This window comes from Letharia columbiana (assembly GCF_014066305.1).
Source record: "Letharia columbiana isolate WasteWater2 chromosome Unknown Sc0000047_s0, whole genome shotgun sequence".
In the NCBI taxonomy this organism is placed as follows: domain Eukaryota; kingdom Fungi; phylum Ascomycota; class Lecanoromycetes; order Lecanorales; family Parmeliaceae; genus Letharia; species Letharia columbiana.
In genome coordinates, this window is record NW_023501091.1 from 4,525 (window position 1) to 142,766 (window position 138,242).

The 138,242-nt window shown below is 43.1% G+C and overlaps 41 protein-coding genes across 41 annotated transcripts; 20 read left to right on the forward strand and 21 right to left on the reverse strand.

Moving 5' to 3' along the window:
* Window positions 1-31,462: 31,462 nt before the first annotated feature.
* On the reverse strand, window positions 31,463-32,983 carry HO173_010211 (uncharacterized protein; the record flags this gene model as incomplete). The annotated part of the gene is made up of 1 exon (XM_037312097.1): window positions 31,463-32,983. One exon carries the CDS (start codon window positions 32,981-32,983, stop codon window positions 31,463-31,465), a length of 1,521 nt encoding a protein of 506 aa, XP_037160891.1.
* Window positions 32,984-33,153: 170 nt separating this feature from the next.
* Window positions 33,154-33,750, forward strand: HO173_010212 (uncharacterized protein; the record flags this gene model as incomplete). The annotated part of the gene is made up of 2 exons (XM_037312098.1): window positions 33,154-33,225; window positions 33,286-33,750. The coding sequence occupies 2 exons, from the start codon at window positions 33,154-33,156 to the stop codon at window positions 33,748-33,750; spliced, it is 537 nt and encodes a 178-aa protein (XP_037160892.1).
* Window positions 33,751-33,975: 225 nt separating this feature from the next.
* HO173_010213 (uncharacterized protein) lies at window positions 33,976-35,879 on the reverse strand (the record flags this gene model as incomplete). The annotated part of the gene is made up of 7 exons (XM_037312099.1): window positions 33,976-34,245; window positions 34,296-34,906; window positions 34,955-35,029; window positions 35,081-35,121; window positions 35,173-35,495; window positions 35,554-35,754; window positions 35,805-35,879. The coding sequence occupies 7 exons, from the start codon at window positions 35,877-35,879 to the stop codon at window positions 33,976-33,978; spliced, it is 1,596 nt and encodes a 531-aa protein (XP_037160893.1).
* A 486-nt stretch (window positions 35,880-36,365) lies between these two features.
* Window positions 36,366-36,789, reverse strand: HO173_010214 (uncharacterized protein; the record flags this gene model as incomplete). Its single annotated transcript, XM_037312100.1, has 2 exons — window positions 36,366-36,620; window positions 36,673-36,789. The coding sequence occupies 2 exons, from the start codon at window positions 36,787-36,789 to the stop codon at window positions 36,366-36,368; spliced, it is 372 nt and encodes a 123-aa protein (XP_037160894.1).
* A 5,056-nt stretch (window positions 36,790-41,845) lies between these two features.
* Window positions 41,846-43,390, forward strand: HO173_010215 (uncharacterized protein; the record flags this gene model as incomplete). Its single annotated transcript, XM_037312101.1, has 3 exons — window positions 41,846-42,037; window positions 42,108-42,313; window positions 42,367-43,390. The coding sequence occupies 3 exons, from the start codon at window positions 41,846-41,848 to the stop codon at window positions 43,388-43,390; spliced, it is 1,422 nt and encodes a 473-aa protein (XP_037160895.1).
* A 25-nt stretch (window positions 43,391-43,415) lies between these two features.
* On the forward strand, window positions 43,416-43,760 carry HO173_010216 (uncharacterized protein; the record flags this gene model as incomplete). The annotated part of the gene is made up of 1 exon (XM_037312102.1): window positions 43,416-43,760. One exon carries the CDS (start codon window positions 43,416-43,418, stop codon window positions 43,758-43,760), a length of 345 nt encoding a protein of 114 aa, XP_037160896.1.
* A 54-nt stretch (window positions 43,761-43,814) lies between these two features.
* On the forward strand, window positions 43,815-44,372 carry HO173_010217 (uncharacterized protein; the record flags this gene model as incomplete). The annotated part of the gene is made up of 2 exons (XM_037312103.1): window positions 43,815-43,877; window positions 43,950-44,372. The coding sequence occupies 2 exons, from the start codon at window positions 43,815-43,817 to the stop codon at window positions 44,370-44,372; spliced, it is 486 nt and encodes a 161-aa protein (XP_037160897.1).
* Window positions 44,373-44,828: 456 nt separating this feature from the next.
* HO173_010218 (uncharacterized protein) lies at window positions 44,829-45,874 on the reverse strand (the record flags this gene model as incomplete). Its single annotated transcript, XM_037312104.1, has 3 exons — window positions 44,829-45,417; window positions 45,471-45,727; window positions 45,782-45,874. 3 exons carry the CDS (start codon window positions 45,872-45,874, stop codon window positions 44,829-44,831), a joined length of 939 nt encoding a protein of 312 aa, XP_037160898.1.
* Window positions 45,875-46,847: 973 nt separating this feature from the next.
* On the forward strand, window positions 46,848-49,879 carry HO173_010219 (uncharacterized protein; the record flags this gene model as incomplete). Its single annotated transcript, XM_037312105.1, has 2 exons — window positions 46,848-46,863; window positions 47,013-49,879. The coding sequence occupies 2 exons, from the start codon at window positions 46,848-46,850 to the stop codon at window positions 49,877-49,879; spliced, it is 2,883 nt and encodes a 960-aa protein (XP_037160899.1).
* A 340-nt stretch (window positions 49,880-50,219) lies between these two features.
* HO173_010220 (uncharacterized protein) lies at window positions 50,220-51,117 on the reverse strand (the record flags this gene model as incomplete). The annotated part of the gene is made up of 2 exons (XM_037312106.1): window positions 50,220-50,929; window positions 50,982-51,117. The coding sequence occupies 2 exons, from the start codon at window positions 51,115-51,117 to the stop codon at window positions 50,220-50,222; spliced, it is 846 nt and encodes a 281-aa protein (XP_037160900.1).
* A 542-nt stretch (window positions 51,118-51,659) lies between these two features.
* Window positions 51,660-52,589, reverse strand: HO173_010221 (uncharacterized protein; the record flags this gene model as incomplete). Its single annotated transcript, XM_037312107.1, has 2 exons — window positions 51,660-51,749; window positions 51,798-52,589. The coding sequence occupies 2 exons, from the start codon at window positions 52,587-52,589 to the stop codon at window positions 51,660-51,662; spliced, it is 882 nt and encodes a 293-aa protein (XP_037160901.1).
* Window positions 52,590-53,252: 663 nt separating this feature from the next.
* HO173_010222 (uncharacterized protein) lies at window positions 53,253-54,386 on the forward strand (the record flags this gene model as incomplete). Its single annotated transcript, XM_037312108.1, has 1 exon — window positions 53,253-54,386. One exon carries the CDS (start codon window positions 53,253-53,255, stop codon window positions 54,384-54,386), a length of 1,134 nt encoding a protein of 377 aa, XP_037160902.1.
* A 129-nt stretch (window positions 54,387-54,515) lies between these two features.
* Window positions 54,516-55,715, reverse strand: HO173_010223 (uncharacterized protein; the record flags this gene model as incomplete). Its single annotated transcript, XM_037312109.1, has 1 exon — window positions 54,516-55,715. One exon carries the CDS (start codon window positions 55,713-55,715, stop codon window positions 54,516-54,518), a length of 1,200 nt encoding a protein of 399 aa, XP_037160903.1.
* A 3,335-nt stretch (window positions 55,716-59,050) lies between these two features.
* On the reverse strand, window positions 59,051-60,966 carry HO173_010224 (uncharacterized protein; the record flags this gene model as incomplete). Its single annotated transcript, XM_037312110.1, has 3 exons — window positions 59,051-59,777; window positions 59,832-60,552; window positions 60,612-60,966. The coding sequence occupies 3 exons, from the start codon at window positions 60,964-60,966 to the stop codon at window positions 59,051-59,053; spliced, it is 1,803 nt and encodes a 600-aa protein (XP_037160904.1).
* A 913-nt stretch (window positions 60,967-61,879) lies between these two features.
* On the forward strand, window positions 61,880-62,440 carry HO173_010225 (uncharacterized protein; the record flags this gene model as incomplete). Its single annotated transcript, XM_037312111.1, has 3 exons — window positions 61,880-62,029; window positions 62,180-62,282; window positions 62,367-62,440. The coding sequence occupies 3 exons, from the start codon at window positions 61,880-61,882 to the stop codon at window positions 62,438-62,440; spliced, it is 327 nt and encodes a 108-aa protein (XP_037160905.1).
* Window positions 62,441-62,885: 445 nt separating this feature from the next.
* HO173_010226 (uncharacterized protein) lies at window positions 62,886-66,553 on the reverse strand (the record flags this gene model as incomplete). Its single annotated transcript, XM_037312112.1, has 3 exons — window positions 62,886-64,096; window positions 64,148-66,376; window positions 66,436-66,553. The coding sequence occupies 3 exons, from the start codon at window positions 66,551-66,553 to the stop codon at window positions 62,886-62,888; spliced, it is 3,558 nt and encodes a 1,185-aa protein (XP_037160906.1).
* A 471-nt stretch (window positions 66,554-67,024) lies between these two features.
* HO173_010227 (uncharacterized protein) lies at window positions 67,025-67,611 on the forward strand (the record flags this gene model as incomplete). Its single annotated transcript, XM_037312113.1, has 4 exons — window positions 67,025-67,044; window positions 67,109-67,141; window positions 67,247-67,504; window positions 67,569-67,611. The coding sequence occupies 4 exons, from the start codon at window positions 67,025-67,027 to the stop codon at window positions 67,609-67,611; spliced, it is 354 nt and encodes a 117-aa protein (XP_037160907.1).
* A 62-nt stretch (window positions 67,612-67,673) lies between these two features.
* Window positions 67,674-69,568, reverse strand: HO173_010228 (uncharacterized protein; the record flags this gene model as incomplete). The annotated part of the gene is made up of 3 exons (XM_037312114.1): window positions 67,674-68,287; window positions 68,337-69,494; window positions 69,562-69,568. 3 exons carry the CDS (start codon window positions 69,566-69,568, stop codon window positions 67,674-67,676), a joined length of 1,779 nt encoding a protein of 592 aa, XP_037160908.1.
* A 63-nt stretch (window positions 69,569-69,631) lies between these two features.
* On the forward strand, window positions 69,632-71,237 carry HO173_010229 (uncharacterized protein; the record flags this gene model as incomplete). Its single annotated transcript, XM_037312115.1, has 11 exons — window positions 69,632-69,862; window positions 69,917-69,959; window positions 70,025-70,112; window positions 70,166-70,237; window positions 70,292-70,325; window positions 70,377-70,587; window positions 70,646-70,737; window positions 70,788-70,922; window positions 70,974-71,000; window positions 71,055-71,134; window positions 71,210-71,237. The coding sequence occupies 11 exons, from the start codon at window positions 69,632-69,634 to the stop codon at window positions 71,235-71,237; spliced, it is 1,041 nt and encodes a 346-aa protein (XP_037160909.1).
* Window positions 71,238-71,566: 329 nt separating this feature from the next.
* On the forward strand, window positions 71,567-72,567 carry HO173_010230 (uncharacterized protein; the record flags this gene model as incomplete). Its single annotated transcript, XM_037312116.1, has 5 exons — window positions 71,567-71,659; window positions 71,719-71,830; window positions 71,903-72,343; window positions 72,399-72,491; window positions 72,548-72,567. The coding sequence occupies 5 exons, from the start codon at window positions 71,567-71,569 to the stop codon at window positions 72,565-72,567; spliced, it is 759 nt and encodes a 252-aa protein (XP_037160910.1).
* Window positions 72,568-81,561: 8,994 nt separating this feature from the next.
* Window positions 81,562-86,093, reverse strand: HO173_010231 (uncharacterized protein; the record flags this gene model as incomplete). Its single annotated transcript, XM_037312117.1, has 3 exons — window positions 81,562-84,995; window positions 85,052-85,381; window positions 85,436-86,093. 3 exons carry the CDS (start codon window positions 86,091-86,093, stop codon window positions 81,562-81,564), a joined length of 4,422 nt encoding a protein of 1,473 aa, XP_037160911.1.
* Window positions 86,094-86,501: 408 nt separating this feature from the next.
* On the reverse strand, window positions 86,502-87,887 carry HO173_010232 (uncharacterized protein; the record flags this gene model as incomplete). The annotated part of the gene is made up of 6 exons (XM_037312118.1): window positions 86,502-86,693; window positions 86,744-86,853; window positions 86,900-87,256; window positions 87,308-87,457; window positions 87,515-87,638; window positions 87,744-87,887. The coding sequence occupies 6 exons, from the start codon at window positions 87,885-87,887 to the stop codon at window positions 86,502-86,504; spliced, it is 1,077 nt and encodes a 358-aa protein (XP_037160912.1).
* A 582-nt stretch (window positions 87,888-88,469) lies between these two features.
* HO173_010233 (uncharacterized protein) lies at window positions 88,470-90,299 on the reverse strand (the record flags this gene model as incomplete). The annotated part of the gene is made up of 7 exons (XM_037312119.1): window positions 88,470-88,656; window positions 88,711-88,987; window positions 89,038-89,371; window positions 89,420-89,564; window positions 89,616-90,058; window positions 90,113-90,163; window positions 90,219-90,299. 7 exons carry the CDS (start codon window positions 90,297-90,299, stop codon window positions 88,470-88,472), a joined length of 1,518 nt encoding a protein of 505 aa, XP_037160913.1.
* Window positions 90,300-94,057: 3,758 nt separating this feature from the next.
* HO173_010234 (uncharacterized protein) lies at window positions 94,058-95,317 on the forward strand (the record flags this gene model as incomplete). The annotated part of the gene is made up of 1 exon (XM_037312120.1): window positions 94,058-95,317. One exon carries the CDS (start codon window positions 94,058-94,060, stop codon window positions 95,315-95,317), a length of 1,260 nt encoding a protein of 419 aa, XP_037160914.1.
* Window positions 95,318-96,562: 1,245 nt separating this feature from the next.
* HO173_010235 (uncharacterized protein) lies at window positions 96,563-97,337 on the forward strand (the record flags this gene model as incomplete). Its single annotated transcript, XM_037312121.1, has 3 exons — window positions 96,563-96,706; window positions 96,760-96,905; window positions 96,968-97,337. 3 exons carry the CDS (start codon window positions 96,563-96,565, stop codon window positions 97,335-97,337), a joined length of 660 nt encoding a protein of 219 aa, XP_037160915.1.
* A 317-nt stretch (window positions 97,338-97,654) lies between these two features.
* HO173_010236 (uncharacterized protein) lies at window positions 97,655-98,393 on the reverse strand (the record flags this gene model as incomplete). Its single annotated transcript, XM_037312122.1, has 3 exons — window positions 97,655-97,843; window positions 97,988-98,241; window positions 98,357-98,393. The coding sequence occupies 3 exons, from the start codon at window positions 98,391-98,393 to the stop codon at window positions 97,655-97,657; spliced, it is 480 nt and encodes a 159-aa protein (XP_037160916.1).
* Window positions 98,394-99,278: 885 nt separating this feature from the next.
* HO173_010237 (uncharacterized protein) lies at window positions 99,279-100,109 on the reverse strand (the record flags this gene model as incomplete). Its single annotated transcript, XM_037312123.1, has 2 exons — window positions 99,279-99,983; window positions 100,041-100,109. The coding sequence occupies 2 exons, from the start codon at window positions 100,107-100,109 to the stop codon at window positions 99,279-99,281; spliced, it is 774 nt and encodes a 257-aa protein (XP_037160917.1).
* A 2,566-nt stretch (window positions 100,110-102,675) lies between these two features.
* Window positions 102,676-104,781, reverse strand: HO173_010238 (uncharacterized protein; the record flags this gene model as incomplete). Its single annotated transcript, XM_037312124.1, has 5 exons — window positions 102,676-103,101; window positions 103,243-103,644; window positions 103,715-104,169; window positions 104,238-104,413; window positions 104,729-104,781. The coding sequence occupies 5 exons, from the start codon at window positions 104,779-104,781 to the stop codon at window positions 102,676-102,678; spliced, it is 1,512 nt and encodes a 503-aa protein (XP_037160918.1).
* Window positions 104,782-105,589: 808 nt separating this feature from the next.
* HO173_010239 (uncharacterized protein) lies at window positions 105,590-106,504 on the forward strand (the record flags this gene model as incomplete). The annotated part of the gene is made up of 1 exon (XM_037312125.1): window positions 105,590-106,504. The coding sequence occupies one exon, from the start codon at window positions 105,590-105,592 to the stop codon at window positions 106,502-106,504; it is 915 nt and encodes a 304-aa protein (XP_037160919.1).
* A 2,794-nt stretch (window positions 106,505-109,298) lies between these two features.
* HO173_010240 (uncharacterized protein) lies at window positions 109,299-110,784 on the forward strand (the record flags this gene model as incomplete). Its single annotated transcript, XM_037312126.1, has 2 exons — window positions 109,299-110,257; window positions 110,325-110,784. The coding sequence occupies 2 exons, from the start codon at window positions 109,299-109,301 to the stop codon at window positions 110,782-110,784; spliced, it is 1,419 nt and encodes a 472-aa protein (XP_037160920.1).
* Window positions 110,785-110,955: 171 nt separating this feature from the next.
* On the reverse strand, window positions 110,956-111,750 carry HO173_010241 (uncharacterized protein; the record flags this gene model as incomplete). The annotated part of the gene is made up of 2 exons (XM_037312127.1): window positions 110,956-111,391; window positions 111,491-111,750. 2 exons carry the CDS (start codon window positions 111,748-111,750, stop codon window positions 110,956-110,958), a joined length of 696 nt encoding a protein of 231 aa, XP_037160921.1.
* A 312-nt stretch (window positions 111,751-112,062) lies between these two features.
* On the forward strand, window positions 112,063-114,462 carry HO173_010242 (uncharacterized protein; the record flags this gene model as incomplete). Its single annotated transcript, XM_037312128.1, has 1 exon — window positions 112,063-114,462. The coding sequence occupies one exon, from the start codon at window positions 112,063-112,065 to the stop codon at window positions 114,460-114,462; it is 2,400 nt and encodes a 799-aa protein (XP_037160922.1).
* A 2,054-nt stretch (window positions 114,463-116,516) lies between these two features.
* HO173_010243 (uncharacterized protein) lies at window positions 116,517-117,783 on the forward strand (the record flags this gene model as incomplete). The annotated part of the gene is made up of 3 exons (XM_037312129.1): window positions 116,517-117,058; window positions 117,212-117,642; window positions 117,704-117,783. The coding sequence occupies 3 exons, from the start codon at window positions 116,517-116,519 to the stop codon at window positions 117,781-117,783; spliced, it is 1,053 nt and encodes a 350-aa protein (XP_037160923.1).
* Window positions 117,784-118,376: 593 nt separating this feature from the next.
* Window positions 118,377-120,510, reverse strand: HO173_010244 (uncharacterized protein; the record flags this gene model as incomplete). Its single annotated transcript, XM_037312130.1, has 5 exons — window positions 118,377-118,491; window positions 118,548-118,601; window positions 118,665-118,720; window positions 118,767-120,203; window positions 120,349-120,510. The coding sequence occupies 5 exons, from the start codon at window positions 120,508-120,510 to the stop codon at window positions 118,377-118,379; spliced, it is 1,824 nt and encodes a 607-aa protein (XP_037160924.1).
* A 1,400-nt stretch (window positions 120,511-121,910) lies between these two features.
* HO173_010245 (uncharacterized protein) lies at window positions 121,911-124,001 on the forward strand (the record flags this gene model as incomplete). Its single annotated transcript, XM_037312131.1, has 5 exons — window positions 121,911-122,057; window positions 122,123-122,648; window positions 122,705-122,846; window positions 122,914-122,997; window positions 123,053-124,001. 5 exons carry the CDS (start codon window positions 121,911-121,913, stop codon window positions 123,999-124,001), a joined length of 1,848 nt encoding a protein of 615 aa, XP_037160925.1.
* A 363-nt stretch (window positions 124,002-124,364) lies between these two features.
* Window positions 124,365-126,168, forward strand: HO173_010246 (uncharacterized protein; the record flags this gene model as incomplete). The annotated part of the gene is made up of 3 exons (XM_037312132.1): window positions 124,365-124,494; window positions 124,548-124,967; window positions 125,015-126,168. The coding sequence occupies 3 exons, from the start codon at window positions 124,365-124,367 to the stop codon at window positions 126,166-126,168; spliced, it is 1,704 nt and encodes a 567-aa protein (XP_037160926.1).
* Window positions 126,169-127,383: 1,215 nt separating this feature from the next.
* On the reverse strand, window positions 127,384-127,971 carry HO173_010247 (uncharacterized protein; the record flags this gene model as incomplete). The annotated part of the gene is made up of 1 exon (XM_037312133.1): window positions 127,384-127,971. The coding sequence occupies one exon, from the start codon at window positions 127,969-127,971 to the stop codon at window positions 127,384-127,386; it is 588 nt and encodes a 195-aa protein (XP_037160927.1).
* A 1,700-nt stretch (window positions 127,972-129,671) lies between these two features.
* Window positions 129,672-130,775, reverse strand: HO173_010248 (uncharacterized protein; the record flags this gene model as incomplete). The annotated part of the gene is made up of 2 exons (XM_037312134.1): window positions 129,672-130,649; window positions 130,695-130,775. The coding sequence occupies 2 exons, from the start codon at window positions 130,773-130,775 to the stop codon at window positions 129,672-129,674; spliced, it is 1,059 nt and encodes a 352-aa protein (XP_037160928.1).
* A 308-nt stretch (window positions 130,776-131,083) lies between these two features.
* Window positions 131,084-132,202, forward strand: HO173_010249 (uncharacterized protein; the record flags this gene model as incomplete). The annotated part of the gene is made up of 1 exon (XM_037312135.1): window positions 131,084-132,202. The coding sequence occupies one exon, from the start codon at window positions 131,084-131,086 to the stop codon at window positions 132,200-132,202; it is 1,119 nt and encodes a 372-aa protein (XP_037160929.1).
* Window positions 132,203-133,787: 1,585 nt separating this feature from the next.
* HO173_010250 (uncharacterized protein) lies at window positions 133,788-136,422 on the reverse strand (the record flags this gene model as incomplete). Its single annotated transcript, XM_037312136.1, has 3 exons — window positions 133,788-135,160; window positions 135,632-135,646; window positions 135,777-136,422. 3 exons carry the CDS (start codon window positions 136,420-136,422, stop codon window positions 133,788-133,790), a joined length of 2,034 nt encoding a protein of 677 aa, XP_037160930.1.
* A 210-nt stretch (window positions 136,423-136,632) lies between these two features.
* HO173_010251 (uncharacterized protein) lies at window positions 136,633-137,564 on the forward strand (the record flags this gene model as incomplete). The annotated part of the gene is made up of 2 exons (XM_037312137.1): window positions 136,633-136,852; window positions 136,918-137,564. The coding sequence occupies 2 exons, from the start codon at window positions 136,633-136,635 to the stop codon at window positions 137,562-137,564; spliced, it is 867 nt and encodes a 288-aa protein (XP_037160931.1).
* Between the last annotated feature and the right edge of the window lie 678 nt (window positions 137,565-138,242).

Below are 138,242 nucleotides of genomic sequence, written 5' to 3' on the forward strand. Positions count from 1 at the left end.
AATAATATATATTTAAATAAATACTTATTTTTATATAATATATAGAAAGCGAATTATATTATAGAAAAAGAATATAAATCTTATAATTATCTTAATTAAGTTATTTAAAATAAAGAAAAAAATATATTTATTTTTAATTATTAAATTAATTAATTATTATATATATAACTATAAGATATAATTATATAATATTAATTACTCTAATAATTATAAAAAGTATAAAGAAATATTATATAATTAAATACTTATAAATCTTTTTCTTCTAAGTATTTATTTTAATTTAAAATTTAATCGCTATTTAATTAAAAAAGAATAAGATATAAAAAGTATATAAAAGTATATTTAATAATTCTAGAATAGATTAACGATATCTATAATAATAACTAAAATTAAAAATTAAAAATACTTAAATAAGAGATAGCTTTATATTATTTATATAATAATAAAAATAGTAATTAAGATTAAAATATTAATCTAAATAGTATAGCTTTTGTAATAGATTTTTTATTACTATATATTAAATTAATTATATATTAATAAAGATTTATAATTTTATCTTCTAAGTATAATTATATTTAATATTTTAAGATTTTTATAATAGCTCGATATTTATTAATTAATATATTAATATTATTATATTTAAACTATAATAAAGCTTATTATTAAATTTTATATTATACTTTTAAATAATTTAAAAGATAAAATTTATTTAATTATTAATATATATAATAGAATTATTTTTAATACTTATATCTTATTTAGCTTCGATATTATCTATACTCTTATAATTTAAATTTTTATCTTTATCTATATATATAATAATTTATATAAAAAGCGAAATTTTAAACTTTCTCTAAATTACGCTCGCGTATTTTTTATATATTATATTATTAAAATATAACTCTATTAGAATAATAATTAGACTTAGAAGCTACTTATTATTTATCTATTATATTTTATCTAATTTACTTAAAAGTTTACTTCTATTTTTCTATTAAGTCTATTAATTAAATTAAAATTTATATCTTATTTTTATATAAATATTTTATTATATATTAAATAATATCTTATTATTTAAGACTTTTAAATATAATCTAATTAAGAAAAGAATCTATTATATAAAGAATTATAAATTATAATATATATTTTTATAGCGATAGAGAATTCTAATTATTTTTCTAATTATCGTTATTTAAAGATAATTATAATAGCGAAAAATATTTATATTTATATTTTTAATCTAGAATTAGAATTATATAACTAATTTATTAAGATTTTAAATTTAAATAATTTATATCTTTATAAAAATATTTAAATCGCTTAAATATATTAATAATATTTTTATATATTAATTTAATATTAATAAGCTTAAAAGTCTTTTATATTTCTTCGCTCGCCTTATTAAGTATAAATCTATATCTTACTATATTATAATTCTTAGACTATTATCTAGTCGATTCTAATAATAATATTTATTCTTTTTTATTCTTAAGCGCTTATATTATATAGTTTCTAAGAATTATATATTTTATTTTAATAAAAAATATATATAAAGAGAAAAGATAGTAAATTTTCTTAAACTTTATAATTTAAGATTTTTTATAAATAAGTTTAATATAAGTAAGATTAATATATAAATAATAAGTTTATTTAAATATAAATTAGAATATTAAAATTAAAATTAATATAGAGAAAAATTTATATTAATAAATATTATTTTAGCGATTTTTTTTTAAGAAAATTTTTATAAGTTATATAAGACTTCTATATAATAAAAATAGATATTCTTTTAAAAGTTTATTATATCTTTAAAAAATTTTAGATATTTAATTTTCTTTCTAATAGATTTAATTATAGTTTATTATATTTATTATTATAATAAGAAGATATTAATAAATATTTAATCTCTTTATACTTATATCTTATCTATTAATATTATTTAAAAATTTATATTCTCTAAAAAAAGTTAAAGATTTTTAAATCGCTTAATTTTTTAATTAATAATATTTAATTATATATCGATAATTATATCTTTATCTTCTTTCTTTATATTAAACTACTTATCGCGCTTTATATTAATATTCTTAATAAAATCTAAAATTAAAACTATATCTAATAAATCTAATTATTTATAAAATTTATTATCTTCGATATAATATATAAAATATTATATATAAATATTAATTATAATATTAAAAAGATATTAGAATAATTATAATAATAATTAGAATTTATAATAAGTATATTAATTATATATAATATATTCGATAATTCTTTTTTTTTTTTTTTTTTTTTAGAAGTAATTTTTTAATATTTCGAGAAAGTTAGAAGTTTTTTTTTAGCTATTTATTTCGCTATTATATTTATATTATTTTATTTTCTTAAAATTACTCTTAATAATTTATATATATTTAAACTTACTAAATATTAACGCGATTTTATTATATTCTTATTTTTAAAATATTTATCTACTATTTTTTATATCTTATTATTATTTAAATTTTTAAAATATTCTTATTTTTTTAAAAATAAAATAATAAAGCGAATTAGAGTTATTATCTTTATTAATAATATTAACTTTTATAATATTAAGAAATAATAAAAAGTATATAAATTTACTTATTTAATTAAATTTTTATTTAAAATAATTATAATAATAATTTTCGTATAAAAAGCTTATTATAAAATATTAAAGAATATATTATAAAGAGTATATTAGTATTATAATAGAAATAATAAAAAAATTTAAATAGAATTATATTATTATAAAAGATAATATAATTAGAAAGAATATTAAGAAAAATTAGAATATAAGAAAATATAAGAATACGCTAATTAAAAAATAGGATAATTTATTAACGCGTTTTCGCGTTTTTTTAAAATCTTATTTATAAAAATATTTAATATTAATTTTTAATATTATAAAGTTAAATTTTAATTAAATTTTTTTAAATTTAATAATTTAACTAAAGTTTTTAAGAATTATTATTAATAATAAACTTTTCTTAGCTTTTATATAATAATAGATATCTATTTTAAACTTCTAAGAATTTAAATCTAAGAATTCTATAAAATAAGTTTATCTTTTTTTAGATTTTATTTTACGCTTTCAATTTATTATATATATTTTCTCTTTTAAAAGAATTATTAAAAAGATAATTAGAATATTAATTAGATCGCTTACTTTTAGAATATTATTTATTTTATATTTATATTTAAAAAGATATAATAATAAATATAAATACTTTTAATAAATTTTTTTTATTAATAAACTTTTAACTAGTTATCTAATTTCTTAATAATAAAAAAATATTAAATTAATTAAAAGATTTTTAAAGCGATTAATTAGAAAATTCTCGAAGTAGTTAATTAGAAAGTTCTAGAGATAATTAGTTAAAAAGTTTTTAAAATAATTAATTAGAAAGTTCTAGAGATATTTAATTAGAAAGTTCTTAAAATAGTTAATTAAAAAGTTCTAGAGATAATTAATTAAAAAGTTCTAGAAGTAATTAATTATAAAGTTCTAGAAATAATTAAATAATAGATTTAAAGAGTAATTTATTAATAAATCTAATTATATTAAAAAAAGAAGAGATAGACTTTATTATAAAAGAAGTTTAAAATTAAAAACTTCTAATATATAATAAAAATAATAATATTATAATCTAATAATAAGTTTTATAATAAATTTATATAAATTTATTAATTTTAATATATAAATAATTAGTACGACTAGAAGAAGAAGAAATAATTCTTATAATTTTAATTATTATAATAAGAAAGAGTTTAGATATAATCTTCTCTTTTCTAATTATTATTATAATTATCTAATTTTCTAAATTAGATAAATTTATAAATATATTAATAAGAATAAAGAGTTAATATATATATTTAATAATAATATATTCGACGATAATAACGTAACTTTATTTTAAAATTAAACTATCTTTTAAAATCGAGATATTATTTATAAGAGTAGAAATTTTAATAATATTTAAAGTAAAAATATAAAAATTATAATAGTTAAAGAACATCTATCTACGAGTAAATTATTAAAAAAAAAAAATATAATAAAAAATTTAAAAAGAGAAGATTTAATATATTTTCTATAACGATTATAATAGATAAAAGAGTATTTTAAATATTATTAATAATAAAAATAATTAGAAAGTCGAGTAATAAGATTTCTAGAAAATCTATTATAAGTAAGAAAAGAAAGAATATAAGAAAAATCGTAATTAAATATATATTTAAAGTAAAAAAAATATAAAGATATTATCTAAATAGTAAGTTTAATCTTATATATATTTCTAATTATCTTTCTAATTATAATTTACTAGCTATCGTTCTTCGCGAAATTAAATACTTTTAAAAATTAACTAAACTATTAATTTTAAAAGCTTTATTTTTAAAATTTATTTAAGAAATTTTATTAAATATAATAAATAAACTTAGAAATAATATTAAGTATTATTAATAAAATTTTATTATCGAGATAATATAAAAAGTAATAAAATCTTTTCTATCTAATAATTTTTTAAGTAAAACTTTTTATTATTTTTATATAAAATTCGCTAATAATAGAATATAGATATTTAACTATTAGCAATTTATAGTAAACGCGTAATATTATAAATTAAGAATATATTACTTTTATATAGACTTTTAAAATTATATAATATTAAGTATTTATATATAAATATAAAGATAAATTAAAAGCTTATAATTTAATTTAAATAAACTTTTAAACTATTATAAATAATAAAATAAAAAACTTTATAATTAAATTATTAACTTTCTTAATTTATAATATAACTCTTAATTATAATATTATTTATAAGATTATATTTTATTTTAAATTCTAATTATCTTTAAAATTAATATTATATAATATATTTAATTTATAATTTAAAAGATTTATATTATATTAAAAAATTAATATTTTTTATTATTATAAAATTATTTATATTATAATTATAGTTTTAATATAAATATATATTATATTTTCTTATCTAATTATTAATAATTATATATTTTTATAAATTCTTATTATTATCTTAAAAAATAAAAGATTTTATTAAAGTTTATATATATTTAATTATTATATTAATTCTCAATTTAGAATTCTAATTATCTTTATAATTAATATTATATAAAATTATTAATTTAAAATTCTAAAAAATTATATTATATTAAAAAATTAAAATAAGTTATTATTATAAAATTATTTATATTATAATAATAGTTTTAATAGAGAAGTATATTTATTATACTTATTTATTTAATTAATAAATACTATATTTATATAATAAATTCTTATTATTATCTTAGAAAATAAAAGATTTTAATTAAAATCTATAAGATATTTAATTATTATATTAATTTTAAAATTATATTCGACTTAGAATTCTAATTATTTTTATAATTAATACTATATAAAGTATTTAATTTATACTTTTAAAAAATTATATTATATTAAAAATTATATTCTATTAAATTATAAAAAAAATCTATTATTATAAAATTATAAGTATTATAAATATAATTTAAATATCTTATTTTCTTATTTAATTAATTAGTATTATATTTAATAATAGATTTCTATTATTATCTAAAAAAAATAAAAGATTCTATTAAAATCTATAAAATATTATATTTTTTATAAGTAAAGATTTATAAATTAAATTTATAATTATTTTTTTAATTAGAGCTATCGAGTAAATAGATAAATGATCTTTAATAAGCGAACTTTAATAAATAAGCTATTCGATTATCGAGCGAACTTTAATAAGTAATATTTAAATTTCTTACACTTTAATAATTATAAGACTAAATTTAGAAATTCTTTATTTATTTAAAAGCTCTTATTTTATTCTATAATTTAAAAAAAAATCTTAAAATTTTAATAGAAAATAAAAAAGTTATTTTAAAATTAAATAATATATATCTATTTTTTAATTAGAATTATTTAACTATATTTTTTTTATAATTATAAATATTAATTTATTTATTTATAATAATTTAATTAATCTAATTAAAGAGCGTAGTAATTCTAAATTTATAATTAGTTATATATATTAATTTAAGATTTTTAAGCTTAATTCTATCTTATTTTATTATATATATTAATAAAATTAATTATTAATTGCTAACTAACTTATTAATATATAATTAAATTTATAAACTTTTCTTTAAATTTAAACTTAAATTCTTCTTTATAGTTTTTTATTATATCTATTTTATTCTTCTTTATTTAAAAATCTTATAATTTTATAATATTAATTATTATCTTAAGTTTTACGCGAGCGCTATAAATTAAAATAAAAACGATAAACTTTTTATATATTACTTCTTTCTTTTTTTTTTTTTTTTTTTATTTATTATAATATTATAATAATTAAAAAAATAATTAGAAAGATATTTAGAATTTATATTTTATTTTCTTTTTATAAAATATCTTTTAAATATTATCGTTTATAGATCTAGTAAATATATATATTATAAAATTAATATAATAGTAATTTTATATAATAAGAAAATAAATAATAATAGAATTATAAATAATCTATTATTAAAAATAAAAGATAAGATTCTTTATTATTATAAAGTAAAATTAAATTTATAATTTTAATTATATATATAGAAGTAAATAATATAAATAATTTTTAGCGAATATTTCGCGATAATAGTCTTTTAGTAAAATTCTTCTTATTTCTATCGCTATTAAGATTTTATAATTATTTAATTAATATTAAAAATTATAAATATAAAGCGATAGAAGAGCTTTTATAGAATTCTTATATTATTAAATTCTATCGATATATAATAGCTTTTAAAGTATATAATCTACTTAAAGCTCGCTTATAAAAAATATATATTATTAATCTTAATACGATATTAATTATAAGAGATAAAATTAAAAATATAAATAAATTTAAAAGCGTAAATTTAGAGAAGTAGAAAAAGATATTATAAGAGATTAAAGATATATATTTCTATAAATAATAAGATTAATTATATTATAATATTATTAGATATTAATATATATAATTTTTTTATTTAATATTTTAAAGAGAAAATATATATTTATATTAGCTATATAATTAAGTCTAAATAATTAAAAATAAAAAAGTATTATTAATAATAATAAGAGTATAACTTCGTAATAAAAAAATTTAATAGAGAAGAAAATATTAAATAATTTTATTTATTTTATAACTTTAAAATAAATAGAAAAAGAGAAAGAATAAGAGATAAGTATATTATTAGATAATAATTTAAAGTTATTAATTAGATTATTTAATATAATTAAGTAATCTTATAAATAAAAATTACTTTTTATCTTTATAATAATTTAAAAGTTTTAATAAAAAACTTATTAGTCTTTATAAGTAAAAATAATATATATTAACTTTTATAACTATAAATTTTATTATATAATTAAGAAATATAAGTATAGAGATTTTATAATATAAGATTATTCTTCTAAGATTAATTATAAGATATACTATTATTATTTCTCGCGTATATAAAATTATTAATTTATAATTTTTAGATTAGAAAAATATATAATTATATATAAACGAATTCTATAGTAAATACTCTTTTTATTTATTACTCTCTCTTTAATAAAAGTATATTAAAAATTATCTAGATTAATTAATTAAAATTCGATTTATTATCTTTATATATTTATTTTAATAAAATTAAGCGCGTAATATAGAGGAATTTAATAGTATAATAATTTAATATAAATAATAATAATTTTCTAGATTTATTAGGCTCGACTAAATAGTAGTTAAAGAATTATAATTATATATTAAATAAATAAAAGTTAGATAAAAACGACGATAAAATAGAAGAGGCTTTTTAAATAATAATTAATAACTATAATAATAAAATTTTAAATCGCTTTTTATTTTTATTATTAAGATATAAATACTTAGATATAAGAGCTTAAAAGAAGAGATTATAATAGATTTCGCTATCTATTAATTAGAAAAATACTTAGAATTCTATATTATAAATTCTTTCCTCTTATATTAAACGCTAACTCTTATATTATATATTATACTTTTTATTTAAAATCTAAATTATTTTAATATCGCGATAAATTTAAAGTTTAAATAAAGAGATAAATTATTATTACGACCGTACTCTACATCTTTCTTAATATATCATTTAGCCCTATAGTCTATTAGGGCTTAGCGTATCTTAGTAGAGTTATCTACTACTATCTAATATCTTCTATCTATATAGCTATCTAATATCTAGTTATCTTATTTAATATATCTATATTAATATTACATCTATATTAGTTCTAATACTATAACTAGATTACCCCACTTACTATATTTAAATCAGTAGACGAATTTAAGAAATCTATTAATAGGGGCTTTGGCAAGATATTAAGTTAAGTTATCGTATTTCTAAATAAACCTATTATATAGATAATACGTTATAAAAAGCATCTATCGAGATAGCGTAACGGCCTCGTAACTAGTTAGAGGGATAAAGTAATTACTAGATTAGTTTATTTATACGACTAGTAAATTTAAAGAAATCGTTATTTAATTTAATAATTATATAACTAATTCTCTAAGCGAAGTGAAAGCATTTAAAAGAACGATATTTAGATTATCTATGGTTTTTACGGCAGCCTAAACGATCTACAAATCAAGAAAAAAAGTCCCCGCAAAACACTAAAAAATTTTTATACAACACCATTTTTCGAATTTGCAGTGAAGCCTCACAAAAGGTGTTATAAGAAATTTTTCTATTCTCTCCTTCACTTGATATCTATAACATTAAAGATTCGGGAGAAATAACGCAACTCTCTTCTTTTCATTTCAAAATCATCATAAATTTCTAATATGTAATTAAGTAAGATAAATCGAGTTAGCAACCTCCTTACTTAGATATTTAACCGACAATAGTTCTTGCTATCTAACGATATAGCGGAGGATATCGCGGCTGCTATAAACCTATAGCAGGTTATCAGCGTTAACCAACTACGCAATTGGGCCGATAAGAAGCCTAATTAGTTTCTTACTATACTCCGCGACCTCCGCTATTAACGAGACTAGTTTCGAGATATAGTTAAATAGTATATCGACTTCAAGACTAAGAAGAATAAGATAGTAGATTAATAGAATAAGGCTTAACAACGCTTAAAGTAAGTTAGCACTAAGGCCGAGGAGCTATAAGAATAAAATAGGGAGCTTCGATAATAGCTAATAGTAATACGGTTAGGTATACTTAAAGACCTATAAATCACTCTTAAGATATAAGCGTTAACCTTAATAAAGCCCGTCTAAGTTCTATACCCCACTTATAGAAAAGAGAAGTCCACTAAGCTATCGGGTTCTTTCTTCTTTATTAATAATAAGAACTCCGTATAGAAGGATTAATTAGTTAAAATAAAGGAAAAGTTATTAGATAATAAGGATTACTACCCTATTAAGACGTCTTAAATTATCTATCTCCTATTACGTATAGATAGAAAAGCGATCTCTTATATTCTAAATAGAAGACGTAGAAATATTATAAATCTCTATATATTAGTTAGCGAGGTTATAGATCAGCTAACTAAGATCTATAAAGAGACGAATTAATATAAGAAGATAAGATATAATTACGATTCTCTTTAATAGATAATTTAGCCCTTTAATAGATTCTATATAAAACTCGTTAAACTTAATTCTATACTTAATTATAACGAAATTCATCTAAGAAATAATTTAAACACTAAGCTACGAATATATATTCGACTTTATTTTATTTTTATAGTCCTTTCTAATTATAAGTTTATATTCTTAAGAGATATTAAGAAATATCTTATAGATAATAATAACTTATAGCGTATAGGCTATAAACGACGTCTAGCTTTAACTATTAATAAAACGATTTTTAAAACTATCATAACTCGAATAAGAAAGACGATTATCGCTATAATCGAGAATCGTATATCTTCTACTATTATATCGAGTATTTATATCTTAAGTATCTTTTAGAATATATCGAAGGCGATAATCGATATAGATTTAAGGAATTTAATATATTTTAATTATAGAAAGATAAGTTATATAAGACGCGATTATTTAATATAGAAATAGACTAACGCTAATAAGAAGACCTTATAAGAGATAAAAATCTACGAACTTACTATCGATAACGAATATAAGATAAATCTACTATTTGACGCTTACGAAGTCTCTAAGAATTCGGAAAATAAATAGTCTCTATCAAAGTCATAGTAAGGGGAAACCTATAATATATGTTTATTAAATACTTCTAATAATTCTTTAGCACGCCGTCCTTTTAGAATATAAGTAACGCTATCGTTATAGAGACGGAAATACTTACTCTAGAATACCCTTATCGATAGTAAGTGTACTAAGATATATATAGTTATTAATGAGTTTCTGGTTTATAGGGTTTATAAAGAATTGCTATTAAAACCGGTTTTACTATCGAAATCTAAATCTCTAAAGAATTACGATGGCCGGATCGTAAAGAAACCTATTACTTATTATTTACTTTCGATAATAATAGTAAATAGCTATTAAGAGAAAACGTATTCTATACTTATCGCCTCTCTTATATATAATATAATTTTAGGAAAACTATAAATAAATAAGTATAGGGTGCTTCTCGATATAATGAAAGATAAGATTCTTTTTATATTAAACCGCTATAATTATAATGATAACGAGACCTCGATAGCGAAGAATCTCGCTATCTTATTAAATTCGAAATCGAAACCCCTTACCCTATAGATTATCTTAAAGAAAGAACCTTCTCCTCAACTCACATATAATGATAACTCGAACTCTACTATCGACTTAAATGTCCCTAGCGAATTAACTAATAGAAAGAGATTTACATCTACTCTTAGAATATAAGATAAAAATGAGATATAAACCTATAATTCATTAATATCGTCGAAATTAGTATCATATCATACTACTAATTAGCGCGTAATAAGGAAAACCAACTATTTACTCTTATTATAAACGAGATCTATAACTCGCTATTAAAGAAGTTATCTCCTTCGAAGAAATTATATAATCCTCGCGTACCGGTTAATAAGCTATACTCTTATAACTTAGAAAAGAAGTATAAGAGATATTATAAATCGAATTATTCTATTTAAATTAACGCTATCGAAATCGTTAACTCTAAAAATATTAAAAGAAAACTCTCTATCGAGTATTATGACTATTTAGATATTTTCGATAGAACGAAGATAGATGAACTACTATTACACCGCCCTTATAATTATAAATTAAAATTTATAAAGGCCGATATCGCCGGATTACTAAAGAGTTAAGTCTATTTTATATTCGAATATAAGTTAAAATAGATTAAGAAGTATTTAGATAAGTATCTAAAAAAGGGCTTTATAATATCTAGTTATACTCCGTTTATATCCTCTATTCTATTTACCGAGAAACTAAATAAGGGTCTACGCTTTTATATAAACTATCGAAGGCTAAATACTATTACTAAGAGAAATCGATATTTAATTCCATTAATAGACGAGGTTCTCGCGAGAATTTAGGGCTATAAATACCTTACTCGATTAGATATTATAGCCGTATTTAATAAATTACGTATATACCCCGATAGTAAGAATTTTACTATATTCGTTATCTCCCTCGGCGTATATAAGTATTAAGTACTCTTCTTCGGTCTAATTAATAGCCTAGCCACCTATTAGTAATATATAAATAATATTCTATTCGAGTATTTAAACGACTTCTGTTAAGTCTATCTTAACGATATTCTTATTTATAGTTAATCGAGAAAGAAACACGTTATATATATTCGAAAGATTCTTTAGAAGCTACGGAAGGTCGGATTATAGATAGATATTCTTAAATACGAATTTCATATTTAGAAAACGAAATTTTTAGATTTTTTTATTTCGATTAATAATTTATAAATAAACTTTATTAAAATTTAAGCTATTATTAAATAGTCTATTTCTATTAATTTAAAGAAGATATAGACCTTTATTAGCTTTTATAACTTCTATCGTCGATTTATAAGAGACTTTTCGAAAATTATGAAATTAATAATAAAACTTATAGTTAAGAAAGCGATATTCGATTAGTTATCGGCCTATTAAAAAGCCTTTTATTTATTAAAGATAATCGTTATAAAAGCTTTAATTCTACGCTATTTCGATAGATCGAAGAACGTTATACTCGAAACGAACTCCTCTAATTATATTAATAATAATATTCTATTCTAATACGATAATGACGGAGTCTTACACTCGATAGCTTTTTATAGTAAAAATCTTATTCTAATTAAGTATAATTATTAGATCTATAATAAAAAATTATTAGCTATTATTCGCTATCTAAAATACTAGCGTTCTAAACTAAAATATATTAATATCTTTATTAAGATCTTTACGAACTATAAAGATCTAATATACTTTATTAAAGAAAGAGATCTAAGCTATCGCTAGGCCCGCTATTTAAATATACTATTCGAATTTAATATTAAAATCATCTATCGTCTAGGGTCTTAGAACGTAAAGGCTAATATACTTATATATATAGTCGATTCTAAGTCGAATAGTTCTAAGGATAAACGCTTAAAGTAGTAGTATTAGATAATACTTATATCTAACTATTTAAAACTTAATAATAGCGATATCGAGATATATACTATCGACGACTCTATCTTTCATAAAATAATCTAAAAAAATAAGACTAATAAGTTATATAACGAGATTTATAAGACAATTACGAAAGATAAGAATAAACTTCGCGAAGTTATACTTAATAAGTGTATTATAAAGAACGAGGTACTCTACTATAAGAATCGCTTATAAATATTAGAAGATTTATATATCGACGTTATTCGCGAAGTATATAATTAGCTCTCATATAGATATTTCGATATAACTTATATTTATAAGCTACTTAAGTAAGAATATTATTAGCGAGATATAAAAGCTATCGTTATTATCTATATTCGAAATTACTACGCCTACTATAGATCTAAGACCCCTCGCGATTAAGAATATAGTCTATTATAATCTCTATCAATTTCTTAAAAGCGATAATAGAATATCTCGATAGACTTTATAACGAGTTTATTTATATTTAATAGATATAACACTATTTAAATAGCGATAGACCGATTTACTAAGAAATATTATTACGTTATATACTCTAATATAGATAAAGAAACTATAATCGAAAAGACGGTTAATATATTACTTAAGAAGGTCTTTCGCTTATACGGTTTATCGGCGTCGATAATTTCGAATAGAGGCTCTTAATTTATATCGATAATATAAAAGACTTTCTATAAATAACTCGGGATTAAGGCTAAGCTATTAATAGCCTTTTATTTCAAAATCGATAAATAGACTAAACGGGCTAATTAGAATATAAAACGTTATCTTCGAATATACTATAACTATATATAGAATAATTAATCTAGATAATTATTTATTATCGAGTTCGTCGATAATAATACTACTTCCGCAGCGACGGGTATCTCATTATTCTTTATAAATAAGGGCTTTTACTCTTAAATGAGTTTTAGCTTAGATATTATTAATTATAATATCACTTATAAGCGTCTTAACGCTATTCGAGCGAAAGATATTATCGAGTATATATAATAAATTCTTAATTATATTAAAAATAATATAAATTATATTTAAAAGGCTATAATAATCTAAATTAATAAGCGACGCTAGAAGATTACTTTTAAAGTAAACGATATAATCTTCCTTAATAATAAGAATATTACCTTAAATCGATCGTTATAGAAGTTAAATAATAAGAGATATAATCTATTTAAGATAATAGATCTCGTAAAAACCTTTTATCGCTTAAAGCTTTTAGTGAGTATAAAGATTTATAATATATTTTACTCTAATCTCTTAAGCCTTATATCGATAGACCCCTTATTTAAATAGATTAATTCTTTATTAAAGTATATTACTATCGAAAGTCGAATCGAATAGATAATAGAGGAGATTATCGCCTCTAAATTTATCAACGACTATCTTAAGTACCGAGTGAAATAGAAGAGTCTCGATAAGGATCTTAAATAATATAACTCGGATAGTGGCGAATTTGAAAATTATTAAGATATAATTAATAATTTCTATAAGCGATATTCGTAAGCAGTTTACTAAGCCCGACAATATCTCGGACATCGCGTTTTTAAACGAATTAAAACCGTCCGATATTTTATAACAGCTTTATTTTCTTCGCGTTCGTAATCCGATTTCTCAGATCTATATTACTTTATAATAGCCGTATTTTAAATTTACTAGATTATCTCCCCTTATTAATATAACTCTTAATATATTTCGAAGTTATATTAGATTATACGCGAATCTTACTATTATCGTCGCTAGATATAATCGATATCGATTAAATAACTTATTACGAAGAAGCTTACGTTAAACTAATTTAATACTAAATTAAAGTTTAGCGTCTATAGCTCGATTTAATTCGAGATCTCTCGACTAATTAACTCGCATTATTTTATTAATATCCTTTACGCTAGAATATCAACTTGGAAATCACCATCACTTATTAAAATACTTATATTTACTACTCGTCTATTACTACACCGATTCCTTTTAGACTAAAATTCTTACGCTCGCTATATCTCTAGCTAGCGACGACGTTAACGCGAAGATTAAGACGTAAGCTCTCGCTATTTATATTACCGCCGAGGAAGACCGTAATACTAAAAGTCCCGAATATTAAAAGTTCTTTATTATTTTATCAATTTTTAAGCGAGCGTATATATATACTATTTTTTACTACTCTTTTACTTATTATTTATAAGAGTATAATTCTATAGAGAGGGGGTAGTATTATAATCGTACTCTATATCTTCCTTAATATATTATTTAGCTCTATAGTCTATTAGAGTCTAGCGTATCTTAATAGAGCCATCTACTATTATTTAATATCTTCTATCTATATAGTTATTCGATATCTAATTATCTTATTTAATATATCTATATTAATATCTCATCTATATCAATTCTAACAATTATAACGCTTAAAAATATAAGAATTTATAATAAATATAAGAGAAGATAAAAAATTAAGTAATTATATTAGTTAGAAAAGATATCTATTATTAAATAAAATAGATATTTATAAACTATAATATAGATATTAAAAAGCTATATAATAAAAATCGCGAATAAATATTTTTATCGTTAATATTAATTTTATATCTATTAAATAATATAATAACTTAAATTTATATACTTTAGCGATACTTTTTATTAAGAGATAGCGAGTTAATTAATATTATTAAAGAGATATTAATTAATACTTCTTATAGACGAAATTAATAAAGAATAAAAAAAAAATCTAACTAATAATAAGAGGGCTATTATCTATTTTTAATTAAATTAATTATTATTAAAGTCTTACGAAGGGTGATATCAAAAGTCCTGCATATGCGCTAAATCTCTTAGTATACTTAACAAATATTCTAATCCTCCATATCACTACTTTTTACTTAATAGCGACGTCAATGCTATACATAGGAGGTGCTACATACGGGTGCATACATACGGAGTGTACTACATTGCTGAAATCACGAGCTAATATAGAAGAGGTTGAAGTAAATAGAGCGAATACCGAGACATATTGCGGAGGTTATTCGTCTTAAGGCGGTAACGAATATAGGAAAGGTCGTGAGGGAGGTGATATACGGCTCTATAACTCTCGGAGCGAGTAAATAAGTATATACGTAGCTATATAAAGCATCATCACTAGAAAAATAAAGCTATTCGAGAAAGGTCGATTTATCAAAATGTCAAGCATGCCAAGAGATTTAGCGCATGTCAGGACTTTTAATATCGACCTCCGTATTAAGATCTATAGCGTCTCTCTTTAAAGTTTTAAAGTTAATAAATCTTTTTTAAGATAATTAAGAGATAGTAGACTTATTAATATATTACTTAATAGCTCTTTATCGTCGATCTCTTAATTCTTTATAAAAGCTACTTCTTATACTTAGTAATAGCGAAGCGATAACTTTATACCCTTAAGTTTTTAGTTATTTACGCTATCTATCTTATAAGCCTCTTTAATATTTCTATTAAGAATTATAATTAATTTTAAAATATAATTCTTTTCGATTATAATATCTTTTTTACGCGATAAGTACTTTTTATTTATAAATATATCTAGAAATAAGTAGTACTTCTCGATTAAGATTTATATCTTAGATATTTATATTCGTTAGATATATATCTTATTCTCTTTAAATCTTTCTTCTTATTAGCTTTAATATTTCTATTAAATTTATTCTTATCTTTCTTTCTCGACTTTTTAATTTTTTCTTCTTCGATCTTATAAATAATATTTTAAACTCTCGCTATTATATTAAATTCTTACTTCTAATCTAATTTATATTAAGATTATTTATAACTATTATTTAGCTTACGATACTTTAAAGTCTAAAAATCTAAGATTTTATTTTTCGTATTAAAATTATTAATTACGCGTTTCTTCGAATAAGAAGTTCTTATTAATAAAAAGAATATAAAGAGATTATCGTTAGAATAATAAATTTATATATTTTTTAATAATTAGAAAGATAATTAGAATTCTATTCTATATTAAATATCTTAACCCTCTTCTATCTAAATAAAGTACTTTTAATTATCTTATTCTTATTTTTTATATACTTTCTCTTATTATATATTAACGTATTATTCGTATAAGCTTTATATTCTTAATTATTAATATAACTCTTTTATTATAAATAGCGTAGAGATTATTAATTATATAATTTATTAATAGAATAATAACTTAATAAAAAGCTAATATATAATAAAATTTCGATATTAGAGCTACTTCGATAGCTTCTTATAATATATTTAATATAAAAGTCTAAATTTATATAGTATAATAAGATAATAATATTATATTAATAATCTTCTATATTATATAAATAAAAGGTCTTTTTAAAAGAAGTAAATTAATTAATTTCTAATATTTTTTAATCTCTTATAAAGTAATAGCTAAAATATTATTAATTATATATATATATTACTTAATAAAATATTATATTACTATACTTACTTTCTTATTTTTAATATTAATTTTTAATCTTTATAAGTAAAGACCTTAGAATATTTTTTCTAGCGATCTTTATATCGAGAGCGCGAATAACTAAAGACTTATTCTATTCGATTTTTTTCGCGATTATCTTTTTATAATTAAAAGATTTTAAAATTTTCTTTTAACTTAAAGTCTTAATATAAAGATTAAATAGATAATTATTTAACTAATTATTTATATCGTTAAAAAGATTATTAAGATTTATATTATCTTTTAAATAAATCGACGAAGTATATAAATCGATATCGCTATTTCTATATAACGATAGTATAATAAAATTACTATTAAGATTAATAATTATTAATAATATATTATTATTAAATTAGATTAAGACGAATAAGATAAAATAATTATAATATAAAATATTAATAAGAGAAAATATTTAATTTATAATAAAATACTAAGGAAGAAAGAAAGAGAGAATTTCTACTTATAGCTTTAATATTTTAAACTCTATCTAGTATTATATTAGCGAAGTCTATTAAATTTAATTTATTAAATTATATTATATAATATAATAATTATACTTCTAATTATTATTATAATTATATTAGTTTATTAGAATTAATATAGAGATATATTATATAAATAAGATAGAATAGAATAATAAGACTATCGAACTATATATATAAAAAGAAGATATAATATAATAGAGAATATCTCCGCTAAGGCTCGCTAGCTATAGGGCTAAGAGCTAAGTAAAGTACGCTCGTAATAGTACTTCTCTCTCTTAAAGAGCCATAGCCTCTTATAGCTAATAGATCGAAGATATAGACCTATTACTCGCCTTATATCTTTAAATATTTATAATCCTTCGAAAGAATTATCGCTCGCTGAAATCTATAAAAATAAAGACTTTTAATATATACTATACTAGATTAAATTAATACTTTTCTTCGACGACGACTACGATAGCAATATCGCGTCTCGGAGATTCCGCTTATATATCGCTAATAGCACTTTATTATAGCGTTAAGAGGCGACTAACTTAATAAGAATCTATAAAGAATTAAATAGATAATAATCGAAAAAGAATTTATTATATAATAGTTATCTAATATAATAAAGAAGAAATCGATAAAATAATATAATCTAATTAATCGAGGTTTTTTAAATCGAATCGAGTCGTAAGCGCTAAAACTCTAAATTAATATTAAATAATTTCGATATAAGTTTCTCTATAGAACGCTATATAGCTAATATCGATTAAGATTATTAACGACGATAATAAGATATATAAATAACGTATTATAGCTTTAAAAGTCGTTTAGATATATAATAATATAGAGAGTTTAATTAATAGATTTAATATAAGATAATTATTTAATAATATAAGTCTAAGAAATTAATTTACGAATATAAAGAAAAATAAGATCTTTTTAAAGATATCGAATAGTTTTAATTTATTTAAAAATATAATATTCGAGGATTTATCGATCTCTATACTAATTTCGACTATATTTATAGAATTACTACGTTCTTAACTATATCTATTATATTCTTATAACTATATTATTTATAAATTTAATAAATTTATATAACTTATCGTTTATAAATCTAGTAAATTCAATCTATTATCTATATTTCTCTAGATTAAAGCGAGAAATAATAGTATATTTATTACGCGGTTTACTTATATCTTCGAGTCTCGTCTTAATATACTATTTAATAAATACCTTTACTTTCTTATCTATTAGTCGTTCGATATATATTTAATTATAATATTTTAATATAATAAGATATTTCTTTAAATCTAGTAATATTTACTTTCTTTTATATATAATATATTCGTCTAGAAGATAAAGATTTATTCTATCTTTTAAGTTAATTATAAGATCTAGCTAAATAATATTAATCTAATATTCTTTATCGCTATACTTCTATATATATATAATATATTTTATAAACTCTATATAATACTCGAAAAATAATTAATTATTACGTCTTTTAAAGATTAAATAGTTATAAATATTTCTTTATCGAATAATATCTACTTAAGTCTTATAAAGATTAATTAATTAATCTAGAAGATTATTATTAGAGAATAAATCGTATATCGAATAATAATATTAGTAATATTATATAAATAAAATATTAACTATAAAGGTTATTAAGTAATATATATATCGAAGTTATTAGAGTGTTAAGCCGCTAAGGAGCTAGCTCGAATAAAGCCTAGCGTAAGTCTAAAGAAGAAATACCGATTAAAATTATAATAGTTATCGACTAAGAGATAGAAGGATTTTTTATAGTCGTTCGACGTCTAGATATTATATACTCGATAGTCTTTTCTCTAAGACGCGATATAACGTAATTTATTTAAAAAGCGTCGATAGAATAATAGTCTTTATTAAGGCTAAGTTTATCTATAATTCTTATTTTCTAATTCTTAAATTTAGATCTATTATTATTAAAAATAGATAAATTCGATAATCTCGAATTAAGTAACTATCTAACTAGCTATAATAATATTAATCGATATTAATATCGATATATTCTTAATACTTCGAAATCTTATAGTAAAGATAGAGGTAGAAACGAGGATAGAGGAGTAGAGATATTAGTCGAGTTTTAGATTTATATCTTCTCTTAATAACTTAATATCTTATAATATCGCTAATAAAGATTCTTAGTAGATAGAGAGCGCTATATATATAGTATATAAAGTTATAACGAATTTAAAGGCGAATATCTCGTATATAGATCTTTATATATAAGATAGTATATAGAATAAGACTAACTACGATATATAGGAGATCGTAGTTTAAAGAAAGATAAAGTATTCTTATAACGACGATATGAAAGACGATATCTTAATATCGATATAGGTGAATTTAAAGAATTTATAATATATTAAATATAGATAAGAACGAAGCGAAGAAGATAGGCGTAAAAATAGCGATTTTGGCTAGGCTTTTCTATCGAGGGATTATAAATATTAAATAGTATTTTTATCGAGTAAAATAGAGAGATCTCTAGAACTTCGATACTATGAAGATATATACGAGTTAAGAAAGATAGTAAATCTCTATATTAAAAGTCGAAATTTAACTATAACGCTCGAAATAGTATTAATTCTTTTATTTCTTAATCGATTAAGTCGTTATAAAGATTATAAATACTTTAAATAATATTCTTTTAAATAATAGAAAGTTCGTCGAGGGTCTATTATTCGATAATAGACTTTTTACGAGAAACGAAGCGAAGAAGGATTTCTTATATTCGATATAGGAGAGTCGTTTTTTAATAAATTAGACTATCGTTAATAATATAGACTATCTAATATAGATTCTTTCGAATAATATAGATATCTAATAAAGCTTCTATATAATAGAAATACTTAGCGTTTTCTTTATTAGACTCGATCGCTTACTTCGAGTAGAAAGTAAAAAAACTCGTCTATTCTCTTCGCCGAGGGGGGTATAAAGAAGTCTTATTATAATATTAGAACTAGTATAGAGATATATTATATAAGTAAGATAGAATAGAATAATAAGACTATCGAATTATATATATGAAAAGAAGATATAATATAATAGAGGATATCTTCGTTAAGACTCGCTAGCTATAGAACTAAGAGCTAAGTAGAATACGCTCGTAATATATTTAACTTTAAAGAGACTAATCTTTTAATTAGAAAATTTATATCTAGATATTTAATAACTATATATTAGAATATACTTACTTTAAATTCTAGATATAAATATTTTTACTCTTAGATAAGATAAAGAAGCTATAGATTTAGAATCGAATATTACTAAAAGTTATCTACTATTTTCTATTATATTTCAACTATTTATAATTATTAATATACTTATTAATAAGAAAAGCGTATTATTACTATACGAATTTAATCGCGATATTAATAATAACTATAGAAATTAAAGCTATCGAATATAAAGATACTCGCTAATAAGAAAAGTATACTATTATTATATGAATTTAATCGCGATATTAGTAGTAATTATAGAAACTAAAATTATCGAATATAAGAATATCTATTAATAAGAAAGACGTATTATTACTATATAAATTTAGTCGCGATATTAATAATAACTATAGAAATTAAAGCTATCGAACGTAGAAATATAATCTTTAATTTAATATAGATTCTAGAATAAGAAGCCTCTTTTCTAACCCTTATAGGCGTATATCTATATTTAAATTAATTTAAGAGATTTTATTTTATAAATATAAAATATATAAAGTTATTAGATTAAATATAATAGTTAAATATTATTAATTAAGCGTAATAAGTAGAATAATAATTAGAATATCTTATTCTTAACTTAGAATAGTTTTTCTTTTATTTATTATATATTTTCTTTTTATAAAAACTACGTTTAGACTTTAATAATACTATATTATTATTTATAAACTTATATCTTATTATAATTATCTAAGAAACTATATATCTTTTAATTATAAAGTAATTTTTTTTATATAAAATATATATAATTAAGCCGCTAGATATTAGTTAGTAATTTTTTTTATTTATAATTATTAAAAAGTAAGTTATATTATTAAAATTACTTATTAATTTTATCTTTATAACTTCTTAAAATACGCTTAATATAGAGAATTAAATTCGAAGCGAATTAATTAAATTTAAAGTTATATAAATTAAAATCTTCTTTACTACTCGAGTAAATATAATTTAAAAAATAATTAAATTTATTAACTTTTATAATTCGCGGATTTTCTTTAATATATAGATTTTAAAGTCTAATTAATAATAATATAATTAATACGTATAATTAATTTATTATTTAATTTAAATATATATAATCGATATAATTATATACTTTTCTTATTTATAATTATACTTCTTAAACTTTATATATAATCTTCTAATTTTTATCTTCGCGAAGTCTTATTTTTTCTTTACTTTAATAATTTAAATAAGTCTAGATTAATAATTAATAAATTATTAAGAATTTCTTAAGTTTTTATAATTATCGAGTTAATAGCTTTAATAGATAATAATATTATATATTAATAAACTATATTTAATATTATAATTAATTATTATATTAAGAGATATAGCGCTATTAAGCGTATATTTACTTTATAAAAATAATATTATTAATTTAATTTAACTATAGAATATAGAGAAAATAATTTTATTTTTTTTAGATATAGATAATATTATAATAAATAAGTATATTATAATATAAATATTATAATAATAAAAAGAATTTTTAAGAAAGAAGAGAATAGATTAGAAAAGAATAATATTAAATATTTATTATTAAATTAATTAATATTATATAATTAAAATCTTATTAAAATAAAATATTATTAAAAGTTAAATTAAATTTAAATATTAATTAAAAAGCTAATTAGAAAAAGAGGTTAATTTTTTTTTATTAATATATATCGTAGAGCTATATATAAGCGCTTCTTTCTATATTTTAAATATACTTTAAATATTTATAGCTATATATATACGCTCTCTCTTATATTTTATATATTTCGATATTCTTTATATACGCGATATATTTATTAAAGATAATCTTATTAATCTAATTAATTTCTATTTAATCTTATATTTACTAGTTATAAGAAAAACTCTTTATTTTAATATTATAACTTTATTAATTCGTTATTCTTAGATATTAAGTCGTTTATAGCTTATAATTAATCTACTTACTTTCTTCTCTTCTTCTATTTTAAAAATAAAAGAAGATATTATTTCTTTTTCGTCTTCGCCTATAATAAATTAATTATTATTTTTATAAGATTAAAGATATCGATTTAAAGATAAAGTCGCTTAATTAAAAGCGAAGAATATAATATTTTAATATTTTAACGCTTAAATAAAAGATATTATAATATTACTCAAATAGAAGAGAGTTATATTAATAAAAAAGATTTTAAAATTTAAAAATAATTTTAGCGCGATAAAAGATTTAATTTCTCTATATATAGAAGATTTAGATAATAATTAATTTAGCTAATTAAATTATTAAAGTATTTAAATTAAATTTTAATTCTATATTAATATCTAATAAAATTTATTTAATAATTTTAAGATATTAATATACGCTCTTATTAATATAATTAATAATTAAAATATTAATTAAAAAGATATAATTTTTAATTTTAATATTTAAAATAATATAGCGATAAATAAGTAGTATTAAAGCGAATTAAATATATATTATATTAAGTAGAAAAGCGTTAATAGCTAGACTAATTAGAGTTTTAAATTAATTAAATTAAATATTAATTCTATATTAATATTATTATATACTTTTAAATATATAATTACTAATTATAATATTAATTAGAAAGAATTAATCTCTAATTTAAAATATTAAAAATAATATAATAATATATTATTAAAGTAATATAAGTTTCTATTATAATAAGAAGATAGAATTTATATATTAAATATTAATCTTATTTTATTTTTAATATTTTATTTATTTATATATCTCTTTTAATTTCTCTTTAAATATCTTAATTTTAAGATATTAATTAAATCTTTATTTAGTATAAACTTAACTTTCTTAATTAATAATATTTAATATAAGATATTAATAAATATATTTCGATATAAAGATAATAATAAATCTTATTTTCTTTTTAATATTAATAATAAAAAATAATAAATATAATAATAGATAAAGATAATATAGATTATATAGAATTAATTTAAATCTAATAATAATTATTAATCTATTTATTAGAGTTTAGAAATTAGAAAATTCTAGAAATAAATATAATTTAATAAATATATTACTCGTTAATTCTAGAGAGTTATATATTATTTATTATTATTATAATAAGATTCTAATTTATCTATTTATAGATTATAAAATAAGCGATATAATAGTATATATTAAGTTTAAAAGATATATTAAGAAATCTAATTTAAGTAGTTTATAATAAATAAATTTAATCGATAGTTATAAAAATTAGATATATTTCTAAATTAGATAATATAAATTATTAATAAATAAAATAATAAATAGAATATCTAGTTTACTATTTACTCTAGAAAAAATAATATTAAAATTCTCTTATAATATTAGAAAGTTAAAAGCTTATACGCGAAGATTTCTTAGAATAATTTTATCGCTAAATTATAAATATTAATATTTTATTTATAATTATTAATAATTTTAAAATATTATAATTCTTACGCTATCTCGACTCTAATATATAATTAAAGTCGATATTTATTATAAAGAATTAATTAATAAAAAAAACTATAGAGCTAGAGATAAGATTATTAAAGAATTTATTAATTAATAATATTAAAGTCTCTCTAATTCTAAATTATTAGTTATTTTATAATTACTAATTATTTATAATAATTCTAATCTTTTTTATTAATATTAATTAGTAATAATATAAGATTTTTATAAACTTTAAATATATCGAAGATAAATATACTAGTTAAAAACTTATAAGTATTATTAATTTAATTTTTATAGAATATAAGATTTAAATTTATATATTTAGATTTATAATTAATAACGCTAATAATAATAATATACTCTTCGAAGATTTAATTACTTATTTTTTTATTTTCGTAGTAAAAAACTCGCTTAATATTAAAGAATTTAAGTCTTTAAATTATTTATAATATATTCTTTATATAATATATATTATTTAATTAATTTTAAAAAAACTTCTAAATAATATTAGAATTATTTTAATAAATAAGAAATTTTAAAGAAGTTAAGATAATAAAGAAGATAAGAATTAAGTTTAAATAAGTATAATTAATCTATTAATAACTCTAATAAAAATATAATATTTCTTATTATTATTCTAATTATTATATTATTAATTATATTAAAATTTAAAAAATCGCTATATATATTAATATTAGCGATTAATATAAAGAGATTTTTTTATATTATAAGCTAAACGACTTTAAGATAAAAACGTTTTAATATTAGATAAATATTAATCTTCCTAAAAAAGAAGTAATATTATTAGAGATACTCTTTTAAGCTCTTTTAGAATATTAAGACTTATTAAAATTTAATTTATTAGATATTAATTCGCGCTCTACTTCTTTATATCGATATTATATATTTTTTTAAAAAATAGATTAATTACTTACTTAAGATTAAATAATAAAAAATAATTATAAATAGAAATTATAGTCTAAGCGTCTAAATAATTTTTAATTAATTTCTAATAAATTTAATATTTAATTTAGCTTATTAAATCTTTTTATAAATTTATAAAATTAATAAATAGAGGAAAGAAGGCTATAATTTATTATATTTTTAATATTTATAATTATCTATTTAATTATATAGATAAAAAGCTTAAAAATTAAGAAGAAAAGGAGATTTTTTAGAAAAAAGAACTTTTTAAAGTTTTTAAAATGGCTTTTAAGAGAAATTAGATTATTTTATTATAATTAAATTTAATTAAATTTAAACTATCTATATAATTAAGTTACGCTTTTATATTTAAATTTATAATAATATAAAGTTAAAAAAAATTAAATTAAAAGATTAATATTAAAAAAAAGCTATAAATAAAGATCTACTAAAAAGCGCTTAAAAAGATATTTTAAAATTATTAAAATATTAATATAAATAGTTAATTATAAAGAGCTAAGCGAATAAATTAATTAAATAAAAATACGCTTAATTAAGATAATAGAATTTAAGATTAAAAATTTAAATAATAAAAATAAATATAATTAGCTTTAATAGTATAGAAGAAATAATAAATCTTCTAATTATTATTCTAATTATAATCTTACTTCTAATCTTTATAAAGCTTCTTTTAATAATTTAGCGAATCTCTTAATTCTAAAGTAATAAAAGAAATTAAAAATTTAGTATATATAATAGAATAAGGTAGGGCTGAACTAGAAAACCTTGAATTTGTATGTGCAGCCAATCATAAATTCGTCAGGTCTACGCTTTTTGGTTAGATACCGCGGGTAAATAAATTAGCGTCCGCAACTATCAAAAATCTATAAAAATCTATGTGTAGAAGTCTTCCACTCTGAAATAACCAGCTCTCTAAGGATACTATTACTTCTTAATTTCGTAAATTGTAGAGCTCAATATGCGCTTTCTAACGCTGTAAAAATAATGAAGTTTGGCCTACTATTAGTGGATTAAATGGATATTTAAATATGGTAGTTATAGTAGTCACACCAGACGCGTCCGGGATCGGATAATAATCCTTCCACCTGTTTGTTATTCTTCCACTATTCTATCAATTCTATCAATTCTACCAATTCTATCAATTCTATCAATTCCACCAATATGAACATAATCGTCTTCGGTACCCCTCGCCCAATTAGAGCCCCCTTTACTGACGCCCACCCCCCTCGGCGAATCCGCTACTGCTGGCAATCGAGAGCCGCAAGCGAGCCCAACAGCTACCTACTACTGCTCATAAACGCGTTGAAAGGCCCTCAAAAAGAGCCCAAACGGATACGTTCTCCCCTACATACTCCTCCCAAGCCAGCGGTAGGTGAGTTAAACTAACATTCAAATATTGTTAGACCAAACGCGTGCCGGACGTCATATGCTCTCCACGATTCCACATCAAATCATCACTCAGCAAGCGGAGAACACGACTGTAACTTGGCCTGTCATCCCCACTGCATTGAGGAGTAAGAGGAGGAACTACAACAGGCAAATGCGGAGAACACTGCGGAGAAACCAAGCGGCAACAAGGCCACCATCGTCAAGAACACGGCTCAGCTCCCCAAGATCCCACGTCATATCAGTTATCCACTCAGTCAGCCACTCAGCTAGCTCAGCTTTCAGCTAGCCACTCAGCTAGCCACTCAGTCTGATACTCTACAAGAGGAGGAAGAAAGAGGAGGAACTACAACAGGCAAATGAGGAGAACACTGCGGGGAAACCAGAGCGGCAACAAGGCCCCCAGCACCAAGAACACGGCTCAGCTCTCCAAGATCCCACGTCATATGCTCTCCACGGTTCCATATCAAATCATCACTCAACAAGCGGAATAACCCCGAATTTATGATTGGCTGCACATACAAATTCAAGGTTTGTTCAGCCTACCTTATTCTTTCAAACTACCTTTTTTTACATATTCTATATATGCTTTTTAAAAAATATATTAACTATCTATTTAAGATTAAATAATAAAAAATAATTATAAATAAAAATTATAATTTAATAGTCTAAATAATTTTTAATTAATTTCTAATAAATTTAATATTTAATTTAGTTTATTAAATCTTTTTATAAGTTTATAAAATTAATAAGTAGAGAAAAGAAAATTATAATTTATTATATTTTTAATATTTATAATTATTTATTTAATTATATAAATAAAAAGCTTAAAAAATTAAAAAGAAAGAGAGTTTCTTAAAAAAAGAACTTTTTAAAGTTTTTAAAATAACTCATGAGAAATTAGTTATTTATTATAATCGAATTTAATTAAATTTAAACTATCTATATAAATAAGTTACGCTTTTATATTTAAATTATAATAATATAAAATTAAAAAAAATTAAATTAAAAGATAAATATTAAAAAAAAATTATAAATAAAGATCTACTAAAAAGCGCTTAAAAAGATATTTTAAAATTATTAAAATATTAATATAAGTAGTTAATTATAAAGAGCTAAGCGAATAAATTAATTAAATAAAAATACGCTTAATTAAATAATAAAATTTAAGATTAAAAATTTAAATAATAAAAATAAATATAATTAGTTTTAATAATATAGATAAAATAATAAATCTTCTAATTATTATTCTAGTTATAATCTTACCTCTAATCTTTATAAAGCTTTTTTTAATAATTTAATAAATCTTTTAATCTTAAAGTAATAAAAGAAATTAAAATTTAAATATATTATAATTACTCGATTAATTTATAATATTCTTTATTTTCTTATAAAGACTATTATATATAAGCGATATTTTTTAATAATTAAAAGATATTATAATATTTAAAAGTATTATTTATTAATAATATTTCGTATTTTAATAATAATTCTTTATATAAAGTATTATAAAAATAAGTTTAAATAGATTAGATTTAATTTTAAAAGAGATCTTAATATATCAAATTAGATTAAAAGAGCTAATAGTACTTTATATAAAAACTTAATTAATATCTATAATAATTATATTAATAAAGATAATAAGCTTATAAAAAGTACTTCGATAAATCTAATATTTATAAATTTATTAAGATATATCGCTAATACTTTATAATATATAGAGAGATAATTAATAGATTTATAATTAGAGAAAATTAATAATAATAGATCTAGTTTTAATAAAGAGATTTAAGATAATTTAAAAAGCGAATTTATTTATAAATAGTTAATAAGTTTAATTAGATAAAGATAAATTTAAGATATTTAGAAGAATTATAATAGAATAGAATAGAAGAGTAGATTAGAGTTTAAGAGAAGAATAAATATAAAATTTATTAAGCTTATTTAACGCGTTAAGATAAATATATAAATAAAGATAATTATAGAATTTTATTCTTATAATATTTAAAGATTTAAAATTTAAAATATTCTTTTATATTATAATTTTAAGAAGAAGAATAGAGACGCTTATAGTTCTAATTATTATTTTAATTATTATTATTAATAAGAAGATAAATAGCTATATTAAATTACTCTTTATATTCTCTCTCTCTTAATAAAGAAGAATAAATATATTCTATATATCTTAATCGAATTATTCTATAAATATAGAAATCTTAATCGAGATATTTTATATATATATTATTTTATAATATAATATTATAGATATATTATATCGTAAGATATTTCGCTAAGATTTTAAATTTATATTAGAAAAATAATATAATATTCGACTCTATTTATATTATACTCGAATACGATATAATATTACTTAATATAAAATATCTTATAGAATATATTATATCTTTTCGACTAGTAGACTTATAATACTTATTTAATAGCTTTCTCTTTATATTCTTTAAGATTCTTTAATTATATAATATAATCTTTAGCTTTATATCTTTAATAAAGTCTTTTAAATTAATATATATTAGATTGTTAATTCTTTACTTTAAAGTAATAAGAGTTATTATTACTCTATAATTATAAACTTAATTAATTAAGCGTTAAAAGACGTAATAGCTATATATAAAGAGTTCGGCTTTAAGATATAAAGATCGAATATCTATAAGATTATTAATAAAATTCGATAAAGGCGTAAGCGTAGAAAATTAAATAATTATTATCGAAGAAGTAATAGTAGAAGCTAGCGCACGATTTTCCTCCTATCTTTTATTTCTCTTTTTATAAGTATTATTCTTTAGATTATTCTTTAATTTACGCTATATAGCGATTACTATATTTATAAACGATTAATTAATAATAAGTCTATCGATTTAATTCTCTAGAATAATTATAAACTAGCTAACTAGATTTTAAGACGTAATAAAATAATATCTATAAGAATCTTTAGAGTAATTAATATAGTAGACTAATTTAGAATAATTCTAATTATTATAATTCTTCTTAAAATACTTTTAGCGAGTATAAATATTACATCTAATAGTAAAAATAGAATTAATTTTATTCTTTATAGTCTATATACTAAGTAGTTATCTAATAAAATATAAGCTTATTAGAATATCGATAAGGCTTATAAATCTATTATCTTAAGTCTTATTACTATAAATAATTATTAGAGAAATTATTTTAGTAGTAATAGACTTCTTCTTAATAATATTAAACTTATTATAAATATAATAATATATTAAACTAAGCTAAAGCTTTTTTTTATACTTTTAATTATATAATTCCTCGAAAACTATATCTAAAATCTATTTATACTCGCTAGAATAAGTTTTCTAAATATTAAAATACTTTTATTTAATAATAATAAGAGAGCTATATAATAAAGTTATAATAAGAGAGACTCGATAATATAATATATACTTAAGCGATATAGTATACTTATAATTTTTACTATTTTAATTAGCTAATAATAGATATAATAATAAAAATTCGTTATATAGCTAATATCTCTTAATCTTAATATTAAATATAATCTTTTCGCTTTTTTAAAACGACTTTACGTTAAGTTTATATAATATAACGTCCTTCTTCTCTTACTTACTAAGCGAGTTATTTTTTTAAATAAAAGAATTAGAAAGCTTTAATTTCCCTCTTGATTTAGCTAATTTCTTATCCGCTAATTTCTTATTCTTTAATTTCTTACTCTTCTTCTATTATTAACTTTCTAAAACCTCCTAATAATTTCTTTTCTCTCTATTCTTCTTATTATTAATTATTACTTATAAGTCTAATTAGATAATAAGCGAAGTCGCTTATATATTAAGAGGAGAAAAAGAAGAAGAAAGATTATAATATAATAAGTAAGAATTATATAAACTATCTAATTATCTTAGAAGAGCTAGACTCTCGCTAATAAGTATTTAATTAAAGATTAATTTTAAATTAATAGAATATTATTTACTAATTAGAAGATCTAGCGAAGATATATTATTTAAAGACTTAGAAAGCTAACTTAATAGCGGCGAATTAAATCTTATAAGATCTAGAAGAGACTTAATTATTAATTTAAAACGCTATTACTTAAAAGACTTCGATTTATTAAGTCTTAATAACGATATTATCGACTTATAAGATATTATTACGAGTCTTAGACTAGATGCTTTAAAGGTAAATAGACGTAATAGAAATATCTATTACTACTTCTCTCTTCATAACTATATTCTAGAAGAGCGAAGGCCGTTTATTATTAACGACTAGCAGGATATTTATACGCCTCTTCCTTACAATAGGCTTTTTAAGGTTACTAAGCTTCTTCTTAGATAATTATTTAAATAATATAGCGGCGATAATATAATCTATAAATATAGTAAGAGGAGGATCCTTCTATATATCTATACTATATCGCTAGTTAGATAACTTTAATTCTAGCCTAATTAGGAAGGTAGAATAGCTACTGCGATGCCTATATAACGAAATACCTCTTGCGCACATTTGGCGGTGGTCACGGCGAAAATTTGGTGGGGTGGCTGTCAAACGGGCGCTCCCGCAAATGGTTTTGCAAAAAGGAGTATGCGACCCGCAGAGAAAATCGTAGATTTCCCCACGAACCTCGCATAGATTTCGAAGCCCAAACTTCATCCGCCCTAGGATTCATCATGCGAAACCCTTTTTCCAAGTTCGCAAGAGTAGAATATATAAAGTGTACGGTTTCGTTCTAGATTTGAAGTATTTGGAAAGTTGTGTGAACCGGAAATATTCAAGGGGTACCGGATAAACACTGGTGGTGGTAGTAGTGGTAGTAGTACTTCAGAATTGAACCGTCTGCCTCTCGGTTCATTTCCGCCTCTCCTTCTCCTTCCCGAGTAAACTCCTAGCAGGCTCGCGCAGCCAGATCTCCGGACCCGTAGCACCGTTGCCAGCTCTCTCCACTATGACTTCAACCTGCTTGGCAACTGTCCGGTTCGAGCTCACCGTAGTCATACTTTGCATCCACCCGTACATGAAAACACTGCGATTGATATCCGTCAACTGCTCGGCCACTTGCAACGCGACAGGCGGTAGTGTGCCTCTTTGTATCGCGTTCTCAAGATCATACTCGGAGACCTCAGCTTGAACAATGCGAATGGGTAGGCCCAAGGAAGATGGAATAGCGTAGTCGCTGTACTTAGCGAACGCTTCTCTCAAACCATTCCCCGACCGTGCTGGCCCATCCCCTATCAGCAATACTGTCCTCGCTTTCTCGTTTGGCATTCCAATGGTGTCCACAATCTCCTTCATTCGCTTGGCTGCTTCGTGCGTGCATACTAGATCTTTATTCGCCATGGCTGGCCAGAGGCTTGAGGGCAGAAGGTGTTCCCGGGTTTCCATTTCAATTTGCCGTGTTATCGCTGAATTGTAGTTGGGCAGAATTGGATGATTGGCTGTGTGAGATAAGTCGGAGACGAGGGCGAGTAGTATCGTGCAGTCGATGTTTAAAGTGTCCGTCAAGGGCGGGTGGGGAGAGGGCAAGAGACGGGGAAAGGCACTTTCCTTGAACAGTCCATTTGAAGCGCTCTGATCTCCAAGGTCAATGACTGCACCGGTTGACCGAATACGTTCAAGTACCGGCATCAGCTCTGGTGGAGGACTAGACGAAATTTTTGGGAGGACAAAACGAATCCTAGGGTGCTTGTAGTGGATTCGGTGGGCCTGAGATGCGCGAAGCAGGTCATATGCTACCTTCATCAGTTCTATTCGATCAACATCATCTTCGTCGGAGGTGCTGTTGCCATTCTCTTGTTCTTCATCTTCGCTGGACGAGTCTGCCGCTTCCCACTTTGCTTTGGCGATCTCCATTGAGAGACGGTTTCCTGTAATAGTAGACACTTTAATCCACTCTTCACCGTCGTGGGCCACTATATCCACCAATGCACACCTCTTCTCCGCTGCTTTCTTGCTGTCTCTTGTAGGTCGATTGTCCCAATAGAATCGTTTGCCGAATGTCACTAGAGCTTTGCTTGCTTTCGCAGCGTCCCAAATGGCAGCATAGAATGGCAGGTTTGAGGAGCGAAGTGTATGTATAGTTTTCTCGGCTGTGAGATCTGCGTATGCGAGCTTCTGTAGAGACTTATGCTCCGTCGCTACCGATGTCTGAAACTTGTGTATGTCGACTGCAGGTTCTTGCTCTAATCTTTGCTCGGCCACGAATTTTTTGAAGTCCTCAAGCTCGTTGACGAGGCTTTGGCATCTCGCGAGCAGGTCCTCGACAAGAGAACTTCCCTCTGTACTCGCTGCTTCTGTAGTTGCGGAGCCATTCGTGATGCTTGATACCACGCCACCAACCCTCTCCGCATCGGAATCGTAGTCCTCGGCCATACTGACACCAGTGTTCAGTCGTCTTCGAAGAAATGGTCGTCTCAGGCCCCACGAGACTGCCAAATTCACGGCCCTAAACGCCGACGTAGACTACTCTATCTCCGGCCTTCCACATTTGACCTGTGATGAGGAAGGCATCTTTACAGTCACAGACTACTTCAAGACGCACCATGCCCTACCTCGCCACCGCTCAATCATACCTGGAGCAATCCGCCCTCCTGATATCCGCGCGCCCCACCACCGTACGTCCTTCTTCTTTCTATGCCCATCAATCTACCTATTGACCAACCCTGTCCTCGCAGACCCGAATAACAACTAAATACACAATCTCCGGCCCTAAGCCTTCTCCCTCACCCTCGAAATCAACGTCTTCTCCCCCACCAAAATCCGAGCCTTCGGAACACCAAGTCCCGTCACACCAAAGTCAGGCGCCAAAAGCGACGCTTACGCTTAAATCATACGATCCAGTATCAGGCACATGTCTAAAATATAAGACTGATAAGGCGGCGGAAGTGGGGCGGCTGGTGGCGAGTTTAGGAAATTGTGGGAGGGTTATGGCTGCGCTACCAGCGAGGGAGCAGACGGAGGTCAAGGAGGAACCAGGAGAGGAGATGGAGGGTGTGGCTGCTGTGAAGCTGGAGGATACGAAAGTCCCTACGAGTAAGGGTGGAGCCAAAGGTGGGCAAGCGCAAGGGAAAGGTGGAGGTGGAGAGAAAGGAGGAGGTGGTGGGGGCGGCGGTGGGAAGAAGAAGAAAGGGAAGAAGTGATGGGGATTTGGACAACTGTATTATTGGCGATCTTTGCCATTCGATTGGAGCATGTATATTGTAAATACGATCTGTTCTAATCGAGGGCTGGTTACCAAAAGCATCGTAGATACCCAGCCATACCAAACGCCTTTGCTCGATGCTTGGAATCCATCAAGTAACGCTTTGAACATACTCGAAAAGAAATGATTTCCTGACACATCTCTCGCTACCGAAATCTCTCCGTTAGTCATTCTTTCCCGTCAACCTCTTGTGTTCCGCCGAGTTTCGTGGGGATTCATCGTCGTCGGACCACTTATCCCCGTCCTCTCCCACTGCGAATATGGTCTCGCCATCTAATGACTGCCGTTGGTGATGGCTGCCATTCATTGGTTTAGGAGGCATGGGTGATAGTGCTCCATCACCATTCTCCATTGCATCTGGCGATCGAGCGTCTTCCTCGTCTAATGAGCCACCAAAGGAAGCAATTTCGAAGCCCTCATCATCTTGGGCAAGCTGCAGACCGGTCAGCATGAACGGATGGAATATCATCGCCGACTAATTACCTCGTCGCTCATAGCAAATCTTCGGTTGTTCGCCGTCGGCCTCCACAGGTACGCGACATAGGCTATATCCACCAAGTACACCAGATTCAGCCATCCATCGAGGATGAACCACCTTGTCTTCCAGTGGTCCGGCACGAAATTTGGATCGCTTCTTCCAGCGAAGGTGAATGAGTTGAGGAAAAAGAAGGCGAAAATGACCACGATACTACCCAATATGCACCACCAGAGCTTCTTGTACATCATTGCCTTGACACTCTGTTTCCTCTCGAGCAGATCCTTCATCGTCAGGTTCAAAGAGTTTAGCGTCCAAACGTAGAAGGCCGTTAGAGTCGCTGCCAAAGGTAAGATGACCAGAAGGACAAGAGGCCCCGCGTTATCTGGCGTAATCGTCAAGCTCGCAACGGCGTAGATGACTCCAAAGACGAAGTGTGTCAGAGCCAGAACGCGGACATACCACATCGTCCTGCCGAGACTAGGTTTAACAACACCGTAACCCATGCAGACTATGAGAAGCAGGAAGAAGGAGAAAGAATTCCTGCCAGCATTGAGTATGGCGACGATTATCATCAGACATTTCGCCAGCGCGTTATTCCCATGGTTATTGGAGTAGTCTAGGAGCATCAGTCCGCAACGAAGACAACACAATGGAGTAAGCATACCATAGAAACCCCATGTCATCAGTTGCTCGACTATAAGGAATACGATGATTGCCGTGATATAGTTCTGGACGGGTACTACCCACTGTCAGCTGCTGCAACTCGAGTGATACGCATGCTTAAACTTACATATATCGTGACGGTTCTGAACATAGAGGAAGCCCCAAAATCTGTTTTCCGTGAGTAAAGCTGCAGCACAAACGTGTTGCTAGACCACATACATCGACATAACGGCATAGACAATTGTGAGACCCCCGTAGAAAGGTAGCTTCGCAATCTGGGCAGCTTGCAACTCTCCGTATGCATTCCTGAACTCGACAACCGCTTTGTAATCTTCCGCAGAGAATCCGTAGGTTCCAACACAATAGTACCCTGTCCTCTTGACTGGGTAATTCACTGGCTGGGGATCCTTCAAGTGGACCGACTGGGTAATGACCGGGTTTTTCGATGCTTCCGACGCGTTGGAACTTAATATGAATTCCCCAATCTGTGAAGCCTCGCAGAAAGAGGACTCCACACTTGCATCGTCACAGATGAATGCTTTCTGAACCGCAGTACGGATCAGCTCGAGGCTCCCAAAAATGCAGGGGATCCGTTCCCACCTTTGGAGCATCCTCTGAAGGCCACACGCCCACTAAATCCTCGTCCTTCCACTCAAATATGACAAGGCTAACTATCGGGTCTTCATCACCTTCTGGTGTAGCCTGGATGAACTTGGTGAGTATGAACGGGTCCACACTGCCGCCCCATGCGCTCTTGCTGTACATTCCATTGCATTGCTGCCTTTTTTGCTCTTTTTGTGTCTATTGCAGTATTAGCTTCGTACGGCTCGCGGGGTTTCCTTCATGCTTACAATCTCAACCTCACTGGAAAGGACACTCGATATAAATAGCGCAAGCGCGAGCAAAGCTCCACGCAACGCCTTCATCTTGGCTTTTGGACTGCTCGAGCTGACTGAGAAATATTTTCTGATAGCGAGAATCTAAGTCTCGTCTTCATCTGGCTTGACAATTGACAGGCCAGGTCAAGGCAATCATAGAAGCCTGCTGCAAGGCGAGAAGCTCCGCCGAGGGCTTGGCGCTGATTCCGCTAAGGCTGCAGCCCTACAATATACGCCTTGGCAGGAAAAGAACCATACCCTTAAGACTGAAATGTGCACTTAGAAGAGCCGTCACAGCGAGAAGGTCAACTTTCGTACATCTTGTTTATATATGAGTAATATTCACCATTTTGTTTTTGGGGGGAAGGGAAGGGAGGAGGGGGCCCTTGGGTAATTTTGAAGGCCAAAGAGTCGAACATATTGTACATATGCTGATGTATGATGAATCGGCTCACTAAGAAGGCAGTTCATAAATTCCACCCTACATTCATTTCTCTCTCTTCAGACCCAGATGCTACACTCTGTCAAGCGTATCTACCACTTCTTGTGCTCGATCTCCGTAACGCGCGATCCCTTATGATTCAGCTCGACCGTTAGGGTACCAGGCTCCGGTTCTTCAACAGCTAGAACTATATCGAAGCGGCGGTATTTCGTACGGCGAAGAACCTCGACCACGCCAGCGTTCTCGACAGACAGTTGTATTGGGCTTGTGGTCGTGAACCACCCAACAGTCAGGGAAGGGTTGGACCGCCCATCCCAAGGCTCACAGATGCTCGTTAGAGAATGCTGCTACAGTGCGGTCATTTGAAATTTAGGAAAAAGAGTGCATGATAGCGGACACAAGTATATCATCAAAGTCAGTGCGAAGTGGTTCGTCACAAGGTCGCTTGAGTTTTGAGCTCAACTCCGAATCAATTGCGAGCTTTTCCTGTGTTGCATCCCCAGCTCTATCAGTCATGGCTTATATAACCAAAAGCTGTAATCAGCTTCACCGACTTCGAAAGAAGGCCCCTGGCTTAGTTCGATTTGATTGCGACTGTGCTTTGCTTGCAGGTCACACCAGAGCTGGAAAGCACCGTCTTCCCGTCGTCTGTTCCCCGAAAACGAGAAGAATTCTTCCGGGTCTTCAAGAATGATTCGCCATGAGACGAGGTCAGCAACTATATGATTTGCTGTAAGGAAACAGAGCTGTGAGCCTTTGATGTTGAACAGGGCTCCTGCAAGCATTGACCTCTCTTGAAAACTAAGCCAAAATTCTATTGTTCAGGAATGGACGAACAGTATGCGCTATGTTTCTTTTGACAGTCATGCTTCCCTTCCAAGAGCTTAGAGCTTCGGCGTCAGGGTTCATTTTCGCTTAGCCTCCGATGACTTCACGCAAGCAAAGTTTGACTTTAGGAGGAACCGAGGCATTCCATGTCCGTATCTCTATCACGTCTTCTTGACTGATTATCTCAATACCGGCAACCTTCTCGATACATTGAACACGACGCTGGCCAAATGAAATGGGCCAATTGATTCAAGATGCGCTGCATTTGCTTTGGGTCAATGGCTCGGGCGTCATAGTTGGCCTTGACCTCCAAACCATCAGGTACAACGACACATTCCACATTCAATGCAGAAATGAAGAATATTGGTGATTCGGCCTCGACATGACAGCTGTACATCGCGGTGTTCTGATCCCAATCGACTAAGTTTGTATGACTATGATGTTCTAAAAGCTGCAGGTCGTACAAAATCCATCACATAATCTTCTAATATTTTGCAAGCCCGTATATTCCAAGAGCATCATGTCAACGTACTGGTTTTGCACTTCTTGAAGGCTCTCTACCAGTGTTCCTCCAAGGCGGAAGGTATTGATTGATGTACGCTACTTTACAGGACATTGGGAATTTCTGGCGTGTACGACAGCTTCTGTCACACGTGACCAGGTAGAGATGGACTTCCCATGAGTCCTTCATCCCACTCAGGAGACTGCCATGCGATATGTTCTATGCGATTGCTATGAGACCCGCTAACGCGCAGTCCCACGGGGAGGAATCCTCATATCACCCTTCTCCTCGCGGAAATTCTTCGCTGAAGCCTCTTTTCGTGGACCTTCCTCAAACATAAAGCTGACAGCTCGACCTGCGACAAAGTCTCAGCTATGTCATATGCGTCGTAAGCAGCATGTTTGAAGAAGTATGTAGTTGGTAGCTATCTAAGTGTGATGAGCTATGAGAATTCTACCCATGTGGGGTGGCGCAAATCTGATTAGGCTAGCTAGCGTACAGCGGAGGGAGGTTTTTATGTTCAAACAATCAGTCTCCGTAGTCTTGCATATGCAACAAGGCATTGGTGCTACCACTAGCACCAGATACATCCCAGAATCAATGCGATCAGTCATTCCTCGCCGAATGAGGGAGAACACCGTGCGTATGTTGGGGGTGTTGATACTCGGTTGGCACATGCACTCGATGTCATCAGAGTGCTGAATGGTTGTTGATGGATAGGTGGAGAGCAGCACGCGCAGCGCATGAACTTGGGGATATCCAATCATTTTTTCAACCATGCAAGTATCAGCCCAAGGCTGCATATTCACTTTCATGTCCGAATATAGCGGATGAAGATAGGCAGGAGATCCGCTGTGCTGAGCCCCGTTATCACTGCACTGATCCCTTCGTCTTCCCCTCGATGCTTGAGTCCCCTCCGATTTGAATCTAGGGCTGATTCGACAGTCACCAGTACCATCTATAGCCACGAGAAGACTCTTGAAGCAACACCAGCCTTGTATCTATCGCTTGCTCCCTTTCATCTTTTTTTTCCTTTCTTTCGGACATTATCCAAATCAAAGCCTTGGATCCAAGATTCGACGATGGACAGGGCGGTACTTAGAGTCCGGACTAGAGGTCAAGTCACCTGAAAGTCCAGATGTCGCTCCTCAATCAGATCGAAACAAGTACTATACAGGAGGTCCTGTCTCTGGTCTGCCGGATCAGTCTACTCAGTTTCAAGCAAAGAGTCAAGGCCGATCGAGAAGCATTTTGGTGTTAGCAGTAATGGCTATCGTATGTCTGGCCGTCGCAATTGGTGCAGGACTCGGTGCAGGTCTGGCAGCCCAACATAAGTCGACTTCATCACGGCAGGCCAATTTTCATAACCTGCTTCTTATCCGTTCATGTCTTCAAACATTCAATTCTTCTAACTAGTTCCGCACCCGTTGACAGCACCGAGGCGAGTAACGCATCTGCTACCATCATACAGTCCGACATCGTCACCACGATTACCTCAACGTCACCTACTCTCCCATCCTCAACCTGTCCTATCGCCAACGACTCCACTTACATTGCAACCAACAAGCCCCTCCCAACAATAGCTTCGAAGTTCCGATTGCAACCCACTGAAACAAGCTTCTCGTTCGAAATGCTCTGCAACACCAACCTGGCCGTAGAAAGCTCTGTCATAGACATAGAGCTCATCACTAATGTCTCTATCCTCAACGAGTGCTCGGATGTATGCACGTTATACAGCCTCCAAACGAGGTAGGAACACTTCCTCGCGTACGCGTGCACAGGAGTTGCGTTAGGGACTGGGGCCAATCTGCAGCAAGCAGGTGATACATCACCTATTTGTTGTCTGAAGAGTAACGTCACGCTGGAATCACCGAACGAGACTGCGACATGGCCTGGTCATGATGGGGGTGTTTTGTTGCTCCAACCTGCGCCGACTGGTATACCTGGGGTTGAAAAGCTAAGGTTCCAACGGCTTGTGCTCTTTGAGGGACCCCTATCTCTTCATGCGTTCACCCTTGGGCTTTTTTGTAGGGTGCAAATGCTCCGGTATGATTGGTGACTCGATCTGCCATTACTTGTTTTCTACTCATGGGAATGCACACGTCACGGGTATATGGGCATAGCTGAATTTGTGATTGGCCCATCTCAACGCCGTGGTAAGCAGACCTAAAGAAACATATTCTCGCACCTCAGCGTCAAAAACCTTTCATATATGTACGGCGTAGATCGAAATTAGTAATAGTAGCTATACATTGACGTGAGCGAATAAGATAAAAGGACGCATAAGTCAACTAGACAAAGTGACCTTGTTGTAGGTACCCAGTTCAACAAGAAGTAGCCAGGAGGCTTTACCAAGGCTTGAGTCATCGCAAGGCAAAATGGGGCACACCAGGGCGCAGGAAGATGGTTGATGCATATCCACTAGAGCTGCATTGGACTTCAGCTAGATAGCGTCCAATGATTGTTGAATCCGACTCACCATTGTACGAAGCCCAGCCACTCTCTAAAACCGCAGCTGGCGAAACAGATCTATTTTCAACAATAAGTTTGGGAAAGAACTCTCCCACTCCTTACATTTATATAGATAGTCACACAGGTGACAGAGACGCCCCATTGCAATCTTGTTCTACATTAGCGATTATCTTGACCAATGTCTGCAGACCTCTCACATCCAAAGGCCCCATTCAGCGCAAAGGCGGCCGTTTTCCCTTGTCTGATTCTAACCACCCTCGTTAGTTGCCTTCTGCTGGGATTGACCTGGTCCAATTGGTACAATGACGGCTTCCTCTACAACGTCCAGAATATACGTCGAGCTACCATCCAGATCATCGTTCAAGTTCTTTCCACTGTCTTGGCTGGTCTCCAATCACTTTCCCTCTCTACCCTGATCATACATGACACTAAACTGAGAATTGGACGCAAACCGATGACACTTGATACGTTAATGTTCAGAATGCTTTACAATTTAAGAGCCTTGACTTCGACCTACCATTCAGACATACTGTGTCTCTTCTGGTCTTGCTCGTTGCCATTCAATTTCCCTCCGCTTTGTGGGCCGGTGCTCTTACGCCCGTCTCAACCAATGTAGAGGTCATTCGACAGTACCAAGTCCCTCGTTATAGTCGCCCCTCGGCGTCATTTTGGGACCACCTATGCGCGCCCGCCGGTAGTAGTGACTGTACCAGTATTGGGACTGAGTACCCGAACATAACGAGACAAGGCACTTTCACGTATCGCCCATGGAGAGGTAAGTACGTGCTATCATCTCCCACGATCACTACTAACCCTATCGCATCTCAGATTCTAGTGGCGTGCTCCTCAATTCTGTAGCTTCGGCGTCAAGTCGCAATTCATCGACATCCAAACACTCCACACTGAACGGATTTTCGTTCACTTACCACGGTCGGTCTTACGGTGCAGCATCATCTGTTGGCCCGATCGATAGATTAGCAGACTCTCTCTCTCTCTCTCTCCGAGCAAGAATGTCAACATATCCCAAACCAATGGCTACAAATTTGAGGAAACAGGTTATCTTTCCAACGTCGACTGCTATTACAACGAGTATAGCAATGTCACAATCAAAACTGCGACCAACAACGAGGAAGTCTACGTATTGGTTCACGGCGACACTCCGAACATATTCTGGCCAACGGGAACCCTATCCACAGGCCAAATCCCTCGGCTCCCATAGATATCAAGAGCGCCATTCTTGGAGCTTCGGCTGGAGGCACCGCCTTGTCAGATGCGGCCGATGCTCGGACAGATGAAGCGGCAGATCGGGGCGCGGGAGCCTTAAGGGCTGTCGTGGGACCGAGGGAAGGGTTGACGACGATTACGTTGGGGCAGGGTGTTGTCAAGTAATGGCTCATTTCCTATTGTTAAAATGATGTAGTACAATTTTAAATCGGGCTGCTCTGGATCACAGCATATCCTTAGTATATGCTCAGTATATTCGGACAGGTCGAGTCGCGTATGCTCAGGGTGTGCCGACCGCTGCCGAGCTCCTTTCCAACCAGATCCTAATAACTGTCGTGGTTTTACAGATTGCCTGTGCACACCATCTGCACAGGGGGTCTTGTGGCACATGCGGAACCGTACTTTTAAACCATGTCAGCGAGGTGGGTGAGGTTTCTGGGTACTATAGCTTAGATTCTGTCACTTAGCATTGCTGGATTCGTGCAGGGCAAGACAGACGAGCATTGGGCGATGCGTACAGATTTTCTTGTCGGTAGATTGCCGAAGATGGAGAAAGAGTTATTCATGAACTTCAAGCCTCAATGGGTGCCGAAGCTGTTACGTGATGTCCTCAGTCTTAGCCACGTCCCAGGCTTCGACGTTGCAGCTGCGGCTCAGAATCGACTTATAGAAAAAGGCAACGGAGCAAAGAGATTCGATCTGTCGCTGACGGGCGATAGAGACTACTTGAAAATACTCGTATCTACCAATCTAGCTTGAAAAAGGTCGTAGTCATCAACAACAGTTCTGACGCTATCTTCTGGAGCAGATAAAGTCTCAGCCCTACGCCTTGGCGCCGTCTCGAAAATTGTACCATTATTTGAAATCTGCCACTTCAATCATTTACAACAACGAGAAGTTGCTCAAGATGCCCAAACCGGTCGCTCAGAATGGCCAGAAGAAAGACACAGTGTCATGTGCAAGATGTCACACTGCGGAGACAGCTTTGGTGGTGCGGACAGAGCATCTTTGCAGGTGCGTTCGTAAGCGAAATCCTGCTCAGCTTCATGTTGAGCTCATTTTCCAAGGGAGTGCTTTATGAGATATGTTGCAACCAAAGTCCTGAAAAGGCTGGAGACCAACAAGCTGCGTGGGGGCTTCAAGGATCCGCAAAGGACTCTGCTAGTTCCCATTTCATTTGGAGTATCATCCATCGCTCTGTTGCACGTGCTTGATCAGCAGCTCAGTAATAGGGCGGAGACAGGCCGTCATGCTGGATACAACCTTCACGTCCTGTTTGTGGAACAGTCCGTAGTGCTTGGGCAGCCGTCTTCCCTTGAATCATTGGACGTGCTCAAGCAGAGGTACCCTTCTCACACTTACACAGTAATCTCGCTGGAAGACTGCTTTGATTACAGCATTGGCTTCGACACGTCAGCATCCGCTGATGCGTTGACGAATGGTTCTATCGCTCTGGACAAGCGGACTTGCTTGAAGCACATCTTGTCATCTGTTCCTTCGGCAACATCAAGAGTCGATATGATTGAAATACTACGGCGTCGACTGATCCTGGCATTTGCAAAAGCACACGCCTGTGATAGCATACTTTTCGGCGATTCGACTACTCGATTGGCAGAAAAGACACTCTCGGAGACGGCCAAAGGCAGAGCTATCGCTCTTCCATGGCTGACAGCTGATGGATCGTCCTCTGACGGCACTAGTTGCACATACCCGCTGAGAGATCTGCTAAGAAAGGAACTCGGATCTTATGTGAGCATGACCTCACCTCCACTGACTCCACTGATCTGTGAGGCTCCATTTCAACGGCCCACATCGTCCAAGGATACTACTATAGATGGCCTCATGACTCAGTACTTCGAGTCTGTCGAACAGAACTACCCAAGCATTGTCGCGAACGTGGTACGAACTGCAGGCAGACTAGTGGCACCTTCAACGTCTGAGGGTACGAATACATGCGCTCTTTGTGGATATCCAATTGTGAACGAGGCATGGGGTGGAGACCAGTTGGACTCTGGAGTACCACAAGTGGCTGATAGCAACGGGTCCGAATACGGCAATTCTTTTTGCTATGGCTGTGCGCGAACAGTCTGAGAAGTTCGACCAGAGAATAGGGAATATGTTGGATTATCACTTCGATGACCTCAGCAGAGCTTCAATAGAAGCCCATCTGTCACTAAAAGACCATCACCTTGCTCGTCAGGATGGAGAGCTCTCGAACGCTGATCTCATAAGCACGGCTGACACAGAAGAGATCAACATAACCACCGGATGCAGCCACGCCAGCAAAGTCAAAGGACTTCAGTTCCCGCACCATGTCCCAAGCCTTCCTCGTCGCCTGCGGGAGTCTAGCAGTAGACTCGTCATCTTAGTGGGACAAACCACGCATGACATCCTCCTGAGAAGGCATCTTCCAAAAGGCGAAAATCGGCCGTCTCCCGAAATTATCCAAACACGATCTTAGAGACCGAAGCGAAGCCGATGTGTTTGCCAAATCGATCGTAGGTACCCAACCGATATGGTCCCTAATCCGCAGCTTCGCACGGGTTCCGACAACGCTTCCACTCACTCTCCTGGAGGCGTATGACAAGGCACATATTGCGTGCGAATTGACGATGTATGCGAATCGGTGGACGGAACCGCATGGAGTCAGACTACCAACACTAGTCGAGATCCCCGTGTTACCAACTTTGCCACCTTGCTAGCAGTGAGCAACGCAGCTGGAGACGACGGGCAGAATCCTCCTTTCCATGTGGATGTCGCCGCCCTCTTGTTCGGTGATCTTCACGGCGGTAGTCATTTGGGCGCACGGGCTTTTCATTTCCCTACCTATGTTCAGATGTCGATCTGGCGAGCTTGCGGCATCACCTTGTGTACAACCCCTATTGTAATGGGCATACCGTGGCTACTGAATCATCCGTGGATAGAATCGACGCTTGAGACGGACGCCGGTGGGACTTTTCTGCTGATTGAATCAGTCTGGTTCGACCTCCTATCCCTATGCGAGGCTTTTTCTTTTGGCGGAACCGTCAGTGGGTCTGAGGAGTCCGGTGAATGGGAGTCACAAGCCTGTTGATTGAACGCAATTTTTACCGCATATTCTACAGCCCCCCTGGGTTTCGGTACATGGGTATCGCCACTAGATAGGGATGAGATGGGTGAACTGAACTAAAATACTGCGTTTATTGGAGTAGGGAATGAAACCATAGCAGGTCTTCCTCGTTCCAACTATCCTTCTTCAAGATCTAGAATTGTGTCACCAGAAGTCATGCTGTCAACGCCAGTCCGAAAATCTTGCATTGCAAAGACAACGGCTGTTTGCGTTGGTGTGCTACAACGAGTGCCAGCCGTGTCAGGCCATGCGATAGCATTTTGGCAGAAGAGTTTGTAAACGGAACACTTTGATTTATGGCATGATTATTATTCACTACCAGTACATCTGACCGTTAGGATCAGCAAACAATATCGCTAGGAAATCATGATGCAATGCACGCTTCGAATGCTCAGGGGTATCATATCGCATGTAGCTCTATCAGAAATGACCACCGCGCTCTTGCACTGAATGCTTTGGCCGAGACGGGCGGGCCGGTGCGACCTCTTCCATTGACATCGCCACGTCCTGACCGCCCTGCGGTGCCCCTCGACGTCGAAAGAAATTGCCACCACTTTTCTTCGGCTGAGCCTGGACCACTGGCGCTCGCGCGTTTGCTTCTGGCCTAGGGTCCTGACGTAGATCATTCGCTGTGATATATCTCGGAGGCTGATGAGTTGGAGGTTCGGAGTGGGGATGTCCGTTGGTCGCTGCAATGTGACGTCCATTGGTGCCCGTATGCTGATATCCAGTCGTTCTCCCGACTTTCTCTGCATCCCGTCCCGTTTTAGCGGCGTGGTCTACGCGCTTCAAAAGCATTGCCTCTAGTGCATTTGCGTTCTTGACATTGAATTTCATCATACTGTCAACGATGTCTCCACCGATGGGCAGCAGGCCGATGACAAAGCCTCCCAACAGGTTGGACACCATAACAGCCCTCAATTTCTTCCTGTCGGGACCTTTGGAAACGCTGGAGCTGGGTAGGACGACGAGCACAAAGCTTAAAGCGCTACCAACGAAGTCACCAGCCCTGAGAAGTGGTCAGTATAACTCATATAGCTATGATCATGAGGTCGAGCTCACCCAGGAATCAATTCGATGAACGTGTTGACACCAATCTTGTAGCCGACCACAGGGAGGCGGATGCCGTTATCTAAAAACCTCGCGCTTGCGACGACGCTTGAGAGGATCTTGGCATCTTTCTCTGGTACTCCCATGTACTCATAGTACGCACTGTCCTTGCGGTGGTTGTTGGCAATTTCGTGGTCATTTAGGAAGAAGACCAGTTGCCCGTCCTCCTTCTTCTTTTCGATCTTTGCGCCCCGGTAGTGAGCATTGTCCTTTGCAGTGGTCAGTGAAGGTAGGTAGAAGTAATAGTTGATGTGGCGCCTTACCACGCTCCTTATTGTAGGATCTTGGTGAGCACTCTTGCCGCCAAACTTTTGAAAAGCGCCCTTGCCGGCCTTCCAAGCCATGTTGCCTGACATGTTGGACTTTGAATTAAGATGTGCGAGCGTCTGAATGATTTTGGAGAGGTATGTGAAGTATGAAAAGAGAAGAAAGAAGAGAGCAGAAGGCCGGATTTTGTAGTTCTTGACGACAAAAGAAGCGCGCTTCAATTGAGAACAAAGACTTCCCCACTCACAGATGGCCCGTGATACATTGATGAGTGCGCGCGCGTTAGAAATCTATTGTAGGATTGAAGCGGTCGAGGGGAAGATTAGCTTTGGTAGAAGAGAGGATAGGAGTCATAGGACCCTTTTGTTTTATATTCGTACATTTTGTTTGTCGCAGATCTTGTTTGGGGAAAACATGTCATTCGCGTTCATTCTTGGTGGCAAGACGCTAATGTAACGTATAGCAGCGGCTGCTCCCGTGCAGCGCTTGCGGACTATTTTGAATTATGAACAGCAATTCCCTGTTACTCCTTGTTACATATTAGAAACGCTGATGATGCAACTGCCTGTATTATCGACATATTGCGCCTCTCTCTTTTTCTCTCTGCTCCCTGGGCAAGCTTGTAGACTTCAACTTTAAGTGGCAATCGTCATACGTATCCCCTCGGACACCGAGGATTCCCCGGCCTCTGGTGCCACACATGCACAGCCACCGCTAAAAACGCCCGCCCGGCTATTCACTTTGGAGATCTCCCCCAACCTCGCGCCAGCGCATTCGCCGAATCATCAAACATACTCGTTGAAAACACTCATTCATTATCCACTTCACTGCCTACCCATAGCCTATTGTTCATTCTAGATTCATAAATCATATTTGCTGGCCCTTCCCTTCCGCGTCAGTATTGTGGCTGTACATGTTGGTTTTCCTTGTCAGCTTCGTCACAAAACAGCTTGCTGTCATCAGCTAGCTAGCTCTCATTGCACACCTTCGGCCGCTTTGCCGATCCACTCACGATAGGCAGAGATATGCTTGGGTGGGGAGACCAAGATGACAGAGAAGAAGATGCAGCTAGTCGATTGTAAGTCTGCCTGGCCTCCATTCAACACGGCGTTTGCGAGCATCCTCCGCATGGTAATTATTGCGCGATATGTCTCAAGCACCGTTCTGGAGTCACTATCTCCTCAAGCCAATGATAACATCCTGTATGCTGACTATGAACCTGCTCAGGGCTGGATGACTTATGCGTACGCTTCATAATCAACCTCCCTAAAGAAGAGCTCGAATCCGTTGAGCGAATATGCTTTCAAGTAGAAGAAGCACAATGGTTTTACGAGGACTTCATCCGTCCTCTGGACCCGGACCTGCCTTCTCTCAATCTCAGAAATTTCTGCCTCCTCATATTCCAGCACTGCCCAATGTTCTCGTCATACTCGACATATCACCATGCTCAGGCATTTTCGGAGTTTCTGGCGTATAAGACACGTGTACCGGTGCGGGGAGCTATAATGCTCAATGAACAAATGGATTCGGTAGTATTGGTCAAAGGGTGGAAGAAAGGCGCCAACTGGAGTTTTCCTAGGGGAAAGATCAACAAAGATGAGCCGGATTTGGATTGTGCGGTCAGAGAAGTTTACGAGGAAACGGGATACGACATCAAAGCGGCGGGTCTGGTTGGTAGCGAGGAGGAGACGAAACACATCGAAGTCACGATGAGGGAACAGCATATGCGGCTCTACGTCTTCCGAGGAGTCCCCACGGACACATACTTTGAGCCGCGCACGAGGAAAGAGATCAGCAAGATTGGGTGGTACAAATTGTCGGATTTACCGACCATCAGGAAGAAGAAACAGCAGCAGGAGGGCAAAGGCGAGGATCTTGCGGTCAACGCGAATAAGTTCTACATGGTGGCGCCGTTCCTGGTGCCCTTGAAAAAATGGATTTCAGCACAGAGAAAGCTGGAGAAAGCCAAACAATCAAACGGCACAGTTGCCAACGCTATTGCTATAGACGAAGAGCCAGTTCACATTGCGAACCACGAGGTTGAAGAGAGCACTGTACTGCACCCATCCAGTGAAAAGTTAGGGAGGCTACTCGACAGTCTTCGGCAATCGGCTTTACCAACCAAGACGAGTGATCTTCCTGAAGCGTCTGGACTTCCTGTTGGCCCAAAGGACATGGCCGCTCAATTGAAGTCAGTCCTCGGTGTCCCATCAACGCAGCCTGCGGACTCCGTGGCGGAAGCGGCAGCAGCAGAACCGCTTTCGACAAGCAGGACGGAAAATCAAAAGTCGAATGCTTTGCTTGCTTTATTGCGGGGCGGTCCTGCCGCACAATTGAATCAAATTCCGCAGACCCCATTCGAACAAGTAATCGAAAGTCCACCTCCGCCTGCGTCTCCCCCTCGCCCACATCAACAACCGCCACGCATCTCTTCGCTATCTCCTCCACCTACACTCCATTTTCCAACAACTCACGATCGACCTACTATGGCGTCCTCTCTGGCCATCGGACAGCCTGCGATGATGCCTCAGGCCCCAGTCGGCCAATCGCTGCAACCTCCACTGGTCAGACCTATCCCACCACCACAGCAGCCGGCTCAGCTTGTTCCTCGAGCTTCTACTCTTCGTCAAAAGAAGCCAGTCCCCATAGTAAATTCCAAACAGCAGACTCTTGCTCCTTATCAACGCACTGGCGATCCTCAATTCGCCCAGTACTCTCAAGTACCCGGTAACAACGCTCCATCAATACCTCCAGCCAGCAAACTACCACCACCGAAGCTCACAGCACAATCTTCTGCACTTCTCAATCTCTTCAAGGATAGGCCGCCAGCTAAGACCCCAATCGCGGATGGCGACATTAAGATGTCAGGGAAAGTCGAGTCACAGACAGCACCTGCAAATCCATCTGCAAATGTTGCCCAAATGCTAGACATTCTCGAAGGCCATGGAAAATTTGCAAGCCCGGCGAGTCAGAAAAGGCCAGACATGGTCCAAGCACCAATTTGGATTGACAAACCCAAATCAGAGCATCATGACAAGCTGCTGAGCTTATTTCGTAGTCCATCAATTCCAGCTGCAGAGCCAGTGAAGCCGGCAGCAAATTCCTTGCAGCCGCCATCTGGGCCGGTGGAGCTCTCTGCACAACCGATGACCCCTGGACACTCTAGAGAACCCTCTCGAGCTGACATACTACCTCAAGAGCAAGCGGCGAAGATAGTTCGAAATGGATCGGCCAAAGCCCACAAACAACCGCGACAAGACACTTCCAAGGCAGACAATCCACCTGTGTCTGCCACGGTCAAGGGTCCTCTAAATGTTCCCCAATTCGATATGCTTGCCAAAGCGGCGAAAGAAGCGAAACATACTGCTCACGGCAATAGCCATAAGGATTCACCCGGAAAGTCACCAGTCATCATTCTAGCTCGACCATCGAGTTCGAATGCCCATCCTCAAGCACCTCTCAGCTTGACTGATGCCAATACTCCCACACCACCACCAAAACAGCAGAAAGCCGCTGTTGCTCCCAAACTGCAGACTCTCATATCTCCTATCAAGACTATGCCTCCTACGCCCGATCTCAAAGGCCATGCCGTACCACCCAAACCATTCCACCCTCAGATCCTCCGCCGCCCACCACACGCTGAAGACGCCAATGAACCTTCTCCCATCCAACCACTTCCTTCACCAAAACACAGTCTCCTCGCCAACCGCACTACTCAACCAACCGATCACAAGAAATCCCTCCTATCCCTATTCACGAAACCCTCGCCAATCGTCTCTCCCGCACTGACCGCTCCATCTAGCGCCATCGACCCGGCAAGCTTCATAAGTCCGCTATCAGAGAAACCAACACCGCGCGAGCAAGCTGATGCAGCTTTTGCGAAACTGACGCGCGATGTTGGAGGCTTCTCGCAGAAACCCACCGCGCCACCTGTTTCATCGTCAAGAGCCAGTAGCGTCAATGCCATTGTTGCGGGTATGGGAGGCAAAGAGAGAGTGACAGGTGGTACGAAGACACCGACGCCTAGGACTACGCCCGTAGATCGGAGCTTTTTGCTTGGGTATTTGGAGGATGTTGCGAAGGGTGGGAGATGAAGAAGGGGGATGTGGTTTTGGTAGAGTACGAGGGGGGTGGGGTTAAAGTTTGTTGGTATTGGGATTGCCGTAGAGGTCTGCTAGAGGTAGTCCTCCTGCTTAATCGGAAAGAGGGATTTGACTCTGGGCGATGCGGTGACACCTCTGAATTTGCTCCGATTGAACAACGGCCCCTTTTATTGGGTGAGACACAACAGATACAGAAACTCCCAGATAAAATCTGCGAACTTCTGAATCTACAACAGAAATATTACACATCCTATCCAATTTCAAACCCCAACTCGACAACCCAATTAATTACCTCCTCCTCCTCCTCCTCCATCCACCGCCAACCCCTCACTCAACCCTCCCTCTCCGCCCTCCTCTCCTCCCTCCTCCGCCTCTCCAACCGATCCAAATCGCCAAACCCAAACTCCACCCTCCCCCTCCTCCCCGCCCTCTCCTTCTGCCCTCTCGTACTCCTCGCCGGTCCCGTCACAACCTCTTCTCGATCCGCGACGCGCACATACGGCCGACGAGATTTGGGTTTGGGATTCTTGTGCGGTCGCAATTTCCGGGCATTGGGACGGCGCTTCGCGCTTTGGCCTTTACCGGAGGGGTGGGGGTCGGATGATGGTCCCGTAGCGGCCGAGGCTTCGGCACCGGGGGTTCGGTGGGTGGAGTTCGCGCTGTTGGAGTCTTCTTGCTTGATCGTACGCTTCGCGGACGGACGGCGAGGTGCGGCGGGTCCAGCGGTCCTTTGGGGAGCATCGCCCGCTTGAGCGGTGTTGGATACTGTTACGGTAGCCGAGCCCCTGGTGGAAGGGCGGCTAGGCGGAGGAGTCCCTTGCGCGGTTCTGGGCCTCGAACCTCGTCGGCCTGTTCCTGGTTGGGGCGGTACGGGAAGGCGGATGAAAGGGTTCACACCTGGGGGACCTGGTGGAGGTGAACGGAAAGGGTCTGGTGTAAGACGAGCTGGGTCAACGTAGAGACGTCCAATTGATCCTGCGGATGGGTCGATCTCGGTGGAAGATTGGCTCGGCTCATTGTTGGAACTCCTAGGAATAGGTCCTGTGGTTAGTTAGCATTTTCAATACTGGCATGTGAATTGAAGTAAGATTACTTGATGGCCCGCCTTCCGAGTCGTCTGAGTTGGGAGACCTAGATCTGTCACGGTATGTCTGCTCAGGAAATTTGGGCGCGACTGGAGTGTAGATTGGACTATTGGCTGGCGAATCATCTGATGTATTGTCTGCCATACTAAGAAACTTCGGCCTTCCAAAGTGGTGCGGAAAAAAACAAGAGTAGAAGAGAGTGCCCAACCTATTTGAGCGATCATCCGCAGCAGCAACAGGAATGTATTCCAACTGTTTGCGGGATGGAAGCACATTATATGTTGAGAACAATGGCATAAATTAGAGACGAAACTGAATTGTTTGCTTGCGGAAGAGACCTTTGGAGAGACAATGTCTTCACCAACAAGGGCCGAGCAGTCAGTCCTGAAACCGGAAGGTAAACACAAAGAGAATGCATTGGACTTTTCCTTCGCCAAATTTGTCTTAGACGCATATCGCATGAAGCAAAGTGCGTCTTTCATGAATCTCAACTCCTTGTCTTGCGTCTGATAGTTGCCATTAGCATCATAACGGGCTTTGAGTCTCAAATGCTGAAATAGGAGCGCCAAGGGGCCAGGGTCCAGGAGAATAAAAAGGCCTTGGTAAGAATTGAGCAAGCAGACAATGAGTGTTGCACTGAGTCTATTGAAGCCAAGGAGGCAAATTCCAAGTCTCGACAGACAGGGCTACCACGGATTCCTTCCTGACACTAACCTATCCGCAACCGAGTAGGCGATCTTGTACCGCTGAGAATCTTCTCTACGCGGGGGCGCTGGCTAATTGAGCTGTCAGCTTTGTCGCTGGACTAGGCTGGAGTATCCTACATCTGTAGCCGAACGGTCAACTCCGCCCAGCGGTGTAGGCTCGTTATGCGTCAAGTCCTCCTCGGTCTTTGGCTGATTCATTGGAGGAACCTGAGGAGCCACTGCAGAAGCCACTCGAGGGGCTGGCTGGCGTATGTCGGGACCAAGGATGGAGGACGGCTCGCTCACTAGGGTTTTGCCGGTCAACGGCCCATTTGCGGTCGATGCTGCAGTAGGATTATGGTAGGTGCCCGGATCGTTATTCTCATCATTTTGGCGAGCCTGCTCGTACATTCCTTTGATGATTTTCATCTCGTGATCCAGATCCAGCTGGCAGTCCAGCTGAGCAAAGTCTCGCTCCCTCTGCTCGATGTATTCTCGCACCTTGCGGAGAGTACATTGATATTGACGTAAGCGGTTGGGTAAGCCTGAGCCCTTCGTGAATGTGAGAATGGCTGCAATGACGGTGTTCGCTGCACCGAGGACCGTGATCTGGATATGCGACCCACCGCCAGCGCCAAGAGCGGTCAAAGCTGACGCAAAGATCACCTGGGTAAGGAGACACGCGTTGATGACAAGAGCGCTGGAATAGTACTGCAGCTTAGCTTTGTGTTCCTCTGTTGAGACTCGATTGTAAATGCCGAGATTTGGAGCTGGCCGTCTCGAAGCTCGAGGGCTCAGTTCAAGAACATCGCTGATGCCGACCTGCTCGCGGAAGACACTGAGTCTATCGGTGCTACCAGCCTTTTCCAGGTCCCGGTCGAACGTTGGCGTTGGCTTGTGATATGTCAATTCAGGCTCGGTCTCGCCCATCTTGGAAACACATCCAAGAAAGGTGGTAGAAGGGGCTAAAGGCTAGATACTGGTGAAGGGGATCTCCGAAGGGATATCTTAGAGGTAGAAATATGCATCCGTTGAAAGAATGTTAGGTTGAGAGCGCGGTGTGAAACAAAATACAGGTACTGTACTTGTAGAGAGATTGGACTAGCGAGACGTTGTGGTTTAGCATTTTAACTGGTAGTACTTGCTCTCTAAGCAATCAAAGGTTGAGAAAGAACGCCTGCGCCGGACATAATGGAAACATTCGGGTGCACGAGACTACTAGACAGTAACGGGCTCTTCTCCACCGCCTTGAGATCATCCTGCCAGCGTCATCTGATGAGCAACGTTTTGTGAACAAAGAAATGCATGTTTGAGAATTTGTTACTTTCCTTTCGTTAGACAAGCCACACGAGAGACGAAGCGGCAGGGCGAAAGCAGAGACATTGCGCGCAGCCGATCTAGCAGCTGTAAGATATGACACAGGTCATTGTTGAGCGGTACTGGGTTCCAACAATTGCATGAGGGACGTGTGAAGACGGTTAGTACAGATGTCAGAATTTACTAGTCGTGATAATACAGCACGCTAGTAATATATATAACTAAAATTACATCCCGAGTCCACGATCTCTCCGCTCTCCCACCAACCAGCGCGCCATGCCTCCACGTACATCTTCGCTCTTCTCCGAATCTCTTTACCATTATCGCAGAGCTCTCCCACGTCTATCCCGTAGCCATACTACCATCTCCTCGCCGAACCCGCCCGTCCCCCTACATACCGCATGCGCTCAGCTCCCCACTCGCCGCCTCGTCTCGCTCCGCGGCCATGATGCATCCCGCTTCTTGCAAGGTCTTACAACACAAAACATCCCTAGTCAATATATGAGGTCCTGCTTCTACAGCGCCTTTCTGAATGCCTCAGGGAGAGTTCTGCACGATGTATTCATATATCCGGACGCGGATGCGGAGAGGGAAGAACCGGGTTTCTTAATCGAGGTCGACGCAAACGAGGTGGAAGCGTTGGCGAGACATCTGAAGCGGTATAAACTACGAGCGAAAGTGGGGATCAGAGTAATTGACGAAGGAGAGCTGAGCATCTGGGCAACCTGGGGAAAGCAGTCACCGTCCGGAGCCGACTCGAGAACGGGCGGCTTAGACCAGCGAGCGCCAGATATGGGGGAGAGGGTCATAGTGTCTGGGGACCGTAAGCTTGAGGGCTCAGGAACGCAAGTTGAGGGCGGCAGCTACGATATAAGGCGGATGATGATGGGGGTAGCAGAGGGCCAAGGAGAGATACTTAAAGAGTCAGCGTTACCGCAAGAGAGTAATATTGATTTTATGGGTGGGATTGATTTTCGGAAAGGCTGTTATGTGGGCCAGGAGTTGACAATTCGGACGCATCATACGGGCGTTGTCAGGAAGAGGATACTACCCGTACAGATATACCCTACTGAAGGGGACTCGAAACCGCCGGACGGTTTGAGGTATGATGCAAATATGAAGATACGATTGCCGCCTAGGGGAGCGAATATCAGTAGGGTGGATAAGAAAGGGAGGAGCGCAGGCAAATGGCTAAGTGGTATGGGTAATATTGGATTGGCATTATGTCGGCTAGAGATTATGACGGATACGGTGCTGACGGGGGAGGGCAGTCAGTGGAGTCCAGAGCATGAGTTCAAGGTGGCGTGGGAACCAGAAGAGGGAAGGGAGGGGGGAGAGGTAAGGGTGAAGGCTTTTGTGCCCAGTTGGCATCAGAGTAGAGCTGAGGGTCAGAAGCTGCATCGAAGTTGATGCACATGAAGATATAAGCAGAAGAAATGACTGTCCAAATTTCAGATTCGGTGCTGCGAAAAGCTGGGTATCTCTGTAACGCCTGTGCGCCAACGCTAATTTTCAGATGCAATGCTCTTGCTGTCGTGTTCATGCCTGCTTTGCCTCAGCGGCATCGTCTTCCCTGTCCTGCCGCTCTATCTCGGCGGCCAATCGTTTCTTCTCTGCGTTCTTCAGCCGTATCATTGTCATCTCTTCAAGGCTAGGACTATTAACCCCCAGCCCTTTGCCAAAAGGTGAGCCTTTCGGCGTATTGAACGCTGCGGATGAGAAGGACGCGAAAGATGGCATCTTCTTAAGCCCACCATCACCTGCTTTAGGCGAAGCTGCGGGTGTGGATGCTTGGCTGTCAAAGCCGGAGAACGCATATGTGCTTTTGGTCCGACCATCCGGCGTGGGCGTTGCCGGTGCGGAGGCCCTGTTGTCTTGGTGTGCAGTTATGAAGTCAGGCTCCCTGTTAGCGGCCCAGAACACGGAGTCGAATGTTCGCCATTCAGGACCATTTTGTTTTGGAAAGTCTTCCACTGCAGCATGCGCGCCGACAACTGATTTGTACTGTATCATGCAGACTACGGCGAGCTGCTTCTTTTGCTTCTTTCCGAGCCGGAGCATCTTTGAATTGAGCAAGTCCGCGCTTTCGATGGAGCCAAATTGCGAGAATAAGTTTCTGACGCCTTCCGCTGTTATGGAGCCCCCTTCGCCTTCGACCGGCCACCGTACTTTTACGGTCCGATCGATCTCAGACACAGTCGACTGGGAAGTGCTTGCTCTATTCATGTGGCTACTGCTCGAGCCGGGCGTCGGTGCTGCAGCGTCAGCGTTCTCGGCTTCATTCCGCATATCCCTTCTCAGCGCATCCTCCCTCTCCTTTCTCCTTCTCTTCCCATCCTCAGCCAACCTCCGTATCTCTCTCTCCAGCTTCTCTTCGTCACCTTCATCTTCCTCCCTAGGTCTCTTGACACCACGTTCCCTCGCCTCCAAGTCATCTTTCATCTGCCTCCTTCTGCCCTCAAATAAATCATTTTGCCTCTTTCTCTGTAATCTAGCACTGCGGGCATTATCGTAGATAGCCTTGCTTGCCGGATCAGATAGCAGATCATATCCAATTTGCGCAAGGTGAAACTTCTCCTTGGCGACTGGATCGTTGCCGACTTTGTCAGGATGATATTTGAGTGCTGTTCTTCGCCATGCTCGGTCGATATCTTTCTGGGAAGTCTCGAAGGTGACGCCTAGGAGGTCGTAGAAGTCAGTATCGGATGTGGCATAGATCTTGAGGTCGTCCGAAGGCATGGTAACCCTGGATAACTAGTGCTACGGTCCCACAAGGAGCAAGGTTGTCGTCCGCAGAAAGCAATCTGAGGCAGGAGTTCGACCCAGAGTTTACGAGAGAAAAGAAAGCCGCTCAGCCCTGTGGCACGGTAATAAACGTTTAGCGCCAAAAACGAGACGCGTATCATAACCAACGTTACGGAATACGGATAGACGAGCCAGAACCATCAGGATCCGTACCCGTCGAAAGCCTACCAGGTAGGTATGAAACGCCGTAGGTATACCAGCTGTGCACTCAGCGTGCTAACAAAACCTTACCGTCCTTCCCTATGGCAAGGGACGCGGTCGCGTTCATCGCAGCTTCATGACTCGGGCAAGAAAATGGCAATATCAGCCACCGTCAATAGCCGTTGACGAAAGCTTCTACAGGCATTACTATCCGCATTGATACTTTCGCATTGTAGTCAGCCTCTCAGCCTCGCATGTACACAGCCAGACACCACCGCGCTGGTCTGTGACCATGGCATGAGTGACGCCGGGGTTTACTGTACAGGACTCAGCCGGCCAGAGAGCTTTTCAGACTCTCCCCGAGCACAGTCATCGAAGCTGGAACTCAGAAACTGCCCTTACAAGTCGGAAGCTGTTTTTTTGCGGTTTTATGGTCTCCAGGAAACCTTCACGCCATTGAGGCTCGAACGCCAGCCCCTTTGTCAAGGACACTTTACTACAGCAACCTCTCCGTGGCATGTAGCCTCCATCAAAGGCGTACTACCACCTTTGTCTTCCGCCTCCAGGTCCGCAATGTCAATGTCGCACTCCCATGGCCCTTCTCCGCCGCCCAAGAAAGTGCGGTTATTCCTCCCTTGTTAATGGCATTGACGTCTGCCCATCATAGCGCCTGTGTGGCCCCGTTCTACCGCGTAAACAAGTGCACTCTTTGCTCCCTTGTCCGTAGCATTAGTGTCCGACCCTCCTTGAAGCAAAGTCTTCATTGCATCTGTGTGGTCGCATTTCGCCGCGTAAAGAAGTGCAATCGTTCTTCCATTGTTAGAAGCATCAACTTTCTGCATCTGATTGAAGCAAGATCGTGATAAGTTGCCAAACAGCAACGCGTAATGCAGTGCTTTGTGCTTCATGTTGTCTGCAGCACATTTGCACCATTGCGAAGCACAATCTCAACAAATTCTTGATGCCCATTGAAGCTTGTCACAGGCAGTGGCGGCAACCCCGAAATAGCATCCCTCGCATCTAGTTCTGCCCCTGCTTCCAAGAGCTAAAGAACAAGATATTTAAACCCACATGCTATAGCGTACCGCAACGGCGCTGCTTGCTGTTCATCGTCTTTCCCTCTACGTCCGTCCTACACCTGAGCAGAGTTGTTATCGTGGTTTGGACCTTCGGTTCTTCACGAGCAAAGGCAAGGTAATGGAGAGCGTCCGCCACTCTGGCGCTCCTAAAGTAAGACTTGCGCTTTTGCCAATAGCAGCTTAACCGCTTGAACTTGGCCGTTGAGTGTGGCTGTATGGAGGGCTTTTCCTTCACTGCCAAACACGAGGTCCAATTGCACATCCTGGCTCAAGAGGTATCCGATGGCGTTCAAAAGTTCACACTCAGATGCGGTATGTAGTGGAGTTGATGTAAGGTAGTGCTTAGCTTTTCTTAGGCTCCCCACTGCTCTCTCAAAATTTATTATCTGCAGTCGAACCAGAGCATCCATCGACTGGCGGTAGGATCCAAGAATGGTTCACAATAGTGGCTAGCTCCCGAGAGGTTTCTAGCAAGGAAACAGTGCTGGTGCCACGAATCAGCTGGATACCTCAGAAAAGCGTGATTCGTCGATGACTTGAATATCTTTTTTTTGGGTGAACGGTCGTCCCGGTATGGATCCTCGTAGCATAAGTAGGTCAGACACATTTGAGCGATTACCTCATTCGTGTGGGTAGGAGTCTTGCCCATAGGCTCTTTTTTACACAATAGGATAACGTTTTCAGTCTTCAACAGGAATTCCTTCGCAGAGGAATGGACGAACTAGACAGTCATCTCCGCTATGGAACAGTCGACAACTTGACCGCGGATTTCAATCAGCTATCTGCATGGCTTGCGTATGGTCTCATTGGCATAGAACTCATTCCAAGCATCTGGCAAGTCATCTTTAGGGACTGAGCCCGACATGTCGTCGATATCGACCAAGAGGCCTCTGTAAGCTCTCGTACCTAAGTGGTCTGCATCGAAAGAGCACTCATTGTAGAAGGGAGAGTACGCGGTCTATTTCATCGTCTGGAAGCTCGGTGATGCCTTTCAAACCTCTTTTATACGTTTGTTCCAGTCCAGCTGGCGTTCCCAATATTACTCGCTGTAGCTGCTTCGTACTTTTTCCGGCCGCTAGGTGATCATACAAAAGTCGAATCCACAAAAACTTTCCATCGCATTTCTCTCAGGCTGCCTGTGCAAGATCTTCTAAAAATTCTCCAGGCTTATTGGGTAGCCGAGCCGCAGCTACACTGTCAGCGAAGGACTTGATGCCATCCTTCGTATCAGCCGGTGTTATCTGTTAGTCCGAGGACATTCGATCACGATTCGAAGTACAAATTCCTGCAGACCGCTCGTTCGGCTAGGATTGCTTGCATCCTGCCAACCTCTCATGAACTCACCCTGAACCTCCGGACTTCCCCAGCAAGTCATCAAAACGCGGTTTCCAAGATCTCGGCCAGCTGATGCGGGAACCCAGCCCGCTCGTCTGTTATAGATTGCTTTGTATCATCTTAGGTATTCCGTAGGCATCCGTCGACAGCGAAGAAACACGACCGGATAGCAAGACTCAACTTTCGAAAGATGGACCACAAGTCCACCTCAGAAGCGGTGCGGTCGTTCTGGCTCCGGCGTTAGTTGGTATGCTTCGTTGCTACCTCATGTTTCACAACGACTGGGCTATCCATGATCGAAGTACGGCCTGAAGATGTTGTTTAGTGTCAGTTCCACGTATTATTAAAGAAGTAGCACACTGGTCCTTCAGCGTTGTGACGTAGAGACTCTACTAGGCTTGCATGAAGTATCGTCTCACCAAATCCCAAGGATCTTTGAAACGTCGGGTTCACGGTCGACAGCTCTCCACAACTGGAATACAGACCGCTGGAACTTCCATTCGCTGCGACTGTCTCTGGTAGCACACCTGCTGGATGAGTTTCACACCCGCTGGTCGTAGTCTGATTTCGTGGTCTTGAAGGATATCGCAGTGCAGAGACCACTATGGAAAGTCAATCAAAAGGATTCCTATTGATGCCTTCTATCTTTCTACATAATAATAGGAGCGCAAGCACACCCTCCATAGTTCAGTACTACCCATCCTCTCGAAGCCCTCACCCCTTCAAATCCAACTCCCTTCTCACATACCTTCCATACACTCCATCCGTCGCCGTCGCACTCGCCGTCTCCACCACCTGATCCCCCTCTGGTGGCACACTCGTAATGGGCGCCGTAATCGCTGCTGTATAGCTTAACAGCGAGCTTCCATTCCCCGTAACGGTCGGAATCGCGACATATGGCTCAGTATGTGTCGCATTGACCGTTCCATTCGTCTCGTAACTCCCCGTCACCACCGTCTCGCCAGTCGCAATGTCCAAGTTCCCGAGCACACGGCTGAACATAGCCAGTGAAGCGATCGGCTGGTAGAACGGGACTTCATGACCTGCTTCATATATACGCATGAAGCTGTAATTCCCATATTGCCGCACTTCGCCATACTCAGTCCCGTCAACGACAAAGGGCGCGTAGCCTGCAGCGCGGAATTCTGCCGAGTGCGTGTAATCAATTTGGAGGGAGACGGCCTGCCCGCCGAACCAGTTGCAGATGTAGTCAGCATCGCCGTGGTACATAGCTACACGAACGGAGTTGTCCAGAATCATTTCGAGGTCTGTGAGGAAATTTGGGTAAACGAAGTCGCCCGTTTTTTGGAAGGCGTAATAAACATCGGTGTTGGAGTCTGTGTAATTTAAGTTGACGCCCAGGGCGGCTTGGGTGGAAGCGAGGTTGAGATAGTCGACAAAGTAAGTAGGGGGTGTGGGATCACTGTAGGGGTGACGGATGCTGTAAAATAATTAGCTGACCATCCAGGCATCAAGTATGAAGACAGTCTCTTACTCGTAGACTCCGCGGCCGCTGTACATGTAGTAGGGGGATTCGACGTTGGTCCTGCACTGGTCGGTGGCTTGAAAGCATGTTTGCATTCCCACGTCTGTTGACCTGTTTACTTGTTCGCATTCTACACATTGATCAAGACAACCACCGATCATGTAGCAGGCGAACTTCATGTACTCGTAAACAGTGTCATTGACAGCTTTGATCCCGTAGGTATTGTTCACAGCGAATTCAGGATACCAAGGGGCTTGAATTGACTCAGAAATGATGCCGTTGCCAATGCCTAGAGTATCGAAGATAAGGGGCGTGCCGGTCGTCGTGCCATTAGCAATCAGCTCGTTCTGGTCGTAGAAGTAGTTGTAGAATGCAGGGCCATAATGACCACCGTACGACTCGGTCCACAGGTTGAACGTCTTACTGGCGACCTTGCCGTCCAATTGAGGGAGAGCACTGAGAAAGCCTTGAAGAACATGCCATGTAGCGACAGCAGCGAGATCTGTCGTGCTGAGCTCTGTAGCGTTGATCACCGGCCATTCTCCTGTCACTCCGTAGCTCGAGTTCTCTTGCTCGCCGGTGTACGGATTAAAGCTACCGGCCTCTTCTTCAGAGTAGGAGAAGCCCACTCCGAGTGGCTGGGAAATGAACAGCATGTTCGATACTTCGCTCCACGAGTTTTCGTTCACGACGGTGGTTAGATTCTGGGTGACGTTGCACGGTCCGAGTTCTACGTACTCTGTTCAGCATGATATGTTCAAAACACCCACAGCTTCGTAATGTGTATACCTTGGAAGAGGCCAATTAAAGAGTCACTACCGGGACCACCATTCAACCACAGCGTAAGGGGCGCCGTTTCTGGATTGTTTCGCGCTTCGAAGAACCAAAAGAATGTGTGTGAAGTTGGAGAGAGGTCGACATAGCCAGCGTATGATCCGACACCAGGAGTCGTTTCACAGACGCCAGCCTTGCCAGGCTCTTTGTAGCGAATGGTTACGCCTGTGGGCGATTTGATAGTAGTCACGTCAGTGGCATTGGCAGGGATTTGTCTGGGTTCCAGGCTTGGTACAGCATTCACTGTAGTGGAAATAGAAAAAAGCAAGCCCACTGCGAGCGCAGTGAACTTAGGCCTTTGAAAAAACATTTTGGGTAGGAATAATACTTGTCAAAGCTGTATAGACGTCAAAGAGGATGGGAGTTAATGGGTGCAGGAAATATATAAAGCCCTGGCCCAACCTTCTGGTGTGCCCTGATGTGGAGCTCGGTGACAGCATGACGCTGACTCGCGTCTTGGCTCCATCATTGTGCGTCTTTTTTCTCCAGGGAAGGAGCAACGAGAACAGATTTAGTACCTGCCTAGATGAGACCTAGGCTATGTTGAGGTCCCCTGCTGAACGGGCGACTGCATATTGTCCTGAGACGCGATAGGGACAATGGCTGAGAAAGACGCATGCGAGAGCTGTTTTCCCAGGAAGCAGATGGATCGCCGCATGGGATCTTGAATCTCGCAATCCTGGAGGCACCCCTGCGGTGCCGAATAAGGAAGGTGGTAGCCGTCTACCGGAAGTCCTTTCCCCGCGGTGGACGAGGAATTGCTGCCTGCGCCATTGCTCTAACGAAAGGCAGGAGGAAATGACTTCATGTTGCAGGTATCGAGGCAATGCGGAGAGGAAAAAGGAAACACCATCTTTTCTGCAAGGGTAAGAGACGCTCAAACGCAGCCACACGTATTTTTACTGCAAAGCAATAGTAGCAGCAACACAATCCTAGATAATGTTAACCAAGGGAACATCCAAATACCTTCGGACAGATAGTTGATAGAGTATGCGCCTCAGCGTTTGATGAAACATCCCAATGATGAAGTGCAGCACGTGATCACGTGCCGCACCAGAACACGTTTCCTAATCACCCCATTTTTTGTTCTTGTTCCATCACAAAACTACCTCAATCACTACACAGCTTCTACCAGGTACCCCTGCAACCCCTCAAAAGTACCAGCATCCTACACTTACACGTTCTCAGCTCTTCCTATCCTTCTCCCTCGCAGACCCTCTACCATGGCTTCCGAAGCCACCCCCCGCGTCAACGCCAAATACCTCGACTCCTTCACCAATCAAACCGTCCGCATCCTTGGCAAAGTGGTGTCATTGCGTGGAGAAACGGCTACTATCGATGCGAATGGTACCATAAATGTACAATTGAACAGGGTAAGCTGTCTTAGCCCGGTCAGACCAGGGGAGAAGGCGGGAGAAGCGGGGCATGTGGAAAATGGGGAGGCGGGAAGAGGTGGAACACCGAGAAGGACGAGGCGCTAGAGGGTGTAGGCAAACGGTGAAAGCGGCTGACAGATTCCATAGGATGCACACCTCCAACTCAACAACGCTGTAGAGGTCGTGGGTAAAGTGCAGCAGGATTTGAGCGTCAAGGTGTTCCAGGCTACGGATTTTGGCAGCAACATTGGTACGGGCATACCCGCTTTCCTGCACAATGGTCAGGGTCGTTCAAGAGGGATGATCGATGGCTGATCAGGTGTGTGCAATCCAGATTTCAATGCCGTCGAAGCAGTCGTGGATGCCACACATAGGTACAAGGAGATATTCTATGATAGCAATGACTGAGCTGCCAGTTGTGGGAAAAGAGCATTGGGCATGGTCGCGGGCAGGCGGCTATGAAACAATGGATGAGTAGTCGGAGAAGGGCTTTATAATGACGATAACGCGCGAGTATGCGAAAGAACATTATTGGCACTCTTCAACAGTGATTTCGCAAGCGGTGTTTGCTGGGATCTGAAGCTGTAAAATTTATCATGACTGCCTGTGAATATCACAGGTACAAAGCTCATGTATGAAAGTTTTTGCTAGAGATGTATTGGTGGAAACCCGAGCTACCCCAGCAATCACTGAATGCAAAAGTATGGATATCCTACTGATACTTCTAGCCATTCCGCTCATTCCCCAGAAACGATCTTTCGCCATCAACTGCCCTCGCAGGCGTCTTAGAACAATATGTACAAAAACGTCATTAGCATCATGAACCGCGTCTCATTATGTCCAAGACGAACCCTCATGTCATAGCTTGAAAGTCAATTCTTGCTCTCCCATTCTCATCAACAACCAGACCTGGAGTCTTTGGTCGCTTAGCGCCATTGACTTCCTCCTCATCGTCTGATGGAGTAGAAGCCGAATTAGGCAGCGCGTAGTCTCCCCACAGCGATCCAGCACCATGCTCGATCGGATCCTCATATACGCCGAACCAGGCTGGCGGACTGCTGGGCATTGGAACATCGGTGCTGAGAAGATCCTGAGAATCGAATTGCGAGAAGTCGAAATCCATGGTACGACGGCCAGGTGTATTATGCAAGGAAGGTAAAGAGGGGAAATCGAAACCATTGGACCCGGGACTGCCATTGCCGTTATTCGCGTCGGACAGCAGTTGGTTGAGGTGGGCAGTAAAAGGAGTCAGCTCTCCGAGTGGTTGAATATCCTTGGTCGGAGTGCGCTTGGGCGTGTTAGGAGCGCGGAGGAGTGCTTTGGCGGCGGAAGAGAAGAAGTCGCCCGTCGTTGGTGGAAGCCGGTTGGGTGACCTCTTTGGAGTCTTGAAGGTGTGTGCTCGGCTTGAGCTGGTAGGTGTCGGAGTTGTGGCACGGGTAAGGTGGGGATCTTCTGTGAAGAGGTGATCTAGGCCATCATCCTCAGCAGGAGGGCAATTCTCCTTGTCGGCTTGGTCATTATCAGGATCTTCAAACAACTTGCCAGGAGTTTGATGGCGTCCTTTACCGCTGACCTCGACAATTGAATTACGTTTCGATTTGGCATCTTCAGACAGGGTTGGCGAAGGGAACAGCACTCGTCTGGTGGGCTGCGGCGTGAGATCTTCTACGTCGATAGGGACATGTTCAGTGCCCCGAAACTTGTGTGGAGAGGATCTGATAGCCCTTTCGAGTGCCGCCACCGCGGAAGCTTCTTCTGCAATTCTGCGCTTGGCCTGGGGCGATATTGTGTGCTGGCTAGATGCTCTTCGATGTTGGAAAGGCGGCAGCTGAGATTCTGCCTCTCCACACTCGGTTTGTCCGCCGTTGTTTGCTGACGAGGAATCATAAGAATGCAGAGCTGAACCATTAGGTGCGGCGTCCGCTGCCTGGTCAGATGTTGAGTTAGCCCTGTGCCTCTTCCCATTTGCCCCTCGTTTTCGCTTTTCGTCAGGACCATTTTGTGTCTTGTCCCAAACCTCCTTTGGTCGCATACATTTACGAGTATGCAGCCAAAGCCCACAAGCTGCCGATTGATTAGCGTTTTTTCAGAACTTCTTCAGCAAGCAAAACTTACGGTTGCATAGCAGGATTTCGGTAAAGCCTTCATCAGTCTTTAGCACTGACTTCTTGACGATCCTGTAGAGGCAGATGATCCCGTTGCAATCTGTCTGCAGAGTTTGCCATGCAATGATGCCTCCCTCTTCTTCGGAGATGACGACATGTTCTGGCGTACCGCTGTGTATCTTGACCCACGCTTTCCTCCATGTTGGAGTTTCGATAGCACCACAGTTTTCACAGAAAGGTGGCATCTCCCCTGCAGCGACAGACAAAGCCAACTTGCTCTGAATGGCTTGTTTTCTTCTAACGCCAGAACCAGTCCCGATCTCACTGCCTTTTCTAAGTCTTGGCACGGGTCTCTCGGTTGTCTCCATTACAGGAGGAATAGGTGTCATATCAGAAGCAGGATGTGGTGCTTGACGGCCGGACCAGGTTTGTGAGCGGTTCAAAGTGGGCCGAATTGGGTCACTCGCGTGTATTGGTGGCAGAGCCAGGTTTCCCGAGGACGCCGTCCGACTAAGACCTGCTGCGCCCCTAGCAGGCTTCCTAGATACCGTAAAAGCGTTGCCCTCTTGCTGTTGAGGCTGCGGAAGCTCGTAAGGCTGATGAGTCTGCCGAGAGAGGATATCCGGCCGCTGAAGCCCGTGAAGCTGCTGATTCTGCTCATGAGGAGCAGTCGGCTGTTGAATGTCGCGAATTTGCTGAGAAGTGTTGGGTTCTGGAAGCTGAGCGGCTGGCTCTTCCTGGGCAGGAAGCACTGATAGATTAGGACGTTTACTGTATTGAGCTGCGACGTCAAGGTCTTCATCATCAACGGGCCGCGTCTCGTCATCTTCGAAAAGTTCATCTATGTTACCACTCATAAACCCCGAATCTTCAAAGTGTCGAGCTTGAGTTGTCTGATTCGGACTCGAAGGGCACGTCGAAGTCCCACGATAAACGGGCGGAGACGACGCAATATCCACCGGTGAACTCTCGGCTTGACTTGCTTCAGGAGATGTCATCGCAGATTCCGCTAACTTCACATTCGCACCCACGGGATCATACGGGGAAGCATAATCTTTTCTGGCAATAGCAAAAGACTCACGGCGAAGATTGCTTATGGGCACGGGCAGCTGAGGTCTCTGCATGCGATTTGAAGCATCAGCTATTGGGGTGGGCACTCTTGGCGGACCCTCCAGCGAATTGGCTAGGCTGTTGTTTGGACGCACTGCAGTCGGCTGATGGATCCGTATCGATGCTGCAGTACTTGCCGCAACCCTTAGAGACTCTGGCTGCCTTCCAAAATCAGTGTTGCCGGACCATTCTGCTTGCATGATTTTTGCTCTTTTCTTATTTGGTCCATCCTCAAATCGCTCGTCATTGCTTGCGTAGCTAGTATCCACAGAAGCCTGCCTAGTAGCGGTTTTCACACGGCTCTTTCTGGGATTGGGACCTGGAGGCCTCCCTCTCCTCTTCTTCGTCGCTGCGGACGCTATACTTGAAGCCGGGCTCGGCATCCGAGGGATTTGCCGTGCTGCATCGGAGATTGCATAGTTGTTGTTCTGAGGTGCTAAACGTTGTGGCTCCGGTTTTGCCTGTTGGGTGCTTTGCGATTCGATGTTTCTTTGCCGGTAGCCTTCGCCACTTAGCAGCCGCTGCACATGTTCAATGCCAAATCCACTAATCTGTCCCTGCCCCACCGCTGGAGACTGACTTCGGCTCTTGTTTGCAAGCTGCCAGATAGCAGGGTTTGCTTGTACAAATAACGTCCAAGCTTGAGGGTCGAAACCTTCAGGCATCATCTGACTTATGTCCCTATACTTCTTCATGCTTTCGATGTATTCGCTCTGCAGCGATGTTGGCACAGGAACTAAGCGTAACTTTACTTCAAGGGTCTCTTGTGAATTGCTGGAGAACAGTCCAAGAAGATTTTTGCAGACACGTCCAGTGACAATAGTGCGAGATTGGTGAGCGGGAGCGGAAGGCGTCGAGGACGAAGATGCAAGAACCCATGAAAGCATCCCTTGGCCGACAAGAGGTGTCTCGTATTCTGAGTAATCGTACGCATAGACGGTGTAATCCTGGCCAAGCGCCGCAACTAATTCTGGGCTAGCAGCCACAATAGCTTGGATGCATGTCTTCAACTCGATGACCCCAATCTGTGTGTTTTCATCGAGATATGCTGTTCGAATATCGAGAGGCTGCGGCCATCGTGCCAAGCAATTCGTCTTGTTCTCGTTGTCGAAAGAGTAAAGCACCTTGACTGAAATCAAAACTTTCAGCATGCTTACAATCGATCATGGACTGTTCTGATATACTTACGTCTCATTGAGCGTACGGTGACATCGTCGGAGCTTTGAGACGGTCCTGAAGGCTGAGATTGAGGCCGGGGTGGTGCTGGAGAAGACGCGGCTCCCCTGAGAGGCCCATGATCTGGCATTGTGGAGCCGGTGGACATTCAATCCCCACACAGCAGATGCTAGCATTGAACGTCATCCATACAAGACGAATGGCAGTAATCGTGAACCCCGAGGTGTCCGAGAATCTTGAATATTTGCCAATCAAAGTGTTGATGACGCGCTTTGGTATCGTTGAAGACGGAGTGGAGGTAGATTTGTAGATAAGTGAGGAGGATTTGGGGGGCAATCGGTACTTATGCCAGCCTGCAAGGGAGATTGGAGCGAATTGGGCCGACTTGACCTCGTTGAGGCTGCAATTCAAGGACTTGAAGAGCGTGTATCTTCGTACACGCGCCAAAGCTTCAAGACGTGGGGGACATAATCCGATGAGTCAGCAGGGCTGAGCTAAGCTCGAACCAATGAAACTCTAGCTTTAAATCTCAGGAACATCTCTGAGTCGATTACCTTCACACGACGAAACCACAGTGCAGCGAGTCCTCCCTTTATAGACGATGGCGGACGCAAAGATCCAGTATGTGACTCATCCACGTGCTTTATGACGTCAGCTCAAGTAGTCAAGGCTAACAACGCTACAGAGACTTGTTGAACAAGCCTCGTATGGAGCTCACGTACGTCTACTTTGCACCCATCCAATTCTACTCAGCGGCTCCTCTTCTTTCCGCTACCGCCGCTGCTGCCTGGCCAATAATGAAGTCATACTGACAATCGCGCAGCGAGTACGAAATCTCCGTCCTTGAAGAGCACGAGTTCACCTCCGGCCCACTCTCTATCCTACAGACCGCCGTCCGCTCGCACACCCAAGTCCTGATATCTTGCCGCAACAACCGGAAACTGTTGGCGAGGGTGAAGGCATTTGATAGGCATTGCAATATGGTGTTGGAAAATGTGAAGGAGATGTGGACAGAGACGCCTAGGATATCAGGGGGAAAGAAGGGCAGGCCAGTCAACAAGGACAGGTTCATAAGCAAGATGTGAGCACTTCCCCGGTCTCCAATGATTGGTGGTCATGAGAAGGAGAGTAACGCTGGTTTCTAGGTTCCTGAGGGGAGATTCGGTAATTCTGGTGTTATTAAGTTGATCTGCTCAAAGCGTTCAAAAGCACAGTATGATACAGTCTCCGACGATATTCCGACAGCACTCTTACAGGGCTCCCGCAATGCCGGACAGGAATATGCTCAGTCCATGGGCTCCTGGATCTGGTACTTCTTCGAATCCTGTACCACCAACATAAACAGATCTCCCCAAACTTGCTTTCATTCCTTTCGTCTTGTCGGCGCCCTCCTTTGCAGCCTCGGCAGCTTTCTGAACGTTTCCTGTCTTCTTGAGCACATCCACAAATGGAGCCAAGGCATCCATCAAAGTCCGATCTCCCGGTTGCGCTGGGGTATATTTGCCGAGGCCTTCGATTGACATTGCAAGAGCTTTCGCCCAGATTTCTGTTGTGACTGGAGTGGGCGACGACGAATCCTGACTTCTCACGTTGGAAGCCAATGAATTGAGGAAGATGGCGTACAGAGCGCCAGAAGTGCCATCCATGTTCTGTTCCACAGTCGGCACAATCTTCGCGAAAGTCATCATGGCATCGTGGGATGACAAGCTAGGCAGCACCCTGAGGACTGCCTCCGCTCCACGTTTGAGGCCGAGACCGCAATCGCCGTCTCCAACGACGCTATCGTATCTGGTAACTTCGGCCTCGGCTGCTATGAGCTTATTGAGAGCAGGCTCCAAGGCCTTCCGTAAACTCGTTGGATCGACTGTGCGTCGTCAGTCTGCGAAATCCTTGCACGAAAGGATGTGACTCACGCTTCAGATTGCTTGGCTCTGTCTCATCTTCCTCTTCTTCGGTCTTCTCTGGTGCCGGCTTATAGGTCTTCTCCCACGTATCCCCTGTCACGCACCTCGGCCACCCTATCGCATTTACGGGTGCGTCTATAAGGTCGAGTAACGACTTACCTGTGCCAAGGCCTGTGTCCGCCAATCTGAGAACGGAAACAATGAAGCCAGGTCCATCCAGGCTTCCAAAAAGCGTTCCCGATATTATTCTCCGGGGCTTCAATTCATATTTATTCTCCAGCTGTGTCGTGACTTCGGCTGTGATGGCGCCAAGTTCCAAGTTGCTCACTCCACCAAAGTTGTTGATCAGCAATACTGTCTCATCGGTCTTAATCATTCTCACATATGCCCGGTTTTTGTCGCTTTGATCGAGCATTTGGCTGAGCATGATCTTCACCAAGCCTGGCAAATCTGTTTTGACTTTCTCGCATCCAGGTTCATTGTGTATTCCCATCCCAATCTCTACCAGGCCTGGTCCCAATCTCTCTTCTTCTTCCCTTGCTTCTTCGATGCCATGTCCGGGCACATGCACCCTGCTCAAACTAGCTCCCAGACTGACCAGGTTATGGACCACCAGCCTTCCCACCCTCGCACAATCCTCCAGCCCAACACCCCGCTCAGCTAACGCGCCGCAGATCTTCACCACCAACGCCGTTCCTGACAAACCTCTTCGGCCAACCTTACCCCCTTTTGCGCGCCCGACGCCCACATCATCCCCTACGACTACCATTTCTACCTTCCTCCCCAACGCCCGCGCCTTTTCAACCCCCATGCCGAAGTTCAGCACATCACCTGTATAATTCGTCGCGATCACAAGCACACCTTTGCTCTCCGGCGGCAGCCTATGCTGCAAGCACGTTCTCACTTGTTCAGCGCCTGGAGAAGCAAAAATGGTGCCGGCGACGCAAGCAGTGAGGAGACCGTCGCCTACGAAGCCAGCGAATCCGGGTTCATGGCCAGAACCACCGCCGCAAACGACGGAAACGTTGTGAGGTTGGGAGAGAGAAGAGGGGTTACGGTACACAATTTTGTTGGGAGTGTCGAGCAGCAGAGATGGATTTGTCAGGGTGAGGGAACGGAGGGAGGAAAGTACGGCATGGGTGGGATCGGTGAGGTAGTGCTTTGCTGCTGGGGCGAGATGTCAGCACCAGGGCAATTGGGAAAGAGATGTGCTACAGCCCCGTTCCCGACATACCAGACATGTTTATGAGAGCCAGTATGGATAGCCGCTATGAGAAGGAGAGTATGGAGAGAAAACGGGAGGCATGAGGCAGCAAAATGTCTCTTCCTTCAAGCCATGGCGGGCCATTTGTCTCTCGAATGCGGGGAAGATGTGGGGCTCGTGGGGCTCAAGCAGCTCTCGGCAAAGCTTCCCCATTGGTTACATCGACGTAATGACATCGAGTCTCAGGTACTCTTGCATCTATCTATCAATGTATGTCATCGCGTTGACTCGACCTTCTTTTGCTAAGCCGTTGAAAACTCTAGCAGCTAGTGTACATTATTTCCGTGCATCCCTGCTGATGGACCCATGCTGACTTTGCTCGAAGCTTGCCGTCACACGCGCGATGCATATCCAATCGATACCCATGTGTAAGATGAACGGCTGGAGCATTACCTCCTGAATTGAACTTGACTAAAGTACATTGGTCTTCTAGGGACTGGATCTAGCAACAATTACGCCTATCTTGTGAGAGACGACAAGACGAATGATGCCGTTATCATTGATCCAGCGAATCCGCCGGAGTGTGTTCGGTCCTAGGGAAGCCATGGGGCCATTGTCTGACAAATTCTTGCAGGGTAGCTCCTGTAGTCAAGGAACAGGTTGATGCTGGGAAGATCAACCTGACTGCGATAGTGAATACTCATCAGTGAGCCCGGCTCAACCCAGTAAGCCAACGAAGATACTTATACACATGCCACAGCCACTGGGACCATGCTGGAGGAAACAAGAAGATGGTCGGCGTTTCATCTGAATAGCTACAATCCATTACTTACGACTCCGGTTAGCTCGCTCATTTCAAAGACCTCCCCGTCATCGGCGGCAAAGACTGTGAAGCAGTCACTCGGACACCCAAACACGACGAGACCTTCAAGATCGGTTCCGGAATCACAGTCAAGGCTTTACATACGCCATGCCATACACAAGACAGCATTTGCTGGTTCATGGAAGACGATTCAGAGAAGGTGGTTTTCACTGGAGATACATTGTTTATCGGAGGTTGGTAAATTCCAGGCTTGAGATGGGACTGAACGCGATATTGATGAATGGTGTCTAGGGTGCGGAAGATTCTTCGAGGGTACCCCAGCTGAGATGCATACGGCGCTGAACAAGACGCTGTCGGCGCTGCCGAATGATACTAAGGTCTATGTGAGTATTCGCGAGTTATGGAACCAAAGGCTGGGATGCTGATCGAGTAGCCTGGCCACGAATACACAAAGCAGAACGTCAAGTTCTTGGCTAGCGTGCTGCAAACAGAGCCCGTGAAGAAACTGCAGACCTTTGCAGAGAACAACGAGCAGACGCAGGGAAAGTTTACGATTGGGGATGAGAAGGTAGGATTCAGGGTCCTTGCTTACTACATACCGAAGGCTGATCAGGAAAAGGAATATAATGTTTTCATGAAATTAAATGTGAGCGGTTGCCTTTGGGCATGAAGGCAATGAATCTGTGCTAATCTGCCACAGGATCCAACCGTTCAGAAAGCAACAGGCAAAACAGATGCTGTCGATGTCATGGAGGCGCTTAGGGAGATGAAGAACAGCATGTGAATACAGTAAAACTCAATTGGTCTGCGTTTCTCCGAATTTGGGTATATGACTGATTTGGTATCGATGGATAGGCCTGCGCCAGAAAAAGCGAACTTGTAATATTCAACATTAGCGGGTTTGTGTACTATCACACTCAAAACCTCATAGAGATCCTCGGAATATTCTTCTGAGACTTGCAATGTGTATATTAACCCCTCATGACGTCAGTTCGTTTTGGGCAGCTCTGCAGTCCTTGGATGTCTCGCTCTTTTGCTTGATCAGTTCATTCCCAATTTTCATATACTTTCCACAGATGCACAACACCTGGACTAGGACAATCAACAAGCCAAAACTCACTCGATTGTGATTTTCAAAGTCGCTCTTGTTTGCTCACAAAGGTTCGCCAGCAATATCTTAGCAATCCAGAAAATCGCGTCATCATCTTCGTCATGAGTGCAACGGAGAACGTCACGAACGACGCCCAAGGGAATCCAATCACGACGAAGAGCCAAGTGCTAGAGACAGGGGCGGCAGCCGGACAGGTCTCGACATTCTGTCACTCTAGAGAGATCTTACCCACTAACAATTCGCGCCTCGTCAGAGTTTCGGCCCCATCAAAGCTATATGCGCCCATCTTAATGCCTTCCATGTCTACGCCTCTGACCCTCAACGTTGCGTTGAGGCAAACCACTACTGCTCGCATCTGAATGAAGGTAAGCATCGATCTTTACTTCTCATTCTTCATGTCTCCCAGCTTCGCACATTGCTGACATATCGGCCCACAGACGTCCGCCAATGCCTCATCTACGATACCCCTGCGCCCAACGCCCGTCTTATTGGCGTCGAATACATGATCTCAGCCACCCTCTATAAGACCCTGTCACAGTCCGAGCGCAAGCTCTGGCACTCTCACGTCTTCGAGGTCAAAAGCGGTATGCTGATCATGCCGGGCCCGGAAGGATTGCCAACGGGAATATGGGAGGAGGCAGAGACCAAGGAGATGGAGGATGTGGTGGGGTTGTATGGGAAGACGTATCATTTCTGGCAGGTGGATAGAGGGGACAAGTTGCCGTTGGGAGGGCCGGAGTTGATGATGAGTTTCACGGGTGAGGGACAGCAGGAGGGGTTGAGTGAGTTGATTGGAGAGAGGGATAGCAGGTTCAAGGTCTCGAGCAAGCAAAAGAGGGACAAGAGGGCGTATATTGAAGAGCCAGAGGTTCATGAGGGTACGGGGGATATGCGAGACTTGGGTGATTGTGTACGCTGACAACCATAATGCAGATGCGGATCGCGTATGGAAGGACTCTTCCGCCAGCGAAGACAGCAAACAGCGACCCGCTGGCGCCACCAGCGACGAGACTTCTCTCCTCAAAGGTATACACCTCTTAACATCTCCCGCTCTAGACCACCGCTTAGCTGACATTTCCCAGGCACCCACTCATCCACTTAAACTGTCCCCTCTCACTCGCGGATCTCGTACGATTGTAACAACATGTTTCCTCCAACTCCCCTCTACCAAGCAAAAAGCAAGGCGTCGAATCCATTGAAGGGCCGAGCGGGGGCCGGAGGAGTCTTGCAAGCAAGATGGGTTTCAATTTTGCTTCACTGTCCACGCCTGCGCATCCTGTAAGGTGGTGATGGCAGGTTCTAGCTATCTTAGAAGCGTTGAGAGAGATGGTACGACATGAGACATATGAAAACAATCATGATCCCCATAGAATTTGGGCCCATAAGCCAATGCGATGGAATGAGACACACGGAGGGGATGAGGATCATATGGGTATCAGGGTCCGGAAGCCCTCCCACCTAAAGACAGGCACCGCTTTTTGGTTTGAAATTTGAGCCACTTCCTCCATGATCTTAACAGTCTTGGGCGTCCGTCGCGCACCGAAGAGCCATGCATTAGAAATGAAAGGGCATGATAGACGTCGATAGCAAGGTTCCGGAGGAGAGTGCTACCGTCTAGGATTGTTGACAGATATATTAGGGGCAACGTACATATATCTGTGACAGGGCACGATGAAGCGAAGTCGAAGAGAATTTCAGCGCGGTAGATAAAACCCCGTCGCGCTAAATCACATTAGTCCCTCGCTTCCGTCGAAGGTCTTGGCGTCCCACACATTTCCCGACAGCAACCTCAGATCTTCGCATCACCGACTTCAAGAACTTATTCGGCGCCGCCAACACAGTGAGACCGTTCTCTCCTCCTATCGCTGACATTCGAGACCGTGGGCAAACCTTGCTGACTCCGTGTAGGCCTACAGACAACACCTTAATCCTCCGCTACTGCCAAGCGCGCACCGCAATCATGTCTCACGAATCAGTCTGGTACTCAAGACCTCGCGGATATGGGAAAGGGGCTCGCTCTTGGTACGGTCTCTTCCACTGCCTCCCTCGTTCTCCCCCTACCTGTACTCAGCTCGTCGGTGCCATCTCGAGCGCAGACAGATCGCGCCTTCAAATGTCTTGACACAGAGTCCCTACGCGAGAAGCAGATGCTGATAATATGGCCGTGTTAGCCGTATCTGCACCCACCCCGCCGGTCTTATTCGCAAGTACGGCTTGAACATCTGCCGTCAGTGCTTCAGGGAAAAGTCTTCGGATATCGGGTTCACAAAAGTAAGAGAGTTCATGACCCACACCGCGAGCCTGGACGGAGCGGGGACCAATAGGAGATATAGCTAACGCGTTGGACCTGCAGCACCGATAGGTCAATGGAGCAATGAGGGTTGTACGGTGGATGCGTGGGGGGGGTTGGATGAAAGAGTAGTGGAGGCATACCAAGGAAAATGATGCTGGATCGATGCTTGAGGCGTACGGCTAGTCAGGCACGATAGACGAGAAAACATGATGCTTGCACATAAGCTCCCTTGAGCCAAATCGCACATCTTTCGCACAAATGACCGTGTCCTGCCCCCAATGTTGATTTGTGGTCGAGCCGCCTACCTAAGGTCCCCCACTTCAGTTGTGGGGCTTCTTAGAGAGAGCATGACAGTCTCTGCTGGGGTCTCAAACGCGTTGAAAGTGAACTCGCCAAAGTTGAGCAAATATTAGCAAGCACTAACTACTATCTGAAAGAAAAAAAAGATCCTGGACCTGGATCGAACCCGTGACCAAGGGGCAAAAAGCTCAGGCTGGGGCCAACAACCTCAGACCGTCGGTCTGTGAAAACCGCGGATCACTTCATTGTGGTCATACCCTACGAAAACCCCAATGAAGGGATTTTATACCACAGCCCCGAAGGGCGAAGCAAATGACCCTATCTTGTCCTATATTCTAGGGGAATATTTTTTGAAAACCCCCCCCCCTTTCAAAAACCAAACAATCAATCAATCAACCGCCGCTCGACTCCAGCCAATCAACAAAAATGGCTCAGCTCCTACAAGAAACTCCAATGAACAGAAATCCCAGCACATCCCCGCGTGACGAACAGGTTTCTTTTGCCCTTCCCGATTTGATCGCGCAGTGGCACGAACGGATGGAACTACCAGGAACCCGAATCTAGAATTTTAATGTGTTCCATCCCTCTTCCATCCCTCCCCCTCCCCCCAACCTCCACTCCATCCAATCCCGTCTAATGTGTCCCATCCCTCCCCTTCCCTTCCTTTCCTTCCCATCCATCAACCACCCAACACCCAACACCCCCCCCCCTTCTCTCTCCCAGCCCTCCTTCCCACCTCCCAAGAAGGACACAAACCACAACCCACCCTCCGCCTACAGACGCTTACTCCCCGTTTCGACCCACCCACACGCACGCACGCACCACCCAAGGCAGTTCAGAGCTCTGGCGAAGCATCATTCGAAGACGGTAGTGGCAGTGGCTCTGTCAACCCCGTCCGCCAGGGGAGATAATATCCATCGAAGTGAAGGGCTGTTAGGAGGGAGATAATTTCTCGAATAGGGCTTAGAAGAAGAGATGACATCCATCGAAGTAAAAGGGTAATTACTCGTTAGAAAACATATCTTGAAAATACGTATAAGTTATAGCTGCGAGCTACAATTTTTATAAGGCGAGTAAATCACGCTTCTACGATTGAAGAGTAAGGAGATTTTGTTTCGGGATAAAAACGGTCGATGATCCCCTGTACGCCAAAGATACGTACCCGTAATGGTGCGGCGGTCCCTAATAAAATTCCATCAACCCTATCCATTAGGAGAGATGATGTCTATCGAAGCGAAAGGGTGGTTGCTGTTGAGATTTGCTGCAGCACCTGTGTTGAAGCTACCCCATATGGTGGCAAATAGGGGTATAAGTAGCCCACTCAGCACTCTCATAGCTACCTAATCAATCAATAGGGAGTTTCAGACCACTTTTTTTTTTGCTGTGGAATAGTGGAATATTCAGACTTTCAGCTATGGAAAAATGGAATTATCTAGATTAGTCTAAATACCCCCACTATTAAATAGGCTTCTTTAATAAATTTATAATAAAACCGCTTAGTTATTACTCGAGAAAACCGTATAATCTTCCTTATACCTAATCCTTTCTACCCTAAATTCTTATACGGCTATACCTCGTTTATCGAAAAAGAAAATATATAGACGTAAGCTATTTAATCTCTTTCTTATTAGTTATATAAGACGCGGTTCTAGATATTATATAACGAGAAGATAGCTGATAATTTACGAAGTATTTATAGAGTAGCGTTATATAAAGCCACGACTCTTTATATCTAAATTAGACTAGGCGAGTTATATTCTTTCTTAATATAACGACGCTCGATAGCGAGTCTTTACCTATATAAATTCTAAGAGTTTTTAGTATATTCTTTAACTTATCTCTTATAATCCTATATTTTATAATAACTTCTCTTATTAATAAGCTTTAATTAAGATATAACTTAAGATCGTATTATAGAAGCTAGAATATAATAAAAGCGTAAGTAATTATCGTTTCTTAATTAGTTAATAAAGCGTCTTAAAGAAATATATAAATAATTATACGAGACGAGTTATAGTAGCTCTATTTCAGCTATAAGAATAGTATATTCGATGATTCTCTAAGATAGAGCGACGATATAAGAGTATAGTAAATAATAATAGAAAAGACTTTCTCGAAGTAATAGAAAAGGCGGATAAAATAAATATCGTACTATTATATAAATCTAAAGACGTATTTAATAATAAAAATTTCTTTAATAAAAAGAAGAGATATATTATCGATCTTTACGATATATATAACTCGTCGAAGAGATTTATCTATATACTTATCGACTTTTTAAATATTACTTATAATATAAGAGTATAAAGTTATACTCGACTATATTAAGACTTAAAAGCTTACTTCTTAGTAAGATAGTATATACTCGTTAATAATATATACTCTAGTATAGAGTACTTAGTTCCGCTATATAAAGCTTTATATACGAGATAAAGAAGAATTTAAATATTTAATAGACGACTTTCCAGTATAAGAATCGATATCGAATATATATTCGATATTCTTAAAAGAGGAGATAAAAGAGTCTTATCGGGCTAAGATTAATCTTAAATACTAATAAGTAATACGAATATACGTATATATAAATTACTACCTACGTTATTCTTTATAATATTCTATTAAATCTTAATAATATTTAGAATAAAGAAGAAGAATAATAAGTCGAAGACGATAACGACGATAAATATAATAATAAACTTATTAGTCTTATATCGCTATAGCGATATTAGAAATATAATAAGAGAAAGATAATAAGAGTTATAGTTCTTAAAAAGACGTCTTAATTATATTTTTTTTTATATAGTAAGGAAATTAAAGTGGAGGTAGAGATACGGTCGTAAATAACGATATTTAATTCTTTTTAAAAGATATAGCGCGATAAATTAATATAGAATTTTAGTATTAGACTTAGCGCGAGTGCATTTAACGTATAAAATACACTTATTCTTAATAGAATACTTACGATATTTTATAACACTATTTTTTTATACTTTACGAAGAAGAAAATCTTCTCCGTAAGTATTTTCTTCTTCGACTATACTTTATATAAATCTTATATTTTTTTAAACGAATAGTAGAAGGAGATAATTAAATATTTATAAGAAATATTATAATCTTAGAGCGTAATATAGTATAAAATTACTATTAAATTAACTTAAGTAGAGTGCTATATATATATTCAACTTTACGTCTCTTCGTAAGTATTTTTAAAACTATTATTTAACTCTATATTTAATTATTATTCGAGGATCTAAAAATATTATATCCTCGCTATTATTCTTTATACTTTCGTATTTTATATTAAAGATATAATACTCTCTTCTTATTTTTATTAATAAGGACTTTAGAGCGAGCTATTTTAGAGATATAATAAAGATTACGCTACTATCTTTTAAGCTTAAATTACTAATAGCGATCCTCTCTTTCATCTTTAATAAGCTCTCTTTAATGAGAGTTATTTATCTTCGCTTATTCGAATATCGATTCCGCTATAATTATTCGTTCTTTATTAGGTTTTTAGCGACTACGGCGAGACTTCTCAATATTATCGCTATTCGAGTCTTTCGATATAACTAGCCGTTTAACTCTCTTTAGAATATCTAATTTATCTTTCGCTTTAAGAGCTTTAAAAGCTTTAAGAGCTTACGTAGAGACTTATTCGAATATCTTTACGAAAGACTACTCTACGGTTTTAACTAAGGCTATCTTAGAGCGATATAAGATGGGCGTTTTAGATAGCTAAGTAAGAGGCTTCGAAGAAGACTTATTAAGAATATCGTAGAGATCGATATCTAAAACTAAAAGAGGAGGAAGAATAATCTTCTTAATTACCTACTCCGCTATCTTTATCTTATCTAAAGTCGTTATAGCTAAAGAATAAGCTAAATATTTAAAGTCCGAGTCTTCCGCTTTATTAATCTCTTTCTCTTTCTTAATTATAGATTTTTTATATTCTTCTAACGCTTTCTTATTAATATTACCCTCTATATCTTTATTATTAAATTTATCTAGATTCGTCTCCTCGATAGTCTATTTATTACGCCGTAGAGATTATCTAGATTTAATAATAATTAAAGAATTAACGCCGGGATAATCGTTATAGACGCCTTCGAAGTTATAGAATTATAAATACTTCTTAAGAATAAAGTTTTCTACTATAGTACTATACGGGCTATTTAAATTATACGTCTTATAAGTATTAGTATTAATATCTTAGCTAGACCCTTCGGCCTTTATTCTTATATTCTTATAGTTCTTAATTATAATATCTATTTTATTAGAGATCTTCTTTCTTATTATTAATAGCTTATTAATTAATCTCGTATCTTTAAGTATTCTTCCCGCTATATTCGTATATATACTTATTATCTATATCTTATAGTTAACTACGACTTCTTTCTTATTACTGTCAGGACCAGCATAGGTGCGATACCAGTATGGGTGAGGTAGAATAGGATAATAAGGCTACCGAACTATGTATGTAGGAAGGAGGCATGATATAGTAGGAGATGCCTCCGCCAAGGCCCGCTAGCCATAGGGCTGAGTGGTGTGTCAAGGGTACGCTCGTAACACTACCCCCCCCTCTCAATAGCCATGGCCCCCATGGCTGGTAGACCGGAGATGCACGCCCATCGCTTGCCCTGTGTCTCCAAACATCCATAGCCCGTGTAGGCCTCGACCGGAGAAGATTTGCCGAGGTGTAGCGGTATTGCCGGGCCGCATGCTGGTCTTGACTGTGCCATGCCTGCATTGTCCTTCAGAGATCCTGGAGATGTAGCCACATCTTGCCTGCGTACCAGCAAGATTCTCCGAATTCTTCTCCTTGCCCAGTCTTCTTGCCATAGTCCTTCGGTAGAATTGAAGAAAATCCAACGCATGCATGTGTCGTAAATCCCCCCCAACACCTGTTGGCAGCCTGGCCTGGGAGCTTCACTGTAGATTTGCCCTGTGTCTCCCATGCTCTTGCCATCAAAAATCCATCCTCCGTTCCATCTCGTCGATTCGTAGGGTTTGGTAGGAAGGTAGGTGATAAGAATTTGAATGTGTTGAATGCCATTTGGTAGCAGGCTCACTATGTAAATGCCGACATGCCATTTGGTAGCAGGCTTCACTATGTGTGTTGTCGACATGCTCAGTGAAGAGGTCGATATGTGTCGTTTCGGGGCTGTTCCCGTCGCCGTTGTAGCAGGCTCACTATGGTGTTGTCGACATGCTCAGTAAAGAGGTCGTACGTTTGCTGCCTTTGTAGCAGGCTCACTGTGTGTGTGGGGTTTGTGACGATTTCTTTCTATTATCAATTCGCTAGTCGTACGAATAGTCCCTGTGCCTTATTTATCCCTCGCCCACTGTTCTGGCGAGGCCGTTCCGCTGTCCCGTTAGGCTCTTTGGAATCGAGTTACCCGTCTGGTGGGCTTACCCAGGGATACGATGGCTCAACTTGGTTTCTTGCCAAAGCCCCTGCCAGCGCATTTCTTTGAATTCGTCCGCTAATTCGAATGGAGTGTGTCCGATTGCATTTCTCTTCGCCGGGTATACGAAGGAGCCTTATTATAATGTCAGGACCAGCATAGGTGCGATACCAGTATGGGTGAGGTAGAATAGGATAATAAGGCTACCGAACTATGTATGTAGGAAGGAGGCATGATATAGTAGGAGATGCCTCCGCCAAGGCCCGCTAGCCATAGGGCTGAGAGGTATGTTAAGGGTACGCTCGTAACAATTACGACTATAGAATTATTATATTATAAGATCGATATCTTACTTTATTTATTTAATAGCGAAAGCTCGAAGCGTTCTAAGAGCTTTATTTATAAAGACTTTCTTTCGCGATATTAAAGAGGGAAAGAAGAGATATTCGCGACGGCGTAGTAGAAAGGACGATAGAAAGAACGATAGAAAAGACGTAGACGTATAAGAGGTAATAGTAATAGGAGATAAATAGTAGTAGTAGTAATAAGAAGAAAGGCCTTCTAATTAAATAGATTTACTAAGAGATATAGAATATCGATACGAGAAATTCATCAAATAGGCCGATTTTCTTTATTAAAGATACCCTAGAATACCTTTAATAAATAGCGTGGATTTTTTAAATCGTGGGAAAATAAGCGATTTGCCACCAACAGTTGGTGGTAAATTGCTTATTTTCCCACGATCTGAAAATTCCACGCTTAAAAAAAGTGGTCTGAAACTCTCTAATTAATTCTTTATATTATTTTTAATAGATTATAAGACTCTCGCGCTATTATTACGTAGTTATTAATTATTAATTTAATCTTTAAGTATTAAGTCTAGCTTAGTTATAGTAACTTCGATAACTTTTATTACTATTATTACTTTTTCTCTCTATTTCTAATATTATTACTATTTTAGTATAGATTCTACTACGGCTACTATCTAAGTAAGAGATTAAAGCACGTAGAGATTATTTAATTATAAACTTTAAGCCTATATCTAAGTAATAGCTAGAGCTTTATTAGTCTTTCTATTAGTTAGTATCTAAGAAGTAACTAGAGCTTTATTAGTTATACTAGTATCTAAGAAGTAGCTAGATTATTTAATATTAAAATCATTAATAAGCCTACTATAAGATAAATTAAATTCAATCTCTTTATTAAGTAAGTCGATATTTAATTCTTTCGATATTAGTTACTAGGTCTTAAGTCGTACTCGTATTACGTAAAGAGAAGATCGAGTCTATACTCGTATTATAATTAGTTATTAAAGAGCTATTTCGTAGCATAGAGGTGTGGTTAATAATATTATATTATAAGAGTATATTAAGATTTACTATAGTATCTATATTAAAGCTATCTTATATTATAATAGTAGATAGAGATATAAGTAGTCTACTTAGCACTCTCATAGCTATCTAATCAATCAATCCTTTATATATTTTCAACAGTTGCTCGTTAGGAAACGTATCTTGAAATACGCATAAGTTATAACTGCGAGCTACAATTTTTACAAGACGAATAAATCACACTTCCACGATTAAAGAGTGAGAACTTTTCATCTTGGGTGAACCGGTCAATAATCCCCTATACGCCAAAGGTACGTACTCACCAAAGGTACGTACTCACCAAAGGTACGTACTCACCAAAGGTACGTACTCACTCGTAATAGTGCGGCGGACCCTGATGGAATTCTATAATGGGCGCCCATTCTATAATCCTTCCTGTAATACTGTTCGCTATCGCTACGCCCTGCACAACGACCTGCACAACGCCCTGCACAACGCCCTGCACAACGACCGTAACGAACCAACGCCAAAGTCCGTCACTCCCCTTCGCATCCGTATCAGTGCATCGCCAATCGACGCGAAAAGTAAACGACGCTCTCCAAGCCATCCAACATGCGTTTGTCCTAAAGTACCGAAAGCTTCCCCTGCAGTGCACGCTTTTCGGCCACGTGGACGCAGAATGAGAGCTCGAGCTTTCCAAGCCTCCATTCTTCGCCAGATGTGAAGTCCATCATCCAACGATGCATACCAGCTTTGGCGCCGGCTCAGCCGAACCCGTTCAACGGACTCGCAAAATCGGAACTCCCGTCATCGCTTCCACGGCTCTTCTCCACTGGACTTGTTCGTCTTCCCGCCTCTTTCTCACTGTTGCTCTGACTGTACTCACTGATATTCAGACTCCGATCCTCCGATCCACGCAAATCCCAAGTACGCTCTTTCTTTTCTCCACTCTCTGTCTCAACGGCTACATATACTTTTGCCGTGAGTGGTGAAGGAGTCGTGCATACCATCTCACTGTGCGGTCCTTCCTCCATCAGCGGCGCAACCTGAGCCAATTGACTCTCGGCGATGATAGCCCTCCTCTTCCAAAAGTCTGGACTTTCTTCTTGCACTTCCTGGACGTCGATCTTGATGTCTGCGCTCTCCCATCCATTGATCTGAGCCACTCGACTTTCCGCGACGATAGCTCGCCTCTTCCAAGAATCCGGGCTATCTCCCTGCATATCCCGGACACCACCCGCCTGCTTTTCACCATCCTCCTGCTTGACAAACTCAGGCCTCTCTGTTGGTTCTGTATAGCCCGGATACATCATCTCGCTCTCCCACGACCTATCAGACAACTGCTTCAACCCCGACAACCTCCTCTCCGCCAACTCAGCCCTCATTTTCCAAAGACTCAATTCTCTCTTCGCCTTCCGAACTTCGTTATGCAAACCGCCTTTCCCAAAGCTCCCTTTCGCTTTGACTCCAGCGGCGACGGGATTGCCACCCTGAACTTCTTCCAATGCTTCAATTCTACGGTCTTTTGCTTCCTTTTCTTCGCCCACCTGCTGCAGAAGGCGTTGAAGGCGGCAGATTTCGGCATACATTGTTGCGTTGAGGGAGGCGTGGCGCTCGAGAGGTTTAAGGGCCTCACTGGCATTTAGATAACTGTTGGAGCGAGTAGGGGAATCTTTTGGGTTAACGTAGATATTGAGAGATGGAGAGTCGGGGCGAGAAGGAGAGACAGGGCGAGCAAGCTCGGCAAACGATATAGTGCGGTTGTGGACACGGCGGATCTCTGGTGGTGATTCTTGGAGATATGTGCGTAGACGACGGAGCGACTCGGCTGAACGCTGGTGGTGGTAGGCGTCGAGGAGTTGAGTCAATGGTTGCTTAGAGAATCCAATACCATTAGAGTTGACGATCATTTCGTCGTAAGTCTCTCCTTCGCCGTGGCTAGGTGAAGCTGGAGGGTTGGAGATGGTGTTTTTTTGCACGATCTCAGCATCCCGGTCTGTAATCATGCCGAAGCCTGAGTTGCGCTTGGCAGTATGTATTTGCGGTGCAGCTCGCTTCGGTGGAGAAAGGGATCGGCATTCCCTACTACGGCCAACGTCATGGACTGGTTTGGGAATGAGGGATTCTTTTGATACGTTGTTGCTCTCTGCAGAGAAGAACGGATCATCGAGACCAAGCATAGGAGACTTAGGCGAGGGTACGGAGTTGACAAAAGCGTAAATCCTAGGGATAGCCGTCTCCTTTGCGCGCTCGTTACTGCTGCGCATGGCTCTGGAAGCCTCGGCGAACCTTTGGGCAAGAAATCTGACCTTGTTGGATCTAGGGCCGCCATCAGGCACTTCGATTTGATCTAGTTGCGCTTCGCTTGCTTTCTGCGAGACATTGAATTTTGGAGGAGACATGTAGGTGTCAGCCTTAGCCTTGTATTCTGCTAGAGAAGAGTAGGTCTCGATAGGCTTCAGTGCAAGATGTTTTTCCATTGTCAATGATGATTGACGAGGTGGAAACATGGCTTTTTCATCTGTTTGCTTGGTTGGAGATGAAGGCCACTGCCCCGACTGGCGAGACGGAAAGATGGTCCGCTCTGCTGACTGACGGGGTTTGCGGCTTGAGAAAGAGTTCCTTGACGATTTCCTTGATGAGGTGTTGCGGCGAGGTGGATCGGGGCGCTCATTCCATGCAAATGGCTTTGAAGTCGCGTCAATGACATCGCCCTCAGGGCATGAAAAGGAGAGCTCTGCCCTTTGGGTGTCTCCAATGGGCGGGAGTGGCTTTCCCATGGATATCTGGAGTCGGGATTCATCTGACTCATGGCTATGTTCCGCAGGTGGCGCATCCCTCAGGGCCGTTTCAGGTGTCTTGCTCGATGAGCTGGAATTCTGGGTCCTTTGTGGTGTCTCCACAGCAGGATCTACTAGGCGAAGAAACCCTTTGCGTGAAGGGCTAGGCTTGATTTGAAGGGGTGGCAATATTGTACCCATCGCCATCTTCTCCATAGCAACATCTGAATGTGTACGATTCTCGACATCGAGCCCGATGTCGTCCGCGAGTGACATGTTCGTCCCCTCCACAGACCGTAGCTTGGTAGTAACAGCGAATTCGTTGTCTCGTGCAGCGCGTTCAGCAACCCTAGTGTGGCCAGGATTGGGACTACCATGCTCTTCGCTAGCTGCAGGTAACCAGGTGTTGTTTGAGCCGTCATCCTCGGATGGACCAATTGCACCCCGCGACATCGGCGACCTGCTTGTCATTCGTATGTTGCTCTTCATTCTGACAGCCCCTCGAAATTCTTCCGGCAGAGTGCGTCCGCGCAAAATGTCAAGGAACCTCATGTCTTCTTCAGACGTTTTCATCGTGAGCCTGCTACCAGCGTGACTTGGCATCTTCTTGAGACGCCGCTTGCTTCCAGATTTCAGAGAAGAGTTGACAGTTTTATTGATATCCCGAAGTTGCTTGACGACATCAGGCCACACCAAAAGCAGCTGTTGCATGACGATCGCAGTGCGATTAGCTCGGTCAACAAATGCAGCTAGAGTAGCACTTTGGTCCAATTTCATGTCTGAATGCTTGCGCTTGTGCTTCCGGAACTTCTTTGCACTGTCCGTCTCAAGCGATGTGCGCGGACCTCCACCGTGACTTTCACCGCTACCGTGAATTGCACTATCAGTCAAGTTTCCGAGTAATAAGGGTCCCAAGACAACGCCTAGAGACCTGTAAGTCATGAGCTCTGATGGGGCCTGGTCTGAGTCGACGGAAGCGTTCTCCGCTTGTAGTTTGTCGGCTTCATTCCCAAGATAAGACACCAGACCCAAGACCGCTTGGATGAGATATAAGCGATAGTCGGAAGCAACGCTCGAGATTGCCAGCGCAATCATCTTGGCTCTGAGACTTACGAGGTCAGATTCGGAAAGTTCAGGATCATACTCGAAATTGGTCGTGACGTTGCGAAGCGCTTCGAAGAGCTCGACCGAGCCGAGTAAACCACCTGGCAGGTCAATGAGGACTCTCTTGAAGAACGAGGCGGCATCGGGTACTGTGTGCTCTATGTGCGAGGGAAGGAGACCTGATCCTACAGTCTGTTCAACCTTAGAAGGACTTCCAGCGTCTGCGTTGGAGAATTGATGATCATAAAAGTCATATAATGCGTTGACGATCGTGGTTTGACCGGACACGCGGAATATACCAGGTGCGTTACAGCCTGCGCATTGCTTGAGTCAGCTTTGCGGACTTCTCACGACAGAACAAAGGACTCACCATGTTGATATAAGTACGTAGCTGTTGCTGAGAGACAGGTGGGAAGGGTGAGCCTGTCAACAGCAAAGTCGGGCGGAAGTATGAAAACGCTCAGTCCTCCAAGTCGGCTGAGTTCTTCAAGACTTTTGCCCTTCAGCACATTCTTATGACTATCGTCTGACAGAACAGGGATTCCCGCAAAGCTCTTCTTCTTTGATATGGGCTTGTAGGTGGTCTTGGCTTTGAGCGTGTAGGTTGAAGATGATCGTCGGAACAGCTTACGTGCCAGCCAGCCCTGGTGATGAGACTTGGTCGTGGTCTTTGTTTGGCTGTGGTTCTCGTCTATATCACCTTGAACGTCAGCATTTAGATGTGGGCCATGATCAGAGGGGCTGTGCAACGTACCATCTGGCTCTGCTTCTAGCCGAGGTAGTCCGTGCTTTTCGGCCAACTTGTTGTACTCATCTCTGTAAAATGAAGCCCCCATTGTACGTGAGCTACCAGAACAGTCTGAGAAAACTCGATGACTGACAGTGCTCCAGGTCATGCTCGTGAGGCGAGACTCGGTGATCGATTCATCGGCGCCATCGTATGTTTGCACGTTTGCATGCTCTTGTGAGGACGTTGGCGCCAGAGGTTGAGGCGATGGTTGGTGAACATGAGGCCGTGGACGTTGAGATGGAACGATGATGACTTCGCGACCACCAAAGCGAGGAGGCGGTCTCCGCACGACGTTAGGCCTGACTCTATGATGTGATGGACCATGCGGGCCTGAAAGAGGGTCTCTTCGTGGCATACACCCACCAGCCGAAGTTTCGGGCGACCACTCAAAGCTTTCGGCAGAAGAAGGCATGTTCCTTTCTGGGGATTGGAGCAGGCTTGAGTTGAGGAGCCCTTGCGTAACCTGAAGGTCAAAGGTGCTGGCTTTGCTGGATGGCAGTCTTGTGCGGCCGGGTATGACAAATGTATCGAGCGATGAGCGGCGTTGCGCTCTTGTTTGTGTTGAAGCTTGTCTCTGCTGCTCAGAGGGAGCAAAATAGGCAAAGCTCTTGGAGTATTGCATATTGATGTCTGTATGTATGCTGCATGATGAGAGCTAGGGGAGACGCGTTAATGAAAGCCATGATGGCCGATTGGTGGGATGATTGGGACGTTCCTGCTAGTTACGAGGTTCAAGTGAAAGTGAAATTGAGATCTGGGTGAAAATTTTGGATGTAGGTAAAAGTGAATGCGCGGTCCTGCCAATGATGAGTGAAGTCAATACGTTTTCACAATGACAACACCAGGGGACAATAGCGCTTGGTTTCAATTCTTTTCAATGCTACTGTGAGCGATCATGTTTTGCTTCCACCCATATTTATCCAGGTTGCTTCTATTTACCATGTCGTGACGCCGTAATGGGACTTTCCCCATGCCCCAGGGGATATAGAACACCAAGCAAATGCGCACAGGGCAGTCGCGGCCGTTCCGTTTATTGCTGTTTGCTATCGTCCCCTTCTCCTTCAAGAAGTATGTACTCGAGGATATCACTCAAGGTCAACAACCCAATCAACCGGTTGTCTTCATCTACCACAACCAGGCGATGCACCCGCGATTTTCGTATCGTGTCAAAGATCGTATCTAGACGGTCATCAATGTAGCACGTATAGATTCCCGGAAAGTCCTGCAACATTGTCAATACGGTACACTGACTCAGATATGGAACCTACAAACCTCTTGCCGTTTCTGAAGGGCTTCGCCGACATTGAGGTTGAGATTGTCGTAGTTCGTATCTTTGATCAACGTGATGACATCTACAGCCTCGAATACGTTGGTGACAACGCCTACAAACTTTTAGCTTCCCCCATCACTAGGAATGTATCAAATTACCGTCGCTGTTCAGAATTGGCACACTGGATATCGCACTGTTAACAAGCTGATGGATGACCTCAAAAACAGGCGTTTCCATCTTGGCAGTCTCAAGATTCTTGTACGTGCCAAGCTTGAGGTGCTTCAGCGGCTTACGCAGCAATTGGGTCTCTGAAACGTTGACCGCAACGAACTTCAGAATCCGATACTGAGTCACCACACTGACTACCATAGCACGTTTGGTCTCATCGTCGATGTCGACCAATGGTATCCGCCGCGCCCGAGATTCAAGCATGCGCCGACACGCCTCGTACAGCGGCTTTTGGGGATGTATGGACACAGTCTCGAGAGGCTGGACGCCAATGGCCCTCTCGATGTCTTGCGGTGATATTAGTAGTGGATTGGCGTTGCCTTGATATTCCGACTTACCGCGTAAGCTGTTCAATTTGAATTGGTCAATGCGGCTCACAGCTTCAGGATTCTGCCAGTAGTATTGGATGAGATTGAGGTAGTCGGAAGTAGTCAAGAGTCCTGCGAAAGAGGATGTCTTGGAGTCCCAAAGGGGCGCGGAGACGATGCCTATCAGAGCTCAGCGTCCTTACTGGGTACACTCTGGGCTTGCAGGAGGCATGTTACCATTCTGGATGAGGATAGTGAGGCTCTTCTTGACCAAGAGGGCAGTGTCAAAGATGATTAAGCGAAAGCTCAAGGGCAGGACATCATAGCTTGTCCTCACTTTGAGGAAGTCTCTTATTCTTTGCTGCAGTTAGTGGCGCTCCGTCAGCCTGTCAAATGGTCTCTGGTAGGCTGCGCAAGTACAGAGTCGCATATGTGCATCCACATAAAAACCAATAACGTTACATACCAAGCCGATCCTCTGGTCCCTTTCGATAGCGCTCTCAGGCTCAGCATGAGGCATTGGCTGGGATTGACCTCGTGGTCGCTGGCCCAACAGGTGTGATTTTCCTACGAGACCCTCGTGACCTGGATTGACGGGGAGACTAGCCATTTTTCTTCCCAGACTTCCCGGCGCAAGGTCAGTCGTTGAGACTTGAGAAAAGCTTGCCGGCCAACGCCCTTCTGCGGAATAACGCGGCCTGTCGGTTCTCTAACTTCCTTGGGTCTGAACTTGCGGTGACGAACTCTCAGACTCTGATTCGTGGCTGCTGATGGGCATATTGGGCCGATGCTACCGAACACTACTCGTCCTGCATACTTCGCATACTTTTTGCCTTGAATGGGGAAGACAAAGGTTTCTCGTGCGGTGATGGTGAGAAACAGAATTTGGGAGGGGGAAAAGGGTGATTTTCTTATCTCCACCTCTGTGTCAATTGGCTCGCTTCTCAACCAATCAGAACGAGAGCAATGAGTGTGTTCAAAAGGAAGGCCAAGGAGGCATCAACACTACAGTACTCGATTCCTTAATTACGAACTACTCATACTAACTATGTGATTTTCGTTCCTGTGGATGGGCTTTTAATCAATCAAGTGTTTGTCCTTGCGCTTGCTGGTTCTTTGCCGAGGTTGCTTCGCTGTGTCACTCACAGTGCGAGTAATGTATCCAGACACCGAACACCTGAGCACGGAAGATCTATGATTTTGAGTCATGATCGTTGGACCACTCTTGAAAGCTCTTCTGCTTTTGCCTCGAATTCCAGTTCAGCTTCTCTGATATACTGCTGACCCAATCCTCATTCCTTCTGCCCTGTTGCATCACGTTCGCGAATGGGTACCTCGAAGCGGATATGGTCACATAATCGCCAGGGCATAGCTCGATCCTGTCCATCGTGAGCGTCCCTTCCAGGGTGATAGTAGTCAGATTCCTATCATACCTTTCTCTTCCATCAAAACTAGCCCAGGACGAAGTCCGAGCGTCGTAGGGCACGCCAACACGCAACACAACCGTGTCAGGTAGTATGATAGGTCTGAAATTCAGCGTGTGCGCGCAAATGGCAGTCACCAATATCACAGGGTTTTCAGGATGGCATAAAGATCCTCCAGCAGCGAGGTTGTAGGCAGTGGAGCCTGTCGGAGTGGCTACGCAGACACCGTCTGCCTGGACCGTCGTGAAATGCTCGTCGTCTCCGAAGATTTCAATGGAAGACATCGCTGACAACGCATTAGCGAAAGTCTGCAGTTTGAATTTCGTGGTCACTGACTAGGATTAGGGCCTCTGTCCACCACGATATCATTCAAGATCTCGTAGGAGCCATCCGGCTTGTGCGTATAGTCGTTTTCGGCCTCTTCGCCTATCAGCTCCTCAACCAGATCTCGGTGCTGGCCTTTGGTCTGTGATCTCATGACCGTGCCCTCGAACCGCAGACGCAAACTCACGGTCACGCCGTCTTTGAAAGCCGAGGTCAGCGTTTCTCGAAAGCCTGAATAATCGAACTTGGTCAGGAAACCCAGAGAGCCCAATGAGAATGACAGGACCGGAGGTACAATTCTCTGGAAAAGCCAGCTGGCATAGAGGAGCGTGCCATCTCCGCCGAGCTTGATCTTTGTTAGATAGGATCTAGCAGGGACTTCAGGGTACAATACCGTTACAGCAAAGTCAAATGTAAGAGGGTGCTGTGCGCAAAGCTCGTTACTCCAATACTTCAGGCGACCTTCCCTTGATATGTCTGCGGAGATGATGCTCTTTGCGTCGAACTTGTGATTATGTTCCAGAGTGTCTTCAACGTATCTAAACAGCATAAGCCTAAAATATATCCTTCCTTGTACTCGGAAACCATACACAATGTACGGTGTGTCCCTCTCTTTTGACAGCAGCCATTCCACCATGTCCCTTGTGTACCCAATGAGCGACTCGTCATGCGCCTTCGTCAACAGAAATACCGTCTTGACCTTCAACCTTAGCCGCACACTGCCCAATCTCTTTGACAATTCTCGGACTCCATATGCCATATCAGCCAGCTGCCTCTTCGTGAGCATTCGAGACTGGGTAGCCGGCTCATTTTTGGTGACGATTGCCTTGTCCGCTTTCGTATCTTCATTGATGTTTTGCAGACTGTTGGTATTTGATTTCCGGGATCGCCGCTGTTTTTCGAGAAGATGATGGACAAAGCATGCGGTATTCTCTCTTCTCTCTGCTGATTCCGAGCGACCTCCTAGGTTGGGATCTTCTGTGGTGACAAGGGAGGATCTGCGACGGTGGGCATTGTCTGCATCGAAGACTACCTACTTGGGTACTTCAGTGTGGGCGACGGACGTAAGGACAGGAATGAAGATTACCTCAAGAGCATGTTGGTACTCGGACTCGCTGGCGCTGGAGTCGCCATGGCTCTTCGCGTAGTTGTTAGCTTGCTTCTCCATGATTCGCTGACTATGCGCGACCTACTTCATCGCCACGGTGTTTTGCCTCGGGCAAGGTCGTGAAATCGAGTCGCGGAGGGGCACCATCAGACATTGCTCGATCCATAATGGCGTACCACCTGGAGAGTACTCGGAGGGAGCGATTGCGCTGAGAGCCAAGCTTGTCGCTCCTTTCACTGAGAACATGAATTTATCCAAAGTTGCCTCCGAGGTTTCCAAGTCCCCCGAAGATCTGCCGTTCCCCCACCATTCATACGTAGAAAAGACTCGCACCCTCGCGCCTCACATCCATCGATTCAATTTCGAAATTTCTAAACTTCGAAACGTTCGAGCGACGAAGTGAAGGCCAGTTTGACGCAGGGTATGCTGACTGCATATTCGGTTGTCGCTTGAAGAAGAATCTACAACGGATCTATTCGGCGTCGGGTAACTTGTTTCGATGCTGCACGCCGTCGGCGATATTTACGAAGATCGTGGCAAGAATCAGAAACAAGAAGTCTCAAGCCCGCATTGAACAGCGCGGGATGATGTCTTGCATTGCATGCCGTGGGGTGAAGCTGCGAGCACTGATGTTTAGCTGGTGCCGGACGAATCGGTGCTCGTTTCACGATAGCACCCCCGTTTCGACATTTCCCACCAAGCGGGTTCTTACATGTCCATTCATATCCGATTCGGTACGATCTGAAAAACGGTTGAAGTGAGATGCTCCTCGGCTGTGCAATTACGAAACCTCATTCCTTTTGCATCTGTAAGCGCCGAGGATAGTATCGGATCATACAATCCTGTGAGCGCCGATCTGGTCTTGTTTTTGCTGGTACCCGGTCAGGATGACCAACACGCATCCTCAGCTGCCTGATCCTTTTGCTGCGCTAAAGCGTTGTTGCCCAGCAAATTGCAGTATGCATTTCTGTAGTTTGTATGCAAGAATGAGATGACTCGTTCTGATATGCAGCAACTCACCATGGTGGCGAAATTCACTAGCTCCAATTAAGCAGGCAATGGTAGCGCCCCAAGCATTTACTCGCCTTTGCTCTTCCCTGCAACCTAAAAGCAAGTGAAGGTTTCCTCTTTTGCTGTGACGTCTCAAGATCATCCGCCCGTAGCCGGTGAGTTCGAGAACATCGCTAATGGACCGAGCAGTTGCTGTTGTTAGGCTCGTATAGTTGGGTCTACTACTGGCCTCGTATCATCAACTTGAAGCGGAAACTGTCACCACGAGGCGTCCGAGGGTCCCAACTCATTTGTTAGTCTCGGAGGATTACTCTACCACTACTGCATCATCCTGGATGGAGGCAACGAATTTGCTCTCGTACGGGTACAGACTTCTACCCGTGCCTTGTTGCCGTTCTCCCATAGAAGAAAGGGTGGTCTAACGATGGGGGAAATGCTGGATGAGACGGCTGATTGGTAACTTTGGCACATAGGCGTCACTACAATCTGCATCATGCGGTGAGCAGCACCAGGATAAGAGATCTCTTGACCGGGCGCGAACGGCCGTAGTGATGAGACCAGTAAACATCTCATGCTTCGCAAGACCGAATCCTCAATGCAAGAGAGGGTGTGCGTTGGATGACGCATCCACGATGATCGTATCGAAGTGAGACTAACAGCGTGGCCGCTTTGAAATAGCGCACATGTTTATTACTCGGGTTCACAGCGCGTTACCGTATGGCATTCCTTCGCGAGGGCGATCAGCGGGAGCGATGAAGCTGGGAGGGGGTCGTTGATAGACTTGGACTCGCAGAAGCCTGTTACAGTCGAGACCACGTAGGGTAGGTATGTAGTCGTAGTGTTTTATGCGCGGCCTGCACAATCATACTTATCGATATTGTGGCCCGCTGCAAGCAGTGCTTCGACGTACCGCCGTGGTCCGTGCTCCTTGTCGCAAGATTGACTTCATACGGGGCAAGAGACCGTTTGAGGAAGAGTTATCTTGAGGCGCGGGATAAGCTGAGATGTTTTCTGCGGCGGGGTTAGAGAATCTGCAGACTGTTCCTAGTTGTATGTACGGAAGGATTTTTTGGAATTTCCTTTCATCAGCCCAGAATGCCTTATTGACTCATGGTTGAGCTAAAATGAAAATGCCGACGCCACCTTGTTCGAATTTCCGTTTGATCCCTGAGGCTGGTGCATGACGGAGAAGTCTATGCCCACCACTAGCGGCAGAGTACCTTGGCGAGACGTTCAGGTGGTAGCCAATAGCAGCAGCGTTTCTACGACTCCAGGTGCTTTTAAGGCTGTAGGGAACGGGTAAGTACGTGATTGGCAGATTCTTCGCAGCCTCTCGTTCAAAGGCCGAGGTACCGGTAGCAATGTGATGAAACGAATACGTGATCGTAGGTACTACTTGAACACGTTATCGCCAGCGTGACCTTTGAACTTTGCCGGCGACATGATGAGACCATGACCTCCGGACATTTGATCCCCCTTCTAACCTACTTCCTGTGATGCTGATTGGTGAGGCTTTCATGGCTGGCGCAGACGGAACAACAGTAGTCAGCAGTTGGACCCCGTACCGCAGATGGTGTTAGGGTACCTGCAAGCGAGGCACTTGAACGAGATGACCTCGCAGGTGATGAGATTTGTTTCGAAGTGATTGACATTATTATCACTACCACTACCACTACCACTACCACTACCACTACCACTACCGGTATTGTTGTTATTTTGCCCTTGCCTTATCCTTGCCGTAGTCTTCTGCGGGGCGTTGGGCCCTATCTGTCACACGTTCCAGGGTTCCCAACTTTGTTTTTTTAGGGGCCACCAGGGCTAACCCTTTTGCCCTTTTCAAGTCTACCGTATTTTTTTTCAATCCGCGAGGGCGGCGTGACCCCACCGAAGCCCACAAATGCAATTCCTTCTTCCCACAAAAAGTAAGCTGCATATTTTAAGGTGCATACCTTAGCTTGACCGCTTTGCGTAGCCCCGTTCAGATCTTGATCACCGGGGTTGTGCCTCGCGTGTGCCACTAACGGCCGCCTACTTTTTACTGAGGCTAGCAAAATAGCAAGTAGCAAGTAGCAAGTAGCAAGTACCAACGTAAGTAGCGAGTACCTAAGTGAGTAGCGGGTAGCATCTAAGTAGCGGGTAGCAAAATACAGTAATAGTACTCTACTCTACTCTACTCTACTCTACAGTAGTAAGGTAGGTAGTAAAAAGTGCTCCGACTCGTCCTCCTTTTTCTTTTGCCCATACTAAAAATTGGCTAGACACTGGTTTGAACACCCCCCCTCCCTTTCCACCATTCACTGTTCAACCCCCTCAATCCTCATCAATCAAAAAATTCGGAATCGTGATGACTGTGCAGCCGCGAGCCTAAAATGGCCTTTCGCATCAATGCAGAATTGGAAGCAGGAATGGACAAGGATCGTCTCCAACCCTTTCGTTGGCGTTGGCTAACCTTCTTCCCAAACCCCTTCAAACAAGAGGATGCATGCCTGCATTCCCGTTGCATGGCAATCTGTCTAAATCACTCTACGGAGTCCTATCCGCTTAAATGCCTTATCCCTTGATCACCCTGCCGTGGGGTCGGCCTATTTCTCATGCCTTGTCCCAATTCTGATGCTCCGTATTTGTGTCAGTCTCAGTAATAATATACGGGGCGGCTGTGGCTGTTTCCTTGCCTTCTCTTCCACTGTCTCCCTCTACCTCCACTTGTCACCTGTCTAGTTCTTCATCTTTCTTTTTCCAAAACACAGTAATGATCATGACCGCCGTCTTTGAAAGACCATACCGATAGCAGAAGGTACCAGATCATCCATGTACCATTGACAGTACATCACTGACCTCATAAAGTCCCCTTCGGAGTCGCCCTTCCGCCCTTCTGAAGTATCAACTCAACTCGTTGCAACACTCTCTAGCACCATGGCTTCCACCTTCCCCATGCCTTCCACAGATTACGGCGTCATGCTCCAAGATGCCTCCAATTACCCGTCAAGATCTCAATTCCTCCGCCGCCTATCGACGCACTCGAGCAGCACGTCAGGCAGCAACAAAAGGGCACCAGCAAGAATCACAAAGCAGAGCAGTGCGGGGAACAGTCCACACAATGTGCAGCGTCGGAGGACAACGGCAAACACAGCAAGGACGTATCCACCGCTCTCGCAAAGTAGCCCCTATCAGACACAGGAGCAAAGTTTGAGGAACTACTACAGCTCTCGACAGGCAATGCCAGTGGAGAGGCCCATGAGCTGGCACCCGGGGTCAGAGATGATCAGTACGCCAGCCACACAAGTCCACCTCGGTGAGCCAGGTCTTGGGAATACCATCGCAGGGCTGCAGAACCTGGCAGTCTGTGGGCGACCAGCTTCCTCCGTTCAGCAGTCAATTGAGAATGCTTTCGCTGTGGGCTACGGCATTCCCATCAGCAGGCCTCTCACGATGGACGAGCATTCACCTACCGGAATTGAAGATTATGCATCGGCGCCCGACTCCGTTTACAGACCGGAGTCATTGTACCACTCGGAGTCGATATACAATCCTTACTCGTACGATGCGTTCCAGCAACTTCAACATTCTTACATGCCTCAGTCATCAAACCAGGATACGTATCCTCCTGCCAATTATCAAATACCGCAGTGGCCTGAAGCTCAACCATTCTTTGCCCACGATTTCCAAGATTCGCAAACCTCGGCAGACCTCTGTCAATGGTCCTCAAATCCTGGACAGAGTCTCAACATCAAAGCCGCGCCTCAGGTGTCGAAGAGAGCAAACAAAGTGCTATCAGGCATCGGTCTTTACGACGACAAGGTACCCGACTCCGTATCCGGCACCAGCGGCGACCCGAATCGAGATTCAATGGGCAAAGGGCTCAAGCTTGAAGAGACATGGCAGCCACCCAAAGATGAGGACGAAAACGATGACGACGACGACGACGACGAGGGGAGCTGCTCGACCGACGAAGCAGAAGAGATGGAAGAGGATCTTCCGATCATGACCTCGGCACCACAACATGCGCAGACGGCTTTCTACCCTCCGTATGGGGATCTGTCGAATCAATCCTTCTTCTTCTCCAATGACGACGATGCGTACACTGGTGATGACCAGTACACCAACTACCTCGCCTTCGGCCAAGCCCAGTCGAAGCCACAGGATCCCGTGACGGGCAACTTTTTATGGTGTTGATGACAGGGATGAGAGGAGGAGAAGGCTGGACCTAGACGTGGCGATCAGGTATCCGCCACACAGATACGAGGCAGAGCTACGAATGTGAGACAAAGTAGATCACAGGCATGAAAGGTGGCACACATGAGGCGGATGTGGCATTACGAGCTCGACTTTCTGTACATAGATGCGAAGATACCCCCATGATCTATCCAATTCGGACGGATGATGCTAGTTACATGCATAGGACCCAATATCAATAGATTCACACCATGACAGACTTGAAACTTTTAAATTTCTTGATCGAGACGTTGAAATTGCTTTCGCTGTACCGTATTGAGCAGTTGCATAAAAGTATCTGGGATTTATGCCGCCTTGTTACCAGGTTTCCCCGATCGGACTCACTAGAGTAATCCGAGAGCCTCCTTTCCATCATACGCTAAGCTGCATCCGGAATAGATCCTCGGCTGTCTGGCCTCTTTCGGCCTCAGGGACGACACGACCAAGACGACATTTCTCCAAAGCACTGCTCCAATGAAATCGCTGCCTTGGTGATCCGACATCTCCACCGAACATTCCCTCTTCCACGCTGATATCGCGACGGGCGATTTGCTGGACGGTCTTTGGGAGGGTGCCGTTGTTATTGAAAGAGGAAGAGAGAGCAAAGCAAGGGTGCGACGAGCGACGAAGGATCCATGGTTGCCACAAACAGCCTGCCATTTTTCCGTCCGGGTGGCTAGTTCGAGGTCTTGCAGGCACCCTTAGGTTACTGTGACTAGTCTACAGGTTTGAGGTAGGGGATCGGGTGCTTCTGTTGCCAATTTGGACAGGTGCGTCGGTAACGGTTTGATGCCTGCGCAATACAACCGAAGGCATTAGCCTCCTTCACCGAGTATCATGTCTCGGTCAGCCTTTGTCGTTCTCGATGGGAATGAATTCTCCTTGTAATATGACCCCAATGAGGTGTCGAGACTGGGATCGTCTTTGGAAACCAATGCTGGGACGCCGACTTTAAGATTGCTCTTATTCTTTTATGCAATCCTAAATTTCTCCTGAGTCTTATCGCGCTGTACATCTATCGTGCCCTGTTCCCGCGCTTTGGCTGTCAGAGCTTCGAGGATGATGATGATGATGATGATGATGGACGAGCTCTCACTAAAGGCTACAGTCAGGCCACAAAGAGAACCCCGCGTCTAGTTCACGATTCTGGCAATCACAACAGCGCGTACCATTCTTTCCGGCACCTTTTTTCTTAAATAAAGGCCAATGCCAGAGCGCCTTCAGATCATCTGGACGCCATGGCGGAACCACAGCGAGCTACTGAGTGTTCGAGAGTGGTTTTTTCCTCAACCAGCAAGTAGTGAACAGGCAGATTCAGATTCAAACTCCAGGAAAAAAGCTTGCAATCACGTAGGCATCTCTTGTAATGCATCAATGATAGCTAAATGACGGGTCGAATGCAGGTGTCGGCCTGGAAATTGCGAGGCAATCTCCCGCATGCCGTCGAATCAACCTGTCTCCTCACCGAAGCAGTTTTGATCGACGAAAAGTCGATTGAGCAGACGCCGGCGTTCGCAATCAGGGCTTCTTACATTACAGCAATTTCTCGGTGCGTCTCGCCTTCTTCCCCTCCTCCTGGCTTGCTTCATCCAACCAATCTAACAAAAGCAGCTTCGTAACCGGCCTCCTCGACTCGCAACAGGAATCCAAGTACAAAGTCTCCATGTACACTCAAGCGCAGAAAATCGGCTTGCCTGCTTTGTTCGTCGATATACGGCACGAGGCTACGCATGGAGATATGCCCAATTTGACGAATTTGAGGAGTGCGGCGCAGAGAGCGTTGACGTGGTTATGGGAGGATTACTGGAAGGGCCTTGAGGAGCAAGCACCGGCGCTACCAGCAAGCCATGGGCCGACCGCGGCTCTGCCGGATGAGGCAGGGTACCAAAGGGAGAAGGTGGAAGGAGATGGGGAGGAGCAGCCTGGAGGCTGGCAGAAATGGCAAGGGAGGTGGACCCCGAAGCCCATTGGCACAGTCTGATCAATATACCCCAGCTTGGCAAAGTTCCCGCCAGCCAGCCAACATATCCATTCGGCTGTCTATGAATGCAGCATCACCCGTCCACCCCCCTTGGCCACGCACATTCGAGTTCGAGGGAGACGGTCCGCCTAGATCCTGCCGGCAGCCTGACGCTCGCCGCACGGTGCACGATCGAGGAAACCTCAACTCCACCGGTAGCAAATCTAGTCTATCCATAGCTCCCCGGGTATCCCAACAACTTTTGCCCGCGACCTTGAATCGTAGCCCCCCGAAAGCCGGTCACGCAACCACGTATGCATACGTCTCCGTGTAAAAGCTCACAGTATCTCCTCCTCCTCCTCCTCCACAGCCTTCATCCCATCCTTTCCCCTCGCCTTATCCTCCAACCCCGCCTTTCCCCCATCGACATCCACATCCACATCCATATCCACACCCTCACCCTCCCTTTTCCCCTTCCCCTTCCCCTTCCTCCCCGCAATCTCCGCATTCAACTCATCCCAATCAACCTACGCACGATGAACCGTCAGTCTCTACCCATCAAACCCCCCCCCCACCCCCACCCAACCTTATAAAGAAAAAAACCCCCCCAAACTCACATTCCTCCCCCTCCCCCTCCCTATCCCCATCCCCCTCCCCATCCCCATCCCCACCATCCCAACCCTCCTCTCCCTCTTCTCCCCCACAGCCTCCGCCCTCCCCTTGCCCCTCTCGACCCGCATCCTCTGTTTCCGCTTCAGCACCTTGCCCTTCCCGTTCCCCTTCGCCTTCGCGACGCGGCCGGGCGCGAGCACGGTGCCGGATCGGGACGGGGGCGGTGCCGGGGTTTTGGGCGGGGTGGGGGCGAGGGTGGAAGAGGGGGTGGGAGGGGGGGCGCGGCGGGAGGCGCGGGAGTGGGGGGATGGTGCTGTTGGGGGGGTTGTTGTTAGTGGGGTGGGGTGTGGGGGGGTTTTGTTGGGGAGGAGGGGGGGGGGAGGGGGAATAGGGAGGGGAGGAGGGAAGGGGGGGGGGGGGGGAGGTACCTTTGTTGGAGGTTTTGAGCCGCGCGGTTTTGGCCATGGTTTCGGAGGTGGAGGTGGATGTTGAATTTGTGGAGGCGATTGGATGCCGGGGGTGATGTTGATGGGGGAAAAATTTTTGACGGTAAAGTGTGATGAGGATTTTTTTTGGGTTGGGGTTGGAAAGGCGTCGTTCGCTACTGGTCTAAAGGACGGAGTATACTCGGGCAGATTCGAATATTGATCTCTTACGTTCTATGATATAAACGATTTTCTCGAAGGCTTTTACCGCTTCGATTTTACTTTCGATCGAGAGTCGAGTATACGAAGTTACGATTATTCTTCATGTTGATGTCCTGAAGCTTGTGATGGGGTGGGGTGGTGAGAGGGTAATCTAGGTGCTTGGACTGGGCTGGGTTGAAGGGAGTATTGGAAGGAGGATTGCAGTGTGTATGTGATGAGAATGATGTTCATCGATGCAAGCACGTATGATAACAATATATCTAGAATGATGAGGTCTACCTGTAGCTGACGGTGGGAAACACTGAGTGCCAAGGTGCGCTAGGCCCAAACGGAAATGCCAAGCGCAATCCGCAACGGTACGTAACCGAAGGGTGTACAATGATATTTGAGAATCATGGCATGGTACTGCTCAAGTTTGACGGTGATGGGCTGTGATTTTTCTACTTTGGGAGGAGCAGTTGTTGTGAAGGAATGATTGCTGGTCATTTGGTCATCATCAGCTAGAGGAGGCAAAAGACTCTAGCCACTACCACGGAGCAGAGGGCCATGTAATCCAACTCCCAAGGAACGCGAGAATTTTTGACCTGCAGCTGCAGCGAGGGCGATTTAAAATCATACTTGCAGCCATGGTACTGATCGACGTCGTGGGTTCTCGTCACGGCGTTGGTGCTGTGCGCCGTGACGAGAGCAGGCTTGGTTATCGCTAAGTGGAGGCAGCGAAAGGGTTAATCCACCACCAGGGGACAGAGGGCCAAGGCCCAGTGTACTGATTGCCCCAACCATTGTAGTATGGATTGACCTGCAAGGGTAGCACGGGCGCCGCTGACTCATAATCGCAGCATTGGTATTGTCCGTCCGTCGTGATGATGGTGGTCTCTGTTGCAAACAAACAGATGTCAGATGATGGAGTGTTGATGCGATGGGAAGGCATTGGGGATGTTGCTGTTTGTTGAGGGGTAGCTTGCAAGAAGGCAGAGAGAAGAGACGTACGATTTTCGTACCAGAGACACACGATATTCGGGTTCTCGACACCAGTTGGGCTCGTAAAATTTTTCAAATACACCACCGGGAGTTTAGGATCCCACGTGAAATTCGCCGTGCACCCGGGTGCCGAATAAGGGCAGTTGAAGTAGGGTCTGCACGCCCAGGACGGTGCTGGGTATACCTTTTTCCAGATTGTGGAAAGGGTGGCTTGGCCGCGGTCGCCGAGATTGATTGGGTTGTTCAGTGTCAATGTGATGGGTTGATTTGGGTTGTCGTAGTCAATGCCCACAACGGAGCATACGGATGTGTAGGGTACGCGGGAGCCATTCTTGTATTCCCATTGGTCGTAGGGGTCGAGGTCGCCTTTCCATCCGTCTAGATTCTCGGGTGCGACGTTCATGCAGCCTCCGTTGTCAACCATGGTCTGCGGATATGCTCTTAGTAAGGGCAGATTCGGAGGTGGAAGCCTAAGAAGACTTACCAGCCAGGTGGCTTGGGCTAGGCTGGCGAGGAGTGGGAAAGACGACGCAATTGAGATGGTTGCGCGCATGACTGCAATTGGTCAAGCCGGTAGGTATGTGGCGGATTGTTCGTCAAAGTTGATTCGGCAGAGACGATGCAAGAGAAAAAAGATAGGATTGGGGGTATGCATCCTTTTGAAATCTATCTCCGCAAATCCAACGGTCCAAGGCCAGCCTTCGATCATTGCAAGGGGAGTTTCAGATTTCAGTAATCTCGCTATGTGCTGCTCCAAGAGCGTCAAGGCTTACCGTCATCAAGAGCGAGAAAACCGAGGGTGACGGAGAATGCAACGCACATCTCGGCGGCGTTGAGATTTCAGTAATCTCGTATGTGTGGGAAATCAGCATGAGTTCTTTGATAGAGCGAGGACACCAATAAATCCTTCCACTTAGCCGAATATCGGTTAATCTATTGGTGTCCTCACTCTATCAAAGAACTCACTTCTGGATGATACGAGTACTTCTCAAGCGTGAAACATTGTGTTAGGGCTTCCCGCGGCGCGCTCTCGGGCTCGTTGACCCTCTTTACTTGACATGAAACATCTTCCAGAAGCCTAATCACGAGATCTTGCAGAAATGTCCAACTCACACGGAACTTGTGACAGGATACTGAAAGTCCAGTCACAATTACGAAATAATGAACAAAGAAGGCAGAAAGCAAGCAAGCCACCTTGTGGTAACATCGGCCTACCCAAGACGCAGTCGTCTAACCGATCCTCCTCCACTACTGTTTCGGTCAAACGCCGCTGATCTTGTCATCTTCTCTCTCACCTTCTTTGATGGGTTTTGGACTCGTGTGTATGTCCGCAAAGTTCTGCATTCTGGTTGGATACATCTGGTCGCAAGGGCATTGCTGGAATATGATGAAAGCGTTGGTGATCAAGTCGCTGGCATGAAAGGTTGTGGACCTTGTACTCTACCGGCGCGGGAGGATGTTGAGCAGTGATGATGGTTCATTATGAACTAACTAAATCCTTGAGGGTGTATGGTACCTAAGGTACGTACGCCGAGCACACTGCCCTTGATCCGACCTAGTGCCTTCCGTCGTCATCGGATACTCCGTCGCCATCAGATACTCTCGATACTTCCTTCTGATCTCAGTAACCTCACGCAATGAGTCTGAGTAGAGGACCCTTGCCAAGTTTTGTTTGGATGTGTTGATAGATACAAAAAATGGTCAGACTGGCTATGCACACTACCTGCAAGTACCCAACACTTGCGGATGTAATCTCCTCCATCCACAAGGGGTGACAGAAGTCTGAATACCGAGGTTTACCCGGCTACCTGTAGGCTTCCCACCAAAACAAACATGGAGACCCCCTGGTGATCCACACCTTTACGACTAGTATTGTCCCATTGCAGATCAGCAGCTCGCTTAGCTACCCCACGTTCAAAGACCCGTACAAGAACGAGATCACGATCACTACTGCTACGTCTGAGTCGAAAACAGCGATCTCGCTCCACCGCTTTCTACATGGTCGCGGCGTGTGCGAATGCGGTGACATCCTCGCCCAACCGTGATTCTATCTTAGGTTGGGGTCTTGAAATAAAAAGTACTAAGATTGTGAAGACCTGGATGAAAACCAAATTGAGAGCGAGCCATATCACAAATTCGGTTGTTATTGAAAGCCGGGCAGTGGACACCTTATACATTGACCCACGGTAGCAGGGAATCCACATGGTATTTCCAGCTATGACTAGCATTAGGCAGTACATCAAGAAGATCAATCGACAGAACCATTGTTCCTTGAAGAGATTATGATAGGACTGGGTAGGACCGTGAGGAACTGTGTTTGATTGTTGGATGACACTAGAGGTATCTTTGGCCCGATGGTATGGGCATTGTCGGCCTACCAGATAGCAAAAGGGCAATAGGCATGATCCTTTGAAGTAAAATCTTCATCAACGACCTAAGCAGTAGATTAACCATTCTAGGCATTGAGTTTCTCTTGACTTACAATGCCAAAGGACTGTTGGCAATGGACGAGACTAACAGCCAAGTCTGCCAAACCAGCAGAAACGGTCGTAGGAGCCCGTTAATCATCATCGTGGCCACAGAAGGGTGCCTTGAAAAACCCCATGGCCTGGTAAGCCTATATCTAAAAGAGGCATCCCGTCTCCTTTCGCTACTAGGGAGTCTGGATTGAATGTTCAACGAACCTCCATATCTCGGGGATGCCTAAAAGACACCTGATAGAAAAGAATATCTGCGTGTTTCTCGCCCACCTCAACACCTGTTCCAGAAACAAGGGTGAGTCGAGGACTATTATAAACCTCTGCCTCCGAGGCCGTCTGGATCGTGATTTGCCACCCTTTTGCAAGGAGCCAGCGCGTACAGAAGGTATATTCCCAGCCAGAAGTCCCGGGTAAAGCTCTCTATAAAGATCGGAGATTTGAAAATCTCTGACCGATATGCCGCTGCGCGTCCGGAGAGGCAAGTCACTCCCTGTCAAGGTAGTTCGTTGCAGCTTGATTCCTGTTGCGACTGGCTAACCGGCCATCGGCGAGCCTCTGCCATATCGACGATGTGTTAAATGATTTTTCGTCTGTGAGATTCGCGCGTTGTCGTGTTTCAACACCACCGACCTCTGATTCTCAAAGCATGCTAGGTAGGACGTGTCGAAGGAGAAGTGGCTGCCAGAAGACGTCGTCGTCGACGAAGACGGTGATGGAACCTTTTGCGCGCTCCAAATCACGGGCCATTTGTTTCCTCTTGCCCGCGGCAAATCGGACGAGGACTGTCACTATTGCTCTGGAGTGTTCTGTACCCTCGAGAGACTTGTCGATGAGCGCATTCAAAGGCTGTACCTGGTTGTCAATGGTCACCATGATGACTTCCAATGGATCAATGGCTAGCCAGGAAGCCAATGCTCCGACAACAAACTGGATCCCGGTGCCATTGGTGGGGATAATGATGCTGACATCCCTGGCGGCCAGATTCGAAGATGAAGCGGACAGAGCAACTGTTTTCAAGCGCTGCGAAGCGGCTTCCATGAATCTTTCCAAGGTTCTTTGCCACGCCTTACTTGTTAGTAATATGAAGGCGTGACAAAGAAATGGCAATACCAGTAGATGGCGAGTGTCGGGCTGAATCCATGATCAAGTACAAGTCATAGCCTGATTTTCTGCTCGAACAACTAACGACCAGGACACTCGCCAGACCGCCAGAGGCAGCGCAACAGAGAGCGGTAGTCGGGGGTCAAGGGGACTGTGATGGAGAGTCCGAGGATAGGTGTGACCTGCCGGGTTTGGTGCGATAGCGATGGGCAAGCACCACACGGAAGAGCGCAGTCGCTGCGGGAGGCTCTCGATCGAAGGTGACCGCGTCGAAGCCGAGGTGAACCGCGATTCTTTGGCTGAGGTGGCAGCTAGAGGGGCGAGAGGCTTGAGCAAGTCGGTCATGAGACGGTAAAGTATACGCCGATGGCGGCGCAAACCTGCGCAGAGCCTGTGGGCGAGGGAAGGGAAGGGAAGAGTCGAAGATGGAGGAAGGACAAGCGGCGGTAGGCGCTTTGTGTGGAAGTCGCACCGCTTGAGGCACCCTCGCTCGAGCTTCTGCGATTGCTTTGCATAGATAGAAGACATTAGCTATAAACAACGGCATACAGCGAATGTGAAAGGGCAATCACTGTACAAGCGACCCTCCACTGGTACCAATCATCGATCCCATAGCGTTTGTATCTTTCATGAAATAGATATAGGCCTCCGCCACTTCCTCTGCTGATCCCGCCTTACCCAGAAACGCACTCTTCGCCACCGTCCCTCTCATCTGATCCCCCTTCTCACCGCAGAGCTCGGTATCAGTGCCCCCCAGACTCACCAGATTCACTCTTGCCGGCTTCATATCCAGGGCGAGGTTGCGCGTCAACCCGTACAGGGCACTGGCGTATGGCGCGAAGACGGACCAGTTTGCAAGTGGCTTCTCCCCTACCCGGCCACCTGTCAAGATCAGGAATGAGGTGTAGTCACTCTTGACAGATTTCGGTACCAAGTTTACAATCAGCAGCGGTGTCGGCAACGGAAGTGGCGCCGCCTCAATGAGGTAGGTGAAATCGACCTCGTGGAAAGGTTTCACGACGGGAGAACCCGCTGTGTGAGTTAGATGATGTGGTCGAGAGGATCGGCAGCAGTGGCGTGCGTGAGTGGCTGCTCGAGACAGGACTCGGTGTCGTCTCCGCCGAGTTTGGCAACATGGCCCGTTACTTGACCGTTGGGGAATGCGGACTTGAGTCTTTCAACGGCATTGTTCACCTTGTTTTCACTCGAGGACGCAATGGCGACGCGGACGTTCTCGTCGAGGGTTGTTCTAGCTTTGCGACCGCGGATCCGATGCCTGAGGAGCCGCCGATGATGAGAATTGAGTGGCCGGAGATGGAAGACATCTTGTTTCTACAAACACGTGCTTCGAAAGCACAGGTTCTGCTTTTTGATAGTCAAAGTAGTCCTTCGATTACGAACAACTGGATGCTGAAACACGACTCAGGCTTGTGATTTCTTGACAGCTACACGTTTCGATTCTGTCCCAGGGGGAATGGCAGGTGTAAACAGGCATAGTATGTGGTTCTGAGACGTACGATTATACTATGCTGAACAAGTTTTACACAGTCAAGACTGCAGCTCGCTGGATAGTCTGAAGTGAATACCTTACGAGTCATCCTTGCTGGTACCGGTCCCAACGAGGACAGTGACTATAGTAGGCATTTTACCACACCAAGAACGCATGGATGGAAACATATCCTTCCATAACTGCACACCAACCCTGCTTGCTATACTGGTCTTATTGTTTGCAGATATAAATCCCTTCTTCAAAGCTCAGCACGAGGCATGAAGCATCAATGAAAGAGTTTGCAGCCTCTAAGGTGAGGAAGACCATCAAAAATTGCGCGAATGAGGTGCCCGAAGGCAACTCAATGACTTTTGCCTCCGCGATGTGCAATGCAGGGCTCAAATCATGAGCGAAGGCCTTGTTGATCGCCCAGCTCCTCACAAGGTAAGTATGAGGAGGAAAAATAAGAGTGTGGGATGGAGGCTTAATTTATACCCGAGGATTCGTTAGCGCCACGCTAAGATTTCACATCTGCTACCCGGATTCTGTGCTAAGCCTGGGGGTTCGGGACTTGAAGGAGCCTAGAGGCTATCGGACTTCTGCTGTGGCGGATGCTGCCACATCGAGGCAAAAAATGCCTGCAACACCAAGCAATCCTTCTACCTTTACTAACTGAAATAATACCTTCAATACCCTCTTCACAAGCTAATACTTGCCATGGAGTTATTGTTTACGCTAGTATCTGTATATTTCAGAGCAAAATCTTCTTGATAGGCCTTTCGTTGGCAAATTGTGTTAGATTTACAGATTTTGAGGGTGTGCAGGGTTTTCTTTCACCCGCGAGCCACCATAGAACGTGTAGCCTACCGTACGACTTTGAGACTTTCCCAATTCTGCAAGAGACATAGACAGCAGCAAGCATTCGATTCAAGCTTCCGCAACCCACGACCTGCCCCATCAGCCATGACGAACCCTCCACCAACCCTCCTGACACTCCCCGTCGAAATCCGCAGCAGCATCTTCTATCTCGCCCTGCTGAACACACCAGAGGTTTGCGCCCCCGAGCCTCCCTACCGTCATTCTCTCGACCTCTCCCTCCTATCCACGAATCGACAGGTCTACTACGAAACCCGCACCATCCCGCTCGCTCTCCATCATGTCGGCAACCAATACGATCCCCAAGTCAACTTCTTGTCTTCCCTACGCCTCCGTCCATTCCAGATAGCGGCCTTGAAAACCTTAGTTATCGAGTCCCTCTATCCTGGTCACCTGACAAATTTCTTGGCGCTCGGCAAAGACAATGGATATCTCTTCGGTGAAGAAGCGCTTGGACTTGATCTGCTGATATACGCGGAAGATTGGATTGTAAAAGGCGCTCGGCGGTGGCGTTATACCGCTTCTCCAGAAGCTGTTCACGATCATCTCCCAAAGTCCAGTAGATGGCTGAGGGCCTTGTGTGGATTGAAAGGGTGGAAACGATTGGAGATCGTTTTCGGCACCAGAGATTTGGTGAACGAGTATTGGGACCGTGGTGGGTTTATGCAGACTTTGTTCGATGATTTCAGATCACGCTTGGGAGATCTTGACGACGGCTTCACGATATGGCACGAAGGTCGAGATGTACCGAGTGAGAAGATCGTTGTGCTGAGAACAAGAGAGCTCGGGAGATACAAGCAGACTGAATGGTGGAGGGCAGACGTTGGGAGATTGATGGATGGAAGCGAGTGCGTCTTGCGTGGATCTATGGATATAAATGAAGACGATGGAGGAGGAAGGCCAGGTTTTCATGTCCAGGAAAGGTGTGGGGTTCCTGGGAATAGGAAGAATCACTGCACGAGGTGTCAGCCGGGTTGCGGATGCTATACAACCCAGCGGTAAATCGCGGCACCTTCTCTACTTAATAGAGTTCACCGGTTTTGTTGTTCTGGATATCAGGCGTTTGTTATAGCAAAATTCGCGGGTTGTTCCTATTCTCGAAAGAACAGCCTAGTGTTTGCAGAACTACTTTATGCGTCTTGAACTGCATCCATGAGTCGATTTTTCTCCTGCATACCAATCGACCATTTCTACAATCTGCGTTTACTACACTAGAAGTCTTCATCCTCTTCACCATGACGTCGACGCAGCCCAGCGCAAAGAAGGCCTCCAGCCCTTCCTATCTCACATTCATTCCGTCCAGCATCGCATTCATACTCTGTCTGACACCGCACGTAAGCTCGACAGCAGCCAGCACAATCCACACAACACCAAAGGCAGTAAGACAGACGCTACAAACCCCACAGCAGACAGACCTGCCATCATAGATTGCAACACCGCAATGACGACATCCAGCGGGACTACTCGCGCAAGGGTCGTCAATGTTAGGGTGAAAGCACCGTATGTGAAGGTGATACGCACCGAAGGCAGAACTGAAGTGGACAAATTGACGGCGGTGGCGTACATTTGCTTGTACATTCGAGGCTGACTGTGAGTTGCATCTGCCGATGGAACGAACATGGACATGGTGTAGTAGACAATGCGCAAGTTGGAAGTCATTTTTCCATCAACCGCGTTGCCGGGTGAGGGCGGGATGCCACCACCATGGGTCGTGGGTGATATGTATGGCATGAGCGAATTCCCGATGCTGTCACGCTCACCAACTCGCTCCTGGCCATCAGGCACATCCTGGTCCGAAGGTAGAGCGGACCCCACGTTCAAGATTTGAAGAGGCAAGAAGAGCAAGGTCAGGATCGACGATAGGTATAGTATAGTTGACTGCATTCGTTAGGATGTCTACAATGAAAGGTAAGGATTTCGAAGACGTCACCTCTATCCAGTTGACCGTGAATGATAGATAGAGTCGAGTAAATCGCTCATGCGCGCCTTTAGGTTCCAATTTGCTCTTCTAAAGGCGCACAGTGGACCCGAGCTCCCTCTACCTGCACTGTCCTTCGCATTCGCTTGTCGACTCACTCAATGTTACGTTTTCCCTTGCTTGTTGCATGACCAACTTCTCTCGTCCCGTCCCAGGATAGCAACTCCGAATAGACTCACTCGCTCATTTGCCTCGAAGGCACTCATCGTCGTCCAAAAGCTAGGGTAATTGCACTGTCCTGGACTATGAGAGAGGAAGAGCTTACCGCCTTATCCAAGTCAATCGCAGCCTGATACTTACATTGAAAAGTGATCCTCAGACTTGACCGTAGAATCATCGACTCCCTGTATAAGGTATCAAGGGGCGAAGGGGCTGACTCTAGTACAGATTATGGGTGCATGCTGTTCCAAAAGCACAAACTTCAGGCCGGGGTACCCGTGCATGGCTCTTGGACTCTCGTTGAGAATACTACCAAACACTCTGTACTTGGGGGGCCATGTCTACAATGCGGCACACAGTAGGCTTCCACGTATCTTGATCTATGCGAAATATAAGGGCTTTGTTTGGTCACGGCAGCATGAAGCAGGAGATGGGAGCGGAGAACAGAGAAGACCGAAGGTGCCCACCAGGAGGCCAAAACTACCAGAGACAATAAAGAAATTTTCATGTAGTGAGGTAACTATAGGGCTATGGTCCAATCTGGGGGGACTGGTGATCAATAGGAAATGTTGTAGTCTAGATCTCTGCAGTAGCCTTGTCCATTTGAGGAATGGATAAGTGGTCAAAGACAGTCAATAGAGCACAAATATCAAGCAACTTGAACTTACCCATGTACCGATTACGCTGGCTGGACATTCGGTTATCGAAGTGTGTTCACACCAGATTTGGGAGTTTTCAGAGTGTCTTTACGGTTGTCAATCAGGAATGAGTTCCACGCTAAAATAGCGCCGGGAATCAGCAATAGTTACTCAGTTCTCCGCAAATCGCACTAAAGTTCATGAGAGAGGGGCTGCCACTGAGGTATGCTCTATACTGTTTTTGAGAGATCTGATTAATTTTTTCGAGCCGATCCTCAAGCGATCGAGACTCTTGGCTGCTAGAATATCGTGAAATCCTTTTCGGCTTTTTATTGTCTGCTACGTCCGTAAGGCGAAGATCTTTATTCCCCATTTTTTATTAAACTTTCGCATAGTGTTATAACTAGCTACTCTAGTCTGACTATTTCGATACCGTTAGGCTTTGATTATTTAGCTGGATTTGATGGAATAAATGATAAAATTATTTGGGAGTTGAAGCCTAATTTTAGGTGTTTCCTGGATAGAAGACCTTCATATCGAGGCTCGCAGGGTGCCATTGTAACAAACATCTCTAATAGAACTCTACCTTGTGTACCACCTATATCAAATTACACATAGAGTCCAAACGTAAATATTCTACAAATTTGTAGATCGGGAGATGGAGTTGACGCCTTAAAGCAAATCGAAAGGAATTATTTTGTGGTTTTCGACAAAACCCCCAATTGGTTCTAGCGTGGAAAAGATTCACTCCGCCCACCCGGCACCAGTGGGGCCAAATTCTACAACAATCACATGTTGAATCACTTCAGGTCTGATTCAGGGAGCAGATCCTCTTGTGAGCGAAATGAGTGATACCCGAGTGGTGCTGACAAGCTTCTCTTTGGCCTCACTTTTAGTAGTGTCGTTGGTCTTGGATTGGACCATCGCAAAATTGGCCAGACACTATCTCTCCGCCGAGTAGTCCTCTGAGCTGCACTTATACAACCCTGACGACACGTCTCTACGCCGCCTTCTTTGCGCCATGTCTTCTAAGAAAATGACCGCAAACCCTGTCCGGCCGGCTAGATACCGCCCTGGCAAGGCAGTCGCAGAGGAGCCATCGTCTGACGAAGAAGACGCATCCGCGGGAGAAGAGGAGCAATCTACACCGGCAACCAGAGCACCAGCCCCGACGGCGTCATCGTTCCCTTCAGATGCTACGAGAATCGCCGGTAGCCTCAAGAATGTCAACCTAAATGAGCGGAGACGGCAAGCTGCTGCGCAAGAAGCTGCACGTGTTGAAGCCGAAAAGGCGGCGCGGGTCGCAGAGGAAGAAGGCTTTGTGACCGAAGAAAGCGAGGAGCAAGAAAGCAGTGATGAAGAGTCGGGGCCCGGAAGCGGAAGTGACGAAAGCAGCAGTGAGGAGGAAGCTCCAAAGGTGCTCTTGCGGCCTACATTTATCAAGAAGGACAAGCGGAAAGACAGTGTTGTCGTCCCAGACACCAAGACTGAGGAAGACACGTGGGCTGAAGAGCAAGCGAGGCGGAAAGAGAAGGCTGATGTCATGATCCAGGAGCAACTAGAAAAGGATGCTGCTGCTCGAGCTGCTGGAAAGAAGGATTGGGATGACGATGAGATCGAAGAAGTTCAGCAGGTAGACGATACAGATGACCTCGACCCCGAGATCGAACGAGCTGCGTGGAAGCTGAGAGAGCTAAAGCGGGTGAAAAGGGAGAGGGAGGCCATCGAAATAGCTGAAAAAGAGCGAGAAGAGATCGAAAGGAGACGCAACCTTAGCAAGGAGGAACGGGATGCAGAAGACAAGGACTTCATCGAGAAGCAGAAGGAAGAACAAGAAGGTAAAGGCAAGATGGGCTTCATGCAGAAATATTATCACAAAGGCGCCTTCTTTCAGGATGATGCCAAAGCGGAAGGCCTGGATCGACGCGACATCATGGGTAGTCGCTATCAGGACGATTCGAACCGTGAGCTACTCCCGCAGTATATGCAGATAAGAGACATGACAAAGTTGGGAAGGAAGGGCAGGACTAAGTACAAGGATCTCAAGAGCGAAGATACTGGGCGATGGGGAACCTCCGAGGGAAGAGGTCCTCGAAAAGCCGATGGTACATTTGACGAGCGTTTTATGCCAGATCAAAGAACTGGAGGGAAAGGTGGCTCTGGAGCAAATACTATCCAAGTTGGAGAGCGAAGACGGCCGCCGGAGGGCGCACCAGAAGGTCCGCGTGGACGCGATAGAGGCGGACGCTTTGACGAGGGCGGGGGAAGGAGAAGCCCACCAAGACGGTCCTACTCACGCTCACAGTCACCACCCAGGCGGAGGGATCATTCTTACTCGAGGTCACCGCTACCGCGGAGAGATCGAGATAGAAGTCGGGGACGATCCTACTCATACTCTAGGTCACCTCCACCGAGGAGAGATCGATACCGCGACGAGCCAAGCAGACGAAAGCGGAGCCCTTCTCCAGATCAGGACCGCTATGGAAGCGACAAGCGGCGAAGAGTAGATGTCTCTTAGTCTGTCCATCGTGCTCTTAGACCATCATAATGCCAACCTTACGAACTCCGTGCAATGCATATGCCCATTGCAGCGCCACGCTATGCTCATGAATCTACTTCGCCTTTTTTCCCTCATTGAATGTCTTTCCCAGTTCCATCGACTTGCTTGTCTATGTTCCCTACTTCGTTCCCTCTCTCTTCACAACCTCTTCTTCAAATTTAATCAAGAACACCGTCTTCCCAGGCCACATTCCCCCCTCTTCCCCAGCATTGTGCGCGCTTACCCCTGCTTTACACCCAACCCCACAACAAACCCCTTCTATTATCCCCGCAACGTACGCTGCACAATTCAATTGCGACATCTCCTTTGGCACTGATATGTACTGATTCACCAAGGGTTCATTATCTGAAATCATGTATTCATGGTTGTTGGTGGAGGAACTTTCAATGGAGTCTGCGGAGCGGGCAAAAAGGTGCCGCCAGAGAGTGTGGGCGATGAACTGCAGGAGTGGGAGGATGCGAGTGGGACGGGGAGCGGGGTGGGTGGGGGTTGAGGAACGGAGAAGTAGAAGGGGGAGGAGGCGCTGGCCAAGAGGATAGCCTGCTTCGTTGAGTCTGTAACATGACTACGTCAGCTCAGTCCGGTCATCAATCTAGCTAAAGTGAAGCTGTTCGCCTGGGTGTCAATAAGTGACGAGAAATCGTGAAGCATACCGTCGCTCCAGATCCTGTATCCCCGTCACCCTCTTCTGCGCATAACCAACCATCTCACCAAACAAATACGCAAAGCTTGCCCGACTCAGCTCGGCGGTACGTGTTCGATTGAGGTTCCGGTCGTAGATTGTTTTGCGGTTCGAGGGCGTGCGGAGTCCTGCATGGTGTTGCGGGGACTGCTGGGGCATGCGCTGTGGTTGGAGGGGGGTGGACGAGACGATGGTTTTGGGCCCTTGTTGGGCTGGAGCTGCGGTTGTCATCGTGAGAGGTGCATCTGTGGTGGTGTGGAGGAAGTGTAGCTCTGGAGTTGGAGGTCACATTCAACAACGCTAGTGAGAAGGCACTCTTTGCGGAGCGCTCTCCGCTTGATCAACATATTCCTCTACCTTTGACACTACTACCACCTTTTAGCATTATTGATCCATACTGGAAACTGTCATATCTCTCTCAAGTTAGCTCAACCCGAGATGTCTCCTACTACCCGCTTCCCGGTCTGACTCGGCTTCGCACCTTCCATAATTGTCTCGAATATACAGGCACCCCCCCCCATTTTGGCTCTTCACCGCTTCATAATGGACTTCGCAGGTGGCTACCACGACCCAAGCCATCTGCAAGTTTTGCACCATACTTCACCTTATCCATCAAGAACATCATCTACCACAGCAGCATACGGTGTTCTCTTTCTAATTTTCATCTATTACGTCCTCCAGTACCTTGACTACACAAATCTCCCAATGTCTGAGCTCCTTTGGAACTCCTTAGTCTATATAACCCCATCACAGATCTTATCGGCTCTGGACAGTGGCTTTGGAACAGCAATGGCCCACGATGCGCAAAACGACAGTACAGGTTTCAACTCAAAGGGTCATGCAAGCAAGAGTAACACCATGAGACGGATCTTTGGTCTGGATGGTACAGGCATCTTGACCACAATCCAGCGGACGAGGACGATTTCGAACGTTGGCAGCGTCTTCAAGGCACGGCCAAGCAATAGTCTACCGGGTTTGGGCAATTGGGACAACTCTTGCTATCAGAATAGCGTTCTACAAGGTCTGGCTGCACTGGAGTCTCTGCCTGCTTTCCTGAGGTCGAATCCAGCAGGGACATCAGGACCTACGCAGAAAGCTCTGAATGAGACGATTGCCAGGTTGAACGATCCAGCCAATGTGGGAAAGACATTTTGGACCCCTGCAGAGCTGAAGAGCATGAGCAGCTGGCAACAGCAGGACGCTCAAGAGTACTTTTCGAAAATATCGGATGAGTTGGAGAAGGATACTGCGAAGGCTGCGAATAAGAGACCTGGTAGTAGTGGACTGGAAACCTTGCTAGGTGTAGAACGGAGTGATACGCGGACGAGTTCGCCAGAGACGACCTCGGTCCCTCGGACAAGCAGTATTGCTTCTTCTGAAGATACGATACATGTTGAACGGCTTCCCGAAGAAGTCGCATCTCTCATAGTACGAAACCCTTTGGAAGGCCTCCTGGCACAGCGCGTTGGCTGCCAGCAGTGCGGCTACGTCGAAGGCTTGTCTCTGGTTCCTTTCAACTGCCTCACCGTCCCACTAGGTAGGCAATGGATGTACGATGTTCGATCGTGCCTTGATGAGTACACTGCTTTAGAGCCAATCAACGGAGTCGAATGTGCCAAGTGCACGCTGCTGCGAGCCAAGCAGCAGATGGAGCAGCTACTTTCTAAATTACATCCAGACACGGGCGAAGGAGAACCAGCTCCAGATGAGGCGACAAAAGCTTTGCGACTCTCTTTACGAGAAAGACTCGATATCATCACTCAAGCCCTGGAAGATGAAGACTTCTCGGATCAATTGCTGAAGAAATGTCAGATACCTTCGAACAAGCGTGTCTCAACGACGAAGACGCGGCAAGCAGTCATCGCTCGTAGCCCAAGTTCATTGGTTGTTCACGTCAATCGAAGCAACTTCGACGAGCTTACCGGCGTCCAGAGCAAAAATTCAGCCACCGTTAGGTTTCCTCAGCAGCTGGACTTGGCGCCTTGGTGCCTCGGTCGTGACCCAAGCTCGGATAACGAGGATGACAGTGTGGAAACGTGGAATGTCGATCCGTCTAAGTCTATGCTGTCGACCGAAGACAGCATTGAGAAACTTGACTTTGGGAAGATGTACGAGCTTCGAGCTGTTATCACGCACTATGGACGGCATGAGAACGGTCATTACATTTGCTATAGACGATCTCCGTACAGTTGCAAACCAGATGTATACACAAATGTTGAAAGCTCTACTACGCCTTGGTGGCGCCTCAGCGACGAGGATGTGACAGAAGTTGACGAGGACACTGTTCTGGCGCAGGGAGGGGTGTTTATGCTTTTCTATGAGCAAGTGGCACCTCTTACGCCGGAAGAAGCGCCTAGGCCCGTTCTCGACGAGCCAAAAGCGGAGTTGCAGACCATAGCTGAAGAGGGCAAAGCTTTAGACCCCACTCAAGTCATTGATGTGCCAGAGATGTCGATTTGCGATGATAGCCAATCTGTAAAGCTGGAGCAAGAAGAGCTGGCTTCTGCATCTGCACATCCAGCAAACCTTGTCTCCCTTCAAGCGCCGACTGAAGGCACAGGAAGTAATGCGCCTGTCGTCGAGAACCCAGAGCCTCAAGAAGCCCCGAAGGTCAATCCCGTCGCCACTATCCGTGACCCATCTCAACCTTTGTGCCTTGGGTCACCGAAGACTCCATTGCCGGCTGCTTCAGAAGCCAGGCCAAGCTCTCCAGCTCCAGCACCAGCACCACAGCCCAAAACAATTGCGAAAGTTGCGTCTCCTGAGCGCAAGGAGGTTGCAGTTGAGCCTGCAGAGCCTGCGACCCAAGTTGATACGCATAAGGAGAACCAGCCTGTCAGTCCTACGTCAATGCGAACGGCAGGCCCTCGAAACAGCAGAAGCAGTGGAAGCAGAGCTGGGAAGGCGATGGGATCAGTGGCTGGATTTGTGCAGGCCAATTGAGCTTGGGTCGATGAAGGAGAAAGAGCAAATGATTCTTAGGTTTTGGTTTAGCACTAGCACACGAAGTCATTTCTGAGAGTTGTTCTTATAGGACAAACACGCTTGTATTGTTATACCCCACGGTAGGTATCAAACGCAGAAGAGATAATCCATCGATCGTATTCCAGCTTCCAATCGCTAATCCTGATAGATGTTCGTTTGATCATGCTATCTTTGTCCCAGTGTTTGTTGAACATCACCTTTAAGTCTCTACTTCATGTGAAATTGCCCATATTCACAACACCGTTTTGTGCTTGGTGAGATCGTATGCTTTCTATGTTTCATTGGTCTGATTCCCTTCCAAGAGCCCAAAATCAGGGGCGTCAACCCCCGCATCTATGGCAATTTCCATGCCTTCTACGTCTGACGGCTAGGAAAACCCCGGCTCATTTCCCCCAATTCTGACACCCTAATCCCCAACATCCAGCCTCGGCGTCGTCTCATCTTTTGTCCTCCCTGCCCAGCACAAGAAAGCTGGCTGGATATCCACGGCGTCGGACGCAGACCAACCACTTGAATTCCCCGGATGCCTGTCTGTCAGACACACCCGATATCGAAGGCTCTGCAAATACAGTCTCCACTCTCTCCCCCAACCAAATCCTGCACGCAGATCCAAAAAAGAAAAAAAAGGAAAAATCTAGATAATACGCGAGTCCACACACGCCCACGCCCACGCCCGAAACCTCCCCACCACCGGCCGCCATCCTCTCCCCATCCCCATCCAGCCCGCACCGGTCGTCCCCGGGCGCCCCACATCCGCAAAAAGACCCGCGCCACCGACGGTCCGTCATCGCGACGGTGACGCCGCGGACGCCGGGGGCCGTTGAGGTTGTTTCCGCCGGCGGAGATCTCGACGGCGCGGCTGCGTTGTCGGGGTGGGGGGTGGGAGTGGGAATGCGGCGGTGGGGGGGGTGCGGATGGGGTTTTGGGGGCGGTGGGGACGGTTGTGGGGGGTGGGGAGGGTTGGGGGTGTGGAGTGGAGGGGTGGGGGGGCGTGGTTGGTGGGTGGGTGTGGAGATCGGAGGGAGGGGGGTTTGGGGGGGACCGGCGAGAGGTATTTGGGGGAAGGAAGGAAGGGGAGACGTGGGCGGTTGTGCGGGATCTGGGGAGGCAGGGGAGGGGGATCGTGTCCTTCTTCCGCGAGTGGGACGGAAGCCGAGCGAGTTTTCCAGACTCCGGGATGGCTTGGCTGAGACTTTTGACGAGTGAGGTGGTGGTACGTGCCAGCTGGCAGGTTTGGGGGGTGCGGTGGGGTTCTCCGTCCGTTGGGATGGGCGGTAAGAGACGGTGACGAACAGCGCTTGCTGTGCATCTGGAGCGATGGTCGAAGAAGGGGTCTTGAGTAAGCTCTCAATTGAGAGGACGGGGTCGTGCCATTTCGGTTCGCGTGGTGCCTTGCTTTCTTTCGCTTTCCGATGAGGTTCTTGCAATGTTTCCGGTCAAACAGGCGAGTCATATGCGAGCTCGTGTCCCTTGATAAATGCTGTTTCACGCTTTTGTTGACTAGTATGTTTCGTTTCCTGAACCGATCCTGCCGACGGCAAGTCTCTAGCTTTGCTTTCTCCGTGTCTCGCGTTTTCTCCAAGCGCATTTTGCCTGGTGCCTTATTTTTGAACTAGCTGTTCACCTCTAGGATTGTTTACCCTAATTCTAAAAATCTCTTCAAGCGCTTTTCCCTAGTGCTTTGCAATCATGCGCCTACCTCCCTCCGTGAGAGGTACACCCTGAAGGTGGGGGTACACAGGGCATTCGGACCATTCGCATGCTTCTTCGTGGGCGCAAGCGGAATTGCATGTCCTTCCAGCCAACCGGTGCGTTGCGCTGTAATATGTACAGCCGCCACGCGGTCGGGGTTTTTTCGAGGAGACCCTGCATTAAGTTCTGAGATATTATTACGAGAACACGAGCACAGTATGCCGACAGGCTCAGCTAGGCTTGGATTATAAGAGGAGGATATCCTCTTCGGCGGCAAAAAGTGGGATACGTACGACCCGGGGGCCTCGAAGTGGTCGATCATGTACGTCTGGGGGAAGCCGCACGGATTCATCCTCTCCGTCATCCTCATCTCCATCGCAGTCGCAGCGCCTTCCGCGATCCCCGTTTTCAAAAACGACGATGTATCGGCGATTGCCCCACCACAGCCTGCCCCATCGACCAAGGCGCTCTGCCCCGACCCGCTCCTCCCCAGGATCCCCATCATGCAGCAACTCCCCGCCGGCGCCCACGTCACCGTCGCCCACGGCTGGGTCATCACGGCCCGCGCCATCGCCAGCTTCATCATCCCGGTGCAGACCATGGCCGCGGTCCTCGACTCCTTCTACCACGACGCTCTCGTCCAATTGGCCACGAGCTCTTTCGAAAACAAGCCGCATCCGGGCAGTGCTTTCGGGTTGAGTATCGGCAGTGTGAGCCTCGCGCTGCGGGCCGTCAATCCGGGCGATTACCTGACGTGGGAGGCATGCGAGGTTGTTGTGGCGAGTCTGCTGCATGATGCCCAGATGGGTTTTACGGGCCAGTTCCAAAGCGAGTGGTATCATGCCGAGTCGGGGGTCTTGCTGTACGTTAGTTTGGGGGTGTTGCAGAGGGTTGGTTTGGGGCCTGTGGGTGGGGGGGTTTGAGTTTCGGTGGTGTGTGGGGATGGAGTCGTATGGGTATTAGATGTTAGAGTAGCGGACGAGAGAGAGCTGACTGTGCGGAAAGGTGTATGTAGATCCTTCAGGAAGCCAGCTTACCGATTCCGCTCGGCGGTTTGTGTCGATACTGCGCGTTTGTTTGTCGTAGCTGTCAGTCGGCCTTTGACCCCAAATTTCCTAATGAATAGCCGGGTGCAGCGATCAATTCTTCAACTCTGGAATCTCTTAGAATTCCCAGGCTTTTCGGACACGGTGTCCCAGCATTCAAAACTTCAGGTTTCTCCTCCGAAACCCAACGGGCAGACCACACGCTCAAAAATAATCACATTGCCAGTCATGGAGAACGAGCAGTCTAGCGTCCATTTCCCACACACGCAAATATCGACGCCATTTACAACTTCGCCTGGAAACACAACAACCTGGCGAACTCGGCGCCATGCGGTCCTGACGACGGAATCCGCATTACCGGCCCTCTCGAACCGACAAGCAACTCCCCTCCCCATCTCTTGTAGCCAGCCGGGACCGAGAACAAGGTGAATCCGGACCACACGTACTAAAAAAATTCGTAGCCAAAGGCGCCGTACGCGATGACAAGGAAGCAGCGGTCGAGGGAGACCGCGACGCAATGGAGGATGAGGAGATGGAATGAGAAGCCAGAGTGGCAATCTGGATACGGGTTGGACATGGATGCCGAACTCGGAGGAAGAGGTGGGCGAAGAGGGTATCGAAAGCGGGGGACCAGATCGGAATGCCGGTTGAGAGAGGAGCTGAGGGGAAGGGGTGGTGCTCGGGGATGATAAGGGAAGGAGAATGTTATTGGTGAGGTTGTCGGGTTTGTGTGCTCTGTTTGAGGTGACTGAGCTGTAGGGTGTGCGCGTTGACGGAGGGGGGAAAGAGGGAGGTGGAAAGAGGGAGGCTGGCATCGTCGTTGATATAGGGTGGGAAATGAGGATGGGGGCTCCGGTACGATATGATCGTAGAAATGGCTGGTTTCAAAGCCTTGGCAACTTGTCCATGAGAGCTTTCCGAGAAGTCAGATATTTACAGACATTCAGGTGAAAAGCACCTGAGTAGACAACAGATAAGGAGCGGTCTTTTGCATGAATCATCAAGTCCCGCTTTTCTGGATCCAGCTTTAGATTTCTAACATGCATGCATACATACAACGCACGAGGTATAAAATGTCGCTAACAAGGTCATTATTCCTTCAAATTGGGGGTATCTTTGATGTGTGATCTCCACTCAACGCCGTTTTTGTTTAGTCTCATACTCTTGCCTTGCCTGCCTTTTCTTCCTAGATTGGTTGATGCCTCTGCGCTGCAACTTCCGCATGAATTGCTGTCTGATGAAATTGCGCCTAATATAAAGGTCAGCTGCATCTCCAGGATTCGAGGTTCATGCTGCAGATCTCACATCAAATAGATCGTTACTACGAAGCTGACAGGAGCTGCGATCTCCCAGAAGTAGCTGCATGTTGTTAGGAAGGACCTTTGAGTAGGACTTTGGAGTTGGTAGTCAAAAGTTACTCACCCGTCGCCATGATTATGTGCACCAGTAAAATTGACAAAATTCATACCGAAATAGCCCTAGAAAATCAGTTGGTAGCCTTGGGCTGTACGTAGGAGCACCTACGGTTAAGAAAGTCAGAGGAAGAAACAGTATGGTGACAACCGTGAGTTGTTTCATCGTCTCGTTCTGACGGGCACCGTTCTTGTTAAAGATCAGATCAATCATATTATCAGCCGCGTGCGTCATCTGGCCAAGTCCGTCTGTAATCTGGATAACGTGATCTTCAACATCCCCAAGATACACTTGTGTCATGGGGCTGATGGTAACACTTGAGGAGACGCGTTTCGGAGGGTTGCCGCTCAAGCCTGACGCAGGAATAGGGTCGCTCGTGTGGTCTCGCAGCGCGTTGACGAGGTTGACAACAGGAGACAGATTGCTCTTGAACTGGACCACCTCGGATGTCAAGACATATAACGACGTTGTGTGGCTGATGTCCGCTTCTGTAAGCACATTGAGCTCCAATTCACCGATGGCATCCTGATAGGCTTCGGCTACTGGGATTGCCAAATCGATGATGGCATCGATGATGGCCTGTGTAATCATACTCGCATCTGCCGTGCGTCGCAGAATGGTCTCTTTACTGCTCAGTCGAGTTATGATGGGAGATTCAATATCTTGGGCCGAGGATTCGAAGAAAGAAATCACAGTATTGTCGGAGATCAGGAAGACTGAGACCTGCTCAACGCCCACGCCTAGATCTTTCGATGCGAGCGCGGAGTGCTTCTCCATGAACTCGATACGCTCCTCATTCGGGCCGCCATGGTATCGTTGAAGTGTGCGGACAGTAGTAACAGGGGTATCCATGGTAGAAGAGGAATGGGCCTTGACGAAAGCATTGCCTGCATCAGCGAAGCCATTGCTCGTCGGGTCAACGTAGCCATTGCTGGGGGTGTGCATTTCTGCCGCTGAGTCCAGGGGCTTCGGAGGCTCCTTTGCGTTCTTCTCATTCTTCTTCCTTCGGAAAAACGAGAAAAGCCCCTTCTTCTGTTTCCTTTTTCTGGTCATTCCGTCGTCAGAGCCCCACTCCTCGCATTCTGAATCGCAATGGGTATCGGAGTGGAAGTGGATGAGCTTCTGCAAAGGAAGGACGATGTAGGTGTGATCTGAGTACCAATCGGCTTTGGTTCTGTTCCTAGGGTTTATGAGATCTTCAACGGCCAGCCGATGCAAATGTTTATCATTTCCCAGCAGCTTAATCACATCCCAGCTTAGCCCGTTGACGTTGATCCATCTACATGCTGCCCAGTCAGGCCTTGGATTGTCCATGAAATCCGGCAGAGTCTCATTGTCAAGGTGTGACAGTCGTATATCATCCACCGAAAAGTCAACGATTGTTATGTCGCACTGAGCATGCAGGTTCGGCGCCAACGACGGGTGCGGATGCGTTGCTGAAGTGTCTATGCCTGGCTCTTGACCTGGATGCCAGTCTTGACCTCGTATTTCGGGCTTGTAGGTCTTGGCTGTGTTGGAGCGATTTGGCCGGCGAAACCTAACGGACTCCTGTATGATTTGGCAATTAGCAGAAGTTTTCTAGGGTCAAACCCGGGTCGTGAGAGATGTTCCAGGAGTATTTTACTCGGCGACATGTCTAGCAACTCCAGATGCATTACAACTGGGAAGATGTGACTCGGAACGCACGACTCACTATTGGAGAAATAGGTTGCTTGTATCCTTTCTCCTGAGACTGGATGGGTGACTTTGGGGACTGTGCCTCAAGATCGATGTGTGATGGTCGCATAGGCGATGACGAGGTGTTCAATTGCACCGGAGTGGCACCATCGCGGCCATAATCTCGTACCTCTGACATTGTTGCGGTCTCGTTCCTCAAGGATTGAATCTGCCAACATTCTCCCCCGAGTTCCCCCACTTTGATGTACCTTAGGCATCGGGATAGCGGCACTGGTGCCGCCTCACTAGGAGTACCTTAAATTTTACTCTACAATCTCCTCTCGTCCCCGCAGCTAGTCAGTACAGATTACTTAACCTAGGTACAGTAATGTACTTGAACCATTGTCATCTTCCTTTTCCATCTTCCAGAGCTTGAAATCTGATCCGCAATACATCTGCTTTCATCTCTGATTTCTATCCACCACTACTCGTATCCCTTGACATCTTTTGCAAATACGACTATGGTGGCTTGCGAAAAAGAGTGGCTAAACAAGATTTGCCTGTCACCATAGTCGTTTGTTAATCTAGGTATCACCGTCTTGGCTCTGCGAAGGGTATGATAATCTCGAGAGAAACAGATATCAAGTCTCTCGAGATCAGGGACTCTAAACGATTGACATGATAGATTGTGAGTAAATATGCTAACTACAAGCAAAGCAAACAGATTTCAGGGAGAACCCGGCATGCCCGTCCTTATATCTGTCTCATACAATCATTTTGTACTACACCCAAATCTGCCGTACTGCTCACCACCTTGAACCAAGAGACAGAGATATCGGGCTTCGCATCTGATTTATTCTTCTTTGCTCCATGGTCTTTTCTCTTGCCGTAAGAATCAATACAGAAGGTTTACTTGACCCTCAAAGTAAGTCCTATCAAGGGCAAGCATCAAGTCGAATTTATCCGTCGGCCAAGCGAGTGTTACGAACGCGTCGTCGCCAGATACAAGGGATTGCGCTGAGTTTCGCATCTCTCGGGAAAGAAGGTTTGGCGGGAACCCTTTCCTCATTGGGACTGGTCGCAAACTCTTTGCTGCTCACCTCTTGAACAGTGAACTACGCCTCTCCAAATCTACATGTGAAACTTCCTTGTGCCGCCCGCGGCGGCGCTGATGACCTGTGCAACAACAACGACAATAAAGATCATAGTAACGTTTCATGTTAAGCTCTGCAAGTGATATGCTTCATTATCTACTCTTGGCTGTTGGTTCTTCTGCTAATGACGAAAAATTGGGGTCCAAAGGTTGCGGCCCCGAAATGTACGAAGCTGACCACTTGTGGGAGATGCACCTTCTAAGATATATTGTAAAGATCACACGGTGCTGCGAAGCGTTCAAGCATGGCAGTGCTTGTCTTCATTCGAAATTGCCAATACCGTCCCACTCTTTTCGGCAGCAGGATTAATATCCCTGTCTTCATTCTCCAGTCCTGAATTCCCTGCTTTCAAAGGCCGCCTTGTAACTTGTACATTTGGCTCTTTTCCTTGGACACGACCAAGGAACGTAAAATCTCTCCGTTCATGTGATTCTTCTCTCTTGTAATGCTCCCTGATGCCATGGCCCCAATGCGTATCTGCACGTTGATATTTACACTTGCCTCCTCGTTGGTGTGGGCAGCTCCTCATGGCAGCTCCGCATCTCCAGCCAGCAGGCAGTCGACAGAGAAGCTCGTCTTCTGTCATTTTATGGTATTGCACCTCGAGAGCTCCCGACTGTTCATTGTATCCGGCTGACCAAGGAACTCGCATCAAAGATTGGCGTCGTAGATGACAGAACCAGCGCCTCCGACTACGACAATGACATGCAGCAAGCCAAGGCCGCTGGGATAGACGCCTTCGCGCTTAACATCGGCATAGACGGCTTTACAAGTACACAACTTGACTTTGCATACGAGTCTGCCCATTCCAATGGCATGAGCGTCTTTATCTCCTTCGACTTCAACTGGTACTCAACGTCAAACACTTCAGGCATAGCAGACACGATTGGCACTTATGCAGGCTATCCAGCGCAGCTCTTGATTGACAGCAAGGTCTTTGTCTCTTCTTTCTCTGGAGATGGCTTGGACCTTGCTGGCGTCCAATCTGACTTGACAGCCCACGAGATCTTCTGGGCGCCCAACTTCCAGCCAAATAACATTGCCTCCGCTGATGCGCTCTTCAACTGGATGGCATGGCCGAATAATGGCGACAACAAAGCTCCAGACGCTGGTAATAACTTGACAGTCTCTGAAGGCGACACAAGCTATACAACCGCTCTTAAAGGGAAACCCTACGTTGCACGTAAGCTTTCATCGCCACATCAAATCACCGACGTCCCACTGATAGGACTGATGCAGCCGTCTCTCCTTGGTTCTCGACCCACTTCGGCCTTGAGGTCAAATACAGCAAAAATTGGGTCTTTCCTTCCGACCTTCTTTGGTTCGATCGCTGGACTGAGATCCTAAATCTTGGCTCGCAGTTCGTCGAGATTCAAACCTGGTATGAGAACGGAGGCTTAGTCATTGGCACAGCCGGAAGACTGGAAAAGATGCTAACACGGGCATAGGAATGACTATGGCGAATCTCATTACGTCGGACCTCTCTCATCTCCTCACATCGACGACGGGAACTCGAAGTGGACAAACGACATGTGAGACTCTGCATCATATCGCTGTGCCGAGGGTTCGAATTGACTTGGACTTTAGGCCCCACGATGGTTTTCTTCAAATGGCCAAACCTTACATTGCTGCTTTCCACGCCGGGTCCAAGACTGTAGATAGCCACATCGAGTCTGACCAGCTAATTTACTGGTATCGCCCTACCCTCAAGTCTGCCTCTTGTGGCTCCACGGACAACTGCGAACAGCCGTGGCCTAGTCCCACACCCAATCCCAACTACTTCACTGGCAAGCCCAACGGCTATGATACCATGGAGGATTCTGTCTTCGTCATTGCTCTCCTGACTTCCCCTGGAAGTGTTACCGTAACTTCTGGCGCCAATGGGCCCGAGACATTCGGTGCTCCGGCAGGCGCTAGCTCCTGGCAGGTGGGCATGGGAACGGGCAAACAGTCATTCTCCCTGACTCGTAATGGGCAGAAAATTCTTAGCGGGGACAGTCTGAAAGACATCATTAGCGATTGTGTTTGCGGAATTTACAACTTTAACGCCTATGTCGGAACGCTGCCAGCTGGAGCGTCGGACCCGCTCTCAGCAGATGGCTTGAGAAGCTTCACCAACAGTCTGTCCGCCACATGCCAGCCAACGCCTTCTCTTGGCACCGCAACAGGAGCGGGGACAGGGGTTGTTGCTGTCCCTACTGCTGTTGGCACTAATTCTTCGGCTTTATCAATGATTGGCGGTACTGGAAACTCTACATCATCAGGCAGTGGTGGTCCCCAACCCTCAGCAGTCAGAATCGCAGTATCACCTCTTCAAGGCTCTGGCGCGACATCCTCATCCGCCGTAGCAGGAGCACCGGCAACAACATCGCAGACTCCTACAACCACGTCATCGACCACCGCAGCAATTATGGGTAGTGGAAGCAAGACAATAACAGCGCTGAGTCAGCTGTTCCCAACGAATTGTATGCATGCTGGCTTTGTGTGGGGAGGACCTCCAGGCTCAGATCCTGCTGCATGGTGTAATGGTGGATGATTCTTCGGGTCTGGTATTTGGAGGGTTGGGCACATGGCGAATCAGAACCTCTGGCACAGACTCAAGATTCCGTTACTCCTTCAAGCTGGACTCATGGTGGGGGGTCTGCCCATTGATTGACTCGTGGGTTGATTTTATGATCGGGTTGAGTGACCATTTCGAACAACCCGATTGACATGCTGAAGGAGTGCACATGAATGTTTGTGTAGCAGCTACTAAATGCGCTTTTTGTGTCGTCATACCTAAGGTAGCTCTTCCCTCAATAGTGAAATCTCGCCCGCTCGCTAGCGCCTCTTTAGCGTAACTTTCAGCTAAGGTGAATAGTAAAGTAAGGTAAGGCAAGGTCAGGTAAGGTAAACAGGCATGAAAGGTGCCACCAAGCAACTCCCAATGGCTCCCACTGAGAGCCCACAGAACAGGCATGTACCGTTGCTACCTTTCATCATCGCTTTACTGCTCGTTAAATCCAAACCGAGTAACCTCTCGGGTTCTGGTGAGCAAAGTGGCTCTGTAAGTCCGTGGAGGTCTCTTAATGATCATTTATAGACTTCCGCAAGCAGATGGCTTCGTACATCGAAAACGGGCCTCGCTCAAATCATTCTGCGGAGGTCGACACTCATGTCAACATCAGGGCATTCTGGCATTATAGATCTAATCAATTGGAGGAGGAGAAGGCTACTTTCGAAGCTAAGGTGTCTCAACTTCAAGCTAAAGTATCTCAACTCCAAGCAAGAGTCTCTGAGTTGGAAGCGAGAGAGATTCTATGGAAGTCGAAGAGCCCTGAGGTAGAAGACTTGGCTCGATCGCAAAAACTCAAGCGGAGGAGGGATGGCGAGCCAGCCGAGAAGCCTAGCAGAAGTACGAAGCGCGCAAGGAGAAAGATTAGCGCAGTGGCTTTGACTACGCGAGATGCAGTGCTCCAAGATCTTATTAGTAATGAGACTGGCTCTGAATGGGACGAGCTTGGTGAGTGGCACTTTCTGCAACAAGACCATTCGCCGCTTACGAGACAGGAAACAATCTTCTGAACAGTCTCCGAAATCTTCAAGGAAGCCCGATAGCGAGAAAGGGGAACCCGTTGGGGCCGAAAGACCTCGCCTTGAAACTATCCACTATCGCCACCGACATATGCCGCCAGGTGTCTGCGATCGATCTTCCCGCCAATCTTCACGAAGTCCCTAGTACTACACTTCTCGGCCCCACCCCAAGATCGAAGAAGCAGTTGGTTATCTATCCTCAAACAGAGCCTGAAGATACCATTGAGCAACGCCTCACCCCAATTGGACGAACATTGCCTCACTTCTTGGTCCATCTTCGCACTCTCAGCCAGATTTCTGGGAGTGAAAACCTCTATAGACAAGTTGAAGACAGATTCATCGACGCCTTCCGTGTGCTTTTCCAGCGTATCTGTGACTTAGCAGTCGCTGATGTGAAGTCGAACCAAGACAGGCCTAGGACCACGAAGTGGGATGGTGGCCGGAAAAAGCAACCTGGTACGATTCCACTCGACGAGAGACCAGCCACATCACCAATCATTATGAAACTTTGCAAGCTCGCGATAACCATGCTGTTCCATCTGGATCCCATACAGTCCACACATAAGTCGATCCTTGAACGTTGCCTTTACCTTCTAGTAACACGAGTGGGAGAAGTGCTTAAGGCCTTTACCATTGGAGAAAGACCGTTTGGGATTCAGGAAGATAATACGACATCGAGGCAGGACCCGTCTCCTCAAGAAGGACAACAGCTCAAAATTACCAGTGCAGCAAGCGAGGTAGAAGCTTCTGAAGCTCAGGCCCCCTATCTCATCTGGATATTGGACCGCACCCAGCGATTCAGCTCAAGCGTGAGCTCCGCAACCAAGGCAACCATTACGTCTCACGATGTTCATCGGCAAATTGAAATGGCCCAACCAGACAGCTCACATAGCACCACATACAACGACGCCCGCATCCGGCTCCAGCACACTTTATTGAACGCCCTATTTGGGCCCGCCGCTCGCTTTGAACCTGCTTTGGAGTCTCCACATGCCCTGCCAGATGACGAGCTCATGACCAGCTTTGAGACGCAATCCGAAACGGCAGACGTCAGGGACTGGTTCAAGAATGAGGTGTGGCGACTCATAGGGTGGGACGTGCTAAGGGGAAACATAGCATGTGACCAATGACGGTATGGCAGGACGATGAAAGCTGTAAAATTTTAGGGAAGTACTCGTCCATTGCTGAATATGCTTGATGTTACTTCATGTCGGTCACGGTTACTGGGGTCGAAGTCTGGGCATTTGGCATGATCCATGGTAGCATGGGAGAACAAGATTTTCGAAACATGGGATCGCTTTCCCAACAAGATTTTACTGTGCCAGTGCTGTTTCCATCCGAGCTCTCCGTAATAGTGCACTCATCGCCCAAAGCCAGAGACTTTCTCGGGCCCGAAGCAGACACATGTATAACCATTTTCAGGCCACGATCCGCCAATATGCAACAGTGACAAATGCCCAACCCCAGTCGTCCTCGGACTCCAAGCCGTAGAATTGAATCCAAGCGGTACAGAAAAACACAAGGTATGATCCCCACGGTACGAACAGCCCACGCAGCATGGATATTTCAAGGGTCAGAGCCCCTCCGATAATGATCATCAACCTCCAACGCGAAGCTTTACCCCCGAGTTAGCACAGGGTTAAGTATGAGGTATCGTCTCGTCGGTTCTGGCCGAGAAGCGCCGGTGGGGGAATGGCGAGTGGTTGATAACCATCATCACGAGCGACCGCGCATTCTGCGACTTGCATCCCCGCGCTCGCCTACCCGTCAGCATCAGCCGTCTCTCGGGCTGTTGTATGATGCGCTATGGTGAGACATGGCTGAGGACTGTTCCGATGGGCTAGCGGCGATAAATGCTGTCTGGGATCGGTGATGGAGTAGCGTAGCGTGTTTACTTGAGGTGAGGTACTGGCACCACTTTCGGTCGAGTCGGGTGGGATTTTGGCCGAGACGTTTGAATGCAGCAGGAGAAGTTTGTAGATGCATGCTGTGTATATGGCGCTGCGTCAAAGGTCTTCCTTCCCTGTTACGTTCTAGGCAGACAACCAGCGTATCGATGAGCGGAGTTGCAAGGGGGTTGTCGGATCGGCTTTTTACCAATGTCTGCGGTGGGGTTTGGATTGTTTCAGCTAGGGGGTTTCAGATATGGGGCTCAAGGTCGCACAGATGCGGCGAGAAGAGGCAACTTCCTGCAGAACTTCTGGCACCATCTGAACAACTTCTATATCCTCGCATTCACCCTCGTCAAATGCTTCGCCTTTCATGATGCCGTGGATATACGCTTCTCCGACCAGTCGAATACTTATGCCTTCTTCACTGAGGATGAATGGTACGTTGCCACCCTTTCACAACCAGACACAGTCGCCTGGCTGAGTTGTTGCAGGAACCAGCCCGTTGTAGCCTTTTGACGTCCTTGCCATACACCTGCCCATTGCAAAAACCATTCTGTCAATGAATCCATCCCATTCGACTGGAGGTCTGATGCCGAATCGTGGAAAGATGAATCTCTGAACAATGAAACAGTACATTATGAAAGTAATCATAAGAAACGAAGAGGAGAGGTTCGATTTGTGTAGGACTATGAGGCTTTTCATGGCTTCGTCGAAGGAAAGAAACTCCGGTCGTACTGTATTAAAAGTCTCCAATGTGCACCCCGCGCAGAGTGTCTGCCAGTATGCATCGAGCATGTCTTCGCCAGTGACATAATTCTGCTTCTTGGAGCGTACACCGGCGACTCGCTCGCAACTTAGTTGCCAGAGCAGCTTTGCGCGCCCAATATCAAGATACTGGCGCTTTGTGAAGTCGGTGGCAGCGATGCTGTGTTTGTCCGCATACCCTACGACGATTATGCGGTCTAACTGGAAGCCTGTTAGAACGAGCCCACGATTACTCTTGGGCTGCTTCCATGCATACTGAGACGCTCTGGCAGCCATGTATGTTGCGCGTGTGGAGCTGAATTCGTCGTGGAAAGTTAAAGTGTATGCCGTTCGAGGGACACTCCAATTCGGGACCCAGGACGGAAGACTAGTTGATTTTGAAGCGGACACAGCTTCTACGGAGCCGAGGATTGACAGACTCTGGTCATAAGCAAGGCACGATAACGCAACCTTTTGATAAATATCTTGAGTGGTGGTGTCGTAGCTGATTGTGACCTGATGTTGTGATGCCTTGTCTGCTAGACCGAGCACAGTATGTATTTTGTCCTCGGACTTAGCAGCCAAACTGTCTTGGTGACGCACAATAAGCTGCGAGAGATGGGGCCGTCTCGTCTTATCGAACTCTTTTTGTTGTTCGAAAATCGCTTAGGAGGTCTTCCTCCAGGGCCCATCTATAAACTTGCCTAGCACTGCCACGGCAAAGAGGGCAGCGCTGACGTCTTCCAAGTCAATGGTGAGAGGTCCACAGACCACAGTTGCCTTGCGGCAGACGGAGACCTCATGGATAACCCATATGAGCCTGAATCAGCCTCGCTGGAATATCAAGAAGAGGTCTTTCGCTGTCTCATTGAAAGGAATTAGGAGGTCATCTCTACTTAGAATATGACATGGAGTTGGGATTTTCCATGTTTGAAACTCCTCGCGCTGCTGCCAGCCGGCGTGCTTCCGAGAATGCACGCTTAGTTTGATTATCTGCTTTGCCAATTCACACCAGAACTATTTGAGCCGTCTCGTATATATGCGGCATCAAGTGGATCTGTATACTTTTTTCTGGGTTGTCCTTTTGATTGATACATATCCCGTCGACCCAGAGTGTGCGAGCTCGATCTACGTGCCGCTGATGTCGAAGAGCATCATACGGATTCTCAGACACTGTCACCAATTGATCATTACATCTAATCTCTTTCCTTTCGGCCGTGTCTCCCCAGGTGTACGAGATAGCTTCGTAGTATGGCTTGTCTTCTAGCGATGCAGAATATAGGCTGAGCGTCACTACATCTTCACGATATTCGAGATCAAGGAGTTGTATTCTCGATTGCCCTGATTCCTGGGCGAGTGGTATCTGGTAAGTAGCTGAAACCTTCCATTGCTCAGCGGCTTGGCGGGGACGCTAGTTTAGCAATCTAGCGCAGCATAAGCCAAGACCAACCTCACTCTCTAGACCCTTAGTGAATTACATACAAAGCTAATGTAAGGAACACTCGCAAGTCGCAATAAGGTGCACGAATGACTCGACTTATCTCTGCAAATACAAATATTAGCCCATTGTTGGAGGGCTGGGTAAGTGGAATAATGAGCCGAGGGAGCATACCTTATGCTACCTTAGCAAGGTTAATATTAGACTACATGACCTTAGAGCTTTGATCACCCTTATCATCTTATGCAAAGCGGCAGCCCTACAGAAGTCGCCGCTGCACGGTTCGCGATCCCCTGGGAATGACTTCTACGACAAGCCAAATCATTTTGGAGCAGCTCTCATAATGCGCTGATGCCCAAAATCGACGAAAAGTTAGACATCTTCAGTGCCTTAGACAGCAACTTTTCTGGCAGCTTGCCTGGCTGTTGTCAGTCTGAATGCTCAAATCGATGATCAACTAAACGGTTAGCTGATATTAGTCGTCCTTGCCTTTCACAAAGATGTAGCTACTTCGCATCTTACCCAGCTAATTTCAAGCGTCTAGACACGGAGTTTTCCATCAATACGTGGCCGACAACCTCTGGACCAGGTATTCCCCACTGTTGACGCCTTCATACTTCTTCCCACCTTTTTCACCTTCCCACGTTCCCGGCAACGCTTCGATCCTTTTGTCAAAGTCGGGATTGCAGAAATATGCCACGGAGTACCTCGCTGGGTGTCCGTCCTCTACCTCCCTTCCCTTCAATGGTGGCTCTACCACTCTGTGTTTTGTGCTTCTGATCAAATCGTTACTCCATCTTGCCAGCAGATCTCCCGCATTCACCACTATCGACCCTTGGATAGGCTGAACATCCACCCAACCTTCAGGTCTCTCCACCTGTAAGCCTCCTCTCTGGTCTTGGAAAAGCAGCGTCACGCTCCCGTAATCGCTATGGGCACCGGCCCTGACCCTCTTTCCGCCTTCGAACCCTCCAGGCGCTACTGGGGGATAATGCAAGAGTCTCAACGTGTTATCTCCCATTGTCACATAATCTTCGAAGAAGCCCGCATCTAGGCCCATACCGAGGGCTATCCCTCGCATGAGCAATGCCTGCACTTCTTTACACCTCTCAAAAAACCCCAGCATGGTCAGCTTGAACTCCGCCCCTTCGACGTCCATTTTGTCCGGCCATCGATTCTCATGACCTTCCTCGAACTCTCTTCCGATCTCGAAGCTCTCTTTCAAGTCTTCGCCTCCATGTTCTCGCTCTTTCGCAACGTCCGCTTTGGACATGCCTTGGCTGACTTTCTCCCGACCCATGCACACATAGCCCCTATTTGAGCGGGCTGTGGTCCATGCTAAGCCATCCTTCTGTGTCTGAGGGCGAGCGAAGAAGCGCGCTGACTGCTCGAAGACTGATGCGAGGAGAGATGGGGGAATAATTGAGGAAAACTCTGTGAGGTAGAGGAAGCCGGACGTTCGGAAAGCAGAGAGTAGTGATTTGGCTGTTTCCAGGGTCGAAGGCGAGTGTGTGAGAAGAGGTTGCAGGGAGATGAGCTGGATATGGTTGGCAACGTCTCACGAAGAATGGTTGGGACTTACAGGGATTGGAAGTTCCGGTTCAGAGTTGAGAGCCTGTGAGGAAGGCGCCGCTGTTGGAGCCAATGCAAGAGGTGACGACATCGTTTCAAAGAATTGACGAGCTCTGCGCTGTCTGAATAATGAAGCGACGGGGAGAAGAAAAGAGACGGCATTTGGAGACCTCTAAACAGCCGCACCCGATAAGCGCACGGGCCAAGTGGGGCCGCTGTCAGAAAAGGTTGTCAACATTGGTCTCAATCCCCGTATGTAGAGTACCTTGCCGTTACATTATCAAACTCTACTTGATGATGACGGTCTAAGCGATATCCAGGCCATGTTTGTGCGCGATGCAACCTAGGATATAGGGACTGCCATCTTTCCAATTCCAGCAGCCCGCTGCTCTCCTCAGGATGGCGACCACTCCAGTTGTGGATATCCATACGCACATATACCCAACTACTTACCTCACCCTCCTGCGCTCTCGCACCAAGGTCCCGTACCTCCTCGACCTTCCCGACAAAATGGCTCCGCCGCGTCTCATAATTCTCCCCTCGGACGACGACCCAGCCCTCCCTGCGCATCAACGCGGCCGGCCCATCGACTCGTCATACTCATCAATAAACCAAAAGCTTGACTTCATGAAGACACACGGCATTACGACTTCCGTTATATCACTGGCGAACCCTTGGCTTGACTTCCTTAGCCCCGAAGAAGGACCTCAATGGGCGGCGAAGGTCAATAACGAACTTGAGGACATTTGCTCAACAAGTCAAAATAGCCTTTACGCTTTCGCAACGCTTCCCCTCTCCGCATCTTCTTCACGCATCACAGGCGAAATCCATCGCCTTCAGTCCCTGGCCCATATGCGCGGCATCATCCTCGGCACTACTGGGCTCTCCCAGGGCCTTGACGATCCCGCTCTCGAGCCAGTCTGGTCAGCTCTCGAAAGCGCCAAGCTCCTCATCTTCCTACACCCGCACTACGGCCTTCCAAGCTCTGTTTACGGGCCACGGGCTAGTGAGTACGGGCATGTCTTACCACTCAGTTTGGGATTTCCGATGGAGACTACCATAGCGTTCACGCGGATGTGGTTGAGTGGAGTATTCGATCGTCACCCCAAACTCAAAGTATTGATTGCACATGCTGGGGGCACTGTACCCTTCTTGTCAGGTCGAATCAACAGCTGCGTGCAACATGAGAGGCACTTTCCAGAAAATGAAGGTGGCGGCAGGGGCCCGAAGAGAGGTCTGAAAGAGGTGCTGAGAGAGAATGTCTGGCTGGATGCTGTTGTTTATTCACCAACAGGTGTAAGAGCAGCGGTGGAGGTTGTTGGGAAGGACAGGGTGCTGTTTGGGACTGATCATCCGTTCTTTCCGCCACTGGATGAGGGGAAAGAAGAATGGATGAGTGTGGAGACAAATATTCAGGCGGTCAAGGACGCTTTTGGAGAAGATAAGCAGGGCGCCACAAAGGTGCTGGGTGGGAACGCGATTGAGCTTCTAGGACTCGATGTTGCAGGCGATGGCTAATCTCTTGTCACCTAAGCCCAAGCAATCAAGCCATATGGAAGCGAAGATGCACGGTTGTAGCGATGAAGGAAAAAGCATAAAAAGCGAAACAATAGCACGCTGAGAAGCCACAACGTGTTGAGGGGTTGATCCGAAAGAAACGGTAGATGAGTTGGCGGACGAGCCCAGAAGGCAATGAACAATACCTGCCAAAAAGAAAAGGTCTGACCCGAACCCGTTACCAAAAGCGAAAAGCTCAGGCCGACCCGCGCCTTCACAAGCTCGCCGAAGAGAAGCATGGGGAGTTGTCCGCGTACCCTACGAAAACCCCAGTGAAGGGTTCCCAATACCACAGCCACGGGCAATCACATCCGGGGCGAAGATACGGGTCTTATTGTATGTATAAAGATATTTCATCATCGGGCCTGTGCCAAAGCGTGGCACCACTTTTGACAACGCACTGATCTCTCTTCTTTGCTTGGCCTCCTGTGCTCAAGGCTGCTGCAGGAGTAAAGTGAAATGTTGAAAAGGCCCCGCGGAGCTCTGAAACAAAACCAACCCTTCACAAACCTTACAAAAGACTCAGCCGGAATCTCAAGCTTTCGAACCGTGCGAGTCCCCGTCCCCGACCATGGTAGGGCCAGACTCACGCCTAGGTAGGTAGTCCTCGTCAGATCCTCCACCTGACGGGAAGGCGGGAGAATGATCGCTATGCAGATACATGAACCGGTCGGTCTCTTTTACACTCCACTCCATTACCTACTCGTGTCGGAAGGAGGACGTGAAGCTAAGGAGTTGGAAAAAAAGGGTTCCAGCCTCTGACTCGAACTTGCCCTCCGGAATTAAAAAGCGCAGGCCGGTACCGTCCGATGAGCTAGTCAAACGACGCGGTCTATACTCTGCCTCGCGGGTGACAAAAAGATCGGAACGCCAAGCCAGACTACTGCGCGGAGACACACATACAAATTTCTATGTACGGAGGTACATATCTCTCTATTCTCGTATCCTGTCATTTGCTCCTTTACCGTCTATGACTGCTCGTAAACTAGGTATTTGGCATACTACCTATCCACTCTCTCGTCAATAAAACGATCTGGAAATATTTAGTCCACCCCTCCTCATCAATTAGTGCCTTGGTCGTGGTACTGTTGTCAGTGCGGGCTTGGCGTTCCGATCTTTTTGTCACCCGCGAGCCCTGCGAAAACCCCAATAGGAGGGATTCCATACTTACCACGTCCCCGTGAGGGAAGGGTGAGATGTTCTTATCGAAGGATACGTGTTATCGTCCCTTTTCCCAGTGCTTCAAGAGCTGCATATTCCCCTTGAGTCCACAAGAGGAAAGATTCAAGCGGTACGGCGAAAATTGTACTTTTCAAGTAGAGGTATTTAGATGAATTCGCGTGGGCATATGCTTCGCAAGCTACTTTAGCAATGCATGCAACAAACGTACGCTCGCTTTGCTTAATCGACATGCTTTTGGATGAACCCGCCCCAAGCTGAGTTGCCGTCGCCAACGCTCGCACGCAATACCTATACATTGGCCGTTAATTACCCATGTGGATCGTTACAGATACAAGGTTGAAATAGATCTTATGCCATACAACGCTCAGCGCTGCATATGCTCCAACGATTCATCCGCGGGCAAATCGCCCACAAAGTCCTCCATTCCAGCGTAAACTGGTGGACTCGAGGGTACGTCCTCGTACATAGGCGGCATCTCCTCATCCCAGCTGATTCCCATTCCAGCCCTCTCTGTGACCGTAGTCTTGAACTGCATCCGCAGCACCCTCGCCGAGCCGGTCGGCATAGCGCCCTTGGTACCTTTGCCCGTCGTCTGCTCTTCCGCGACGATGATTTCGAGGACGAGGTTATGATGTACGGTAAGACCAGTAGGCGAATCGACATCGCAGACGGGCTGAGAGCTGGGTCTGATAGCGGCCATGAATTCCAGGGTAATTTCACCGCCCTGCGTATCGTAATCACTTTTCCATCCGTCCTTCATTTCATCGCCACCAATCGAGCGCGTGTCTTCATGTAGTATACCCTTGCCCTCGCCGCCCACTTTGTTCGTATGCTTGGGACAAGCGGGGCTGATGATCTTGCTATTCTCTTCTATCTTCCAGTTCATACGTCTGATACGCCAGCGCCTCTGAATGTTCTTCAAGCTATTGTCTATGATACCAGTCATGCTCATCTGAACGGCGAATTCGCCGATTGGGTGGATGACGCTAGGTATAACCACCTTCACGTTCAAATTCGTAGGAGGGAAGACGCGGACGGAGATTTTGTCGCTGCCTGGCAGTGCGCGTTGGACTGTCAGGGTACGGGAGACAGTGATGGTATCGGACACGGCGCAGACGGCACGGCCGTCCAGAACGTAGTCTATGTGTCCAAGCTCACCGTGGGAGGTAGCGGGCAGGTGGCCTGGCAGCAGATAAGAGAAGGGGAAGGTGTGGATGCCGGGCTTGTAAGAAGTGGGCTCGGTGAGGAATTTCCAGGTAAAAAGATCGGTGTCTTTCACCTGACAGTTGGGACAGTCTTTGGTGATGGGTCTCTTGTTTGTGACTCGTGCGATGAGGGTCATTTGAAAAGTCTGGAGCTTGATCCCGGGGTCGGTGACTGTGAGAAGGAGCTGGCCGGAAAGGAGGGCACCGGTTGACTGGCTCGGGTTGCCGTAGAAGACGAGAGGCGGCGATTCCATGTCGATGGCCAACTTGGCAGGCTTTGTTGGAACAAGTTTGGGGCTGTTCTTAGGGCTGCCTTTGGCTGGAGTATTGGATCCCTTTCCTCCCAAGCCAATGCTATGTCGTTTTTCCTTGTGGAAGAAATCCATAACGGCGATGGATGATTTTCGCTCGGGGCTTGTTCTCGTATCCCTTCTTTCTTCAAGATCAGGAATCTCATGAGAATTGACTTTAATGGACTTTGATATTTTTGTAGACTTGATAGAGCCGCGAATTCCAGTTGGCATGGGCATTTCTGATTTGATTTGGTTGGCGGCGGGAATGTGGGACGGGAGAGAGACTAGAAGAAAGGATGTCTGCACAATCACAGTCGAATGGAAGAGAAACAAAGCAGCAAAAGCCCAGCTGGCTGGGAGATGGGATATATGTAATAATAAGCATGATGAAATGAATGAAAAGGTTTCCAGTTTCCAACACTTTCACGTGGTCATCGGATTGGCTTGGTGTTGTTTTGAGAGGGTAATAGAAATGAATTTTCCGAGGACCACTCAAAGGTACGTGAAATTCTAGGCACAAAAATGCAGCGCTTGGACGTCGCAAGCTCGGAGCCCGGTTTTACTTTGCTGCGGAGCACTTTCCGCTGACTCCTTCGCCCATGCTATTCGTTGGACTGAGGCAAGTCTTACGTAAAATCTGGGGAATTTTTGAGACCTAGACCACTTCCATCAAGCCCACCCTTCGATGAAAGATGGACTACAACTCTCACTAAATGGCGTGATGTCTATCCACATCAGTCTCCCTTCATGTCGTCTTCACTCCTCTCTGTTACAGTATCCCTCCTTCATGAACCATGACCAAGCATGCTCCATCAGAACATCAAAACATCAGAACATCAAAACATCAGAGCATACTATACCCCTTCCACCACCCCCACCCGGCAACCACACCCAAACACCCCACAGCCCACTCCCACCTCATCTCCACAATCGCCCACACCCACAGTGTTCCCAGTGGCGGTGCCTTCTTCATAACTGCCATATACGGGTCTTCGTTACTAGCATGAACAAGCCAAGCCCCGGCTGCCACACTCAGACATGCGAACAGTATCTGCGTGAGGAGGTGTGACGACTGAGGATGCAGGATGGACACTAGTACGAGGATTAGAACCGGTGTAGGAGAGATGACAGTGCTGGTGTAGAGGATCGAGGTAAGCGATGGCGGCGTGGTCGCGTATTGATGATGGACCAGGACAGTAAGGGTAAAGTGTAGCATGGTCAGGGTCGCGGTGTAAAGAAAGACATCGAGGTAGGGCATTGTAGCATCAGGAGAGTTCGAAGCTGAACCTGTAGTTGAGAGAGTTCCATCTGGATTTATTCTTGTGGTTGTAATTGAGGGAGGAGAGCTTTGCGACGTGGTATTGAGCAATTGGCGCTCCGAGGCGATGTCGAAGAGGGTCTTGTGGGTTGGAGCGTTACGAGATGGCTGGTGAAAAGGAATTTCATTTTTAGTAGCCGAATTGGCTCGAGCTTGAGCTCGACGCTCTCTGCGGTTGCTCATGGGATGGTTGGAAGGAGAGGTAGTATTCACGCAGGCTGAACAAAACATAAGGCCGGCTTTAAACCCTCGGAGATAGAGTACTCGTAGCCGCTTCCACAGGGCGCTGGGAACGCCTCCGATGCAGGTACCACGCGAGCTCAACGCCTCAGGGCGTCCTAAAAAAAGATAGCGAATCAAACATAGGACAGCTTTCGTTCCAAGCAGCAGAGCATGCAGCTCTACCTCGCTCTCGCCATTCCCGTACTCTTGGCAACAGCATGGCTGTACACCGCGCAGGTCACACGGACTTCCCTCCCCAGTCTCCGTAACAAGCGCATCTGCCTTCTCATCGCCCATCCCGATGATGAAGCAATGTTCTTCTCTCCTACACTGCTCGCCCTGACGGCCCCGGAAACGGGCAACCATGTCAAGATCCTCTGTCTGAGCAGTGGTTCGTTCATGCACATCATTACTCCCTTCCGAGGCTATTTCTATGCTGATTCGCTTCATACGCAGGGAATGCAGATGGCCTCGGAGAGATCCGCAAGCAAGAACTCGCTGCCTCAGGTGCAATGCTCGGTCTCCGCTCCGCCTCTGACGTCCTTGTTATCAATGATCGAAAGTTTCCGGACAGCATGACAACCACATGGCCGGCAGACAAGATCGCCCAAATATTGTCTTCCGCTTTCAGTCCTGTTTCCAATTCCACGAAAAAGAACTCACCATCTGATGAGCCCACTTCTACCATTGACACCCTGATCACATTCGACGCTCGTGGAATATCATCCCACCTGAATCATATCTCTCTGTACCACGGCGCGCGGCATTGGCTATCTTCGCTTATGGCGGGAAAGTCGGGTTGGAAGTGTCCTGTCGAGTTGTACACCCTCACAACTACCAACATCTTGCGAAAATACATCAGCGCCTTCGATGCGCCTGTGACAATGGTACTGGGAGGGTGGAGAGCGGCGGGAAAGGCACAGAGAAAGGGGAAGGAGGAGCCACCTAGTCTGTTGTTCGTGAGTGATTTTGGGCAGTGGAGGAGAGGACAGAGTGCAATGGTGAAAGCCCATAAGAGCCAGATGAGGTGGTTTAGGTGGGGATGGATAGGGATTGGCAGGTATATGGTGGTAAATGATTTGAAGCGGGAGATCATTACATGATGAGGAAACGAAAGCAAGCGAGCATCGAGTCTTATATAGACAAGACCAATACAGAGCTTGTTAGCTTAGGCCGGGACTAAGCCAATGTGGGCAGAGCTTTTGTTTCGAGCAACACCGTTTCGTTGCATTGCCCTTGCAAAAGGTTTTTATCATAATTTTTACAGAATCCCAGGTCGAAGCTTACTGTTAGCTAGTTCACTAATGCCGACCTGCGTCCGACCACTTCGCTGTTTACCGTTCTGACGGTGCAGCCGGAAAATCCTATCAGCAGAGCATGGCTTGAATCGACTCTGCAAATTGTGCTTCAAAGCTCCATTCACAGAAGGCCTCCTCTTCACAGGGGCTTCAGCATCTGAAGTCGAGATGCAGCAGGAGGCTCGGGATGTCATACAGCAACAAAACGCATAGAAGGTATTCCTTACTCAAGTAGGACCCGAGCAGGGCTTCGTGCAGGGACCTCATCTATATTACGACAGGACAGTATGGCAGATTTTGCGCATACATGACGATACTGCAGGGAGCTTTGTGAGAGCTCTGGCACCTTATAACCAAGCGCAACCGGAGTGAGTCGGCAACATGCCCACGGTCATATAGCAGGAAAGGCCGCTCCTGACGTATTGAGTAATAATTTCCAGACATTGAGACTTCTTGGTGCCCGCTACCAGACTCTGAGTATCG